The sequence below is a fragment of the Gigantopelta aegis genome, chromosome 4 (assembly GCF_016097555.1).
Source record: "Gigantopelta aegis isolate Gae_Host chromosome 4, Gae_host_genome, whole genome shotgun sequence".
Taxonomy (NCBI): Eukaryota; Metazoa; Mollusca; class Gastropoda; order Neomphalida; family Peltospiridae; genus Gigantopelta; species Gigantopelta aegis.
Genome location: NC_054702.1, coordinates 75,806,606 through 75,948,678, shown reverse-complemented (window position 1 = coordinate 75,948,678; position 142,073 = coordinate 75,806,606). Strand labels below are relative to the sequence as shown.

General features: G+C 36.2%; 2 protein-coding genes across 3 annotated transcripts; one reads left to right on the top strand and one right to left on the bottom strand.

Moving 5' to 3' along the window:
* Positions 1-85,611: 85,611 nt before the first annotated feature.
* On the bottom strand, positions 85,612-102,030 carry LOC121371106 (dihydrolipoyllysine-residue succinyltransferase component of 2-oxoglutarate dehydrogenase complex, mitochondrial-like). The gene is made up of 13 exons (XM_041496758.1): positions 101,902-102,030; positions 98,349-98,379; positions 97,374-97,422; positions 94,698-94,762; positions 94,342-94,413; positions 93,053-93,108; positions 92,644-92,749; positions 91,778-92,037; positions 90,567-90,664; positions 89,576-89,774; positions 88,763-88,846; positions 88,139-88,306; positions 85,612-87,430 (listed from the first exon to the last, which is right to left on the bottom strand). The coding sequence occupies exons 1-13, from the start codon at positions 101,980-101,982 to the stop codon at positions 87,296-87,298; spliced, it is 1,404 nt and encodes a 467-aa protein (XP_041352692.1). The 5' UTR covers positions 101,983-102,030; the 3' UTR covers positions 85,612-87,295.
* Positions 102,031-102,054: 24 nt separating this feature from the next.
* LOC121371104 (prospero homeobox protein 1-like) lies at positions 102,055-141,599 on the top strand. 2 transcript variants are annotated; one of them, XM_041496757.1, is made up of 6 exons: positions 102,055-102,170; positions 109,102-109,178; positions 112,990-114,650; positions 120,817-120,971; positions 134,142-134,286; positions 136,902-141,599. In XM_041496757.1, the coding sequence occupies exons 3-6, from the start codon at positions 113,010-113,012 to the stop codon at positions 137,085-137,087; spliced, it is 2,127 nt and encodes a 708-aa protein (XP_041352691.1). In that variant the 5' UTR covers positions 102,055-102,170; positions 109,102-109,178; positions 112,990-113,009; the 3' UTR covers positions 137,088-141,599. The 2 variants fall into 2 exon arrangements, with proteins under 2 accessions (XP_041352691.1, XP_041352690.1); XM_041496756.1 differs by having other exon boundaries at positions 102,161-102,388.
* Positions 141,600-142,073: the final 474 nt, after the last annotated feature.

Genomic DNA, 142,073 nt, shown 5'->3' with positions numbered 1-142,073 from the left:
AGGCCATTCAGAGGTGTGGTGCTGGGGTCTGAAAGGATTATTGATTTTAATCTTGGCCCCAACTTTAAACAATTGTTAATTTGTTCTGGCCCTGTTAAACAGACCATAAATATTCAAATTTCTAATTACATTTGACACTTTTTAATGTTTTCCTTATTAAAAAGCTAATTATAATCTTTGTTTTCACGCGTCATTCTTTCTTAAAATAGTGTCTCCAGATGACTAAAATATTAGTTAGCCTACTAAGTGACAACAACATAGACTTAATATATTGCTGTCAAGAGACAAACATTCCTCGGGCAAATCTACCCACCAGGTACATAATATAAATAATACAAATTGTACTTGGCGGGGATTTGGACCCGCTAACAAAAGAAATTTGAAAACCCCACCCACACAGTATGAAGCAATGGGAGAGGGTATCAATGATTAATGCGTGTGTGTGACCCCATGGAATACATAACTGGTTAACAAGAGACGCCCTCTGGTGTCGTCTTATGCTTGCAACACCGAGAGGCTTGTGCCCGACTTTAATAATATATAAGATGCAAACATCTGGTTTGCATTTCAGCTGATCTTTTGATCGATCAAAGAGGGCACGCTGACGATGATAAACTATGGGCCCAACTTAGCCCTAGGCAAACAGACGCAGTGACTTTTTAACGCAAGAATATCACAAAAGAAATAGCAACGTCATAGACTTGTCGGATTAAACAATTATACAACAATGGAAATAAATAAATAAATAAATAAGAAAGTGAGTAAAATAAGTAGGTCAGTAAAGAAATAGATAAACATATAAATAAATAAACAACTAAATCAGTTAGTAAGTTAGTAAATAAATAAATAAAATAAATAAATAAATAAATACACTGTAAATAAATAAATAATATATGATGAGATCGTTTCCAGGAATGATATACATGTACATAATTAAAGATAGTGAATAAGATAGTTTTCCTCTTAGAATGTTTAAATTATATTGTTCAAAATGTGCATAACAATAAACATAAGTCTGCCTAAAATGAATACATATTGGTTGAATTGGATGCCCTAAGCTTTTGTAGTTGTGTGCGAAACGAATGTAGGCAAAATTGATGTAGGCAATAATATGGGTGTAGACAATGGATGTTGGCAAAATGAATGTCGACAAAATGGGTTGTAGGCAATATAAGAAGTGACCGGTATGGTGAAACTCTTTTTAATGTAAATATGATAGGAAAAAACAAAACTATTGGGTATAAGTATGTGATAACTGATGCATATCGTGTGATATACAAAAACCAAAGATTTTTATTTTTTTTATTAACACTTATATTTGATATAAATCTTTCCAACAACTTAAAGGAAGGGACAATCAAGGCATTTGACCTGGTATGCATATTCAACGATATATAATGCACATTATTGCTTAATATCAACAAGTATAATCGTATAATTAATTAATAAAACGGTTAAATGTGACGGCTATTATATATAACGGGCGCAGCCATTTTGTACCATTCCAGTGAATACGCCCTCTGGCGAGCTGGTGGTTACGTAATACCTAACGTGTCACGTCAGGAATTAGTCTTCGAAGTGAAGAAACAAAACATACCTGATTTTTGCGGATGCATCGCAATATTCTGTAATAATAGTCATCCCAGTAAGCCAGCAACAATTATATATTACTTTTAATACAAAATAAACCACCATTGTCAAAGTGTTAAAATAACTGTATTATGGTTTGTACATAAATTAACCCACGTACTGAAATAATAATCGGGAGTGTTTTCTTAGTTAATTGGTTTTTTCTTTCCGTGGCCTGTACCTGTGGTTCCTGATTGGCAGGTGTATATTTAGACGGTCCCCAGACACTGTGTCTAGACACACTAAAAAGACGTGCCTCTTTTATTAAGATCACAGGGTATTGTGTGTTAACCGCACGGACATCCCTCTAATCGTAATCGATCAGCCGTCTTGCTTTATTACTGTAAGTAATTCTGTAAAACACTTGATTAAGTAGACTTCCATCTAAAATCACAAAACTGACCAATTACGTAGTCCCAAAGAAAAGAAAATTATCACTTGGGTATCGTGAGTGGTCGTTTTTGCTCGAACGTAGCATACCAATAGGCTTAATAATATACATTTTTTCCTTTGGATTTTTAAAAAAAGAAAAATACTATAATTTGCATCAATAGAACGAAATTGAAATATATTTAGTTAAATAGTTTATTATACTATCAAAGCATTTATGTTGTTTTACAAGTCAGGTTGATGAAAGCGATTAGAGCGTTTGTTTACACTGTGCATAGAGCAGATGGACGGAGCTGACGTCACTTCGCCCCAAGCTGTACCACCGGACGTCACAAAAACGAAACAAAATGGCTGCCCCCAGTTAGCATGTATAATCATGTTTTTTTTATTAACTCTAAAATTACGCGTTTTTCATTTGTTAAAGTGTCAGTATGTGTTGGTGGTCCAGGTACGCATCTTCCCAACACATAAATCTCTTGTTTGAGTTTACTCTACCTTTAACATACCAGTTGTGTAGGCAAGGGTTTAATTAATCAACACCGAAGGGTCGATCCTTCGACCTATCGCACTTCATTCAGGTACTCGACATGAATAACTATCTCGTTCGCCATATTTAATGTAAACGTGTAATATCAAGTATTTTATATTTGCGGGTGTTAGGAATTAGAGAAAACTGCCTGTACCTTCAACTTTATTATTTCTGAAACCGCCCTAGAAAGGCCCAACGTTACACACATGCATAACATTAACAGATCACTACATGAACACACCTGTCTTTGTTGTAGACGTAAACACTGAACACACGACACCCCGCGAATAGTGTATCGGGTGGACTTTACGGAAACTGCGTTTGAACCAAAATATTCATTACATGTATTAAACTTGTCATGCACGTCTAATCTAATTTTAAAAGCTTTCTTGAATAATTAACTTTAAAACCCCCAAAATAAAACACCTTATATTTTCTGGGCTAATACGTTAATTCGCTGAACGATAAATATGTTAATAGATGAATATATAAAATAAAATTAACGTCCACATGTCAGAAATAATTACTTTAAAGAGAACAGGCCTCTCGCCTATTAACCTGGCTTCTCCTGACGTTCGACTGATGCATTTATGTGTGTGTGTGTGTGTGTGTGTGTGTATGTGTGTGTGTGTATGTGTATGTGTATGAGTGTGTGTGTGTGTGTGTGTGTGTGTGTTGGTGTATGTATTCAAATCACCTAAATTTTTCGAGCTCGTGCCAAAATTAAAAAAGGACTTAATTCTCCTTCTGAGAAACATTGCAAAACCAGACTGCCTCCTCTCTCATTTACATCGGAACCGACATGGCTGCAGTGCTCATTTTGGGAGAGTTTTTGGGTTCAAAACCCCTCCCTGCTTAACAAAAATGTCTTTGTTCTAAATATATTTTCAGAGGGAGCATGACTCGACCCCTTTATAAACGTCGGTCGCCAGTCTAGACAAACCCCCTCCCTTCTACAATTCCTGCTTACGATAAACTAATACTGTATTATTGTTTTAAGTTCAATGTGTGATGTATTTGATGTAATAAAATACATGTATAAAAATATTGAATGACATGTTTGTTTTAGGTCTAAAAAATAGAACTAATATTTTTCCGGGAACCCGACCTTACGTAAAGAAAAAGAGCCGACCCTAATTATTTTTTGGATGAATTAATGTCTCTTTTTTCGAATCCCCCCGCCTAATAATTAGTTTGAAAGAGTATATACATAGCATTTTATGTAGACCCATGGATGGTGAATGTAATTGAAACAAAAAGCCGACATGATCCTGGATACATACATTTTTAAAAAAGCTTTATTAATTGTTATATTAAAGAGTAATAGTTTTGAGATTATGCATTAATTAGATTTTTTTTTTTTTAAACCAATGTGGCGACTTTTCTTCTTGACAAAGGTCGACCACTGTACGTGTACGTGTACGTGTACGTGTACGTGTACGCATCTGCATCTGTATCTGTATCTATATATGTATCATGTGTGTATGTATATAAAAATGGCCGATTTATATAATTTGATATGCCTATAACACAGTTACTCACTCAAACAATATAGTATTTTTGTGTGATTGTAGTTGGATAAAAAAAATCTATTACATAATATATGTTATTTTTTATTTTAATTTTCAATATACATGTGATATTTAAAAACCTGTCTTTCTTTCTGGATTTTTAAAAATAACTTTTGTTTCAAACTTAAATAATTATATGAATACCACAACGAAAGTTAAAATGCATTGATTAAATACACAAAAAAAACAAAAAAAAACAAAAAACAACAATATTTTAGGACATGTGCTAAATTAATTGGTCTTATGTCATACTCCTTTTTAAAATTTAAACAAAATATAAACATGTGTTTTATAACGTATATACAATTATTTAAAATATATGATTATACACGAATAGCGTATTTAGTTTCCTTTATATAATTATATACATTGTATTAACAAAAACTGGCCAGATTAACCACGTTTTACTGTTTTAATATTTACCTAAACATGATATTGCGTTAATTAAATGTTAAATAATTTTGCATTCAACTTATATCCTTCATTTAATGAATATACATTATTTAAAAACTATTTTATGTTAATTATTGGTCCAATTAAAGGCGCAGACCACAGCTTAGACCCGTGAAAATAGTCTTTTTAAGTTTGGTTATTTACAAACTGTAGCACATTTGGATAAAGTTACGACAAAGTGCGACAATAGTCTGTGACGCTGAAACAGGGAAATACCGTCTAAAAAAGACAAGAGCTCGTCTGCATAACCGTTACTTCTCAGAGTAGTATTAGAAACACCAGGATGACCAAAAACACTTCTGAAGTACGGAAATCCATAAACCATAAATTCTAAAAAAAAAGTATATGTAATTTTGCACAGACCGGACAATACATACCAATTTTTACTGATTAGATGCTAATACACACGTTTTAACACGCATTCGGAATATAAGGTCACATGGTGAAGTGCATGTCAAAGATGCATCTCACGAATATTATTCAAATATTTGCAAGAAGCAAACACAAGTTCATGTTTCACCATCGTCATTAAAGAAGATAAGAAAGCGATAAGGTATAACATAAATATTCCATCTTGCTTCAGTTGGACATATTAAAAACATACATTTGTCACGCCGTCCACTAATAACAAAGGCGATGTTGACAACTGCTTGGTATGCATTCCTCCGATGACCTTCTGAAAACAAAATGCCGACGACAGATTAAACGATATAATATACCGAGTTTGAACAGAAACAACAGATATCCATTTCTTTTCAAATAACAATTAATAATACAAAAGTGAGTACTTCTACAATAAAAAGGTAGAACAAAGGTTGTGATACGTATTGTCCTGTTTATGGGAAATGTTATTTAAAAGATCCCTTGCTATGTTATGCTATGTGGCGATAGCAGGCTTCTTCTTCATACTCTCTCTGTCTGTCTGTCTCTCTCCCCCCCCCCCCCCTCTCTCTCTCTCTCCCCCCCTCTCTCTCTCTCTCCCCTCTCTCTCTCTCTCTCTCTCTCTCTCTCTCTCTCTCTCTCTCTCTCTCTGTATATATATATATATATATATATATATATATATATATATATATATATATATATATATGTGTGTGTGTGTGTGTGTGTAAGTTGTGAAATGCAGAAAAGATGATTTCGACAAACCTCTAAATCCTGTCTCAACATCGATTTTCTAGGGATTTAAAAAACAAAACAAAATATTATTTTTGCCACCTCCTGTTCCTTTCCCAACTTATCCCATATCTAGTGGAATACCTTAATTATCACGGCGTAGTGGAGAATAGCAAACTAGTTTTTTTTTTTAAATGAAAGGGATATTTGTTTAAAGTGTCAAAATAACTATAAGGTACACACCAACTAGCACTACTTGAAGTACAAGTGGCATACAACAATATGTGTTGTCAAAATGTGTGCTATTTTATATATATATGTATATATAAATTAATAATATTTAATAACTAAATTTGTTAAATGTATTAATATTTTATTTTATTTTATTTTTGTAATGATTGTTTGAAACATGTTTTGTCATTGTGTTTAAGCTGCTCCACATGTGGAATGTTTATATGAAATAAATTATCTATGTTATCTTATGTTTGACATTCAGTCGCCGCTGAATAAACAGTTTACTTGAGTGGTGTCGCTAAACAAACATTCTTCCCCTATTCAGTTCTCTTTGAGGAAGGGGGGGGGGGGGACATATTTGTTTAAGAACGCTACAATGACATTTGACATGCGAAACGGACAAAAATGTATTAGTCTTTTCAATGTATAATGTCTTCTTTCGACCTGTTCTATGTGTATGAATATTGTATTCTTGAATCATTGACAGTTCTTTGAATATTTATTTACAAACACACATTTTGACTATACATATTCTTGTATGCTACTTGTACTTCAAGGCCCACGACCGCCGTTTAAAAATGCTAAGCTTGGAAGAAAGAATTTGTGATTAAAAACGAAAACACCATCATTAATTTTCCTGTTGGACTATAATTACCGCGCTCACAACAAGAGTGTGCCGTGGATCTGTCTGCTGTGGAAGCCCGACAAAGACCACAAAGACAGGAAGTTGATATAATGCATACCTTGACCGCGGATGCCAATAAAGAGAAGACCAGTGCTACTTGATTCAAAGACATGCCAGTGATCCGATGCTTCGCGTTATTAATCCTTTACAATTTGTCTTTGCGCTAAGCGACAAAACAAAACAATTGTTATCATTTATTGAGACGCGCTACTTCGAGTGCCTATCGAGTATTTATCTTTGACTAAATTGTAAAAGTCGGCTAGACTTGGCGAGTCCCTATAATTATTAACAGAATTAATATTTCCTAGTGTATGTTTTATCATGTATACGGTAAAAGATAACGTACAAAAGTAAATAAACTACCCGCTCTAACATTTGTTTTTTGTTTGTTTTTGTTTTTTATGTTTTAGTAATAAAGATTGACAAAATTGAATACTAAAACCTTAACGTGTCCTCAAACCAGATGGTGGACAAAAACGAGGTATGGTGGGGGGGGGGGGGGGGGGGGGGGGGGGGGGGGGGGGGATAGTCCCAATGACTCTCCTCTAACTAAGCCAGTGACATTGTTTCTCTGTACAAGGAAGACTGAATCCAACATGGTTAGTGAAACAATGACATCCACCATTGGCATAACCAGATGTTATATTGGGGGGTCAACCACATTGTCTACGAGTCGTATTATTGGGCAACAGGCAAGTATTAAAGGTAGATGGAAAAAGAGAGGTGTTATGCCAGTAACATCCATTTTAAAAATAACAACAAAAAAATATCCCTCAGAAAGTCTAGCTGAGTGCAGATTTGGAGTCATCCGGGGACACGATCCCTAGCGGCGTGTTGCCGGTGACCAGCAAGGACGAGCCACGAGGGGTCAGACAGGCCCGTGGTCAAGCCTGTCAGGTGTAAGTGCTTGTAAAGACACGGGATTTATGTTTAATGACACGACCAAGTGGCTATCGGGTGATCAGCGACCATGAAGGCAGCGCCAGTTCTGTCTTCCCCTGCTCGTTGTTAAAACATTCATCCCAAAACAATAAGACATGACATGGCTTTGATGTTCTTTACAAACAAGATAATAACTTCTTAAAGGTGAAAAGGTTGCAGCTGCTTATTCTGAAAAAAAGTTTCAAAAATGGCATGCAAACTATTTTATTGCGAATTATGCAGGTGGTGAATTTAGAAAATAAGAAAATTAACGAAAGCCCATATAGTAGAAATAATTATGTGGACTAGTACATGTATTGTACGTTTTGTTTTGTATTGTTTAAATTAAACTTTGTATCGCAAATATACTACAGTGTCTTACTGGAAACCAGAGTCTCACAACAAAACTGACAACCAGTACCATCAAACACCAGGTAAAGACAATCCTTTCGACTAAATTAGCACCTCATATGTAATACTTATATGACTGTATCATTGCTAAATAAAAATCGAATTTAAAGTCCCTTGCCATAACACGTTCAAACAGACGTTCTCGTTTTCGATGGTTAAAATATAGAATACTACATGTGTGGCCGTTAGATATCATTTATCTTACAAGTTTTAAAATGTTTCTAACGAGCAAAAGCGAGTTGGATATGTTTTTAAACAAGTTGTAAGATAAATAGTATTTTATGCTAGGTTCAGACTACCAAATGCCAGCAGAAAGTTGGCCAACTTTCCATTTCACTTCTACGACTGTCCAGTTGCTAGTTTGGGCGCTCTTATAACTCGATTCTCACCGTATAACCCATTAGTTCTGCTGGAAGTTGGTAGTGTGAATCTAGCACATCCTCAAAAAAAAGAGTTTAAAAAATAAATTTAAACGCTTTTTCCAACTAAAACCTACTTACGGCCCTAGTACTTGTAGTTAACTTACACGTCACAGACAAGTCAATTTCAAACTAACTTGTAACATACTGATTGATTTTGATCGTGCTTTTTTTCATTGGATGGTATGGCATTGGCGACCTGGTCATCACTAGGAGCAGCCAGTCGAATGTCTTTAAATTGTTATCACACGTATATGTAATAACAGTGTGTGTTATCAAAAATAACGAATGATGTTCTCACCAACGGGTGTGTAAAAATGTATTTTTATCAGATATTCAGTCTGTAATGAGAAATTACACATGAAGTATTCTTGATACTGGTCGTTGGAGGTAGCACATCGTGCCACAGCGGGTTTCCTCTCTGACAATAACCAGTTAATCTCTGTCGTGAACAGACATTCCTGGTTGCCTGCACATAATCTAGATGATACACAAACGAAACTAAGTAAATAATATCATTTAATAACGTTCACACCTTCATTAGACTAGAGACGACAACGAGACCAACCAACCAAACGAAATAAAACAGTTAACCATTGTTAAAAAAGGACGAAAGCAACTCTAGAGTATGGAGACTCTAATAAAAAGACAATAGGACAGCTTACCACACTTTTATTTAAAACATATTTCTGTCAACAGCATTTGGCAATAACAGTTTCTCGTTCAATAATCTCGTACTCGCTTCTTGTAATTCCATGACAAGGAACCGCACAGCGCCTTCAAAGTCTTATTATTCAAAGACAAAAATCACCCAACTGCTACACCCTGAAAGACCTTACCGTCATCAGCGTTTGACAAGATTACTATTTGCGCAGATGTATTTAACGCAGGCGACATTTGTCTATGCGATAGTGCTTGGCGCGATTTTCTTCATATAAAGCAAGTGAACACGGTATATGAAAGATAAATCTTGATGGTATCGCCTTTCAGGTAATAGAAATAATTCTTAGCATTAAGTATTAATATAGGTGAAATGGATCCTTGGCGTGTTCGGGTCGCTGCGGGCGATAATCACCTCAGGCTTTGAAAACCTCATCGATCTGTAATCCTATTTAAAAGGAAAAAACCCGATGTCTGTAGAGATGCCGTATCTAAATCTGTCCACGGCAAGTCACTTAGTTAGGAAGCTGTTCAATTACCAAAGCAACTAAAGACATTCGATTTCATTAGCAATTTTCTGGACCACAATGGCACAAGACTTCGACTAATTGCCCTTAAATAACTGGAAGATTAAATGTTGGCCAGTTGTCAAATATCACTTAATAAATGTACTTAATAGCTAGCTAAATGAAACAGCCATTTGGTGTTTTCGTTTTGCTAGAAAGCGTCTTTGAGAGCAAACGCACGTAAAAGCATTTTAGAAGAAATATTTCTGTGTACATAACACTTCAAACTACCGCTGGGGGAATAAAGCCATACAGGCGTTCTAGAATAATAAGACATTAATGTCTCTGTACTTCCAATATCATCCGTTGGTCCTAACACAATCAATATATACATTTCAGTTGCATATTGTGTTTTATGATCAATAACCAGCATACAACACTTGAAGATACCCGAAGACTGATAAAACGTCCTAATGCAGATTCTTAATTTCATTTTAAAATGTGTAAATATACACCAAGACTACTTCCAGTTCCAGCAAGGCATGTCGGTTTACAAAAGATTGCTCGTCCATTAGAAGGACAAACCTTGACGTGCATGTATATTATTTATCTATAATTTGTCAGAGTGAACAATCGGTCGCTTTTGTTTTTTCTAAAGGCAAACAATATCCTACTTCAGATAGAATAGAGATTCAAATGCAGACAATTACTAAATTATTATATGCCCGCCAAATCCAGTAACTGGTCCCGGGTGGCTATCGCATTTCCTTGCACCGCCAAGCTCCACACAACGGACTGTTAAAATAGGTACGGGTTGTCTTTCGTCAGGAGACGAACCGAACTCTTTTAACATGGAGGTTACAAGAGACACATTCAACCGTCATATCTGCACGCAGAAATCTTAGCCGCAATATAACCTATTAAATATGTATTAATCAGTTTTATATTTCTTTTCATTTTGCAAAGAATGGGGTCCAAAAAGCAAAGGCGACAAGATTGAAAATTCATCTATATCTGTAAACGTTTCAAATGATATTGGTATTGGGTGATGGTTATTGTGCAAAGACGAGTCGCGGTATTCAGAGAGAAAATGATACGCTATGCATATTAGATGGTGTTTGTGTCGGCATTAATCAATGCAGTACAAAGAAGGTGTGGATTGGTGAATGATCTTTCTTTTGTCTTGTGGTCGGTGTTCCGTTTCCTTTATATCAGCTGAAGACAAGCATGGAAACATTTTCCTAATAAAGAGAAAAGAAAATTACCGTCACTTCCTTGGGGAGACATTTTGATTATTAATGACGATGCACACAAAGCTGTTATTCGTACGTTATAAACGTCGTACTAGAATAACTCTTCGTGAACGCCCATCTATCTATATATAATACTGAAAGGTAGATAAGTACAATACAGTTTACGTACTTATGTGACTTCTGTGTTCCAAGATCATTAGCGTGGAGTGCGATATGTGTTTATATTACACGATATAATATTACGTCTGTATATGTAAATAAATAGATTCACAAAGGTAACATTAGAGGGACAGTCTCAAAGTTGCATAATGATCAACACTAGTTGTTCATAATATCAGTGTGAAATGTTAATAGTATACCTTGCTACTAAAGTTATAAAATTATATTATAGAAAAATCCAACCGGGTGACCAACAGGTTAACACGTGACGTCACAGTTCAAATTTGATCTCCATATTCTTAGTGACAAAGAACTGGCTGCTGGATTTCTTGTTGTTTTTGTTTTTGTTGTTAGTTGTTTATGGATTGTTTTGTTTGTGCTCTCTCTCTCTCTCTCTCTCTCTCTCTCTCTCTCTCTCTCTCTCTCTCTCTCTCTCTCTCTCTCTCTCTCTCTCTCTCTCTCTCTGTGTGTGTGTGTGTGTGTGTGTGTGTGTTTGTGTTTGTGTTTGTGTATGTATTATTGTGTGTTTGTGTTATTGTGTGTGTTATTTTGTGTGTGTGTGTGTGTGTGTGTGTGTGTGTGTGTGTGTGTGTTTGGGCATGTGTTATTGTGTGTGTGTTGTTTAGGGGTTTTTTTGTGGGGTCTTTACGCATGCGTTGAATATTATCTACATGTAGTTTTTGCCACCAAGGATTCTCCAAAAAAACCCACTGTTTACGCCGTAAAGAAACACAATACAATTTAGATATTCATTTAATTTATTATATTTTCACACACACACACACACACACACACACACACACACAAACCCCACAATTAAAATCATAAATGTATACCTTGTATATAATATATGTGCACGTCAGCACGTCGACTTGACAGCAAGTTTCATAACAGAGCTTTTTTAAAAATTGATGTACTTCTACACAACATAACCCATTTCCAACTAACCCCTTTTTAAAGTGTAAGCAATTAATGGAAGTGATCACGCAATATTTGCGTTGATTGTGTACCAAAACCTCGAAACGCAATGTCGACTCGGTCTCTTCATCATTTGGAAATCTTCAAGCGGCGATGGATGACACGCTAGTCCTATTTGGTTACTGCCAGGAGTGAATTAAGATGTTTATATTTTATTAATATTCAGGACTCATTGTCTAGTGTTAATTGGGGACAAAAGCGTCCAGATTGTATCGCAATTAACGCTGAAATATGAGAGGAAAATCAACCAAGCAAATGGCATTGTAAGTAGAAATCATGGTCCGGCATGTTCGCCTCAAAAGATCGGATTCTGTGAAAAAAGGTTTCATTTCCTGGCACCAATGGCTCGACGAGTGTTTGCCCACACCTGAGACGGCACGAGCACAATAGTAATTGAAAGACGCAGCCACGTTCAGGATAGGTTGTGTTTGTTTTAAATACGTCTACGCTAGTGCTTCCATGCTTCAAAGATTCACACATCACAAAACTATTGATTGTCCCAGCTTTAAGGCATCCAGGTAAAAAAAAAAAAGTCCAACCTGTGGAAAAAATTCCGGCCTAGATAGAGTAGTGGATAAACTGTCGACCTTAAAGCTGGTAGATATTGGGTTCACACCCTGGTGTCAGCCTCCATCCACAGCGATGTGTACGCCCACTTCATCGGCGTCTCTCATTAACCACTAACAACTAACCACTAGCTAAGGCAGTATGCTTGAACCTTAATTGGATATAAGCACGAAAATAACTGAAATGAACTGAAATGGAACACAATTCCCTGTAGCAAACCCTCTTTTAACAAACCCCTCTCCCAAACTCTTCCAAACGAAGAAAAAAAGCAATATAAATTAACTAGAAGATTAAGAGACATTATACATATACAATTATAATTCCAATCCGTATCTACTCCTTTGTTATAAATGCTTGGATTGGTCCAAATGATATGCAACAAAAGTAAATGTCTATAACTTCATGAATTTAATTTGGCAATACTTTCGATAGTGCAAAATGTTTAATTACAGACTTCCTTCAGTTGCTTGATTATTTAATTCTTAATGAACTTACAGTCATCATGAATTGTTTATTATCACAACACTGGCTTTATTTTATACGAACGACTTATCTAAAATGAAATTTCATATAAATATATACCTTCTGGATACACGCCTACTGCCCATTAAAACAACCACACACCTACAAAAACACCAAACAAAGAAACAAACAAAACAAAACAAAGAACAAAAGAAGAAATCTGAAAGACCTTTTTATTTTTTATTTATATCAGCCAAAAGCCAGTGCATCATTTATTATTGACATACCAATTTTATCAATAATAATGTTACATCAGCCATCTCCATATAACAATGGGAAGTTGATTCAGCACAAGTTACTATTTGTTCTACGTTTTATTTTCAGCTGGCCCACGTTTTTCTTGTGTTTCAGTTTATGAAAATTTTGATATATCTTTTAATGAGGCTATCGAGTGACTCAATAGTTATAATATATAATTAAAGGATATTAAACGAGCTTCCATTTCGTATCATAATTATATCCCGAGTGAAATAATTTTCAGTTGTCACGAGCTTTAGTGAGTGGCAATAAAAAAAAATATTTCACGAGGGACATAAACATGAAACGAAATGGTAGCGAGTTTAATATCCTATTTGTTACCCATAATTGATCTTAATTTATTTCTCTCAACTCGTTTGGTTGACGTTCCTGTAAGGTTGTAGTGCGCCAATCGATGACGTCATCGTGTGACGTTGAAGTGTTACGTCCCACTTGGCGTTCCAAGATATGTTTAACCATATGGGTAGTAATTCTTTTTTCTGCATATAGTAATGGGTGATGTTTTTTCTTATATTATTAAAAACTACATTTAACAACATTTTAATACTCACAAAAATTTAATTTTTCTACCACATTACTAGTTACCTTTCATAATTAAACATGGTTTCTTTATCTTTAAGTTTGTTTTATAAGTGTATGTGTTGTACACAAGATAAGACATAAATGAGTTGTCTTCGGTTTCGTTAAGTACAGAAATACCATTTTAGATACCTGTAATATTCGCACCTCCGACCTTCTTAAGCCAAGACTATTGTTTTGTATCTAAACTCCATATGTATCTGATAAAATAATGGTGTTCACTAGTGTCAACATAAAATAAATGTTTGGTTTGTTTAACGACACCACCATAGAATATTGATTAATTAGTCATCGGCTATCGGATGCCAGACGTTCGATAGTTCTGACACATAATCTTCAGAGGAAACCCGTTAAAATGTTTCCCAATAGTAGCAACTGATCTTTTATATGCACTTTCCACAAAAATAACAGCACATATCACGGTCTTTGATATACCAGTCGTATGGTAGTAGTGGTGGTGGTAGTAGTAGTAGTAGTAGTAGTAGTAGTAGTAGTAGTAGTAGTAGTAATAGTGTGGCTCATAAACATACAATTATATAGTAGTAGTAGTAGTAGTAGTAGTAGTAGCAGCAGCAGCAGCAGCAATAGCAGCAGCAGCAGCAACAACAGCAGCAGCAGCAGCAGTAGCAGCAGTAGTAGTAGGAGTAGGAGTAGTAGTAGTAGTAGTAGTAGTAGTAGTAGTAGTAGTAGTAGTAGTAGTAGTAGTAGTAGTGTGGCTCATAAACATATAATTATATACAATAATATAAAACATATATAAACAATCATCATTATAAACAAGTGGATGTGTATTTGGAGAATGGACGGTTATACATGCTGCGATCTTAAATGCCATGCAAATTTTAATTATTTTCCAAGCTTACAAAGTTGTTTTCTATTCTGTACAGACTGTAATTGTATTCATTTAAAAACAGATGGCCTTAACCAGTGATATTTGTTTAACATATAATATGCGAATGTGTAAATACAATGGACATATTAAAATAAAATAAAATTCATCTTCAATATCATCCCGATTACACAAATGGCATTTTCTCTGTGATAATTCAGTTCCATAATATCTTCCTCGTTCAATGAATAGTTGATGGGATCAAACTCGACATTGTGTGATAGGAGATGAATAATAAATAGGTTTATTGATAAAGTGCATCCTTAGTAAAGTATATGTTAAATGCCTTAAAATATTACATCTTAGTGAATTGTTCAACAATTTGTTTATTTCTTGTTTACAATAATCTGACAGGCGCATTTTAACTCTTTTTATAAATATTACACGCTTATTAACTTGTTGATTAAATCCAAATTTCCAAATCCTAAAGAAAATAATAAATGTTTTACATGGTGTACCAGTTAAAGGACTCCTAACTTTCTAAGCTGTCTCATATATTGATTTCAAGATACTATTATTAGTTTCTAAAAACTTCAACCAATATTTAACAATTCTTACTTATATACTACACGTATGCAGAGTCGTTAACACAGCTAAATTCATTGTACTTTTTTCACATTCAAAATTATTTAACAAACATCCTTATGAACTTTTTTCACATCATGAGCTGGGTCAAAACCCCATAATTTAACACATTGGTTATGTAAGTATCACAAGTAACAATGTTCCTTATTAAGTGATAGATTATTATAATATTACATAGTCTAAGAATATGACCCATGATTGTTTTGGTTGGGTTTTTTTTTGTCTTGTAAAGCTATTAATTTTGGATTATTTATTGTGTGAATTTACCATTGCAAAATTTAACGTTAATCCAAGATCATTCAAACTATCAACCACTTAGATTATATTGTCATTGTAAGTCCATTTGTCATTAGTAGTAATTTTTCCTATGTTTCTGAACACAACAATTTTTTTCTTCTATATTTACATCAATATTCCATGTACAGACTCCGACAGTATCGTCTGCGTACATCAAACGAAACAGTGAAACTTGAGCTTTTCATTAACTCGTTCGTAAAATAATTTACACACAATGAAACCAAAAGTGGTGACAAGGCTTCGCCTGGCATAAGTCCTGTGTTACTAATGAAGTTACACATGTCTTTAAAGACTCATACATAGATTTAATAATACTATGGATTTTCCTGGTGATACCGTGTCGAGCTAATTTTAAATAATAGTTTATATCTATTTATACTGTCAAAGGCTTTTCTGTAATCAACAAAACAATAATACGGCTTCTTCTTACACCTATTTATTTAAAATTGAGGTATATTTTCTCAAGTTTTATACCTCTATAACTATTCGTGTTGTTGGCATCTCCTTTCTTATACAATGGAATAATTATACCTTCTGACCAGCTACGTGCAAAGTTTCCATTTTCAAATATGACATTAAATAGACGACATAAAACAGGAACAAGAGCATCTTGGAAAGTTATAAAATATTGAGGTAGGGTCAACTCAAACAATAGCCTTATGTGTTGGAAAGGTGCATACCCGGACCACCAACACATACTGACACTTTAGCAAATGAAAAACGCGTACTTTTAGAGTTAATAAAAAATCATGATTATTCCTGCTAACTGGGGGCAGCCATTTTGTTTCGTTTTTGTGACGTCCGGTGGGATAGCTTGGGGCGAAGTGACGTCAGCTCCTGACCATCTCCTGTATGTACAGTGTAAACCAAAGCAGTAATTTTCGACAAGGCGCTTCTCTTTGATCAACGTGACGTAATAATATAATAAACTATTTAACTAAATATATTTCAAGTTGCATTAACGGAACAAAATGGGGTTATGGTATTTTTCTCTGTTAAATAATCCAAAGGGAAAATGTACACTATTAGGCCTATTGATATGCTACGTTGCAAAACCGACAACCCACGATACCCAAGTGATAATTTTCTTTTCTTTGGTACTACGTAATTAGTGAGTTCTGTGGTTTTAGATGGAATAGTCTACTTAATCAATAGTTTTACAGAACTATTTACAGTAATAAACCATGTCCATTACAATTTTAGGGGCGACAGGTAATATTCCACAATACCGGTATGTATTTTTGTGTCTAGACAGCGTCAATTAATTGGCTCGTCTGATTACCAATCAAATACACACCTGCCAATTAGGAATCACAGGTAGAAGCGACTAAGGGCATAAACCAATTAACTAAGAAAACACTCTGTGTATCATTTCAGTACGTACGTTAATGCATGGGCAAAACATTGTTAATTGTTTCGACTTGTTGTGTTGCCACTTTAACAATGGTATTTTATTTTGTATTGAAAAATAATATATAATTATATATATATTGATATACTTATTGCTGGCTTACTGGGATGTGTATTATTACAGAACATTGCAATGCATGACTATTTATCATCCCGCAAAAACCAGGTAGATTGTGTTTATCTAGTTCTAAGGTTCATTCCTGACGTTACGCGTTAAGTATTACGTAACCACCAGCTCGCCAGAGGGCGTACTCACTGAGAAGGTACAAAATGGCTGCGCCCGTTATATATAATATCCGTCACATTTAACCGTTTTATTAATTAACTATACGATTATACGTATTGATATTAAGCAATAATGTGCATTATATATCGTTGAATATGCATACCAGGCCAAATGTCAAAATTGTCCTCTCCTTTAAGTAAATTATCTTTTCCAGGAGATATATATTTTAAATTTCTTCAGTGAATGGGTTATCTAACTCAGCGAAACAAAGTAATCCCAATAGACAGTAGGCTCCAAATGTTTTGCATTCTACACATTTGAAATTTATCCATGTATTTGGTATATATTTGTTGGGATATATTACAAATGTAACGAGTCTCAGTGGCCTTCTCAGACACGCCATACAATGTTAAAGTTAAAGTTTTAACTTTGTATGTTAAAGTTAAAATCTGTTTAACTTTAACTTTGTATGGCGCTACTAGAGCATATTGATTTTTTAAATCATCGACTACTGGATACTGAACGTATGGTACGTTTTTAGGAAACCCACTACATTTTTCCATTAGCAGCAAGGGATGTTTTATACGGACTTTCCCTGAAACAGAACAACACATACTACGGCAATGGTTACAATAAGAAAAAAAACAGTCAGAGAATGGGTTCACTGAGGTCATTCGATACTTCATGCGAGCGAACTACCGACTGGACTACATCCCGCCCAGCACAGACATCCAAGGAATAAAAAGAATTAAAGTAAATATTCTAACATCAATATTATGTACTCTCCTCTAGCTACGAATCTGTGATATATTACTCAGAGCAGATCAAAGAAAACATTAGCAGTCAATATTTTCTAAGCTGATCACAAACTCTTGCCCCGAGACAATGAACCATTAGCATTTTAGAATCCCTTTCCATTTAACTACGATAATTGTTTTACAAGATTGTTCACGTGGAAAACAAAGCTGATAAATCAACGTGCTCTAGTGGTGTCGTTAAACAAAAAAAACAACAACAAAAGAAACAAATACAAAGCTGAGTAATGCACTGACTGTTCATCTGTTCGTCTGTTCATCTTGTCTTTGCTTTAGTTTGTCTGTTTGTGTGTCGGTCTAAATGTTTAAATATTGAATATAAACGGGAGAAAGAAATGTGGTTGTTATTAATTATTCAAAGTAACATAATTATACAGCATACAGAACGACAAAATCGTAATACATGGTTAGGACCGTAGCTCTGCACAACGCAGAGACAAATGGGCATTTGGTAAAATAGTGGTTGATTGCTTGAATCTCTTTCTAATGCCTCATCTATGGGAAGACAGCCACTCACGAGGAGATCCTTTACTGAAGATTGCATCTCTCTTGCACCGTCACAAAGAGGACTGCCATTTCAAGACTAGTTTACTAAATCGAAAATAACGTTTTAGTCTGAGAGAAATCCAACCAAACACAATGTATCCGAAATAGAAGACGACGATATCAAAATGGCCGATTATTGGAGTTTTTTAAAACATTGTTTAAATTCATGTTTATCTTAGGCAGAGCCACGACCATCACAGAATACTTTAAAGCGTTAAGTCAAATTTTAATTTTATGGTTTCAATACGTCCTGATGCTAGGAATATTAATTTTGATTTTGAAGTTATTAACAGAAACAGCATAAGAAACCAATCTCCGTTTACATTACATGCACAGTATGGTGTAAAGAAACTTCACAAAAAATTCATTATCCCAGTCGGGAAAAGTGTGGTATGAGCTCATCTGAATTAAGATTCTTAATAGAATATTCTTGATGGATTTCTCAACAAGAAACAAATCATATCATATGAAACAAATCAGCTGATGACAAAATTAATTGTGTCTCCGTTTCTGAGTGTGTTTGTTGATTGCCTTCTTAATCGAGTATTAATCTAATCCAATCATTTCTCCAGTCAGTCCTCGTGCGCAGTCTGTCCGGAACGACCCCGGGTCACGCGCCATTCCGCGCCAATCTGCTGCCAGCCCATTTTCAAACACTGGCATCAAAAGACACGAAATCGAGCAGGGCCGGGGACAAACGAATGAGCTGGTTAACTTGTTACATTTGAAAATTTTGCCTTTGTGTTTCTGTAAGACCTCTATTATCTACGACAATTGGTAACAGTATGGTGTGAAGACCTCTTCTTTCAGAAGTCTTTCTCTCTCACGATGGAGCTATTATGAATAAGAGGTTTTACTATAATAATATTTATATAATTAAATACACAATATTTTATGAACACAAAAAATATATGAAAGTTTAATTTTGCTTTGTATTTCTTTTACTTTGTATTGGTAGGCATCCCATGTTCCTGGGTTGTGTGTTGAAATATCATGTGTCGGTCTTGGTTTTTCTTCCATGAGAATACTTTTATATATAAATATAAAACGTATTTTGAATATAATAATAATCATACAAATTATGTTCAAAATATTTCCCTATTATTAGAGAACATTACTGTTCTGCATCTTAGCATTTTGCAACCATCTTCCTCCATCCATCCCTCCTTCCATTCATCCATCTATCCCTCATTTCATTTCTAAATCATTCCGATAGGCTCCGCCGATTGAACAATATGTTGGGTTTTTGTGATAAACCAAACAATCCTCTCTTTTCGTAACCATTTTAATAATGAGATTGTGGCAAGCGTCGCTGTAATCCTACAAAACGATATTATTAATATTTTTAGAAAATGATTTATTTACCAAAGCCAATACAATGTGTAGACATAAAATAAACATATTCATAATTATTATATACAAACTGTAATAATGTTCACTAGGCTGGGATGGTACATGGAAAAAATAATAAAATCAGTGGCGCGGTGTATATCAATAGTAAATTGTATAAATAGTTTACACATATATGTAGTGTAAAAATGCCCCACGATATAACAAAGGCCAATATATGTGCTGTCCTGTCTGTGGGGAAAGTGTATATAAAAGATACTTTTCTGCTAATGAAAAAATGTAGCGGGTTCTCTCTGAAGACTACGTGTCAGAATTGCCAATTGTTTCATATCCAATAGCCCATGATTAATTAATCAATGTGCTCTAGTGGTGTCATTAAAAAAACATTAACTTCATTTTTTTAAATGTTCATAATCGAATTAATTGTTTTGTCAACGAACATTAGTCGAATTTATCTAAATATAATAGCTCTTTGATTTTAATTTAAAAAAATTATTAAATTACTGTTTGGTTTTGCTGTATTATTTCTGTGTTTTCTCAGATAACTGGCATCCATTAATTTACACCGCGCGGATTAATTAGCACATAACGAGGCGGCAAACACCTTACATTTAGTCTAAACATACCTGAAAACCCGCGCCTCGTTAAGAAGTCCCCAGTGACATGAGACATTCTCACATTAACCTAGCCAAATCGGCTGTTTTGTTTAACAAAATATTATTAATGGAAAAAATAAAGAATTACCACACAGTCGATGTATTTATTTAGGATAAATCACTCACGACGATTCGTGTGGCAGTTATTTTTCTTGCACTTAGAGTTGCTGGGATACGAGTCGCAGTGTTGTTTCAAAACATATATTCGTTTTTAGTTGTGATTTCAAGCAAAAGGTTAAGGAAAGAAGACATTCTGCAGGTGGATTCTAATTTTTTTAAAATAAAATGAAAATTCTCCCATGAGAAATCGAAATTGGTTTTAGCTGCTAACGTAATATAAGACTTCAGAAAGAAAAGGAAAGAAATAATCGTTTAACAATACTCGTCAATATTGTCAGTCATCGTCTATTTGATATCAGTGATAATTAATATGATCCCTGTATGAGAAAATAAAACAAGTTTTCATTAAAAAGTTATGCTTGTTTTGTTTAACCACACCACTAGAGCCCATTGATTTATTAGTCATGGGTTATTGGATGTGAATAACGGTAGTAAATATTTTGAAGAAAAAAAACACCATGCTGTCCGTTAAGATGCTTCGATGTTTTATTTTTTGGCAGTTGTTATTATTATAATGTAAAGTTTTGGTAGTTATTAAAGATATAATCACACTGAAACTGTTTCACCTTAACTACAAAGTTCAGATCCCTTGCCAATTACCAAAGCGAACAGAAAGAAATATTTTACGAGACCTCTATTTTGTGATGTTTTGGTGATGTATGCATCAAAGCTTTTGGAAAATTGCAACACCAACAACATGGCTAGCAAGTCCCGATCTAACGGCGGAGAGAGGTCTTATTGTTTCAACTGACGACAGCAGATTTAACCTTGTCAACGAGTTTGAAAACAGAATGGTGAGGGGTCCTCCAGTTCCTGTGTCGTTGACCAACAGGTGAGATGGAATGGGGGGTGGGGGGTGGTGGTGACATTATGAAAAGGACTCAGCAGTCATCCTTGTACTCACTTGCACCTCCCACAGGATGTGTCAAGGCTATGGAGTACAGAGATGCAGTAACATGCATACTATTCCTTTCACAACCGGACGACGGCTGCTCACACACTGCACGTGCATTTAGCATGCAATGCCCACAGCACGCAACCTCACCACATGATGACATGACCTGCTATGTCCCCTATGTCTGGTCCCTATTGGGTATGTGTGGGATGAGTTGGACGACGTCTGTTCGTGAGTTGGAAACAGCATTGGAGCACGAATCACCTTTGCCAGGTATTGCTTCAGAGCCTTGTTAATTCCACAAGGAGTCGCTGCACCGCATGTCTGAGTGTACACGAGGGACACACACGATACTGGCGTTATTCATCTAGAGATCCAATGATTACATATGTTCTACTGTATCCCTTGAGCTTTGGCACCGTCATTAAATAACAATAGCAGCCTCATTCACCGTTTTGTGTTCATTTCATTGCCTAGGAATGTGTATACTATTTATTTATAAACTTCCACAGAAATAAATCTATTTCCGATTTCAATTCAGTGGTGCGTAATTGTTGGCCTTCTGTATATATTAACAAAAACCTAATTGTTTTTAATATTAGTGACCAGTCCCGTTCACACCATTTGAGGCCTAAAAAAAAACAAATATTTGTCTTACTATATAATATTATATAAATATTTTTAAAATGTGCTTGTGCTTCCCTCCCCCACAATAGCGTGTGCCCCTACCTAGGGCTTTGGTGACACATCAGTATATATAATTGTACTACAAACAGTGCATATACAGGTGCTGATCCAGGTGTGTGTGTGTGTGTGGGGGGGGGGGGGGCACAGGGGATCAGTGACCCCTCCTTTGGAGAACGTTAAGGATCACAAGCCTGTTGTGACCCCTAAATATTGTTCACCGGCCTCGGTGGCGTCGTGGCAGGCCATCGGTCTACAGGCTGGTAGGTACTGGGTTCGGATCCCAGTCGAGGCATGGAATTTTTAATCCAGATACCGACTCCAAACCCTGAGTGAGTGCTCCGCAAGGCTCAATGGGTAGGTGTAAACCACTTGCACCGACCAGTGATCCATAACTGGTTCAACAAAGGCCATGGTTTGTGCTATCCTGCCTGTGGGAAGCGCAAATAAAAGATCCCTTGCTGCCTGTCGTAAAAGAGTAGCCTATGTGGCGACAGCGGGTTTCCTCTAAAAAAATATGTGTGGTCCTTAACCATATGTATGACGCCATATAACCGTAAATAAAATGTGTTGAGTGCGTCGTTAAATAAAACACTTCTTTCTTTCTTTTTCCTAAATATTGTTCATTCATGTTGCACAATAGCTATACATTATTACATCGCATTAAAACAAATGCTCACCTAAATTAGGAATCCCCGTAAAATTATACTAAATCTACTTTTTGTTCTTGTATATTTTATAGCAAATCATAGACCAATGTGGACGAAAAGCTTGGTCTATCCTAAATGGTTAAATAATATATCTATAAATCCCGAGATTGCAGCTTTATATACTAGTAATACATTCACTTAGAGCTGCATAATGACCATAATATTAAATACCCTTATCCCAACCAAAAATATAAAATAAATCCCAATAATTTTATTTGCTACTATTTTTTAATTTTGTATTATTGTATGAAAACATCCAATAAGGATGACCGACTAGTTAAGACGTGACATTACATTTTGAATTTGACAGAGAACTGGCTGCTATTTTAGTGCAACAATATTTTTTATATACTAAATATTTTTTGCTTCATCAATCCTGCTGGTGACGCACAATGGATTATTACTGTGTATGATAGTTCTGCGCTACTTTTATTCCCCGTCAGGCGCGTATTCGGTAGGAGGGTGCTGGAGGTACGCATTTTAATATTAATTCGACATTTCTTGTTAAGTTACGAAACTTGCCGAAGACATTACCATAAAAACGTCAATATTTCTTTGACGTCACACTGTCAATAAGTCGTGTTATGAGGTGACAGGTACATATTCGGGGGGAAAAGAGGAGTGATTGGCGGGCATCAAATACTGTAGATGCCCCTTTTAAACTTTGCACCCTCTACCTTGAAAAATCCTGCATCCGTCCCTGCCAGTTGTAAAATTACCACCCCACAAGCCCCTTCTCCATCACCAGCTTCACAGCCTTGTTATGACACCTGCTCGGTTTCACGCTGGATCCGCCACTGATATAGGTTACTGTCTTAAGATATCGGCTTTATCTTCCGAACGTTAGAATGGTAAATCCCTCGAGGCTCTTCCGAATGGCATTTGTCATTCAACATGAATAGGATGCAGCCGATATCTTAAGATAGTAACCGATTATTTTATTATCCTGCAATCCTACATAATACAAAAACTAAACCAAATGAACAGTTTTATTTCACAACTTTGCCATTTTACAGAGTAGTAGGTCCACACACATTGATTGCCGTGTCAAGAATGGCTATGCACCAAAAAGAATTTATTATTATTATTATTATTATATGTTAATATCGTTTTTCTGTTTACATTATAGGATCAAAGGTCAACATTCCATTGCTGTTTGTTTTGTTTAACGACACCACTGGAGCACACTGATTACTATTGCTGATCGTAACTTAAATAAAAGTAGTTCCGTTTCCCCCCAAACCCTGTTTTCGGTCAGTTATAAAAATATAGTAATTTATGCAATCATCATATCTGGCCAATATATGCAGTGATTGCAGAATATATTATATATAAACAGACGTAAAACTAATAGGCAGTCGAGTTTTCCATGTGTATGCGGTGGCTGTGGACTCTCTCTCTCTCTCTCTCTCTCTCTCTCTCTCTCTCTCTCTCTCTCTCTCTCTCTCTCTCTCTCTCTCTCTCTCTCTCTCTATATATATATATATATATATATATATATATATATTAGATAGAGATATAGATAGATAGATAGATAGATAGATAGAAAGATGACTATATAAACATACATATGTATACGTATATATCAACTAACAGTAACTGGGAGCAGACGTGCGAGACCAGACGGCGCGGCAGCTTGCGTCGTGCACAATGGCGTCCGGGCAGATATTAATTTTCCTACGGAAGATTGAAGATATGACGTGCTTTATGGCCGACTCCCTGACAAAGAAATGAAGGTCCCTCTTCCAAGTGAGTGATCGTCTCTTTAACGATCAATCTCGTCACCAAGACAGCACGCTACCTCCCGGCATGCTCCTCGAGCGTAAGCGTGGGGGTCGCGTGCCGAGCATGCGCCAAAAACCTTATCGCCCACTCTGGCAGGTCTTTTCGCGAGTCTTGGGTAACGGATACACATGAGTGCGTCCAGGATCGCGGCGACGGTGGCAAAAGCAACCTGTTCCAATCGGCTGATTTGTAGGAAGGAGTTGGGGGCGGGAGGGGGGGGGGGGGGTAGTGATGTGGTGACTGTATCCACTTATTGTCTGTGGGTTGTGTCAAGCGAGGCGGCCTACCTGTGGAAAACACTTTGAATAGCTCACACCCGACTCGCCTTCTCAACATGACGTTTAATGATATCGATTGTTTAACGCGTCGCCTGTCAAGTTGCGGCCATCCATCGTCCGCAAATGTTTTCTGTGGTGGCACTATGTTTCCATCCATTTATTTAGGTGTCTTGCGGCGGACACTTGCACTTGTTCATTCCGTCTGTCTTTTGTCAGCAATACAAAAGAAATATACATGTATTAATAATAAGAACTTTATATGATACCTTGTAAACATCCCAGTGAGATGGATAATTAATAAAGTATATTATACTACTTTTGTCTTTCAATAGATGTTGTGTGTCTACTTTATTGTGTATAGTAACCAAGATATCATGTTTTATGTATTGGTGTCAGAGGTTGTGTGGCAACTGTACTGTGTACTATAACCAATATTTAATATACTCATCAAAATGGATTAAGAGTCGGAAGACTTTTGGTAATTCTGTTGCTAGTAAATCTTAAGGCAAATGTTTAGAATGCAGGAAACTGCATTTTAGGACATCTAGTTATCATACCTCCGAACCCCCTAGAAACTTTGCTTTGTGCCCTCGATCTCAGTCAGCCCCCCCCCCCCCCCCAATGTGTACTTACTTCCGCCATGCCTGTAGTGTCATATTATTTACCAAGTTTTGTTCACAGATGACTTCCAAATATTGTTTAAGTAAAATTTGACCAGTGATACACGAAAACATCTTGCATACAGTCAGGTGGTTTTTTCGTACATTTATAAAAACTACTGAAATGCGTTTTTAGCTAGGATTCGCTAAACTTTGGTTCGTAACGACACTTGTCATTTTGTTCGCTTTAAAGTGTTATTAAAATCATCAAGTTTAAGATCATTCCACAGCGTCGACACCTTACAAAGGAATAAGCTGTAATTTTGGTTACCGTAAATTCCAAAAATATCCACTGCCCCTAAATTTTTTTTTTTTTTTTGTTGAGTATATCATGAAGGTCGTGTGCTAATTTGCTTTTGACCTGACTGCAATTTTGTTTTAATTGTTAAATTAAAAATAAAATATTACAAAAGTGCATTAAATTTGCATTTTTAAAAATTATTTTATTTTTTAATTTTGTAACGTTTTTGATTGGCTTTAGATTTATCTAAATATTTTTTTAATTATGATTGCAAATGTATTAATTATTTAACAACCATACGTAATTTTAAAATTAGACGAGAAGGCTAATTAAACTAATGGCAATTTAGAATAACCGATGAGCCAAAACAGATAAACAACAAGATCTTATGACAAGAATTCTAGAAGTCTTTCAACATGAAACCTGTCTTTCTTGGCCTTTACTCCTGTATCTGAACACTTTATAGTCATTGGAGATATTACATTTATTATCGGCACTGAATCGCTCTGAATAAAGTTAATAAAGAAATGGCCATTAGTGATACCAAATACACGGCAGTGTCAGAAGGAAGATACAGCATTTCGCAATAATATTCTTCTAATTAGAGCTCTAAGATTTAATAAAATTTCATTTTATATGACACAGTTCAGATATATTTACAGCGCGAAATATCATTTAACGTCTGCTGTTGACAATCTTGAGCTATTTATTATCAGCCGTATCAAAACGTCGTGTTAGTATAGTGCTGAGATTTACTTAGATTTTTGCAAGCTAGACCAAACATTTTTTTTTTTTTTTCTGATCCTATATGAACACTTCATTTGAAACACTTCGGTTTTCTCCATCATTTTTATCTTTCATTTGTGTTTTGTTGAACATTCTGATCCTATACGAACACTTCATTTGAAACACTTCGGTTTTCTCCATCATTTTTACCTTACATTTGTGTTTTGTTTCTTTTGTTTCTTTTTTGCTCTGTTTTTTTTTCTCTCCCACCCATCCCCAGTTTTTCTTTCTTTTTCTTTTGAACTTTGTTTTTTAAAAATATTTTAATTACTAAAAATTATGATAATTACAGCCTAACAATTCAGAGCTATCAACTGTTTGTTCTTATCAGCTTTTAATTGTCGAATTAACAAAATAATATCCTTTTCATACAACCATTAGTAAATCAGAACTGAATAGGCCGAAGTTCCATTTTTACTTCTGACTAATCATCAACAATGATCTTTGAAACTTGAAACTTTGAAACTTTATTTCGATACACTAAGGCCATCAAATATGGCGATATGGGCTCCGACTGAATCACGTGACCATCACTCAAAACCTTTTTTCTGTTTGACATATTCAAGATGGCCGGCGAGATTGTTTGCGGTCGACTCGTGACGGGCTGTTCTTGGTTAGTAATTACAGTCTCAGGTATTACTTGACAGCGCCTCCTGTTGTAAATACGTCACAACCAGACACGTGTTCCAACCCACGTTATCACTACACAGTAGTTTAATAATACTGCAGCTCTAGATTTTGTTTTCACTTTTTTAAAAACTTTTTTCCACAATTACGTCCATGTGCCCATTTTCCTTTAGTTTCCACACCACCATTATTTATTCCATGCAGTTCAATACAGTTTCTATGTCAGAATAGATTCTGTGAAAAATACAACACTATCGAGAGGGTCATGTGACTACTAATTTTAGGGAGTGCTCTCAAAAGACAAGTACTGTGTAAAAAAAATCAACATAGGTGAACCACAAAATGTTTCAGTCATCCACCCTCATTTCAGAGTACCGCCCCGTGTTGGTGTTATTCAAGTGGCACTATATCACTTGCACAGTTGTTATCAGTTAGTACTACATTATAACAAGTAGCTTCCAACTAATGGGCTATTTAAATACTACAGAGGTCAACTCACTTGTAATCATCAAAGAAAGATTTCAAAAGGCATATCAGAATGTTTTAGTATTTTTTTAGGAGGAACTATTTCCTAAACCGGAGTATATTAAGCTGCTACACCAATGGTGGTGTGTTGCCTTTAGTCCCCGTCCCCGTCCCCGTCTCCATATATAGTCCCCATATAGTGTTGCAGTGTGCTCGCGGTATAATTATTATAATCTTATAGTTGAACATTTAACACAGATACAAAAATAAGTCTTAAAATAATTGTAGATAAAAAATAATATGTCTGTTTGCAAAGAGCTATACAACATAATAAAACTACCACATATAAATTAGAAACTTTCACAACAAAAAAACTAAATTAAATATTATATTTATGTAAATATATAAAAATTTATTAATTTGTGATTCGTAGTTTTCAGAGGAAGCCCGCTAAAAATATTCCATTAACAGCAACTGATATTTTATATGCACTTTACCAGAGACAGGATAACTTTGATATACCAATCATGGCACAATAGCTAGAACGGGAAAAACTCAATGGGTCCGGCAGGAGGGTTCGACCCTGTGATCCAAGAACCTCAGGTAAGCACTCTAACGACTGAGCTAAATCCCACCCGTGCAATAACAAATTCATGGTTAAAAATAATTTGAGTAGATAGAAAGTGTCGGCTAGGATGCCAAAGGACCAGTTATATTTAAAGCTCTATAGAATCTATTGCCATGGGGTAAACACCAGGGGAAATAAACTCTGAGTGTGTGATATTTTATGCAATTTTCTTCTTTTTAATTAATAATAAATCAACTAACGTGACATATTTGCATTTAGAGGTGTTTAATTACAGATTGATGCAATCACATTTACAAAATGTAGATTAAATTTTATTAAGATGTGGTTATATTATTTAATTTATTTAAAACCAAAACAGTATTAGATTTTTCTGTGTAGAACTCTTTGATCCACTCAGTAATTAATGTAAAAACAAACTATCGCACTATTAGTAATGACGGCAGTTTTAGCAATACCAATGCATAAAGCAAAAACATCAGTACTGTTGAAGTATGAATGGATGAATGGATGGATGGATGGATGGATGGATGGATGGATGGATGGATGAATTAATGTTTAATAACACCCAAGCACACACACAAAAAACCATGTAACAAAGGTAAATATATGAACGAATTGATGATCAATATCAATCTAAAAATTCAAAAGATGAATTAAAACGCAGTGCAAACATATTAATATCACAAGTAAATATATTATAACTGAAGTTGTCACTGGTATACTAAGGGAAAGAATAAGGATTCACACCAATACTAGCAGAAAAGAATCACTGCAAACAAAACCCTCATCCATAGTGCCAGGAAGTTAACCGTCGTGTTGCTGACATTCAATCCCACATTACATCTAAACGATACACTTTATACTTTTGTCTACATTAGCAAGTATTCCTTGTTTGTTTCTTTTTGGTATAGCATGCGAAAACCTCGGTTCTGAGAATGGGAATTAGCTCAGCCCCCCCCCCCCCCCCCTCTCTCTCCCTCTCTTTTTCTCTCCCTCCCCTCCCCCCCCCTCTCTCTCTCTCTCTCTCTCTCTCTCTCTCTCTCTCTCTCTCTCTCTTCTTCTCTGTATATCTTTTTTTCTGTTTATCTCTCTATGTATCTCTCTCACTGTATTTATCTTTATCTGTTTGTTTGTCTCTCTCTCTCTCTCTCTCTCTCTCTCTCTCTCTCTCTCTCTGCTCCCTCTCTCTCTCCTCTGTCTCTCTCTCTCCCTCTCTCCTCTCTCTCTCCTCTCTCTCCTCCTCTCTCTCTCTCCCTCCTCTCTCTCTCTCTCTCTCTCGCCTCTCTCTCTCTCTCCCTCTCTCTCTCCTCTCTCTCTCTCTCTCTCTCTCTCTCTCTCTCTCTCTCTCTCTCTCTCTCTCTCTGTCTCTCTCATTCTCGTGCTCTCTTTAGATGTGTGTGTCTCGAATACATGTCAAAATAACTATATGTAAGACACCATACAGCCTTGGGGCGAATAGTAACAATGTTAAAGCGCTCGCCTAATGCGCCGTCGGTCTAGGATCGATCCCCGTCGGTGGGCCCATTGGGCTATTTGTCATTCCAGTCAGTGTACCACGACTGGTATATCAAAGGTCGTGGTATGTGCTATCCTGTATGTGGGATGGTGCATGTAAAGGATCCCTTAATATTAATGGAACAATGTTTTGGGTTTCCTTTCTAAGAGTAAAGACTATAGTCAGAATTACCAAATGTTTGAAATTCAATAGCCCATGATTAATAAATTAATGTGATCTAGTGGTGTCATTTCATTTTCACGAGCAGAAGCGCGTTTCCTCTTGCACAGTAATCCATAGACATCTGGATGGTGCATATATAATATGCCTTGCTGCTAATCGAAAAGAGTAGCCCATGAAGTGGCGACAGCGGGTTTCCTCTCTCAATATCTGCGTGGTCCTTAACCATATGTCTGACGCCATATAACCGTAAATAAAATGTGTTGAGTGCATCGTTAAATAAAACATTTCTTTGTTTCCATAGACATCTGCCCACAGCAGGAGGCAGTCTTGATATCTATATTGTGTGTCCAGCATAGCATGCTTGAACCGTAGACTGATATAAATATAAAAATAAATTACATCATTATCATCTAGGTTGTTACCACCATCATCATAATCATCATCTTCAGTAGCAGTGATTGTAGAAAAACAACTACTGTTAAAAACGTGTATGGTACTTGTAGTGGTGTTAGACTTGGCCGAATGGTAAAAGTTCACGTCAGAGTACTCGAAACGTGTGTAATGGTGTAATAAATTCAGTTACTGACTTTATTGAATATTACGTGGCAGACGGATGGATGACTTGCGTTGCAAACTTGTCACGGGCTGCGTTATCGTGTTTCTCTTCGCTGCAACAAAAGTATCGCCTTGTCTCCGGGGAAACCTTCCGCCTCGTCACTTAAGAAAACCACTAATCTTACGCTGCCGTTAAGAATGGATCGCATATGAAAATTGCCATTACGCCAAATAAGCTTGTGTGTGTTAAATGAGTATCAAATTACCGTAAGTGGCTTGGCGGTCCCGTGGGGCCGTCTTTTGATTTCCAGGAGACATTTCTTTCATATTTCCATGATTATCCATAAGACACGAACTGTTCGTGCTCGCAGACGTCCCACGGGGAAACGGTTCCTTTCATTATTGAAGACGCCTCCCATCTCCGGTCGATTAGCTGGCCGTTCGGAGGTGGCAGAACACCGCAACGCTCTTCTTACGTTTATTTCATTCCAAACATCAAGGCATCGTTTTGTCCAACTTATTAAGATATATGCATGGATTATTATATCTGAGTCCCGCGGGAAACAGGCTTTCTTACGTCTGCGCGATCAACGGACCTGATGCTCTTCGGGAAAAACATTCTCATCATTAAATAGACCAGAGAAAGGAGGTCTCCTGGGATGTGGCGTCTCTCCTTCAGAAAATGCCGAACGATACTAAGTTTGTTTGCACTGTCAAGACATCCCCAATCCATTTCGGAAGAATTTGTAGAGTTAATAACCGGCTTACGTTTCCAGTGCTGGAGAGAGCAAATAAATGAGATGCACTTCGTGTGTGGAATTTAATTTCAGTTTTCACAATCTTGTAAGATTACACCAGTGGCTTAGTCTACGCATTAACCAAGTTTTTATTAATGGAGACGTTTTTGGAATGCATGTTTTTTTCTCCATATAAAGTCATTTTTCCAAGAAATTGATTTAAATATTTTCTTATTTTGGTAGCATATAGTGTTAGGGTTTAACGATCTTGAAGTTACTGGCGTAGTAGTGTTTGTATAAGGTACTCTTACTGGCAGTAGCTAGTGGGAATTACTCTATTATTTCGGGTTGATAGAACACTGGACTCTTATAGTGAGAGTCTGTGGTTCGAATCTGCTCAATAGAGGTTAATTTAAGTTTAAGTTTGGAACTGACGCAGAGACTGGGTGTGTTCTGAACACAAGAATACATTTACTGTCCGCTAGCTTCAATTGAAGTGGAGTATATAGTAATGTTGGTATACGGTGCTTCTATTGGCAGTAGGTAGTGGGGATTTTCCTATCGACTCAGTTGGTAGAGTGTTGGATTCTCATGCAACGGGTTCGTGGTTCAGATCCCTTCAGTGGAGGTTGTCTTTACGCTATCTCAAGAGCCTTTTATCTACACGTTTTGAGAATTAATTTAAATGATGAAAGTTTTATAATAAATATAATTTAATTATTAACATATATATTATGTCGTGAAGACTGCAATTTCTTATCACACGAGTTGAGAATCACTACCAGTGTGATATGATTACATATCGCATTGGAGGAGGTATAAGCCTATTTAACATCAAGCGTGAAACAAATACACTTTCATTTGGTGAGCAATCAAAGAAATTATGGCATTTAATAGAACAGAACAGATCAGAACTTTATTACACTCAGGGCCATCGTTCGATGGCATTTGAGGAATACAAATTTACATATATAATATAACAGCATCAAGATGGCAGGGTTAAAAAAAAAAAATTCACAAACTGTAAATAATGAAAGTCTTAGGAGGAACAGAAATGTTTGTTAATAATAGTTATAAATTTACACAAGTTTATAAGGGTGTCTATCTTTTTACAATTAAAAGCTGTTAAATTTGTTTACATTTGTTCTTGTAAAATAATATTTGTGAATATATTTACATCTATTTTCTGTAAATTTTGTATATATAAATAAGTAGTGAAATCCATCACCAACATCATCAGCAGTACAATAGATACATTTACTGTTATCCTATAAAATATTGGTCCATCTTCCTGTTTCAATAGCTAAAAAGTGGTTAGCTATACGAAATCTAAGAAATGTATTACACATAGTTTTATCAAGTATATTGAGATATGTTTCAATCACTAAGTTCTCTTTAAATAGGCTGTAAGTTAAACCTTTATTGGATTTTGAAATGCCACTTTCGCCAATTCTATTAGAACTGGTCTAAGAGTCTTTGTTTGACTAATGTTTTTAATCATGCTACTGAACTACACATTTGCTTGTCCCAGATATTATTTAGGCCAAGCTTATAAATATATCTCCAACACTGATAATTCATTTATGGTTTGTTCCACATTGTATATAGTCATGATATAATAATGTATAGAGCTGTACTGATAGCTTGGAACATTTATCTGTCAAGACCAGCCCCAAAACACACAGATGTTACTTACACATATAATTTTATTACATGCAAAGACGGGATCGAGCTCACTTGGTAGGTTCGCCTTTAGGTGCTTGCATGGGCCATATTCACAATGCAAACTGCATTTAATTGGGTAAATTTTTTATTACAGAAATGTGACGTGTTTTTTTGTTACAAACAAAACAAGACTGTTAGATATTTAAAAGTGTATTTTAATTATTTGTATCATCACACAGTGTTTGGGATTTGGCAGAGTTCTGTAAATCTCAACACCTTTTTGAATGCCATTTTAGCGTAGGGGAACTAGTTAGATGTGTTCCGTAACTTTAATATGCGTGTTTATAGATTAATCTCAACTGAGGCTGTATTCTCAAGTTTCAAATTTTAATTTGTAAAAAAAAATTGTTAACTCCGGTCCGATCATTAGTTCCAGTATCACTATTACTCCTTCATAATATCACTACCTCGCACTGTTTGCTTTGTTCTCTGCAATCTTGTCATGTAAAAATTAATGAAAACTCAGTCACGGACCCATGTCAAAACTCTCTCTCTTATCCTAAATTACGATCAGCATTTTAAATATTTTTAATCATCGTCTTAAATAAGCCCAGGTAATGTGGTGTGTCAAGTTAAATCTCTGTCGCTCGGTCTTGTTTCGTGTGTTTTCGCGGAAAGCACCGGAGTGTGAAGGGAGCACGTGGCGGTGTTTTGGAGAAAACTGTGGCGAGAATCAATTAGATCACAAAGCATTACTCCAATCAGCGAAAAGGCAAAACAAGACACGCTAATGTAATTATTGGCGAACATAAACACAAGAATCACTCCCAGACGAAGGTGCGTCAAAAGTCTGGCCTGGCAGGCAACTAACAATAAAAAGAACTTGATGTGCGTATTAGTCGTCCATTTTACGTCGTCTTGTTTCAATCTCATTCTGCGAAATGCAAGTATTCTGGGCTTTCAACGTGGACCTCCTGTAGCGAGCTTCAACTCGCTTCTCATCAAAAACAATTTCATTTCTATCATCTTATCGCGTCCTGCTGTTAGAAAGCCGAGCCGTCCTCTGCCCAAATCCAATTTTAATTCCCCTGCCTCAATTAAGAAAATGAATATGAAGACGGAGAAACACTGAAGGCATAAAGCAAACGAACTATAAGATATGCGATGTCTCTGGAGACGCAGAAAGAAAGGAAGAAGAGGGATTGGGTTCGGTTCCCGCCAATACTATCATTGCTGTTCCAGTCATCGCGATCTCTCGCGGGTGAAGCGTGACTGAGATCACGTGACTAAATAGTCTCTCACGCGCAGGACATGACGAAAAGCAGACAAGGAGGGCGCCATTTTGACACCGTGTCGTTACAGAGTAATCGGTCCATTCCTTGGGGTTTTATTTCTGGAAATGATTACACGAAGCAAGATAGAGGCACCAACATTTAGTTTTTGTATAAAACCAAATTATTTCTTTTTATCAGGAGGGTAGTGGGTATTGAAAACACTGTCATCTGTATCCTCCCGAGAATAGCCATTCTTTCATCCATTCAGTCCTTCCATTTTCATGCGTATATCCAATTAAGGCGGCTCTAGTACGCTGTCTTGGGCCTACACCTAATGAAAGCTATGGGTTGTCTGTTCTTCAGGTCAGAAGTTAAAACTTGGTTAGTGAAAAAAGTCGGTGATTGGACTTTACATCTTCCTACAGAGCTATGTACTCACTTTCGTTTTAAAGGGACATTCCTGAGTTTGCTGCAATTTTTAAGATGTTATCGACTGACAGACACTTTTTAACGATTGTAATTATATATCAAATATATTTTTCTGCATAAAATATTGTTTCTGATCGTACTAATATTTGTACAAGGTTAAATTTCATTTCATTTCCTAAAAATTATTTTTTTCGTACGTACGAAATTATTTGAAGACAACATCCATCTTGGGCTTTTTACAAATATTAAGACGACCAGAAACACATTGAATATACAGACACTGATATTCTAAACAAGAAAATATATTTAATATGTAAGTTTAACTGTAGAAATATTTTATTAGTCAGAAACATCTTACAATGCTGCAAACTCAGAAATGTCCCTTTAATTTATTTCCATGCTTGTACTCGGTTAACATTCAAGTACGTTATACTGGGCTTACAGCTATCTGGACTTTCAATCTAATGTATTTAAGGAATAGCCTTGTTCCTAAAGAGAAATCTACCAGTTTAAACTGAATATGTGTTGTACACATTTAGCGCTCTACTGGTTTGTTTTAAAATTAGTAATGTTGCTAACTGTCTTGTCTTGTCAGTAGATAGTGTAAAAAAGGTCAGTGAACTGATCTTACATTTTCTCTTTAAACCGTTAATTCTCACTCTCGGTTAAAAGCCGCACTATGATAAGAAATGATTAACCCAGTACTCATATACTCCTTTTGCAAAATAATTATATTGTAATAGGTGTATTCCGCCGAAACGGAAGTGACGTTGTAAATATGTCTTGACTGCGAGACTTTGCTATTATTTTGTACTGAAATATAAAGAAAAGCTTCTTCTCTTATCTCATAGGTGGGGCAGTTATCTCAGTTATTAACATCGAAAATATTTTTTAATTTTATTTAAGTCATTAAGAACAGATGATCTAGTTTTGTTTAGCAAATTTCGCTATAACGAATCCCTGAAGGCTGGGCGTATCTGGCTGTTTAGTTGTACAAACTATGTAAAAAAACAAAAAAAAACAATATCCCTTTGAACATAAAGGACATGCGTTTGGTAACGTTGTGGTTATTTTATAAAAGTATATTTATTTATTTATTTATTGCATTAGTATCTAATAAGATGGAAAATATTGAATTTATTTATTTATTTATTTACTGCATTAGTATCTAATGAGATGGAAAATGATGGGCAGGTGATATTGAATGTGTTAACTCATTCATACCCCCTCCCCCCTCCCGTCGTAAACAAAATAATATTATTAACTCACCCCCACCCCCGTGCATCTTTTCCCATCTTCCTCCCTCGTTATGGAAAACATTGGCTAGTTCGAGAAACACCCTAACAGGAATATTAAACAACAAAATGTTGTCTATATATATGTTTTATTATTATAATTTTTTTTGTACAATATCGATTCATTTAGCTTCCTTATCCCCGAGCCACATAATATGGAAGACGTGAGAACAACAAAACGTTTTATTAAAAACACCTTTCTTTCTTTCTTTCATTTTTTTTTCACAAATTGATTCATTTTACTTCCTCATCCCGAGTCAGATATATACATAATGTGGAAGACATGAGAACATTGCCAATGCCGAGCACGGACTTTGCAACCGGCGGTCCCAAAATGCCGCAGGGAGAAATATGGAGACCGACATTAATTACCAAGATTAAACAGGTGGGCATCACGTGTGTTCCTTCAACAGCAGCTGTGTGTCAGCACACTGTGGACTGCCCTGGTCTCTCAGTTTTAATGGAACCCAGTAGAAATATTGCTTCTTGATAAGGTTCAGGACAATTTATAAACACGTTGTATTAGCAACGGCTTTGCCAAGTTGCGTTCAGCCAGCCGTTTTTCGCTATACGTTTGCAAACTATTTGATTGGTTCCCATCTAGTGATGTGTGTGTGTGGGTGTGGGTGTGGGTGTGTGTGGGTGTGTGTGTGTGTGTGTGTGTGTGGAGGGGATTGGGGAATTTTTGGCATGTTTCCATCACAGAACTGTACAAGCACGCTTGTCGTGTGCACAACCTCTGACTTCGCCAGAGTGTTCTGTCCATGACAGGGAACCCATCTAGTGGTCATTCGGTTTAATGTATTGCGAAAAAACCAGTGTAGTAAACATTAGAGACAAACGATTGGCTGAACTTAGACCAGTATTGTTTTTGTTTTGTTTTGTTTTGGGTTTTGGGGTTGTTGTTTTTTAAATTTATGTCCCATGCTCAGGGATGGACGTGCATGAACCTTGATTGGATATAGGCGCGTAATTAAAAGTACTTGGATTTTGATGATGATAACTAGTTTAACGTGCCCATATACCACTGTGGTTTCGAACACGCCCATCCCGAGTCCGACCTCCGATAAGATCGGTGGCCTGACTCGGGATGGAGTGTGTGTGTGTGTGTGTGTGTGTGTGTGTGTGTGTGTGTGTGTGTGTGTGTTTTGCGTTTTTTTATGGTAGTTTTTTATGGATGGGTGGCAGTCTGGCAATACCGCTTGTCGTAGACATCACCAATGTTCAACGACTACTAATTCAAAGGTCATGCTATCTGAGCCTTGTCAAAGTCACTTGTGCACTTCATGGAAATGATACATGCATTTATACCTTAAACGTAAAATTTCATTTCAACTTATTTTCGTGTTTATATCTAATTAAGGTTCAAGCACGCTGTCGTGGTCACACATCACAGCTATCTGGGCTGTCTGTCCAGGACGGTGAGTTAGTTGTAGTGGTTAGTGAGAGAGAAGAGGGTGTAGTGGACCCACTGAGTCGTTAAAACTCGCTCTAGGTGGCAGCCGGTACCGGGCTGCGAACCCTGTACCTACCAGCCTTATGTTCGATGACTTAACCACAACACCACCGAGGCCGGTTTTCTGTAAAGCAGATTTAACTGCTCGTCTTTACTTGAAGCGATGGAGTACAGATGTATTTCAAGTGTAATTACAGGTTTGTGATGGTTGCAAGGTATCAGAGCGTTCCGTGTTAAAGTTCAAGTAAAAGCAGTTGCAGATTGGTTGTAAATTATGACAATTGTTTTTTTTTGACAAATACTATTATCTAATTCCATTAAATTGATATACTTTCATTTAGTATACAGTCTATATGTAGTATACACTAGAGTTTGAAACCAGTATAGCATACATCTCTTAAATGCTATGCAACACCTGTTTCTGTTATCCCTGCATATGCAAGATAAAACTAACTCATGCGAGAAAGTTATGTGGGTCTATTGTGGAATACGTCTATTCCACATGATTGCGCATGACAGCGAGGGAGCTAACTCTATTGTTGTGTTTATAAACTCATCATTCGGCTTGAATAGGATAAAACCCAATATCTCTTGTCATTAAAAAAATGTCATTCTTATCTCGTAATGCAAACAAAAAAGTGGTAGAAATTTCGATCCTGCACCTAGCAAGCCTTGTCCCAGGTCAAACTTTCCACCACCTTGGGTGTACTTTTCCCGCCACATGGCCTTATGTAATAATTTCTTATATTCTCTTAAGAGTTAGATTATGTCCAACACTTTATATAAATATTGTGTCTGGGTGGGTTGATACATTGCTTATATCAGGTTTATTAGAAACATGATTAACGGCATTGGTCAGTAATTTAATCTAGCCGAACATGTAATAATTGTCCGAAATTAGTATTATGTACCTATGCAATTCCATATTTTCAATTCAATTCAAATATATATATATATATATATATATATATATATATATATATATATATATATATATATATACTACTCAAAAGAATTTAAGGGTCAGACGATATTTTCGACATTATTTTCTGAATGTCAATTATATTAGCTAGACCATAATGTCACGCATGGTATTGTTCCATTTTGACGAAAGTGGGTCTAAGCAACCCATAAATGAATTAAAATTCACTGTCTATGACACTGTCGACTAGTTCTAATGGCGAAAACATGCTTACATTTGCACGTAAATTAGGGCGAAAGCGAAAAGGTTTGCTAAGTGCCCATAACTTGCTTTTTCACAAAGCGCTTCATTTGCACGCTTTGCACGTGTATTCCATGTTCCCAATGCTGAATTTCCGTATAATTGGAGCTTGCGTTCGTGTACGGTGCACACTCCAAATTCGACAATGGTACGACTTCAACTGACTATCGAAGATCGAGGAAGGGCTATTGCTTGGCTTCAGGATGGCAATACGCAAAGAAATGTTACTCTGAGACTTGGTGTCAGTCAGAGTGTCGTTGGCCGACTGTGGCAACGGTACCAAGCAACGAATTCTGTTCGAAATCGTCCACGTTCGGGAAGACCCCGAAGCACTACAAATAGAGAGGACCGCTACATCACCAATATGGCTCTACGTCAACGCACAACCACTGCACGCCGATTACGTGACAATCTGCGGACTGCGACTGGAACTCGAGTGTCTGATCAAACCATACGCAATCGTCTGAGAGCCAATAATCTACGCTGCCGTCGCCAGGCTGTTCGACCACCACTCCTACCACGTCACAGAACGGCCAGACGTCACTGGTGCACGCTTCATCTGCGGTGGCAACGTGTTCAGTGGGGTCGAGTCATGGTCATGGTGCGTCATGGTGTGGGGCGGCATCTCTATCCACCACAGGACCCCCCTCTATGTGGTGGATGGCAATCTGAATGGAATCCGCTATCTGAATGAGATTATCCGGCCGTTGGTTCTCCCAGGCCTTCAGCAGATTGGCGGCGGGGCAGTTCTGCAGGATGACAATGCCAGACCCCACCGCGCCAGGGTGGTAACGGACTTTCTCAGACAACAAGGTATCGCCAGGATGGATTGGCCAGCATATTCGCCTGACTTGGCCCCAATAGAGTACGCCTGGGACGAATTAGGCAGGAGAGTTCGGGATAACCATGCCCCTCCTGCCAACCTTCATGATCTGGGTCAACTTCTTATGGCAGAGTGGCAGGCCATTCCCCAAGAGTTCTTCAGACGTCTGATCAACAGCATGAGGCAACGATGTGTCGAGTGTATTCGCGCCAGGGGTGGATTCACACACTATTAAACGAATGTTCTAATGTTGTAAAATCCATGTTTACATCATCAATCTAATACACTCTGAAACTTATTTGGTTATAAATTTTTGACCCTTAAATTCTTTTGAGTAGTAACTTCCGCTAACTTTGCTTGAACATAACTTGATGAAAACAAACCGGGGGAATAATTGTTATATATGCGTTTAAAGAGTGTTCCATGATGCATCGTTTGGTGCAAAAATCATGGCCATAGGTTAACAGAAACTGGGAGAAATTTTGACCAAGTGTGGTAGGGGTTAAAAATAAAAACACCCACTTAATAACTGGTATGACCACCTCTTGAATTGACCACTGCAGTGCATCGCAGGCGCATAGAATTGACTAAAGTGTTGATTTCTGCCTGTGGAATATTGTTCCATTCCTGAATGAGCGCTTGACGAAGTTCGTTGACGTTAGCGGGTGGGTTGGGCGACACCTCAATCGTCTGTCCAGACTATCCCAGGCATGCTCGATGAGGTTGAGATCAGGACTTTTAGTGGGCCAGTCATCAATGAAATCAATGTTATTTGTCCTAAGAAAATTTACAGTGTCTCTAGCTGTATGAGAGGTGGCATTATCATGTTGAAAAATCGAGACGTTGGCGTTGTTATGGAACAGAGGAATGACGTGATGAGCGAGAATGTAATCGCGGTAACGTTGAGCATTTAAATTGCCATCAATGACGACTAGTGGTGAACGATAACCATGGGCAGACCATGACAGAACTCCCATCCCCGAAACGATCTCCTTCAAGAACACAACAGTCAGCATAGCGTTCATTTCTCCAACGGTAGACGCGCACCCTGCCATCACCACGTTGTAAAGAAAATCTGGATTCATCCGAAAAAAGAACGGTATTCCAGCGTCGCCGTATCCAACGAGTGTGTACACGTGCCCAATTAACACGATTTAGACGATGACGTTGCGTTAAAAAGTATCCGACGTAAGGACGTCGTGCATGTAAACCGTTCTCCCGCAGACGATAACGAACAGTTTGCCCACTGATTCGGTTATTGTGAAGTCCAGGTGTGTTAGCAGCAGTAGCAGTGGCAGTTTGGAATCGATTGCGCAAATGCGTGTTCATGATATAGCGGTCTTGACCACGTGTTGTAACACGCGGACGTCCACGAGGTGGCAAGTCGTTGGTGCTTCCTGTCGTTCGAAATCTTACGCGAAGATTTCGTATCGCTCGACTAGAACTCCCAACATGCCTTGCAACGTCTTCTGTCGACATGCCAGCATCAAGCATGCCAATCGCCCGTTCGCGTAAATTATTGGGTATTCTTGGCATACTAAAAATGCTACAATGTAAAAAACGTTATTTTTTTTTACAAATTTGGAAGCGTTTTCAGTAAGACAAGTAAAAAAAATTGACCGAATACTACACGGGACATGTCGAACCATGCATGCATGTGCAAATTGAATTTCACGTTGTCGACGATTAACAGTGCAAAAATAATCGATAAAATTCATGAATCCTGATAATACAGCTCAAGGCTAATACTACCTATATAATTTCATTACACAATGAATTCTTTAACACAACAAATACTACATGTACAAATCGGAAGTTTCTTTTTTTGTTCAGTGTATATTTATGTAGCCATCTTGGAACGGAATAACAACATAAAACTAATTTCGGACAATAGTTTTATATGTTCACAAAACAGTGAATTTAACTAAACCTATCATGGTAATAATATTTACATATAGTTTATAAATATATATTTACTAATTTACTAATATATACGACAACTCTGGCAAAAATACCTCTTAGACAAACATTTTTGGATTTTAGGAGCCAACCGAATAACATGTATGTTACTAATTTATTTGTTAGAACATGTATACTGGAATTTGTTTTATACTTATTTACATCTTAAATTAGGTTTGTGGGAAACATCATTAACGCCAATATAATGTTGGTGGGTTTTTTAGGGTTTTTTTTTTATTAAATGTATAGTTAGATTTGACGTGTACATAATGCAAATCATTACTGAATATATATTAAATTTTAATATAACGCAATTTATATGGCTCATTCTATTTTAATTTCAGGTAAATAGGGTCTATTCTGATATTAGTAAACACACCAGTAACTGTCTACACGATTTGTGGATTGATTTTAACACGTATTAAGATAATGTATTTCTCCACGCAGTAGGAGTGCTTTCTGTTACCTTGCGATTGACTGTATGTACGTTAATATTGATTTTGTAATTATGTCACAGCTTTGTCGAAATATTCTTTGAACGTCGTCTTTGTCGATTTCAAATACGACTCTGGGGCCAATTTCACAAAATATCGTAAGTTTACGTCTGCGACTAGCAGTTATACCGGGCATATATTTACAAGTGTTCGGCATCTATTTCACGAAGAAAATTACATCATTACGGAAGATGGAGCATTTTAAAGACGAAATGAAATGAAATATGTGTACTTCTAACTATATACTATGTTGTACTATAAGTTATAGTAACAGCAATAAGAATTGCGGTTTAGTCGTAGATTTACGTTTACGTGCACAACTAGGCTTACGATGTTTAGTGAAATTGGGCCCTGGTTTCTCATTTCATTTCAACTTATTTTCGTGCCTATATCCAAGTAAGGTTCAAGCACGCTGTCCTGGGCACATACCTCAGCTATCACGGTTGTCTGTCCAAGACAGTCGGTTAGTGGTTAGTGAGAGAAAATAGCGTGTAGTGGTCTTACACCTATCCATCGAGTCGTTAAAACTCGCTCTGGGTGGGAGCCAGTACCGGGCTGCGAACCCTATACCTACCAATCTTACGTTCGATGGCTTAACCACGACACAACCGAGGCCGGTTATGTTTTGGTTATTATACGTCTTTGATATGTAACGTCGCGGCAGAACAAATAAAATGTGGATGAATTTTCTCTAACTTGTGTTACAAATTAACGTTTTTAATCATCGTTTTGATAACAATCGCAAGTTACGACAAAAAGTTTATTTAAATGTATCGATGTATAACAGACACAAATCGCATAACTCGCTTCAGTAGATACGCTATTTATTATATTCACGACAGTTTTCTTGTAGATGACATAAAGGAGATGAACCATGCTGGTTTATTTTCTTTTTTCTACGTTTTATTTTTTCACGGAAAGAGACATCTTTTGTGTATTCATCTTTACAACTAATAGTTTCTTGTGTATATTTACGCTTGGCTGAAGTACAGAAAACAGTGTTTAGTAGGCATACTGTTATTTCTTCAGTTAAGCAAGAGTAACATGTATTTTCTTTTTATTGATCTTATTCAATAAAAATTTAATAAATTATTTAGAATCAAGATTTTGTGATTATAATGCTTTGATCAAGGAACTAGTTAACAACCGTGAGGGTGATCCTTTGTCTAATTTTTGTTTGATGTATGCAAAAGCATTAAACTAAATACAAATCAAATACCCTTTCGACTCTGCCTTGTGCGGAAATACGATTTTGAACACGATAACGGTTTTGTCGTTCAGATTACGTTACTTTGTGTTGTTGAACGAGTTTTTATTTGTGTAGTCTTTACATATTACTGATTGTTTTTTTAAATGATAATAATAATAAGAATTTATTTTTCTTTTTTCTTAATGCGAATAGGTATTTTTTGTTATTTACATTAACGTTAGATTGATATGTAAATGTCTTTTGAAAGTTTAGACGTGAAAAAACCAACATGGTTAAAAACAAATTACAAACGTTCATAATTTGAAATGTCCTCTGTTTTATGAAATAATTTAAAATGATCAGTATAATCATGAATTATCACTAAACAATTAGATAAAAACTTATATAAAACCGGCCTAGTTTTAAAAACACCGAAATAGAAAAAAGTACACAAAATAACCTATTGTCAATTTCTTGACTGCGCCATGTTTGAAAGTGTGATACACGTACATGCATTACTATGATAATAATTAATTCAACAAATAAACTTACTATCAGTATATTAATCTACCAATGCAGCTCACATAAAAAAGAGTGGCAACTTACAGTTAATTTGCCAGCATATAAACAGGTTTTCACGTGGTATTTAAAATATTTTAAATACCACATTAAATTTTTCAGAAAATCGAAGGTGCGTTTCATTGGTTTCAGTTTCTATTGTTAGTCTACAGTGCATAACAATTGTTCACTAATAAATACATAAAAGTTCATTAATTTGTTGGAAACTGATATGTATATACTGAAAAAACAAAGGAAACGCTAGTATTTTAATATCGGGTGTTGTTGTTTTTTAAAGTTAAAATTAATTCGGTAAATAGAAAGTCAAAATGGGCCTAAAATGTCCACAAGATTTAATAATTTAACAGACACAAAAACTTAAATAAATTAAATAAAACTTAAAATTCGCATGGTTTTTTTTTGTTGTTCAGTATATTTTTACAAATAGCCAATGCCATTTATTACTAAATCTCAGAGTGAAAGTTAAAGTTTGCTTTAATGACACCACTAGAGCACATTGTTTTATTAATAATCATCGGCTATTGGATATCAAACATTTCGTATTTTTTACATATAGTCATGTAGAGTATACCCGCTACATTTGTAGTACTAAGGTGTCTTTTACATGCACCATCGCACAAACATGATATCACACACCACGGCCTTTGATATACCAGTCGTGGTGTACTGGCTGGAACGAGAAATAACCCACCGATGGGTATCGATCCTAGACCGACCGTGCATCAAGCGAGCGCTTTACCATTGGGCTACGTCCCGCCCTCTTTCTTCTCAGAGATTCATTTTGCTTTGACACGGAAGTGTCTTTTTTGGTACAGTGTAACCTTGACATATTTTACGCTGAAACATACGCGTTACATGAAAAAAGCCCAGTTAGTTCAGTTATTATTTGTAGATTATTTACTTTATATACTTACGGCAGCAACTTAATGTTATTTTCAAAGACCAACAGTTACCAACAATAGCAAATTACTGGGTATTTGAAGTGAAAGATTGCAATACCAACTAGTTTGTTTGTTTTATAGTTATTTTGGTGCTTATATCCAATTAAGGTTCAAGTACGATGTCTTAGGCACACACGTCAGCTGTCTGGGATGTTTGTCCAGGAGAGTGGGTTAGTGGGAGGGTTTCGGGGATTGAAAGCGTCCCTGCCACGATACATTTCTTTTTTATCAATTTATTTTCCGGAAGAGCATGACTCGACCTCCCCCTCCCCCCCTCCCCCGAAACTTCAGTTGCCACAGTCTAGACCCCCAACTCCACCCCGATAAAATTCCAGCATACGCGTCTGGGCCCCGTTCCACTAAGCGATCTTAGCCCTACGATCAACTTAAGTGCATAGGGTAGCTATGCGCTTAAGGTAATCTTAGGGCTAAGATCGCTTCGTGGAACGGGGCCCTGGTTTGTAAGAGAAAAGTCAGTGTATTGGTCTTACACCTACCCACTGAGCCGTTAAAGTTGCTCTATGTGGGAGCCGGCAATGAGATGCGAACTCAGTACCTACCAGCCTTAAGTCCGATGGCTTTACTACAACCACAAATATTTTTAGGTTGCATTGTACGAAATAAGAGAGTTCCGTGTCAAAGCGGCTGTGACTGGTAGTAATATATGACAATGTTTACGTGTGTGTTAATTCTGTTATCTATTCCCAGTAAATTAACATACTGTTATTTAGTATATAGATATTATGCAGTATGCATTAGAGATTGAAACCAGTCAGAACTTACAATAAAAGTGCAAGTTGTTGAGGATTTTTTTTTTAAAAGCTAATAGAAGCATTCTTTAAATCTCTAAAATACTATGTAGCGCATCATTCTCTTAAATGTAGATTATACACATATATATTATTATACAAATATTTGTAACATCTGAGAAGTATATACTTACAGCTAATAATGTATTAAATGCCATTCTTGCAGATACATGAGGTGCCTGTGTTTAACGTCACCACTAGATCACATTGATTTATAAATCATCGGCAATAGGATGTCAAACACTTGATAATTATGAATTGTGATAAGTATGAGGAAACCTGAAACTTTTTGGTATATCAGTCGTTGAAGCACTGGTTAGGACGAGAAAAACCCATTCAGAGAATGAGTCCACTGAGGAGGTTCGATCCAGTGACTAAAACACCTTAGGCGAACGCTCTACCAACTGAGCTGGATCCCTGCGTGCTTGTATCAATTTTATTAGAAAATGTTAACATTATTGGTAATGGGAATTGATTTGGACCAGCAGAACCTTATAGGTATTCTCGGTACACCCACACATTTGGAACCAAGCGTCTAGACTGCGTTCAGCTAGACCGAGCAGAAAACACGTCCGCTAGACTGGTTTATGCGCTTCACGGTAAACCGAATGACCACGTCAGGAACCAATCAAATAGTTCGCGAACGTTAGCGAAACGTTCGTTGACTGAACTTGGGGAAGGCTATGTACCGAGAGTTTCATCTCGTACGTCAGAGGTTTGATTTTGTGGTAATAACCGATGAATGTCAAGAATCTTTGCACGATATATCATGCTGTTCGCTGTTGTGTTCGCACTATTCCGGGCGGTCTCTGTGTATAGTGTTCATAAAACATTAAGGCAGTTCACGTTTGCTTGATTGCTCGGTTTCAATTTAGAATATTCAAAATTTTTATCGCAATCATCAGCGTGCCATGATACCGCATTAATTATTAAAAAATAACTCTGAACGAGAAACTTTTATCTCTCTTCATTTACGCATAGACGTCGGAAGTGGTTATGAGGGGTAGAGGCACTTGTCATTCACCAACTCTAAAAATAATGCTGCCCCTCGACCCCACCCCAGTTGAAAATCAAATTAATATGTCGTTAACGCCTTCGTCTTTAAACGACTATACTCGGCTTTGACTTGATGAACATTCACTTATTAACATGAATATTGTGTTCTTTTAAAATACACCTTAAAGGGACAGACCCTAGTGTTTAAACACTAAGGCATATTTTTCACTATTAGAGCCGTTTAGGATCACTGGAATCAAATATTACTTATATTTTATTGTTTAGATTATCCATTTCCGTACAAGCGAAGTCTTTCTGGTCATCCAGGTGTTTCTAATACCACAAAATGCATTTTTCATATTTAAAAAAACGCACGTGCGTCTGAGATGTATCGGTTATGAAGTCGCGTTTTAGTCTATTTTTAAAGGTATTTCAACGTTACAGACTCTTGTTTCACTCTGTCTTATCTAAATCTGTTACAAGTTTGTAAATTAGCCAAACTTAGTGTCCATTTTTACGGGTTCAAATTAGGGTCTAGGTGAAAAATATGCCTTAGTGTTTAAAAATTAGGGTCTGTCCCTTTAAAACCCGTGATATATTTGTCGTATGAGAATAACGTGGCTCCTTCGTGCAATAGTCACGCTACTTCTTATTTTACGGTCAAGGGAGCATTACGTTGCGTGTGCAGGAATGTTTATTAGATGTGGCGAGCGAAGTTTATCGGGGGTCGAATCATGAAACTATATTGAAAAACAGTTTTGCTTCGGGGTGTTTCGACAACTACTACCACCACCACTACCATCACCACCACCACCACTACTACGACAACAACTACTACCACCACCACTACTACTACTACGACAACAACTACTACCACCACCAATATCACCATCATCACCATCACCACCACCACCACTACTACTACTGCCACCACTACTACCACTACCATCACCACCACCACCACCACTACTACTACTACCACAGCCACCACTACTACTACTACTACTACTACTACTACCACCACCACTACCACCGCCACTACCACCACCACCATCACCACCACTACTACAACCACCATCACCAGTACTAATACTACCACAACAACAACTACTACTACCACCACTACCACCACCACCATCACCACCAACACTACTACTACCACAGCCACTACCACTACTACTACTACTACCACCATTACCACTACCACCACCATCACAACCACCACTACCACCATCATCACTACCACCATCACCACCACCACTACTACTACTACTACTACTACTACCACCACCACTACCACCACCATCACCACCACTGCTGCTACCACCACCACCACCACCACCACCACCACTACTACCACCACCACCACCACCACCACCACCATCACCAGTACTAATACTACCACAACAACAACTACTACTACCACCACTACCACCACCATCACTATTCAGTACCACCAGCACCATCTTTAACACCACGTCCACCCGAACTACTACCTCTACTGCTACAACTGTCGATATTACTACCATCACCACCACCACCACCACTACTACTACTACCACCACAAACACAACTACTAATACCGCCACTACCACTACCACTACCATCACCACCTCTACTACAACCACCACCACCTCTACCACCACCACCACTACTACTAATACTACCACAACAACTACTACTACCACCTCTACCACGATCACCACCACCACTATTAATACTACCACAACAACTACCACCATCACCACCACCACCATCATCACTACAACATATCAATAAGGGGAGGGTTAGAGGTGAATCCAGCTACACCACCACCACCACTATCACCACGATCATTACAACTACAACCACCACTACTACTACCGCCACAACCGCCACCATCACCACCACTATCACCACGATCATTACAACTACAACCACCACTACTACTACCGCCACAACCGCCACCATCACCACCACTATCACCACGATCATTACAACTACAACCACCACTACTACTACCGCCACAACCGCCACCACCACCACCACTATCACCACGATCATTACAACTACAACCACCACTACTACTACCGCCACAACCGCCACCATCACCACCACTGCTACAACTACTACAACAACAACTACTATTATTACTGCTACTACTGCTACTACTGCTGCTACTACTACTACCATTGTTCACAAATGAACACAAAGGACAAATATACATTTTGACAGTAACTAACATAAACCATTTAATGAAGTGAAGAGCCTTAGATAATCTTAGCATTTGTTTCCATAATTTTGTTTTCATGAGTGCATCTTGTTTTTCGGACCGGCCTCGGTGGCGTCGTGGCAGGCCATCGGTCTACAGGCTGGTAGGTACTGGGTTCGGATCCCAGTCGAGGCATGGGATTTTTAATCCAGATACCGACTCCAAACCCTGAGTGAGTGCTCCGCAAGGCTCAATGGGTAGGTGTAAACCACTTGCACCGACCAGTGATCCATAACTGGTTCAACAAAGGCCATGGTTTGTGCTATCCTGCCTGTGGGAAGCGCAAATAAAAGATCCCTTGCTGCCTGTCGAAAAAAGAGTAGCCTATGTGGCGACAGCGGGGTTCCTCTTCAAAACAGTGTCAAAATGACCGTATGTTTGACGTCCAATAGCCGATAATAAGATAAAAAATCACTGTGCTCTAGTGGCGTCGTTAAATAAAACAAACTTTACTTTACTTTACTTGTTTTTCGGGTATTACTTTTTATAGGTAACGCTCTGCAGTATCGTTTTCTGTAAAACACATCTTCTTGTGTCGGTGTTTTTTGTTGTTGTTGTTATCTTTGATGGGACTTTAGGACTTTTTTATTATTAATTTACGTTCTCAGATAGAATCTTCTTTTTTTCTATTATTGTGTTATTGACAATATTAGGGAAGCACCTTTAAGACTGGACTATGTGATTAACGATTAACACCAAGTCTTAAAGGCACCATTCCGCTAACGAAGGAGATCTTGTATCACGGATGTGCGGGCATAACGATCAGAAACGTTTATTGTTATTTTACGCAGTGTCTTCCAGCAATTACAGTGCATAATAAAGAATCTCCAGCTGTGACAATTACCCATTTATTCATTGATAATCATCCCTTCAGATGCTGCTCTGTATAAGTTGTTATTTAAATTAAATGGCTTTCTTTATGGTCTTTCTTTGCCATTAAGCGTAACAACTGAGCGCGCTTATTTGTCAGGTGATTTATAAAATGTCATTCGCTTATGTATAAGAAGAAGTTAAAATGTAAAAATCGTTTTTGTAGCTATTCGTCACTAACGTATAACACGCGTCTCTTTGTGTGGGGCAAAAAAAAAGAGAGATAAAGTATATATTTTAGTATGATTTAATGGTTACATGCAATTTACTTAACATACAATAACTGCCAGATATTGGCAGTAAATCAAACAGACAGGTATAAGTTTTATTTGTCAGGTGTTCGTCATTTTTATATACATGTATATAAATCTTTGTCGCAATGCAGACGGGTCGTGCAGAACAATGTGAAGAAATTCATAAACTGTATTACAAATGAGCGTTTTATTTCTTCCAGTTTCAATAAGCAAGAATACCTGAATAAAAAAGTGGAACAATCGGCTGACACAGTGTTTTAATACATTCTCCTCGATGCAAAGTTGCTATTCAGAAAGATATTGTAGGTTTTTGTAGTCTTCGAAACAATCGCGCTAAGAGAGTATTCTGTGCGGATTATTCAATAATTGAACAATCATCAAAATGGATTGATAGCGATCGAATAGAAATGAATATTTTTTTCTGTCGCGGCTGATGAATAACAAATTGCAATATTCTCATTATTGAAGTCAAACCCGTCGACAAAGCGGCCCAGCGAGGCGTGGCGACGATTATACACTTGTACTCTATCTAGAACTCTAGGGAAATAAAAGAAAAATTGCCGCGAAGATTATTAGATACAGTTGTAAAACAGACAAACGAAAGACGAAACCGGTTTGCGTCGTGCACTACCATCAACTGAAGCATATACCGAACCTGGAATAAATTTATATTTTTTTATTCCAAAGGCGGATCGAGGATTTTTATTTATTTATTTGAAAGCTAGGGTGCAACTACAAAAGAATATTTGTCGGTCTGTCAGTTTTCAATAATTTTCGTAATAAATTCGTCGTACGCAGGGTTTGTTTGACGGCATTTTCAACGTCAGCACCCACACAAACACAACAATAGCAACAACAAACAAACAACAAATACAAAAATATCTACAACACCAAAGTAAACCTAAATACAAATGAAAAGCAAGCCAAACAAATAAACACACAAAACAAACAAACTGAACAGACGAGCAATCACGCAAAACCAAGCAATTCAACAACAACGCCTATAAATATTATAATATGCCAGTATCGATATAATATAAAATACCATGAATTAATTGAAAAACGTACTACAGACGCAAAATATTCTAAACCGTTCCTGGTTATATTAAAAACGGCAAATCACATTCATAATAGGCATTTCTCAAATACAAACCACAGTCATAATGATCATTTCTCAAGTACAAACCACAATCATAAGGGGCGTATCTCAAGCACAACCCACAGTAACCAGGTGTGTAACACAAACACAACCGGAGTCGTGATGGGCGTATTTCAACCACAAAGCCCGAACATTAGGTGAGTATTCCAAACACAAACTACAATTTAATACGGGATATGAGCGTTTTCAGTTTCATAACTATACCGATGTTAGAAATATTCGTACACGGTTGCCTAGCACCAATTCACCGATTTTGGTGTCATAATGTACCTACGAATCTTTAAAGCTCTGAAAGTTTAATATATTACCACATATATTATTGTGTGGCTATAGAAATTATCTATTCCGATATGTTAACATACTTGTATTAATACATTTGTAGTTTAATGTATTACCACATATATTATTGTGTGGCTATAGAAATTATCTATTCCGATATGTTAACATGCTTGTATTAGTACATTTGTAGTTTAATGTATTACCACATATATTATTTTGTGGCTATAGAAATTATCTATTCCGATATGTTAACATACTTGTATTAATACATTTGTAGTTTAATGTATGACCACATATATTATTGTGTGGCTATAGAAATTATCTATTCCGATATGTTAACATACTTGTATTAATACATTTGTAGTTTAATGTATTACCACATATATTATTGTGTGGCTATAGAAATGATCTATTCCGATATGTTAACATACTTGTATTAATACATTTGTAGTTTAATGTATTACCACATATATTATTGTGTGGATATAAAAATTATCTATTCCGATATGTTAACATACTTGTATTAGTACATTTGTGCAAGGTACTAGTAAAAAATGCAACTGGAATTTATTTGTTTAGTTAGGATTTGTGTTTGTTTGTTTGTTTGTGTGGGTTTTTTGTTATTACTGTTGGTTGTTGGTTGGTTGTACTTCTTTTGTTTAGGTTTGGGGCTTGTTGGATGTTCTTTTTTCCAAAATGGAACATTCTTTTAATATCTGAAATCTCATGACATTTCCCTTTTGCATACTAGAGGATTAAATGTTCGATGCAACTATGTTTATTTTTTATTTGTTGATATGCTGCACATACACATGGTTTCCAACTTTCTAAATATATATCATGCAATATAACACTGGCAACTGCGTCCTTTCTAAAAAACACAAAACAAAAAAACAACAAAAACCCCAAACAACAACAACGCAAATAAGTAAGAAATATACTAAGTACTGAAAAACATAATGTACAATAAAGACGAAAAAGCGAAATGAAGTCTTGGTTTTAGTTAGTCCGCACTTTGACAATAACAGTCAACAGGAAATAGGAGTTATTATCTTAATTTCGACGAAATACCGTACCTGAATTTGTTTATAATGTATCAGGTATGTTTGGAGAGAGTTTCAAAGTGATTTATAAGATATGTTTAACTTACCTCTGTCATACCTACAGTATTTGTTATATCTGAACACAGACTCGTGGTCAGAGAAGGGGTAGTTTGAAGTAAAACATTATTATTTAGAACGTTATAATTTTCATTCAAAATAAAGATTGTGGAGAGATGATCTAAGAACCCACAACCATTTCATAAATAGTTAAAAATACCAAACTACAAATTAAATTTTTCATTATTGCGGAATCATAAAGTATTATTAAATTCTTATCAAATTTTCTTTGTCCAAACGAAAACTAATGACTTGCTTATTAAAATCAATATATATGTCTGTACAGCCTTTGTACCAGTAACTAAAATTTTAATATAATGTCTGTTTCTGGAGTAAGCCTTTAATTCGAAACATAATATTCTTTTTCAAAGGTGCACTAGCCTAGAGATTTACGTTGTTGCTGATAAACATCCCCTATTAGTCCCGTTTCTAATTTCACTATTCATAATATTATAGAAAATGCTGTTTAAGACTCAAGGGATACTTCTTAGGAGAAGTTAGTACGACACTGAAAGGGCTGAATCCTAAGTAGTCGAATCTCGGGACCTATTAACCGAAGGACTTGGATTTATAATAGCCCGCAGATTTGCAAATGGCGGGTCTTCGGTCAAAACGCGCGTAATTAGATAGATTTATATGGCAGATAAAGGCAGACGACGACCAAAGAATATCTGTGTAATTAAAAGCAAATCAAGGAAATTGAACTTTTCCTCCGAGACAACGGTTGAAATGTTCTTTGAAAAGGCGAACTAATGTGGTGCTGAACTCCATGGCAACCAGACGATATGTTTAACAAGTGTTTCACTTCTCACGTCCAAACATATCAAGACATCATGAATAGTAATGTGAGATGTTATCTTTATGTCATCAAAAATGCTTTCATGGTGGGGTTTTTGTCATGTAACATACACACAAAAAAGGGTGAGAAAAAAATCTGTCTTGGACGTTAATGATTGCAAAATAGGTCACTGATGTTTAGGACGTTACATTTTGGCCATAAAATCTCATTTCAAGCGTTTCAAAGTTATACCTTGTATCAACAAAATATAAGTGTTTTTGTTTTTGGTTTTTTTTACAGTTATCACGGTTTGGCTTGGCGTAAAGAGAAAAACGAAAGTTGTAAAACTACTGACATATAGTCATGAAATTATGTTTATCTTATTAAATTCTACATATGATTATTCTTGTGATCATCTGATTCTACTAGATGACGATACTTTTGTATGTATGTAAGACAAAAACAATTGAGAAAATATCATTTCAAACCCTTCAGCAGACGACATTTTTCACAATGCGTGAGTATTGCTGTTTTATTTATATCTTGACAAAATAGATTTTCTTTTTACAAAGTGCACTTAAAAATATAAAAATTTTATCACTTCCAAACATATTTAGGTTTTTTACGTCAATCCAAACTGAAAAATGTTGACCAAAAAATAACCAACCAAGAAACAAACAAACAAAAACCTATTTAATTTTTGCTTGTAAATTTGTAGTGTTTTCAAGTGAGATTAAAACACGATTAACAATTTGGAACATATATTGATATTTTAATCTCCCAAATCCCCCCCCCCCCCCCCCCCCAAATATTTGTTTGTTCATCTTTCAAAAAATGTACATACTATTTCTGGTATATTGTGTTGTCTGTTGGATGGTATATTAATTTATTCCCACGTTATATTCACTTAAGATTCAAGCACGCTGTCCTTGGACCATAGCTCACACACGTCTGGTATATCCGTGTTGACTGTTCAGGGCAACGAACAGTGATTAGCTGTCAATGAAGAAGTCAGTGTAGTGGGCTGCTAAAACTCAGGGTTGGCACCGGTACTGGGATGCAAACCCATGGCTCAACCACTAAGTGGCCGATGCCGGTCAAGGTGTTGAGAACGAGAAACACGTTGCCGTGTACATAAGCGAACGAGAATGGGCAGGGGGGACTGCCCCCCCCCCCCCCCAACCCCTAGCGCTGGAGCAAAACCTCAAATTCGGGCAAACATTATACAGATATTCGTGCAAAATGTGCTAACCTGAGACCTTTTTACCATTTATTTTCATCATTCTACCCTCAAAATCGGTTGTAATCCATGTAAACTTGCGCAGTGATTCATTTGAAACTGGGCTATTTCTCGTTCCAGCCAGTGCTCCACAACTGGTGTAACAAATGCCGTGGTATATACTATCCTGTCTGTGGGATGATGCATATAAAAGATCCCTTGCTGCTAATCGAAAAGAGTAGCCCATGAAGTGGCAACAGTGGGTTTCTTCTCTCAATATCTGTGTGGTCCTTAACCGTTTGTCTAACGCCATATAACTGTAAATAAAATGTGTTGAGTGCGTCGTTAAATAAAACATTTCCTTCCTATATAGATGTTTGGTAGTAATGCTAATATGAATGAATGTTGTTATCCACATTCGGACAAAAGCCAGCCTCCCCCCCCCCCCCCCCCCCCCCACAATAATGGGAGCCCGTACGCCTATGGCCGTGTACCCAATTACGGTTCAGGCACATCCACTCTGGGCACCACCTCTGACTTCGCCAATGAGTCCAGAGTAGAACCATGTGTTGCATTTCGACGTTTCATTTCAACTCCGTTTTTGAGCTTATAATCGAATTAAGGTTCAAGCACCCTGTCCTGGACACATACCGTAGCCATATTCGCAGTCTCTCCAGTACATTGGGCTAATACACGGTAATAGTGAGAGAGAAATTGGTCTAGTGGTCTTACACTTCCCGGGAGTGGGAACTGAGATGCGAACCAAGTACCTGTTAGCTTTAAGTGCGATGACTTAAACACTATATACTACAAGACCGGTGATGTGTTGCAATGTATATAACTTTTAATAGCTACTGATTTAACAGTGGGCTGAGGTAACGTGTTGTTGTAAAGAAATATTACTTTTCGTTCATAAATCTGTGGAAAAGTGCTGCTGGTTGCGGGCTTCCTCTATATCACAATGACCAAATGTTTAACATCGAACAGCTCTAGTTGTGTCGTAAAACAAAACAAACTTTAATTCCCCTTTGTTTTGGGTTTGTTGGAGTGTGATGAGGTGGGGTAGGGTTTGTATGTTGTTGGTTTCTTTTCTTTCGTTCTTCTTGGGGGTGGGGTGGAAATTTGTTTTATATCTCCTTTAACAGTACACTATGGTTCTGTGTGCAGTGAAGTGAGCGCAATAAAAAAAATTTGTCGTTTCAATCTCGAGACTTTGCTCCCGAAATATTCCTTTCATCTGGTAACACAGTTCAGCAACTGGGTCGGAGGTTCAACAAATCGATCAGTGATGCATGGAGAACTCCAAACATCTACCTGACAAGAAATGTTCTCTATAAACCTCTCAATATTCAATATTCATCACGGCCCAACACTTGTAAAGTTGGTCCTTTTAATCAAACCCTTAGCCTTTAAATGACGCGGCTTTGTGGCAAACTCAAAGCGAGTAATAACAGCATTGTCGAACCTTTTCGCCGGTCACCTGTCGCGTGCCAAATGGCATACAGGCAAGGGCCAGCACGCGACAAAGGAAAGCGCTCTTGTGTGTGGGAGAAAGAAAAACGAGAATGACAACCCTTGAGCAGACGATTCGGCTCCTGGCCTGTCAAAAGAATCGCAGTGTAGACAAATCAAACGTAAGTTCACAAAAACCAGTTTGACAGTGATAAAAAATAACGAAAGAAGAAGCCAAGACCTCGTATACAGAACAAAGGGGAAGGGGAATGGGGGGGAGGGGGGTAATAAAGAGATAATTATTACATAAAGAGAAGCAGTGGCGGATCCAGAAAATCCATTTGGGGGAGGCCCATTGACATGAGGTGGAATGCCAAGGGAACTTTGGGGGAGGTTTGAAGGGGGATCGTAAAAAAATTAAAATTAATATATACTGAAATTATAACTATCGCAAAATTTATGGGGGAGGCCGGGTCCCTGCCCCACCCCCTAGATTCGCCTCTGAGAAGACTATTAAAGTGCTAAAAAGTAAAATACGGTACTTTTGGTGATATTGTTTATTCGACAAACGGCTCATGTATACCTTTAAAGCAATGACTTTTCATCTGGGTGCTGAAGGCCACAATTTAGGGTGGGATGTAGCCCAGTGGTAGTATAGTATAGTTTATTAGCTTTAAGCCTTACGGCTCATAGGCATATACATATACATTCAATAAACAATGATACTTACAGATAATATATACAATGGGTGATTGTGTAATTGGAGGATGGACAGTTATATATGCTTAGAACGTAAAAAGGTTGCATGTTTGAGAAATTTACCGAGATTACATAGTTCTTTTCTGTTTTGAACTGATAATAATTGTACAATTTTAAACATAGATGGTTTGAACCAATAATATTTTTTTATGTAAGTAATTCGTAAACCTGTATACAATGGACATATCAGAATAAAATGGTATTCGTCTTCTATATCGTCCTTATTGCACAATTTACATTTTCTTTCCGATCTTTCTATACCATAATATCTTCCTTGTTCAATGAGCAATTGATGGGAAGATACACGAAATTTTGTAATAAGCGTGGCATAACATTCAGGAATTGATATTCTAAGATAATATTGCAAACAAAAAGTGTCTATCAGCAGTTTATATAATGTACATTTTGGAGATTTGTCTATTGTAGCATCTTTCTGTTGAATAAAGTGATGCGCGGTCGGTCTGTTGTCGACCCTCATCGCTGTGCTCATTGGGCTATTTCTCGTACTAGCCGTGTTATGTGCTATCCTGTCTATGGACTGGTGCTTATAAAATATCCCTTGCTAAAATTATCAAATGTTTGACATCCAGTAGCAGATGATATGATTAATAAATCAATGTGCTCTAGTGGTGTCGTTAAACAAAATACACTTTAAAACAACAATAAAAAATACAACAAGAAACGACAATAAAAAAACAAAACAAAGCAAAACAAAACAAAAACACCGGAGAATGTTCGTACATGAATAAATATATTAATGGCTAAAAAAAACCCTTGTTTTTGGCGTTGGCGTAAATTGGTCACTCTTTGCAGTTTCCGATTGGCGTTATTGTTAGTATGGCAGCTATATAATGTACATGTTAAACGAGTTAAGAATATATCATTTAAAAAAAAAGTCAACTGAAGCTGCATTAATTTCTTTGTATGATTGGTTCTTCAGAATGCAGCATCTACATCGAAATAGATCCCTTAACATTCCTCAAATGAATGAATTAATTGAATAACCGAGCGAACGGACAAATGAACGGACCCCGAATGGACAGACAGAAGGAAAAAAAAGAAGGAAGAGCAGATGGACGAACGATTGGATGTCTGGATGGTTGGATATCAATTGACTTTTTTATATATACTTGTGTACACTATTATACCCCTATACAATTTATATCCACTTGCAAACACGCACATAATTATTACAGAATACGATTAGTATAACATTATCAGAATGGTACATACTATTACAGACCTTGTCTTTTAAGGTGCGCGGGTACGATCGCGCTCGTACAGCGCACGTAATTTCAATCTTTTGAGTGTGAAAAATAACGCACGTTACATTTCACAAACAGCGCACGTAGAAATAATTGTGGATATTGATTGCCACCATTTACCGTATGTAGCTGATAGAAGAAAAGAAAAAATGTGACGAGAATGGCAGCGTCCATGCAAGCTTTTAATATATGACTGGTGCTTATCTTTGCTATACAAATCGGAAAACACTGGTTTAATAGACAGCTTCTTAGACGTACCAATCCGATCCAAAACTCCTTTGCCTATTGAATTTATTATTAATTAGAAAGAGTCCGCTTTTGTAAGGTAATAGATCACAACATCTGATAAGGCTAACTCATTTATACTGTTCATATAGTTATGAAAGAAAAAATGGAATTGAATTAAATAGTGGCTTCTGTAGCATACATAAATGAATTCATTACGGAAATCAGCGAAGTCGGTAAAATTGTCTCGATTAGTTCATAACTGTTAGTATACAAAGCTTACGTGAGGTCCTGAAAATTGCAAGAGTGTAACTTTCTGCTTTCTTTAAAAAAAGAAACGAAATTTAGACAAAGACAATTCAAAAGTAGTCGGAATAATAAAAAGAAGGAAAAGAAATGCTAATAGGTTTGTAAGAATAGGCTTAGGTATCGTTTACAAAAAAGTGGATTTTTTTTTTTACGTCTATTATTTTTCTCTTTTTTTAATCTTTAATTTTAAAAAAAATAATTGTATTTCAGCCAGAGGTTAATGAATGTACATCTGTTATATATATATATATATATATATATATATATATATATATATATATATATATATATATATATATAGTAATAGTAATCATAGTCGACTATTTAATTGTTGTTTGTTTCAATACGTATGTTAGAAAGTCACATATCTTATGGCTGGAACGTGATTTGATGCGAAGTACTCTGTGGCATTTTGACCAATCAGAGCGATCGGGGTCAGATTATTTTTACTCTTGGAACTCTGGCTGCACGTACACGCTGGTCTACTTGACAACTTGTTACGCATTTATGAGTGATGGTGTGTGAAATTATGGGGTGGTTTTTTTTAGATTATCTTTATTATGGCATCCATCGTTTGGAATAAAATCCTTTGTAATGACACATTTTGTCGGAGTTTGTATATTGTTTTTAATCAACAACATTGGTACCTTTCTAGATATGACTTGACATAGATGTCAGAGCCATTCGTAACTGGCAGTGGAAGGTCACATGACGTTTTACAAAATGTTGAGGGATGGAAATTAGTTGCGTACTTGTTGAATTAAAAATGTCACGTGAATGTCAATGCCCCAACAAACACTATCAATTGAACTAATTGTAGGCGTACGTTTTACGAGTTATTTATAAAATAATAATAATATGAGGGATCTAATTCACTTGGTAGTGCACCTCAGATGTTAGGATCGGAGTTCTAATTGAACCACCTCCTCAGAGCCAGTAGATGTTTTCCATCCCAACTTTCCTATCATGTTCGTTGTACATAATAATGATAATAATAGAATTCAAGACAAATTAATTCCTAATTTCCTACAAATGTTCATCAATCCATCTTAACACTAAAAAGGGTATCTATAATTGTGTGCATCATATTACTAGTAGCTGAATATTACATATTGTAATTAAAAAATCAGTGTATGTCGTATTTATATTTCTATAGCACTATTCCTGAATTAAAAAAAAAATAGTTCTATTCCTGAAAGGGAAAAGAAGTCAGACTATGCTAATGAAACATGCATGAAATTAGATGAAAACATTATTGGTTTATTGGTTCATTTTTGTTGCGGCATTCTCTACATTTACATGTATCAATTACTTCATATATTAATAATGCTTGGTTTTCACTCGAGAGAGAGAGAGAGAGAGAGAGAGAGAGAGAAGAGAGAGAGAGAGAGAGAGAGAGAGAGAGAGAGAGAGAGAGAGAGAGGGAGGGAGGAGAAAGGTTTTATTTAATGACGCACTTAACACATTTCATTTACGGCTATTTGGCGTCGGACATATGGTTACGGACCACACAGATATTGAGGGAGGAAACCCCATGTCGCCGCTTCATGGGCTACTCTTTTCGATTAGCAGCACGGGATCTTTTATATGCACCATCCCATAGACAGGATAGCACATACCACGGTCTCTGATGTACCAGTCACGGTGCACTGGCTGGAGAGAGAGAGAGAGAGAGAGAGAGAGAGAGAGAGAGAGAGAGAGAGAGAGAGAGAGAGAGAGAGAGAGATTAAAAACGAACATTAATTTAATAATTCCATAAATATTTTAAATAATGGAATATAGTTAAGGATTGTACATATTCTTATCAATGTTAATAAACTTTATTCAATCAGTTCTTTCCAAAACATTCACTACACATTGTAGTTCTGAACTTAATATTTAAAACACAAATAAACTTTTTTTCAGTTAAAAAAAAAAGAAAAGAAAAAAAAAAGCTTTCACTAAATCTTTTCATTGAACTCCGCAATCACTTACCAAAGGAAAACCCATTTCCTACACAGTTTTATACTAGTGGCAGCACTTAAATCTTCGATGTTAATGGCGAAAGGAACTTGCCTATTAGTAAGGTACGTGTCTTCTGAAACAAATTAAGGTCAATGAAATAAAGGGAAAATAATCTTGCAAACGATTTTAAATTGTCTCTTTCTCCTGATCTTATTTGCTTGAGTTTTCTCTCCGGCGCTGATATTTGTCTTAATGTCTTTGCGCATGATCGGCCCAAAGACTCATTCCACGTCAATAGCTTTATGGCAGGCCACGTCTGGACAAGAAAAAACAAATCTTGTGTTTTCTGCATCCTGACAACCAGCAGTCTAATTACGTGAACAAAGACATTACGACCTGTAGGAGTAAAGCGATATTTTCTGTGAATAAATATTAGCTATCTTCTGTTAAATAGCCATTTGCACCGCCACACATTAATGTATTAAGCAGTGATTTGTGAAAGAAATCATCAATGCTTAAGATGGATATGATGGACTCACATGACGAAGAAACAAAAATGTGAGGGTTTTTTCCCCACAAATGGACTACCAACGGCATATAATATAAATAACTGGACAATGATATTTTATTTTAATACAATAATATTTGCTTGCTTCTGTTAAACAGCCTATTATGTTACCAAGAGCATCAATGAATTAGGGCCGTTTTCCACGTGCATTATTTGACGTGTAAATAAGGGTTTAAATATATAAATCATAAGCCTCTGTTGCACATTAAGCCCAGACCTAGTAACCCAACAGTTACTTCCACTTGATGTACCCTGTGTACGAGTATATATATTAGAATATTATTAAATAGAATATTGGCTAGTTAGTTTTGAGGTTTGTTTTTTCTATTCACTTAGTTTACCATAAAACTGTGCAGTGACTTTTGCAGAAGACATCCATCGCTTAAGATCACCAAAATAAAAGCGAAACTGTGTTCTCCACCCGAACCACCAGTATTGTAATCACGTGAATGAAAACATTAAGACCTGTACTAAGTAAACGAATCTGTGAATAAATAATCATTGGCTTTCTTCTGTGGCTATTTAAGTCATGACATTGTCAAATCCATCAGCGCGTTAAGTAGTGACTTGTATAGGAAATGGTCATTACCTAAGATGGTCAAACTGAAGTAACAAAAATGTGGTTTTTCTATCCGGACAACTAACGGTATATAGTAAAACTGCGTGGACAAAGATATTTTGTGTGAATAAATATTAGCTCTCTTCTGTTAAACAGCCATTTGCATTGCCAAACCCATCAGCGAATTAAGCCACGGCTGCTTGTGTAGGAAGCGGTCATTCCCTAAGATGGTTTAGATCGATTCTGGTTTCCGATATGTCGAGATTTTCTATGGAAGCTGCCGTCACGGACAATTGCGGTTATGCATTGTTGAAAGAATCGGCGATTTGATTGTCTGCTTAAACTACGTGTTGAATTTAAGGCTTTCTTTCAGTGAGATATCAAATTAAAAAATATATTTAACACCTGCTGTAACCTGATACAAGAGTTGTAATACATTACTGATTGATGAACATTTAAAAAAAATTAAGACATTTACAAAGTACACATACATAGAATTTTGTTGAACAGTTTAACTTTATATACATTTTAATCTAATCATTTGTTATGAAACTTAAATAAAAAGAAAAAACATACATTATTATGTATACATGTATTCAACATCTAAAAACAAACCATAAGTGAATTATGTAAAGACAAACGAATTATAAACGTAATGCAAATGTTGGTTGATTGTATTAATATTGCAACAGTTCTTTGATCTTATTATTTTTCAAATTGACACTGAAAACTGATAAATATATTTTGAAAGTGAAGAATGAAAAAAAGGACTATGGAGATTTTGGTTAAATATTATATAATGAATAGTTTTAGTTATAATCAGGACTGTTGACTGTCTGTTCAGTGTCATTTTAAACACCGATGGAGGGGTTAAAAGTTGAATTTTATTTTGTTTAACGACACCACTAGAGCACATTGATTCATTCATCATCTGCTACTGGATGTCAAACAATTGGTAATTCTGACATAGAGGAAACCCACCACATTTTCCCATTAGCAGCAATGGATATTTTATTTTCACTTTCCCAGCAAACAAACAAAAACAAAACAAACATGAAAAAAACAAAACCAGTTCCTAACATTTAAAAAAATCACGAACTACAAGATGCTTCATATGATTTTCAATATTACTTTTAACTAATTAAACCTAGTTACGTCCATGACTGATATAACAACATTATTCTGAACCAAGCATCGAACAGCCTAGCAGCGTAATGCTAATTTTGTCATATCGTGTGGTCATATAATCTGTTTAAATACGTTAAGGTTTATTTTGTTTAACGACACCACTAGAGCACAGTTATTAATTAATCATCGGTTATTGGATGTCAAACATTTGGTAATCTCTGACATAGTTTTTAAAAGAAATCCGGTCCATTAGTAGCAAGACTGGGTTTCTTTCAGCCTCAACCAGAGCTATGTAAATGGTATATCAAAGACCGTGGTAGGCAGAGTCATGTTTCTTGGAAAATGCATATAAAAGATCAACAAACTCCGCATTGCATGGTATTTGATATACCATTAATGTAGCACTGGTTGAGGCTGGAAGAAACCCAGTAGATCTGTTGAGGGGATCGATCCTACGACCAAGGCACCACAGGCGATCGCTCTAGATCGATATCGGCTGAGCTAGATCCTTCCGCTTGAAGAACGTCGTCATCATATTACGTCACAATTACAGAATGTTCGACATCCAATAGGCTTGAATAGCTGATGATTCATTAATCAGCGTGCTCTGGTAGTGTCTTTAAACAAAAGAAACTTTTCAACATATTACAGTATCTGCATACCTGACTTCCTATGACCTGCAACTGCGACAACGTCGTGTTTTACGTTTTACACATATGCGAGTGGCAACGCCATTAGCGATGGCATCCGAAATTCGTCAGTCGGACTATTATGTGTGGCTAGTTTCTGAATCACTAGAAAACCGTGAAAATAGTCTGTCCATCGAAACCCCAGTAATGAGTTAATAATGGGATCATTGCCACCCAGCACACGCGCCATATGTACCAACCGAAAATGTAAATGGAATCGCGTTTGAATTTAAGAAGTGAAAAAAATATTATTCAGAAAATTATTTGAATAATTAAAAATCCCCACACAAAAATCTCTACGTTATATTATAAATGTTTTATTTAGAAAAGTATTTATGTGACTGGAAAACAAACAATATCTCACCTACAATATCCCACCTATTCTGGATGCTCTCACACCTCTCTCTCTCTCTCTCTCTCTCTCTCTCTCTCTCTCTCTCTCTCTCTCTCTCTCTCTCTCTCTCTCGCTCAGCCTATCTGTCAGAAAATTATATGAATCACCATCCCAGTTCCACCACGCACCAAAAAACATCCGCTCTTATTAGGATTATGTGTGGTTCTTTTCAAACTAGAAAAATCAGGAGTGTAAATATTATATCTCCACTTGAAGGAGGAACAAAATGTGACTTAGCACCAACAAGTTTTTTTAACGTATAAAATATATACAGTAAATGTATACTTACTTGTTGTAGTCCACAGTTGCGGATTTCATTATATTTTATATCTAGAATGAAAGTATAAGTATAATCGTCATTCTGAAGGCACAATATACTAATACCAACAACGAACACTAAAGTCATAGAAAGATACATTCTTTATTTACGCACAGATTAAAAAAACAAAGAGTTCCAACAGTAATAATATAATAATACAGCAATAAAAGTACACAATCCACTATCAGGAATAATTAAAAAGTATTGTATTTACAAGGAATTAAATTAAATTAAAAACCACAAAATATGATGAAGTCCCACTGGCTATCACTTTCGAGTTATTTTAACAAAAGGTTTAAATATACATGTATGGATTTCTGTTAAAAGCGGCAGTTCTAAGCACAGCACTAGTAACTAATTGTCCATAATAATACCACAGTTGTATATTCACATAACATAAAATACAGACGGGTTCTTAATTTGACATCCTGGAACATGTTCAGTAAAATCAATACGCAAATTGTCTATGGCCTTGAAGACGATGATTGATCAAACTGTTCGCTTCTGTATTTGATTGAAAACCAATATAGAAGATAAACATAAAATAACTCGGCGCACGTTTCTCAGTCTAATCAGTTTATGAAAAAAAAGTTTATTTAAAGACGCCACTAGATCACATTGATTTTTTATCTTATCATCGGCTATTGGACGTCAAACATATGGTCATTCTGACACTGTTTTTTAGAGGAAACCCGCTGTCACCACATAGGCTACTCTTTTACGACAGGCAGCAAGGGATCTTTTATTTGCGCTTCCCATAGTCAGGATAGCACAAACCATGACCTTTGTTGAACCAGTTATGGATCACTGGTCGGTGCAAGTGGTTTACACCTACCCATTGAGCTTTGCGGAGCACTCACTCAGGGTTTGGAGTCGGTATCTGGATTAAAAATATCATGCCTCGACTGGGATTCGAACCCAGTACCTACCAGCCTGTAGACCGATGGCCTAACCACGACGCCACCGAGGCCGGTAATCAGTTTATGAGGACAGTAGTTGTTTAAACGTGAAACAGTTGAAATTATGGCCTCTGTACAACAAAATAGTTGAGAAAGCTTGTTGCATTCGATGTTTCCATTTGACTACACGCAGGTTCGAGTGTACTTAAACTTATATTGTCTGTCCGTCCATCTGTCTGCCTGCTTGCCTTCCTCTCTGTCCGTCCGTCCGTCCGTCCATCCGCCCGTCTCTCTCTCTCTCTCCCTCTCTCTCTCTCTCTCTCTCTCTCTCTCTCTACTCTCTCTCTCTCTCTCTCTCTCTCTCTCTCTCTCTCTCTCTCTCTCTCTCTCTCTCTCTCTCTCTCTCTGTGAATGTATATATGTATGTATTGGTGTGTGTGTGTGTGTGTGTTAATATGTCCGATTGTCTATATCTATATGTCTCTCTGTTAACCTGTCTGTGTTGTTTGTAAAGTACCTCTACTAAATTGCTTGTGTCCAGCGTTAAGTAATTGTGGTTATAAATTATTCAATTATTGCTTTCTGCCCAGTACAACACAACAAAATAACTCATGCTTGGAAGTTTCGTATGTTTTCAAACCATATGCCCCAGTGGTCCCTGACAATGCCCCATAACGAGTTCTCTCTAGCGTCAACTGTCCGGTAATTTGCGCGGCTTGTCACACCTTGTGGGTGCGCAGGAATCATAGAGTTTCCGATAGCTCCCATTGGTTGACGCGTTCCGCGGGCGGCCACTTCAAAGCGGGGCTATCCATCTCTTTCTCAAGGTGTGGCGAGCTTCTTGGCCCCAGGTAGCGATCGATGAACTAATCTCATCGGAAGAATCGATAGGTTTTCAATCGCATCGGATTAATTCGTAGCAAGTGTAGCAGCTGGTACGTGGTAGATTTTGTGAAGGCGACATTCGGCAAGCGATGGGCGATCTTGCTGTTACATCACTTAAGAACATTGGCACGCCCCAGAAGCCACGGTCGTAATTAACAGACATTGTGAAATCCAAATTACCTGGACACTGGCTTGAAAGACTGAACAGAGTCAAAGAATGATTACCTAACACGTACCTTGAAGCAATCGGCTAATTACTCGTGGTATTGACTTGTGTAGGAACATCTTGCAAGGCAATTTTTGTTATTTGAAAGGTTCAATTTTTCTTTATGATATGCCCGATTTAAAAAATTGTGATTGTGATATTTATGGCAGATGAAGATAAGAAGGTGGAATACAAATAGAATAAAGATTAAGTTTGTGATTGTCGTTTGACAGATGTTTGTGCACGTACTGTGTTTACCGAAAGAAATCGATACACACAGCAAGACACATTTACCAGTTTGTCAAGCAATTGACATAGAAAACCGTCAGATCTAAATTTCGCAATACTATGTCCGTTATGTGTTTTCACCGTAACCACTTTTACACGCACAAAAATGACCACCGTCACAAGTAAATATATAATATTTAATTAATAACAATTATATAGTTTTTAAAAGTACTGTAAGTTACAATCTGTAAGTTAGTCTTTTTAAAAGTCGTTAAACATTACCACAAACCGTCTTTCTGTGTGATGTATGTCTGTTTGTCTGTCGATTTTTCGTTATGAAGAAATGTTGTTGAGATCGTGATAATGTAAGATGTAGTTAATCTAGATATAACATGCTGGTTTATAATGCATTTGTAATTGTGAATCACTTAGAATAGCATTCGTCTTACGTTTCTTGAAGGAACACAGTCAAACGTCCATATTTCAATGACGTACTCATACATTGATCCACTTAGTTTAAAATTTGTTGACAGTTTAAAACTCCTATTTTATAGTTTATAAGCATATGGAAATTCATAGCCAACCAGTAAAGCCTATTATTATTATTTTTATTAATTTAACTCGAACGACAAAAGATAAATAAAATAACGTAACACAGACTTGGGTAGTATAAGAGAATTATTTTGTTATATACACAAAGTGAAAAGTTGATTCATTAATTATTGGCTATTGCCTGTGAAAGATTTGGTCATTTCGACCAGTAGTCATCAGAGAAAACCCGCTACTTTTTCACCATTAGCAACACGGGATCTTTTATAAGCCTTTACACAGACACGACAGCACACAGCACGACCTTTGATATACCAGTCGTGGGGCACTGATTGGAACGATATAATCATATTCACGTACTTACCTTTGTGTGATACTTAAAACTGATGTGTATTTTTGTTCTGGGGTGTCGTTAAACATTCACCGGCCTCGGTGGCGTCGTGGCAGGCCATCGGTCTACAGGCTGGTAGGTACTGGGTTCGGATCCCAGTCGAGGCATGGGATTTTTAATCCAGATACCGACTCCAAACCCTGAGTGAGTGCTCCGCAAGGCTCAATGGGTAGGTGTAAACCACTTGCACCGACCAGTGATCCATAACTGGTTCAACAAAGGCCATGGTTTGTGCTATCCTGCCTGTGGGAAGCGCAAATAAAAGATCCCTTGCTGCCAATCGGAAGAGTAGCCCATGTAGTGGCGACAGCGGGTTTCCTCTCAAAATCTGTGTGGTCCTTAACCATATGTCTGACGCCATATAACCGTAAATAAAATGTGTTGAGTGCGTCGTTAAATAAAACACTTCTTTCTTTCTTTCTTTCGTTAAACATTCATTCATTCATTCGTTCGTTCGTTCGTTCGTTCATTTATTCAGTTATTCATTCAGTCATTCATTCATTCAGTCAGTCATTCACCACCAAAGAACCACATGACTGCTATTTTTAGGAAGTAGAGTCGCTTGGTTAACTTCGCCCAAAAATCGATATAGATTGACGATAACAATTTTGAGTTGTCTACTCTTAAGTAAAGTAGCGACTCATTTTGCTGTTATGCAAATGGAAACATACCATATGCATAGTTGTTAGCATTTAGAAATAAAAATTAACAAATAATTTCTAACCTCTGAGTTATTTAAATGCTTATAATTATTATAGACAAACTTGAAAATTCATTTAATTATTTAATATTAATATTTCAATAAAATTTTTATTTCTTAAACCGAACAATGTAAAGTTGCTACACAGGGAATGGTGGTGCTGTACCTTAAAAACAAAAGGCGTTGGTGGATCCGGGGGGGGGGGGGGGGGGGGGGGGGGGGGGGGGGGGGGGGGGGGGGGGGGGGGGGGGGGGGGGGGGGGGGGGGAGAGAGTCACTGGGACTCCGTGCCCCCGCCCGTTTGAAGTGTTTTTAATTAGTACTTTTCTTTATTTTGTCTTTTCTTTTTTAATTCATCAATACAAAATATAAAGCACTAAATTTTCATAAAAACGCGTTTTTATTTAAAAATTTCCGGGAACATGTCCCCGAACACCCTACTGATCTCACTCCCTGAGGTAACTCGACCTCATTTGCCTTCGGCAAACACAAACTTGCCCTTTTTAGAATTTTGTGACTACACCCCCCACACCCCCTACACCCACACACCCCTTTACAAAATTCTGGATCCGCTATGAAAAGTGTAAATTAACGGGATTTGAACATTCAGCTCACCTATCCGCGTTGTATTTGACAATCTTTGACAAGACACACGACAATCCTGGGTCTTCTCGTAGACAGGACAGCACGTATTACGGTCTTTGATATGCCAGTCGTGGAGAACTGGTTGTAACAGAAAACAATCGAACAAGCTCTAACACTGAGCTACATTCCATTCTTTTTAAATTAAATAGATGTAGGACTACACAAAACTGAAGTCTGCATGACCACATTGCAATACTGATATCACAGAAACATCTTGTAGAATCGATTAATATGTAATAAGATCTTACTTTACAGAAACTGTAAGATGTTGGAAGTAATATTTGATTTAAAATCTCACCTGTTAGCAAAAGCAAGCAAGAGTATCTAGCTTTAAAAAAAAAATGAAGTAAATATTTGCAGCAAAAAACTTTGGTGAATAAAGACTATATGGTGAAAAGTGGCGAATTGGGATGATCGAATTTTGACCCAGAAATAAACCCTTTAAAACTGTCAAGCTTCTCCCGCAATAATTCGTTAATAACAATAATTAAAACTAGATAAATAATAAATATAAAAAAGTAAACAACTAAGAAACAATATCCCACCAGGTGACACTTCTGTTAATAAAATTTTCGCCTCCTCTGAATAATAATAAATGATGTATAAAACACAGAGCAGCACGATAAGTTTGTTTGTCTCGTTACTTCACGCGATGTAAAGCCCACCATATCGGTTTTATTCCCGTGTCGATCCTCTTAATGATTATCATATTTCTTGGTGGAATCGTCCACTCAAGTACTTTTCATCTTCCGCTGTACCGTTGGGCTACTACTGTCTAGATGTCTATCGCGTTTCTTCGCGTCGTTCTGTTATCTCCCGTTCCATCACAAACAGCCTTTCAAGGGGCCGATCATTTATTACGCGTGCGCACAAAAACAATGTTTATATGCGTTCAAAACGCAATAAATAATTAAAAATAAAAAACCACAACTTTTGCGCAGTTAGGGACTGTCGACAATACGCTGGGGGAAGGGTAGGGTAATGCTATTTTTAAAATGTTGATGAATTTAGGCAGCCCTTGTAAAATCAAAAAAATCTATGTACACTTTTAAGAGAGAGAGAGAGAGAGAGAGAGAGAGAGAGAGAGAGAGAGAGAGAGAGAGAGAGAGAGAGAGAGAGAGAGAGAGAGAGAGAGAGAGGGGAAGGGAGGAGAAACAAACAAAGGACAATTTGTAAAAAAAATTACAATTATGAACGACCCTTTGATAAAATTAGACATAAAATTATTTCAGTTCATATTTCTTATATTGTATACCTGTCGCGAAAACAACAATGACTTACTGTTGGAATAGATCTGAAATCATTCTGTTGATACCGACGGAAATATTTCCGTTTGTAGAACAAATAATGCATAATTTCGGTAATATTTTGATGTTTTATATACTATTTATATACATCCTTATAGATGTTTCGATTATATTACGCCAATCAGAAAGGAAATGATCTGGATTGAAAACGTCAAAACTATAAGAGTATCCAAGTCCAATAATATAATGGTGGTACAAGACAGAGCTCAAGGAATATGTAAGTTTATTATTTTAATAATTAATTATACATCGCGCCGCTTCACATTTAGAAAACAATACACGAACCCATAGTAGAAGTATGAATGAGTAAAATACGATGTTTAAGATATTTGAGACAATCTTAATTATCACGATTTTTGGTTTATTACGTATCACATTTTCTGTAAAGTTTATTTAATTAAACAAATATAATAAAATGTCTTTGCACGAGAATAATTACCTGGTAGGGATGCAATATCAAACGAGAGAGAGAGAGAGAGAGAGAGAGAGAGAGAGAGAGAGAGAGAGAGAGAGAGAGAGAGAGAGAGAGAGAGAGAGAGAGAGAGAGAGAGAGATTAAAAACGAACATTAATTTAATAATTCCATAAATATTTTAAATAATGAAATATAGTTAAGGATTGTACATATTCTTAGAGAGAGACATACTTTTTAAGTAAATAATCTTTAGAAAACGTAATAAGATCGAGAAAAAATAACATAATATAAATTAGTTTTCAAAAAACCAACAACTTTTTATATAAAAAAGATCTTCCCCTAACCTTGGGAAGACTGAATAAGATCGCGTGTCGAACGTACCCGCGTCAGACACGAGCCGTCTGAAGAACAGAATCGCCTTGGGGATCGCGTATTAATATCAGTCAGCTGCATGGAATATCCTTAAGTGCTATTTCGGATAATTGTCAAATGACATTTCTGTGATAGCGATTAATAACGAAACTTGTGAATAATTTAAGAGGCAAAAGGTAATGTGTTGCAAGGCGAGTCTCGTTCGCACGGAGCGAAGACTGTGTTGACTGCTTCGCGAATTACACAAAAGTGGAGTAATAAAAAATGCCGGAAAATGATTCCTCCGATGGGAAAAGCGTAGCTGTAAGATCAATGGCGTAGATCAGATACCCAGAGAACACGGCGGTCCGCGCCTATTGCACTAAGTACCCGTGTGCCAACCTGAAAGGCTCTTACTCTAAATTATTCAGACCAATGCACATGGTATTTGTCTAAAATCAAAATAATAATAAATAACACTGAATTGATCTGGCGCAAATCCTAACCGTTTGTTGCATCCAGCTGACTGTCAAAGCAAAATCAGTTACACACAATTAGACGACGACGACGATGGTGATGATGATAATGATGATGGTGGTGACGATGACGATGACTGATGATGAACTTTTAAAAAAATATTTGAAAGCTTAATATTTTTGTAAACAGGCTACTAATAAATCTTAGTATTATTTTTTGTTCTGCTATCCAGGTGGTATATGTATTACAATATGATGGTTAACATAATTTGTTTATATATATATATATTATATATACATCACGGTTTGCGCGAGGTGTCGCTCTTGACATGTTAGTGCAGTATTAGTAATAGAATTTATACACTTTTAAAGATATTTACGAGACAGAGTCTAAGAGCTATTTAGATAAATCTGTGACATGTCTATGCAAACAGGTACATCTCTGATTCCCAAAGGAAGATACCACAATGTTATCAATAGTGTGTAATTTTTAAAGTATTTTAACATAAAAAAGAATACTGTCCTGTCTGTGGGATGGTGCATATAAAATATCCTTTACAGCTAATTGGAAAACAAAATGTAATGGGTTTCTTATAAGATCATATGTCATAATTATCAAATGTTTGACATCCAATAACCGGTGATTAAGAAATGGAATCATTAAACAAAACAAACTTTAATTTTCATCAAGTAATTGTGCTAGCAAAAACAAAATCTTCAACTTACGTCATAGCTGATGGCGAAATGCGCGGACTGAACGTTCGCGTTGATGTAGACTTGTAGTGTATATTAGCTAATGAAAAAAATCATTGGCTCATCAAATATTCAACATCTTTACTTCCATCTCTACATTAAAATCGTTTTAAGGAATGCCCCAGTATGACAAAAGGGATGTCTTCAATTTTCCAATAGTCCATGTTCCCTTTATGTCAAGCAATATCCCTTCTGCTCCAGCTTTTGGTGTCTGCATATCACAACTTGTATGCCGATTTCAAACAATGCCATATCATTCTGGTAAAGAAGTTGTTCCATCAGGGTTAGGATGTCCAGGGACTCCTGCGGGCATTCATTTATAGTAGACATTTGGAGGCTATATCTACGAAATAAGATGCACCACTGAGCATAATGATGGCTGACGTTATTCCATATTTTGAACTAATACCTTTTCAACTCTTTTGGTGAAAGTCTTGCATATTTATTTTTTCATCGTTTTAGATGAAGTGACGGGTGCCACTGATGAGACAGGATTTGCTCACCTTTAGCGAACACCTGATATCATCACTGTTATTAAAGTGATTCATGAGTGCATGTCACCACAGCTGTATTTATTTCAATGAGCTCTGTCCTGTGTTAGTTTTGATTTAGTAAACTAGTCTGGGAATGGCAGTTCACATTGTAGCTGTCAAAAGGATGTACCGTCAGTAAAGGATCTTCTTGGGAGTGGCTGTGCTCCTACAGACGAGGCACTAGATGGAGATTTATGGAACCGACCACTATTGTGCCAAATGCCCATTCGACTCTGAATTTTGGCAGAGACACGGTCTTGATCACGGATAACGGCTTTGTCGTTCAGATTTCTAAACACTTCGACCCAATAATTTGAAATAGTTGTGAGGATGTGGTTAAGGGCACACTTGCACAATTACTGAAATAAATCGCCAATTTTGTTCATACCCCGATGAATCTAAAACTGTAAATGATATAACAGACAATCCTTAACTGAATAATGGGGGTTCTTTTGCGGGACATATGCTAAACAAAATTAATTAATGGCGAGTATACTTTTTAGTACTTGCTTGCTGGTGTCGTATTATTTTAGCAAGTTCTGATAACACATGTCTTCTTCATATGAAAGTTTCGCTAAATTTTGTACCCGTAAAACATGCAAAACTCTTGCACACAGTGGGTTATTCCTGCATTTAGGAAAACTACTGAAATGCACGTTCGGTTAGTGTCTATAACGATACTTGTCCTTTTATTCGCTCAAATTTGTTGTTTAAGTCATTAATTAAAAAAAAAGTCTTCTTTTGTTTGTTTGTCTGTCTGTCTGTCTGTTTTTAACCACATTTAAAGAAGACTGTTCAAAATATCTACTACCCCTTAATTAATTTTGTTGTGTATATCAATTTATATAATTTCATTCATTGTTTAGTTGAGTGATTTAATAAGTCAGTGTGACTGTTTTAAATGATATTTCTCAATATTTGAATGTTCAAGTTTATATTTATAGCAACCTAGGCTACCAGATTATTATAGAAGTTAATGCTTAATTGTAAGATATGAAACTCGCACGTGACATATTGCGCGCGAGTGTGTATGTAACTGTTTGTGTATCCCTGTGTCTGTGTCTGTAGCTCTGACTGTCTGTGTGTACCTGTATCTGTGTCTGTCTGTCTGTCTGTCTGTCTCTCTCTCTCTCTCTCTCTCTCTCTCTCTCTCTCTCTCTCTCTCTCTCTCTTTCTCTGTGTGTGTGTGTGTGTGCGCGCGCGCGTTAATCTATTTAGTATAAACGTATAGATTTACTTTGAGATTTATAATTTACTCTAGGCCCCTATTACTACGTCAACTAAACAACCTGACGTAGACTATTATTCATTATGATTTACTATCTTACATTCCTCTCTAACAAAGTATACAAACTTTGTGAAAACCAAGCACAACACTTACAGGCGCATGTGTAGGAAATTGTGCAGTGTGTGTGTGTGTGTGTGTGGGGGGGGGGGGTGTCTAAACTGTGGTGAGCAAAGTTCTTCGGGGAGGGGGTCGGGTCATGCACACCAGGAATATACATTTAAAAAAGAAAAAATGTTTTGAAGTAGAGAGGTTTTTTACCGCCCCCCCACCCCCCACCCCCACCCCCCCCTCCCCGCCTATTTGCACACGCGCCTATATTAAAAGTCAAATACAAAGTTTGAAAAGCGTGGCTATGATGAAATACGACTGTGCTTGTCTCCGTTGTTTACAATGGGTTTCGTCGCTCGAAAGTTATGTGCCTCGGTGAATGGGACTCGTGCTTCATTGAGAGAACACGAAACACTTCAGAGGATAAGCAAGCATTTCCTTGTTCCTTGAAACAAGTACTTTTCAGCTGTAGATAATAATTAATATACAATGTTATTTTCCTGTGTGTCGTGTGTGGTAAGACAATGCACAAAAGCCATATGTACACACAGAGTAACATGTTTTCTTTACCATTTGACGTTTATTACTATACAGTCGAACCAGATATAAACAACACCGCGAATTACAGCCACCTATCAGAAAAGGACAGGCCCGAATTTCAAGTTATTAGACAAATTCATATATGAATATAAAGACTGCTTACCACATTTTATAAGTAAATTATGAAACTGACTATTTTTAATGAAGTATGTTATTAAACAATTTTTCCCTCCATGGTAGAGAAGCCACAAGTGGCTTCACCCAAGGTAGTGTTTCTCTTTTGGCGTCTCTGTCTGGGTAAAAAAAAAAAGGGGAGGAGTTTACTTCTGCTACCTGATGACCAAGGGCCGATCCATGATTTTTTATGGGGGTGAGTTGGGACTAAGAAAAAAGGGGCACATGAACTAACTTGTGAAAAGGGCAACCCAATGATTATATTTATTTTTTTAAAGCCAAAAATAAATAAAGAAAGAAAGAAATGTTTTATTTAACGACGCACTCAACACATTTTATTTACGGTTATATGGCGTCAGACATATGGTTAAGGATCACACAGATTTTGAGAGGAAACCCGCTGTCTCCACTACATGGGCTACTGTTTCCGATTAGCAGCAAGGGATCTTTTATTTGTGCTTCCCACAGGCAGGATAGCACAAACCATGGCCTTTGTTGAACCAGTTATGGATCACTGGTCGGTGCAAGTGGTTTACACCTACCCATTGAGCCTTTCGGAGCACTCACTCAGGGTTTGGAGTCGGTATCTGGATTAAAAATCCCATGCCTCGACTTGGATCCGAACCCAGTACCTACCAGCCTGTAGACCGATGGCCTACCACGACGCCACCGAAGCCGGTCCAGAAATAAAGAGGCACTTGAATATATTTAGGTGGAGGATGGGATCCTGGTCCGTCCTGGATCCCTGTTCGTGCCACCTCGTACAGTTACTATGCCACCTCGTACAGTTACTGTGCCACTTCGTACAGTTACTATAATAAAGCATTCGCTTGATGCACGGTCAGTCTAGGATCGATCCCCGTCGGTGGATCCATTGGGCTATTTCTCGGTCCAGCTAGTGCTCCACAACTGGTGTAACAAAGGCCGTGATATGTACTATCCTGTCCGTGTTGTGGTGCATATAAAGGATCCCTTGCTGCTAATCGAAAAGAGTAGCCCATGATGTGGCGACAGCGGGTTTCCTCTCTCAATATCTGTGTGGTCCTTAGCCATATGTCTGACGCTATATAACCGTAAATAAAATGTGTTGAGTGTGTCGTTAAATAAAAACATTTCCTAATTACTATAAACTCTTATTTCAGTTACTGATCGTGTGTAGGTGAGACAGATAAAGACGGGGAAACTTAGAACAGTTAGTTTTGTTATTATTTTGTTGTTGTTTGATGTTACCCTTGATGCTCGTACACAACAGTTGATGCAACATATTAAGAGTGAGTTCTTATATATTTTTTCATGTTCCAAAGTAATTTATAAATTTAAATGTTCTTTTAACAAAGGCGCCGCAATTAAAAAAAAAAAAATTGGTCTTTCTACAGAAGAATGCCCGAAACGTTAGTGGTATAGGGGCATGTAAAATACTCTAAGCCTACAGAAGAAAAATGAAGCAAAATGAAACGAGATGAAATAAACCAAAACATAATGAAATGAAATGAAATGAAATAAAATAAAATAAGAAAGTAATTTTTTTTTTTTTTTTTTTTTTTTTTTAAAAGAGGACAAAAACACTCATAAATGCAATTTTTCCATCTTTTTTCCTTCTGTTTAAACAGTTATCGAGTTATTGATCGCCGGGAGTCAAGTTGCCTGCCAGTTTCCTGATTTCAAGCTGTGCAGACGTGTTGCTGGAGAGAGTTGTCTCAAAACATGTCACCAAGAAAAACCGTTCTGGCTGTCGAGTAAAACGATCGGACACATCTGGAGCGCGGTTTGATCAGCGGCGAGGAAACCTGCACCGTGCCGCAATCCAAGATGTTAACAGCTCTTCCTAATTAAACCGCTACACCTCATGGCGCTGCCTTTTGTAGGGCAAAACGACACACTCTTTTCTATCTGACACATCCGTCTGTTACCTGATCAAAGTTGTAAAAGACAGCTTATCTAGACTTTGTCAAATCGATTTAACTAGTTTAAATCCAATTTATAAATGTAGATTATAATTATGACTGCATACATACTTGTGTCTTAACTTGACTGCAAAAAATATTTTTTAGTCTATATCAAAAGAATTTAAGGGTCAGACGATATTTTCGACATTATTTTCTGAATGTCAGTTATATTAGCTAGACCATAATGTCACGCATGGTATTGTTCCATTTTGACGAAAGTGGGTCTAAGCAACCCATAAATGAATTAAAATGCACTGTCAATGACACTGTCGACTAGTTCTAATGGCGAAAACATGCTTACATTTGCACGTAAATTAGGGCGAAAGCGAAAGGTCTGCTAAGTGCCCATAACTTGCTTTTTCACAAAGCGCTTCATTTGCACGCTTTGCACGTGTATTCCATGTTCCCAATGCTGAATTTCCGTATAATTGGAGCTTGCGTTCGTGTACGGTGCACACTCCAAATTCGACAATGGTACGACTTCAACTGACTATCGAAGATCGAGGAAGGGCTTGGCTTCAGGATGGCAATACGCAAAGAAATGTTGCTCTGAGACTTGGTGTCAGTCAGAGTGTCCTTGGCCGACTGTGGCAACGGTACCAAGCAACGAATTCTGTTCGAAATCGTCCACGTTCGGGAAGACCCCGAAGCACTACAAATAGAGAGGACCGCTACATCACCAATATGGCTCTACGTCAACGCACAACCACTGCACTCCGATTACGTGACAATCTGCGGACTGCGACTGGAACTCGAGTGTCTGATCAAACCATACGCAATCGTCTGAGAGCCAATAATCTACGCTGCCGTCGCCAGGCTGTTCGACCACCACTCCTACCACGTCACAGAACGGCCAGACGTCACTGGTGCACGCTTCATCTGCGGTGGCAACGTGTTCAGTGGGGTCGAGTGATGTTCACTGATGAGTCCAGGTTTAGTCTCCAGTTCATCGACGGTCGGGTTCGTGTCTACAGACGTCCTGGGGAGTTCGGGATAACCATGCCCCTCCTGCCAACCTTCATGATCTGGGTCAACTTCTTATGGCAGAGTGGCAGGCCATTCCCCAAGAGTTCTTCAGACGTCTGATCAACAGCATGAGGCAACGATGTGTCGAGTGTATTTGCGCCAGGGGTGGATTCACACACTATTAAACGAATGTTCTAATGTGTAAAATCCATGTTTGACAACCTTCAACTTTGACAGCATGTCATGTGACTTTCTTGTATACAGTGACGTTTATTTGTGTTTTTTTTGTAAATATGGAACAATAAAAAAAAAAATTGGTGTAGTTTACATCATCAATCTAATACACTCTGAAACTTATTTGGTTATAAATTTTTTACCCTTAAATTCTTTTGAGTAGTATATATATATTTTTATTTTTATTTTTTGGTGTCTATATCCACTTAAGTTTCAGTCATATTACCCTGGGCATAAACCTCAGTTGTCTTGAATGTGTGTCCAGGACAGTGAGTTTGGGTTAATGGTTAGTTGTTGGTGAGAGAGAAGTCAGTGTCTTTCACTTCATCAGTGAGTCGTTGAAACTCACTCTAGGTTGGAGCAACCCAGTACTTACCAGCCTCAGGGACAATTATTCAACTATTATGCCACCTGGCCGGTTAAAATATTCTAGGACCAATATATTTGGTAATTAAAAAACAAAACAGTTTCAGATAGGAAACCCGCTACATTTTCCCATTAGTAGTAAGGGATCTTTTAAATGCATCATCCCACAGACAGGATAGCACATACCACGGCCTTTAATATACCAGTGGTGGTGAACTGGCTGAAACTAGAAATAGCTCAATGAAGGGGATCAATCCTAAACCGACCGTGCACCAGACGAGCGCTTTACCACTGGGATACGTTCAGCCCCCTCGCCGCCAAACATCGAACAATTTGATATTGAACAGCGGGAAAACTGTGTAATTTAGGACATTGAATTTTTGCACAAAACCAGTGTTATGTTGTGTATTAATAGTAAAATATTTTCTTTTTTGATACATAGCCCACTTTTAAATTTGTGTATGGTACAAACAGTTATGCAAAAAAGAATCTAATCAATTGAGAAGTTACTCAACATCTACTGTGTATTAAAATATTAGTCGACGTCCTTCGTCTTCTACCACTTGAAATCTTTTTCTTCTAGGATAATACGCACTTCCGGTTATGATTTAATTTGTATCGAGCCATATTTTAATATAAATGTATACATGGTCGTGTTTTAGTTAATATGTGTATTTAAACCGTCGCGTTGCCCAGATCGGCTTGATGAACACTTATTTCACTTCTCGCCTTTTCCGGGTTCTTAAACATTTACAATTTGACCAACAACGGCGGCAGTGTGAATAACATCTTTCCTATCCTCAACTTCCGGTGCTTGTGTTGTGCCCAGCCCTTTAACTGACCTTAATCGGCAAATGCGAATTTTAGAAACATATGGCGAATTTTATTTTTATTTGGCGAAGTAATTGCATGTAACAATTGATATTTTGTTAGAAAATAATTGGGTTTTTGCAATTATTGAATTTTGGTAGATAATTTTTGCTATTTTTTTTTCTCCGCCCAGAACATTATTCTATTAAAATGGGTTTTTTGTAAATAATGTCAGTTTAGTTTGACTTAAGAAGAAAGCTAAAAGTATTTTGGAAATAACCAAAAAATACAATTTCTCTGTCCAATTTAGAAAACAATCGACTCAGAAATAATTAACTTGTAGTAAATTCCATAGCATGAAAAAGGGCGTTCCCTGTGGGACGGACTATAGTCCTGTCATACCTTTCAAGGCCAGAGAGTTGCCATATATTAAAGTAATCACCTGCCTGAATATACTAATACGCCTGCATTTTAAATAATAATAAATAAAAATAATTATTATATAAAATTATAGTATTTAAAAAGGAATAATCTGAAAATGTCTGACAAAATGTATATATATGTATAGTTTTTTAATTATCAGAACACACCAAATTTATTTTTTAAACTCAAATTTTTAGCTTCATTGCTCATTGTTTGCTCATTACTTTTAAGCATGCTGTATATGTTCCAGCCTTTATTTTGACCAGTGCACGCCCTAAACTATGCATCTTTGTTCCAACGGTGTCATTTCAAACGTCACGATCATTCCTGCTATAAAATTACATAATACTCTTACTAGCACACCCCTCTCCTGTCCCCTTAACATAATTTGACCAACATTATTGGGCATGTGGGTCTAAATATGTTTAAAAAATGGTTTGTAATAGAAAAATTGGCCATGATTGGCTGTGTAATGTATGTAATCTATGAATAAGAATGTAACATGGTTTTGATAACATTGCGTAACTCTTGGCAAACACCCCCCCCCCATCTCTAAATATTGTTTTGTAGCACATCCCATGACCCCGCCCCTTAATTAAATATTATCTTAAATCGCAATGAAAAGAAGAAACCGCAAAGAAATATCATATCTTCAATAAAATCATAACCGTTACAATGATCGTTCTTCTCCATCTGTAGTGGTATGTGTGTACATTATAATTTATACTCCAGCAGCTAGTGATGCAACATTACATGGTTCTAGTATTTGCTGAAAACATGGAGCTAAGCAAGTCTACCCTCCACCCCGGGGACAGCTGATTGCGGCGGACAGGTGTCTGCGCCGTCTGAAAGGTCATTTACGAAAGCAAGACGGAGCGTGGCTGGCGGACATTTCACACCTTCGGCACGTGGGCAGGTGGGCGCGTACCTCTTACTTAGTTCCGCTTACAGCCAATTACTTGACAATAAGACCACGAAGATAAACTTAACAATGGCACTTGAGCGGAAGACCCTTTTGGAAATTAATATTTACAACTCCGTGAGATTTATTACCACAGCTACAATGTAATAGCAACAATGTAACAGCAACACGCTGTACATGTACGTCTTTGTTTTGTTTAGAAAGTTGGTCTTTCTTTTCTCACCACCTTACGACTCACGGCTTACACGTTGCGAATGCGAAATGAGTGTTGTTAGGTTTACTACTCACGATCTTATACAGTGTGATAAAGCTAAGTTCGGTTCTGTTTCTTTGTTGACAAGTATGCAGATGCGTGGTGTCACTCTGGTATAATGTATGGGGATTGACGACATATTGCAGTGTCGGAACCAACAAGCCAACGTGTCAAATAACTGATATGCAAATAGGAACCCAGTGCTCAGCAAACATGTCGAATATTGTCTTCGTGTTGTCAAGGATTACATTAACAAGAATATGGAAATGTTTTATTTAACGTACTCAACACATTTTATTTACGGTTATATGGCGTCGGACGCAGATAATGAGAGAGGAAACCCACTGTCGCCACTTCATGGGCTACTCTTTTCGATTAGCAGCACGGGATCTTTTATAAACACCATCTCACAGACGGGATAGTACATACCACGGCCTTTGTTACACCAGTTGTGGAGCACTGGCTGTAACGAGAAATAGTCCAATGGGCCCACCAACGGGGATCGATCCCAGAACGACAGCGCATCATGCGAGCGCTGTACTATCGTCCCTTAACAAGAATAAAACATATGCACGCACATATACAGACGAGAGATACCAGCATCGGGGGGGGGGGGGGGGGGGGGGATTTGGGGTGGTCAGTTATATATTTATTATTCACCTTTCATTATCAGCTTCTGAACGTCAAACATTTGGTGTCTTAGAGGAAACCCGCTACAACTAATACATAATCTTCAGAGTTGGGGGGGGGGGGGGGGGGGGTGAGCCCATCCAACGGCACCCGCACTTCCTATGCCTATATCAGAAATGGGCTGCATTTGTCGATCCGTTAACGTGTAAGCAAACCCAGAATATCGCCATGTGCGTACTTTACTTAGAATGGGGGTGGCAGTACGGGCCTACAACTAAAGAAAACGAAACGTTTATTTAACGACTCTCAGTACATGTTTTAGTAGAACCTATTAGTTTCTAAATATATGGTACGTGTAATTAACTGTTATGGTGTCAAAGAAGACAGGGACTTTCGCCATAAATTAGTTTTGTCGATTAATAGCAAACGATTTTCACATGCACTTTCCTGTCGGTCTCGGCTGTGTAGTGGTCAAACCGTCAGCCCGGCTTGGCCCAGAGAGAGTTTTAATGTCGGAATTCTATCATCGATTATCGGTTGTAATCGGTTTGCACGAACCGATCAACTTTCCATTATACAATTATATAAACTAAAAAAATTGAATTATTAAGATCATGCATTCACCTATTGTTGTGTTCATCAGGATAGACCCTACAAATAGCTATTTTATATTTAATACCTGTTCATTATTTGTTTGTTTTTTATATGTACACATGAAAACAAATCCAAACACTAGCATATTTACATCTAAAGTGTATGAACAAACAGTTACGATCGACTATGAATTTTTATAATCGGTCATTGCAGCAATAGTTGTCTTAAGCCTAACCAGTGGCCATGCCAGAGTTGTGGCTTGTGATGGACGTACTTGCACCTTCGATGTACATAGGCACGTTAAAACAGTCTAAGTAAGCATCAGTAAAGCCTTAATGATCCATTTTCGATTATAATCGATCACTGACACATCACTACTTTTTAATGACTTTGAGTGTAATTAAAAGGAAACTCCAGGTTGTAGCCAGTTTCAAACGGAACAGTGTATTACAACTTCAAACAAAAAGACACTCGAAACATGATATTGTCTGACACAAGCGCAACCCACTTGTACCGAGAAGAACAATGATTGTCGGACACGGTTAAACACTCGAGAAATTAGGTGGTTCGTGCTATTGCTTCCTTCAATGTTGTTCCTTTTCCTTGGTGAGCCTGGTTCTCAGTGCCGTCGATGAAACACACTGAGCCGTTTCAAGGATTCGCTACATTGTACACGGCCGTCACTTGGCAGTTGGCGTAAGTGTGTACTTAAAGAATTTTCCGCGTACACGTCCTTTGCCGCAACGATAGTTCTTTTCATACATCGTGAATGTAGTTCACGTTATACAATGGACAATGCAAGATAAAAAGCTAATTTTACCTTCACTTTCAATGACATACGATAACGGGTCTCTATTCTGCTGGACATTTCTGTGGACATAAATTCCAATCTTCATATTATCTTGTTTTGGTTACATTGTAAATAATCCCATAACCCCACCCCCACCCCCCCACCCCCCACCACACTCCGTTTTATTCGGCTTTTCAGATGTTTTTGTACGGTGTTTTTTTTCTTTTTTAAAGTTACTTTTTATTATTGTTTTGTTATTGTTGTAAAACATTTTAATATTATTTAAATTAAAATTAGATGGGTGTTGATAAACAAGTGATGATGTTTTCGCCGCAGTGGCAGAGCTGTATTTGTTTCGTATTGAATCTGAATGACAACACGGATCGATCACCGTCGGTGGGCCCATTGGGCTATTTCTCATTCCAGCCAGTGCACCACGACTGGTATATCAAAGGCCGTGGTATGTACTACCCTGTCTGTGGGATGGTGCATATAAAGATCCCTTGCTGCTAATCGAAAAAGAGTAGCCCATGAAGTGGCGACTGTGGGTTTTCTCTCTCAATATCTGTGTGGTCCTCAACCATGTCTGACGCCAAATAACCGTAAATAAAATGTGTTGAGTGCATCGTTAAATAAAACAGTTCATTCTTTCTTTCTGAATGACAAAACAGTTATCATATATGTAGCATACAATTTATGTAAATAAGGCAGTACTTCTACATAAAAGAAGGGAGAAGATTACTCAAAAAGATTGTCCAGTGTGCTTCCATTGTAAGATGTTTTAACAGTAACAGAGCCTTTTTGATGACCAAAGATACATATTAAATACAGTTTTTGTTTGTTTAGAATATCAGTACATATTTGTTGTTCTGTTTGTACTAGCCCAAGCCGAATTTTTAATATTTTTTTTTGCCTTACGAACAAAATATATACATGTATATTACGAAATAAACTGAAAAATTACTACAAACATTAGCACACGACCGCAAATATATAAATAGGATAAACAGACACTAGAATTATAAACAAGAAAATGTATTCATAACGTAATTTTAGTCGCCCAAAAGGTTCTGTTAATTGGAAACATCTTACAATGGCTGCAAATTCAGAACAGTTCTTTAATGTCACCCTAGCACATTACTTTTATGTAGTGAATATTTATTCTTCAGTTTTGAAATGGTCTTAAAAGAGACTGTCCTGATTTTACTGCCATTATATGCAAGAGGTTTTGGTCTAGTAAAATCTTTTAACGACTAAAAATACATTATAACTGTAGTTTCTTGTTTAGAATATATATATATAGGTTTCCTCTCCAAGACTATATATGTAAAAATTACCAAATGTTTGACATCCAACAGCCGATAGTTAATAATCAAACCAAAAGATTTTAATCAGATATTATGAACCAGTTTAATTAATCAGTGAAAACAAGTCAAAACGTGTTACAATGTTCTTCCTTCCTCCTTTTTTTCTCACCAATCTAGATTACCATGACCTGATCTTGGTTTCACTTTCATGGTACTTTGAGTGCTACTGCTTGGTTAACATCCATACTAAATAAGAATTCATTGGAATGCAATTTCTCGCCTACCATAAACGTACTCGGTGTCACCCTCAGGTGCAACTATAAACCAGGTTTCAATGGTCTAGAGTTTGTGATAAATAGAGCCAAATGCGAAAGCTTAAACCTTAGAGCTTGAAAACGCAGGCGATGCCATCGCCGTTGTCGGAAAAAGTAATGCCTATATCACTCCTTTTGACTTCGTTAAGGCAACACAATGTGACAACCATTCATTCAAATATTTAAAGGGACATTCCCGAGTTTGCTGCCATTTTAAAGATGTTATCGACTAACAGACTTTTAAACGATTGTAATTACATTTCTGCATAAAATATTAGTGGCTGTATATTAAACGTGTTTCTGATCATTGCAATATGTGTACTACGTTACATTTAATTTTATTTCCTAAAATATTGTTTTCTCGTACGTACGAAATTATTTGAAGACAAAATCCAGTTTGGCCTTCTTACAAATATTAAGACGACCACAAACACACTGAATATACAGACACTGATATTCTAAATAAGAAAATATATTTAATATGTAAGTTTAATCGTAGAAATATTTTATTAGTGGGAAACATCTTACAATGCAGCAAACTCGGGAATGTCCCTTTAATAGATTTCTTCTTCTTCGAACGCTCCGACAGGGACGCTAGTAGCTCGAACAAATAGGAAGGAATTGTTTTATTTAACGTCGCACTCAACACATTTTATTTACGGTTATATGGCGTCAGGCATGGTTAAGGACCACACAGATATTGAGAGAGGAAACCTGTTGTCGCCACTTCATGGGCTACTCTTTACGATTAACAGCAAGGGATATTTTATATGCACCATTCTAGACAGTATAGTACATACCACAGCCTTTGTTACACCACTTGTGGAGCACTGGCTGGAACGAGAAATAGCCCAATGGGCCCACCGACGGGAATCGATCCTAGATCTATGGGGCATCAGGTAAGCTCTGCACCACTGATCCGTAGATATATGTAATATTAAATATCCCGCCCCTTGAACAAATAGATAAATTCATCTAAAAAAACCATGAACGTATGGTTAAGTTCCAAGTGCCTTTGAGCGTATACATCGGTCATATTTATGAGAATGGAATTGCAGTAACATAAGGCAATTTCTCTTGTGAATACCGGATACCATCTTTTGAACAATGCATCATCGTAGGGTAATTTTGACATGTAGTCTTAGAGAGGAAAGCCAGCTTAATTTTTCAAATTAGTCGCAAAGCATCGTTTATATTCACCATCCCACAGAAAGAATAGTACATACCAAGGCCTTTAATATACCAGTCATGATGCACTGCCTAAAAAAAGAAACAACTCACTAGGCCCACCAATTGGGATCTATCCCAGACTCACCAGGCATCAGCCTAGTACTTTACCACTGGGCTACATCCCACTCTCTCCCTTTCTAAGTTTAAATGCACGAGTGAACAGTTTTGGCCCAAAAACAGTGCAATGAGTTATTTCCCTAATTTTTATTATAAAAATGGTTAGAAGTATGTAGAATTGTGGATTCATTTTGACTAACCTGCATAAATGACTGATATAATATACTTAAAACAATTGACCTAAAGCAATTATTACAATCAAAGCCATTTTATTACACATTAAGTTAGAATTAACTTTATACATTCAGTTAAAAATACTGTGTTTCATAAATAAACTTAATGTAAATAAATATGCACATTTTCAGTATAAACAGAAATGACAGAGGCTGCATTGAACAGCTATTATTTCAGGGCACTGTACAGGAAGGACTACATACTTATCAGTATATTACTTACTACCTTATCACCCATGTACAGACCAGTCAAAATCATAATGAAAGAAAGCCAATCAGATACTTACATACAAAATACTTTAATAAGACAAAAACAAACAACAAATGAAACCAAAGAAATTATCTTACAAATGAGTAAGGAAGCATGATGCTGTTTATGCCACAATTACAGTATATATATTCAATTATTGGCATGCCCAAATAGCATCGATTATTATTATTATATTGTATGCAATTCAAATTACAATTTTAACATTACTGGTTTCTGAAAAATAATAATTTACAGTGGCCAGTTTGTGAACAGTGACTATATACTTTGTACATTTTTCAAACCAGATAGTATCTTAGTGAAAGAGTATTTTCATGAATTTAGGTTTCGATGACTAAAACTTCCTGTAAGCCTTGTGACCGTATTCTCAATGAAAAAATCAATACTTGGATAGCAATTTTAATATATCTGTACTTAAAGCTTATTATGAATGTATTTCACAAAATAGATCTACCAAAGTGATTATGTCCATCCAGTTAAATGGACGAATTCTAAATCGGAACTGAGTGATGAATGAAAAGGGCAGTATAATTATCTTATCCTGGAGACAAGAAACGAAAGGCCTACAAATGTCAGAAACTACTGTCACCAGCAGTTGAAAGTCTCACATTTATTATTTGATTATGCATCAGAAGTTCTGAAGTATCAGTAAGAAAGAGATTTACAGTGAGATGGCTACATATTTTAGTAACCAAATAATATATTACACAAGAACAAAAATTACTATATATTTACAAACTGTAACAGTGAATGTAATATAATGTAATATAATGTAATATAATGCTAGTGTTTTTAAAGACCTGCTAGGCCAGTTCCATATGCATTTTATTTTGGCTTAGATGTAATACAAAGGCTTTTATTTACTTTACACAGAGAGGATGAAAAATTAATTCTGCAGCATTAAATGTCTCGCCTACCATAAACGTTTTCAGTGCAACTATAAACCAAGTTTCACTGATCTAGGACTTCTAGTTTGTGAGAAATGGATCGAAATGTGAAACTTTAATGTAAAAGTTGATGCTGTTGTCGCAACCCCTGGAAAAGTAATACCTATATCTCACCTTTTCACTCCGTAAAGACGTGACACAAACGGACTAGTCTACACATTTAATGGCCCACTAATTATCTTACGACATTCAAAATATTTTTTGATGTAAACATATAAAACTAATTTTGATGTCAATTACTGGAGAAAAATATTTGGTTGCATGTGTAACTACCAAAATATGTTTCAGGCAGCCTAACACGGATAATAGTAGCCAAACATAATTATGAGGTCAAACCCTGTATAATCTACAAGAAAAATAAAACTGACAAACCTAAGTAAAACCCACATTTGACCTCAAATCACACAAACTGAGACTCAGGAACATAAAATGACCCATTTTCCTCACTAGCAGCTGTCTTGAAGGCAAAATATTTTACAACTTAAATTTTATATATCTAGTAATATCGTTCTTGGATCTTCAACTGCAGATTTAATTTTTCTTAAGAAGAAAACGGCTTCACGACCATCAATCAATCGGTGATCGTAAGTTAAAGCAACATACATCATTGGACGAATCTCAACCTGAAAAAATAAATATTTAAAAACATCAAAACAGAATGACATATGTCTGACGTCATATAACTGTAAATAATATGTGTTGAGTGCGTCATTAAATAAAACATTTCTCTCTTTCAAAACAGAATGAAGAGGCCCCTGTGGACCCCATTAACTTACGAACTGCAACTCGAGTGAATTATTCTACTATGCTCAATCAAATGACAGCCAACAATTTTTTGTGGAAAGAAAAGGAAATATGTACGTTAGCTCAACTTCTCAGGCTATCTGGCATCTAACATATTATTTTAACATTTAGTTGACAGAAAGAAGAAATCTGCTGCTGTTACTGCCCAATAGGTTACTCGTATCAATACAGTAGCATGAGATCTTTGATATGCACTTTCTCCTAGATAGGACAGTAATGGTAAGCATATGTTCTTTCCATTTTCCATGGGTCAAAGAGCTTTAATATGATATACTTGAAGAATACTTATCTAGTCAGAGTATGCAATACAAATACTTATACCGATATGTAGTGTAATCTGTTCATGGACAAGTCATGTGAACTATAATAGTATGATAATCAAATTTGTAACAAAAAGTAACAGGTCGAACTTACAAAGCCTGTTTTAGACTCACACACATGTATTACAAGCATTCACAATGATTAAACACCAGTGTTTAAGAAATACTGGTTTCGTAAAGTTGGCCCCTTTGTACTTAGCAACCTACCTTACCACCGATAGCCACAGGTCTGTCGAAAATACCATGCATGCCAAGAATTGCTGACTGAGGAGGATTAATAATTGGCGTCCCAAACATTGATCCGAACACGCCACCATTGCTGATGGTGAAGGTACCACCATCCATGTCTTCAACAGCTAGAGAACCAGCTCTTGCCTGGAACACAAAGCAACGCATCAATTTCCGTGACCAGTATGGGACAAACAATTTAACTGTAAGCAGCTGTTCATAATTATCAACATTTTTACAAGTGTACAAACCATATGCTAGAGCAGAGATGTCAATGAAAATAACATTGGCAGAAAATCAAAACATTTATTTATGCTTTAAAAGGGAGGGAGCGATTAGTGAAATAAAGAGTACATAATATTCATATAGATTTCACAATTATGACATCAGCGTCTGCTTTGCTAATTAACATGACTAAATTATAATTAGGGGTATTCCAAAAAGATGACATGTGGGACAGGAAGGGTTTAAGTGAAAATAACCACCAAAATAAATTGGCAAATAAAAATGTGAATGGTTCTCATATTTTAAAAACTCATTAAAAAAACAATTTGTTTAAAATCAATATTCCAATATTCTGAAACAGCATTTAGATTTACCAACCTTCTCTCCAAGATCATTAATGGCTTTCTCTATGTCTGCATAATTCATCTTCTCAACATTTCGTATCACAGGAACTACTAGACCCTGGAATATAGACATGGAATATTTTTTTTAATAAATCTGTATAAACTGGTCCTTAATTCCTACCTTTAGTACTGATATCTTTAATATTTACTGAACAAAAGGCAACCATTTATTAAGAATATTGCACCTCATAAATAATACACTGAAGAAAAACAAGTTCCTAGTTCAAAATACCTACAAACTAGTTTATGGAATGTTCTGTACGTTTCACAAGCTTTAAAGCAATCAATTATAATAATTCATGAGGTAAATATTGTAAATCAGGAAATGTTGGCAAGCATAAAATTTCAGCGAATTTAGCTAGGTCATACCAGATGCTAAAATTTCCTGCCCCAAAAGTTAAAGAAATGTACAACAAACTTTTCCAAGAAATTTTGGGCAATAATTTTGTTGGTGATTAACTGAACACACGTCAATGGTTACATGCTATTGATTAAAGCAACAGGATAGCAAACAATAATAGTTAGTAAGCATGTATATCATTGAATTATTTTTACAAAATTTACTTTTTATATAACATCAAAATTGGTCAAAAACAGGATTTCAGCTGATCCTACAACTTAAGCTTATTCTTTTTTAAGTTTCTAATATGATGACAGTGCTAAAGTTCTGTGTGGCTAATATGTCACTTGGATTTCACTAAATTTTAAGACCGCTAATATTTTATGATTTACAGTATTTCTAGATCTATAACACACACAACAATTCTGACGAGGAGTTCCAACTGACCTTTGGAGTAGCCACTGCTACACTGATGTCCACGTAATCACGGTAAACTATTTCAGTTTCATCTATGACAGCATTCACTACTGGCTGGTCTTGGAGAGCATAGGCTGAGGCCTTCACAAAGGCAGACATGAAGCCAAGCTTGAGGCCAAACTTCTTCATAAAAGCTTCCTTGTGTTTACCTCGCATTCCCATAATATTACTGAAAACACAGAAAGAAAATTAGGAAAAAATAAAGTTAAAACAACATTTTAAAAGTGAATATACATCTCAAGCTGTAAAAAAAAATATGATTAACTGTAATTTGTAATAAATTAATTTATTTCAAGTATTAATACTTCAGAATTTTTACAATACTAAACATAGCTTTTCTAAACACAGCTTTTCTTTAAAAAAAACCCTCCAAGAGTACCTATGAGGTACACGATATGCCTGTCAAAAGTAGGTCGCAGTGACCTAGTTATTGTAAACAACACATCACTATCCCCAGTTGTACTTGCATGCAAGGTTTGATGATCCTATATGAATTGATACGAAAGATATGGTCCAGAAATGAAATGTTTACAGACAGATGTACATATATTTCTAACAGAACCCTTTTAACAGCTGAATTTGGATATTAAATACAGTTTCTTATGTCAGTGTGAATATACATAATGTTTATGATCATCCAATAGTTTATAGTAGCTCAAATTCTATTTTACTTCAAATATATATATTTTTCGTACCTATGAAATTAGTGTGAAAAAGAAGTTTTGGCTACTTCAAACATTAGGATAGGAAGAAACACATTGAATATAGAGACACCGATAAAAGGACTATTAATTACAAACATGTTACAATGGTAGCAAATTTAAATAAGTTATTTCTAGACCAAATATTCTATTTATCACGTTTAACACAAAACAGCCACTAATCAAACTGAGCTGGGTTGTTGTGTAACATGTTACTCCTTTCCTAATCTAAATAAAATGGTCAAAGATGTTTGACTAACCCCATATCTATCTCATTAAAGGTTGTTAGCATTGCACATGAATTCTGTGCCTCCTTCAACCTCTCGGCAATACGCAGTCTCATACGGTTCATCTTAATCTGAAATAAAATACATTTTCTTAACATAGTTATATATTGTAGTGTTCCCATTGTCAAAGTTAAAGTTTGTTTGGTTTAACAACACCAGTAGAGCACATTGATTTGTTAATCATCGGCTATTGGATGTCAAACATTTGATAATTTTGACATATAGCCTTAGAGAGGAAGCCCGCTACATTTTGTCGATCAGTAGCAAGGGATCTTTTATATGTTGCCGTCATCCCACAGACAGGATAACATATACCACGGCCTTTGATATACCACTTGTGGTGCACTGGCTGTGTTGACATTGTCAAAAAACAGGATTTTTAAAGTTTTGATGACCAAGCTACATACATGTACATTCTTTTACTTTTCGTTTCTAAATTTAAGGAATGTGGGTTACTGGGACTTAAAATACCTAGTTTGAAGGATTTAGGTCATTAGGTGTTAACCATCAAAAAAAAGTATTCCAAAAAAGAACATGTCATCCTGACCTAATCAACATTTGCAAATATTAGGAGTGGATAAGAATACAGCCATTCAATGCTAACCTGAAACTAGGCTAATTCACAAGTGATATAAATAATAACTGTCAATCAACAACACTGTCAGCTTTTCATAGAACATTGTTAGTGTGAAACATACTGGATATTGTAATATGTTACCAGGCTTTCTGCTAGAGGGTACAATGGGTATGGTGCCATACCCAAATGTTTTTGCAGATTTTTTTGATTTTTTGGAAGTTTAATAATAACTCTTATCATTAACCCTAACCCTAACCCATTTTTTTTCTGGGGGATGCCCCCAATACCCCCTACAGTTGCATTCAGCACACACATTGTAAATATTAAATTTCTTGTCATTAACTACATTTTATCAAGGCAATATTAGGAACATAATCATTGACCTACACACAAGGAATACAGAACGTGGCACAATTATCTAACCCGTCCGACATCTTCATAAAACCATGGCCATTTTAATACATCCAGATTATTTCAAAATGGTGCATCTGCTTTTTGTTTTCTTCTTTTTTAAAAACAATAATAGCTTTAGCAGTGTTATGCTGGGATGGGGAATGTGTATCTGGGTGTGGAGTTTTTCCCCACCACAAATGAACCTCGAACTTACCCTCTGCTCTGACCTGGTACCCATCATAGGCTGTAACTGAGGTGCTTGCGAAGGCTTGATGGAAGAGGTAGGCTTTGACGTCTTTGGTCCTGTAGGAAGAGGCTGTACAGGAGGAGGACTAGTTGGGATGGGTCCAGCCATAGACGGTGTTGGGGGTGGTGCTGCTGCTGCTGCTGCAGCTGGCTCTGGAGGGGGTGGTGCTGCGGCTTTCTGTGGAGGTGGTGTTGTAGCTGCTGCAGCTGGCTTAGAAGAGGCAGCTCCTGCGATAAATATTGACACATATTCACGTGGGATTTTCTATACATCTAAAATATCAGTCCAAAGTGAAAAATAAAAGCTGATATTATCTTTAAAATAATGGAAATTATATATTTTAGTGAAAGGTTATTTTTAGCATTTCAGTTTACTATAAAAATTATTTTTTGCAAAACAAGATGAAATGTAATAAAAAGTTGAGAAATATACAACATTCCTTGGTTTTGAAAAAAATTATAAATACCCTGTACAAGAACTGGGGGTGGGTTGGGAGAGGGGCCTATGACCCAAATGTAAAAATGTGTGTCCTACTCTATATAAATAAAAATAGTCTGGCTTGTGATACTGTGACCCATCCAACAGACATTGTGCCTCCCCCACACCCCTCACCACCACCACAGATGTCATTCCTAAGGGTTTGCTTAATCATACCAACTTTTCTGTCATTATTTCTTCATTTGGTTTATTTAGACTAGGGATTTCTTTTTCTTCTCCATTTTCAGAGTACAATCTGTTGGACTTACTAAAACCAATAGACAATTTTCTTGTGCTACTGCTATATGTCTCAGTTTCTGTTCAATAAGTGGTAAAATATGTGTGTGGTCCAATACCTATTTTTATTCTACATAACTGCTGTCCAGGGTTTACGGTATCGCCATCAGCAACAAATAACTCCTCAATCACTCCAGCCACAGGTGATGGCACTTGGAGAGAAGTCTAAAAAAAAAAAAAAAAAGTTTTTTTTACTTGAAAAATACAGTATTTTTATAGCATTTCATTTAATGTAAAAGGGAAAAATTATTATTTTGTTTTGTAGCCAAGTTATGATAAGTCTTAGAGGTACAAATGTTTTATATTTTATACAATACTCTTACAGTTTATATTGGGGCCAAATTGTTCATTTATCTCATTATTTAAACTGTCTATCTAAGAAAACAAAAATTGATGAAGAGAAATTTTAATTGAATCATGAATTAATTTTTACCTTAAATTTGAGTTGAATCATCAATTAATTTTTACCTTGTCAGTCTCAATTTCTGCAATAACTTCATCCTCCGATACAGCATCACCTATAGCTGAAAAACATCAAATTCAATTCTTTGAACTAAAGAGAATCAACTCCAAAGTCCATTATACTAAAACATGAGGAGTGTGCAAAAGACTGCATTAAAAAATAAAGATTTTCTATTTGGTCAATGCAGATTTAACAAGATCACACACTATTATATACTTAGTTTATAATATTTACTATCATTTTAAAGGAACATAATTGTTTCAAGTATGGATGTTATTAAGCTGAAAGCAGTAACTAAATATCTTCTTCGGAAAAATATGACTCCCTAGACAATCCATGAAAATGTGACTAATACACTTAGCAGGGAACAATCTTTATATGTTATAGTGTATACAGTCGGTTGTAGTTAATAAGGGGTCAAATGAACATTGAAAATTAACCAAACCGGACATCCAAAAACAGCATTGAAAGTTAAATGCACAAATTTTTTAAAATGTTGAATATACAGTACGAAACTCCCAAACCAGGAATTTGTTTTATTAATCTCATCAAACATATTGCAAAATGTTGAAGACACAATATTTTCTGCCAGTAAATTACTGTCGAGTACACTGAAACTTTAATGTTCAAATTTAGGTGTCAGTGCATTTAGTTTTGATCACTGTTTTAGGCATGAAATAGAAGCACCCCGACTCATCTCATACATAGAAACTGAAAAGGGTTTTGACTGTGTGAACAGTTATGAATAGTTCCATAACAAAAAACAATAAAACAATATATTGTTTGTTTTATTTAATGTCATCATTAGAGCACAATGATTTATTAATCATCCGACTGCTGGATGTCAAGCATTTGGTAACTGACATATAGAAATCTTAAGAGAAATCTTGCTACATTTTTTCATTAGAAGATTATTTTTATATGTACACATCACAGCCTTTGATATACCAGTTGTAGGGTACTGATTGGGAAAGCAAAAAACAATCGGAGAATGGGTCCATTGAAGGGGCTTGATCCTACATCTCAAGCACCTCAGGCTCTAACTTAGCTTCATTCTGCCACTCTTGCACACAATGCACCAGCTTCTGTTTCTGAAACTCAATATCGCTATAAGTTGCTTCCCCACCCTCCCCAATCACCTGACCTATAACCCTCTGTTGTTAAACTGAAAGCCAACTTACCAGGAAAAACACATGGTTCTAGGATGATGTCATAGCTGCTGTGAAATATTTGCTAGGGTCCCAAAATAAAACATTGTATCACAAATAAGATGATATTCAGTAAATGAGCTAACCTTTCTCCCATCTGATGTCTCCTTCTGTGACAGATTCAGCAAAAGGTGGAGTGTTAACAATTTTGTCTTCATCTAAAATATACACATAAAACATAACACTGACAATTATTAATTAGTAGTAAATAGTGTTGTACTTTGGTGCAATAAAAAACCTTCTGACATTAATTTAAAAGATATATTAAAGCTACACGTTAAATATTAGCTTTAAAAAGTAATGTTATTTGCACATATTACATTTTCTGTTACGTTTGTGCTTACTACATCTCACAAACATACATTTTAAAATAAACTGCGATGTCCGTTATAAATGTTTTCAGTGAATACACAGCACAATTTATAAAAAGAAAACAACCTACATATGACTGAAGACCTGTGAATGCTACGACTTCCATTTCCAACAACCTGGATCCGGTTCAAATATCTAAAGAAAAAATGGGTAACAATTAATGAATGGTGCACAATCTGTATTAACATAGGTTTAAAGAACAATAATTTGAGAACTTTATTGACACTTTATAAAGAATATTTAAGACATTTTCAACGACTATTTTTCAGCTATAAAATATCCTACTATAGATATTTTCTTTTATTATGTATACATTCGACAACTTAGAAGTGCTGATTACCAAAAATAATACACATGAAATATAGCTTCCTATGTATTATTTTTATTAATCAGTACTTCCTTTTTCTTTATTCATGACATATTAGAAAGTATTTGGTAAAATATATGATTCTAAAATAGTCACTAAATACTGATGGCATGTTATTAAATCTTATAAATGTCCAATAAGATAAGATGGCTGATCAAATTTGCCGACATCAAAGAACTACTTGTGACATCACACGATATTTGCAGCCAAGAACAGATTATTTCAATAATATAAAGTCAAAATCATTTCGATATATTTATATATGTGTAATTGAAATATGCTCAAATTAACAAATCTCGACTCTGGTAATGCTGCTTTAACAAAAGAAGCACTTTGAACCATCAGCTCAAGTTTAAGAAAAGACATTTTTCTTGTAGCGCTTCATTACCCCGAGAGCTTAATTATTCCCAAGGTGATCAACTGGAATAAAACGTCTGTACCGTGTTCGCTAATTAAATATGTATTAAGGTAAATCTTCTGAGAGGATTACAGAAGAATCTGAGATAAAGATCTTCTTTGTTCCTTTGTGTAACAAAATCCTCTCACCTTGATTTCTTCATAGAGCTCTGCATGATTTATTACAATTATTGTTAAGTCAAGATGTGCATGCCTAGTTGCTTGTTTAGATTAGATATTAATATTTATAATCACTACAGCAATGCATTATGAGAGAAGAAAATAAAAGTTAAAAGTTTGTTTTGTTTAAAGACACCACTAGAGCACATTGATTTATTAATCATTGGCTACTGGATGTCAAACATTTGATAATTCAGTCTTAGAGCGGAAACCCACTACTTTTTTCCTAGTTGCAGGGATCTTTCATATGCTCCATCCCACATACAGGATAGCACATACCACACCAGTCGTGGTGCCCTAGCTGCAACAAGAAATAGGCCAATGGACCCACTGACAGTGCTTGATCCTAGACCAACCGCACATCAGGGCTAGCGCTTTACTACTGGGTTACATTTTGCCCCGAGCTAAAAACATAATCAAGTACCAACAATATTTGGAATAATGTTTACAAAATAGTGTATCCATACTTGAAATATTTTTATTCAAATTTAATTTTAAGATTTAGCCAGTGTAATATAATCCAAAAAAAAAATCCCCGCCACATAACAATCATAGCAGTTTACTATGCCATAGTAAAAAACAAAATGTAAAAAACACTGGATTATTACACATATGGCCTAAAATATCCGAGTCAGCGATGCACATGCAATATTTTTTTTTTAATAACTGCAGTGCAGATTGCTTCAAGTTCTCTAAGCATTGATTGGCTGCCTTAAAAAAGAGAGCATTTGATTTGTTTTCTATTCTGACTTAAACTTGTTTCCATTACACATATAAAATGCAATATTTTCACACAGTGGCTTTTATTTAATACAGCAAGATGCTATTTTCTAATGCACGTAGGCTGAAATGAAAGGATGCTCAGGGCTACATCATCAATTTTCTCACAACAGCTTAATCTGTAACTCCTCATAGCTAATTAGTTATTATCTAATTCCGAAACATTTAAGCTATCTTATATTCAAGTCATTGATGAGGTGTGTAATGTTAACAATCTTTGATATCATTAGTATTCAGCCAGGCCAGGTCACCCAGTGACACGTAACCTGTGACATGAATAAAACACACGGGAGGGGCAAAGAGAATACAATTAGAACATCAACAGTGATTAATCTTACGTGTCAGAGGAAGTTATATGCAAATTACTAAATATTTCATGGAACAATGTTTCAAAATCTTAGGTAACCAAGGTTTGATTTTGTGAATTATATAATTTCTATAAATAGTAAATTGCCGTATCAGCAGAGATGGAAGTGGGTTAGAAAAACAAAACACCCAGAAATTTTAATATTGGTGGATGGGTACTGAGATTGGTCCAAAGGTTAGGGTTGTTCAGAATGTATCCAAAGTATCAAATGATACCTTGTAGTAAGCTTTGAATGATTAATATGATTTTTTGGGGGGACAAACAGCAGAAAACCTGAATTCACTGTACAGACGATTAAAAATGCAGAATTGCAACTAAAATTGGGAAAATTTTCACCTCTGAATCAGTTACTTTAAATCTGCATTGAACAAGATGAGTGTTCACCTCAGACTGCCATAAAAAGAATGCTCTTAGTTCAAACTATCTTTTGAAACCCCATCATCCATCCATATCGCCCTTATTGTGTATGGCTACGTCTAATTGACTTTGGATACACATTTAAAAACATTCACAACAGTAATAATAATAGATGTTTTGGGACAGTTTAAACTTTTTCAATAAAAAAAATCACATTACATGCCTGTTTAAATTGATTCTGGAGCTTTTACTTTCAAACTACATGTGACAAATGCTGAATAAATGAACAGAAAACTCACATGTGTCTGCATGAACTGTTGCCAAGAAGACATGTCTTGTAAAGTGTATCTGAAACATATAAACAGCACCATTTAAACACAACACAAGGTAACATTAGAAAATACTGCTTATCCCAGACATAATATTTAACATCAGGTGATTTCAAAGTTTCTTATTATTATTTGTTGATTTTGTTAAAGCTTATTTTATGAATTTATCAAGAGTGGGATGATGAATCGTGGTTCATAACAATCATAGTTTTAGGCCCCCAGTTTGATGCATTGTTTTCCCATTTGCGTACAATTTTTGTTTTTAAATGGGACATGTATCAGTTTCCGTAGCTTGCACTCTGCTAGGAAACCCTATGACGCAGACAGATATTTTGCCAAATGACAGTGCTTGATTCTGCTGCACGTGACATGTTTGTATGGGCTATCAGAGTGGCGGTGATCCTAGGCCCGATTCAGACCCAGTACCGACCCTGTGAATTTTTTTGCCAGAACAGTAAAAATTGTTACTCCCCACACTGGCATACTTGAGGAAAATACTGTAAAATAAATTGAACTGTGGAGTAAATATTTAAAATCAAATGGAAAATTTTAAAACTAAAACTAAAACTGATCAATGTGTTCTTTGTGTTATACTGGAGTTAAACAATTAGTTGAATGTGACTGATCCAACAGATGGCACTGATGGGCTAGCTCTAGGTAAGCAGACGATTTGGCAAAATTATCTATTAACCTTCCTAATTTGTCGAAACCCAGTTAATTTTCAACAAAATATAGCAATAATTAAGTGAAATTATGTAGCCAAATTAAAATATAACTTACAAAATTGCAGTAAAGCAATCATGTTTCTCTCAAATAGTTTCTAAAATTGATGGCTGCCTGATGGGACTGTATTTATAAATTGAAATTCTTAAGTCAACCCCAACCAACAAATTTTATCACAGGTGACCTACAATTTTCCATTATAATAGAAATATGAAATCTTACCAGGTCTTTCTTGACAATTGGACACATTTCCCTAAAAATAAAAAAATAAAAAATTAGATATACATACAAAATTCAATCCATCAGTACACTAAGTAAAATCATTAACAACGTAAGTTAACGAAGTGTTAACAGTTATGACTAAAACTTTCTTGCATTAGATATGTACCTGGTGCCCTTCTACTGGGTTCCTCTATTTGACAGCACATACCTTCTAATTAGGGAATAATTATGTAGTATTTGACCATTTGCAGATGTTAATGCAGATTTTATAGTCGCAAACTGAGTTTTATCAGCGACGGTAAAACGGATATTCTAATTCTCTCTGTGTATAACTCAAAATTTGAATGGCTAATCAAATCCTTGCCTTGATGAACAGTCTGGCACCATTGTAAAAACACGGACTGACATGGTGACAAGTTAGCTATGACATTAAACAAGTGTGTCTTGGCATTAGTTGTGTTTCGTTTTTGAAATCTGATTATGTCCAAAATATTATGGCAATTTCCAACTTCTTACTACTGCTAATAACTTTGCGACGTGAGCTGATTTTCGGTGAAAAAAACATCCATTTTACCGACTAGCTTAAGGCCTGAGAATGTGTCATTTTTCTATCCACTCCCGAAAACCATACTATGCAGTTACTGATGTGAATCTCATGATTTTGAAGTAAATCAACAAAACCAGCTTGTTCAAGACCGAAGCGTCCCAATCATCTTGCCAAGTCAAAAAGATATATTGGTTAATATATTAAAAATCTCTGCAGAGGATACCAATAATGACACAGGACAAATTCAAATCAGAGTTGGCTGCAAAATGTGACTTTTCAAATCCAACATGACTGAGTACTCAACAAAATAAACATCTTTATTGACAATAGTCAACAAGAAACACTTTTATATCTCCATCCCAACTGAGGGAAGCTCCAATTTCATATACTGTGAAGTCTGGAGACACGAAAATTAGTCTGTCAAAATAATATATTTGGTGGCAGGTGCAGATCTAGCTCGAGTGTCCTCTAGCATTATTCTGTTATATGTGAGAATAACGCTAGAGATGACTGTGTGCAATACTTTGGAAATCTTGAACAAGCAAATGGTAGCCAGCTACTGTGTCTAAATTACGGTATGCATTTTGTCCTAAAACTGATGTCACAGACATTTAGTTCAATTATCCCCGAGTCTAGTATGCATAATATGACCCCTAAACATTAGTGAGACAGTCAAATCACATCTCCACACACTTTGTCCTATGTCAGAACAACAATAATGGAGTTTCACAAAGGGGCATCAGGTTTTTTAGTCTAGGGTTGATATAACAAAAAATAGGTTACGAAAATTTAGATTCACGTGAACAAAGAGCGAATGAAACAATCATTCTCGCAATTTTCAGAGGCTTGACGCAGTTATCTCTAGCATTATTCTCATGTATAATAACACTAAACGACACTCAAGTTAGTGCTGATCCAGAATTTTTTAATAGGGGGGCCCAAAACATGCTGTTGTTTTTGAAAATAGAATTTTAAGGTCCTTGACAGGTGGATGGGATATTGACAATATTTGTTTATTCTGTAATATATAGTGTTTGGGGCCCCACCTGAATTCGCACCTGGGTGATTTGTAGTCCCGAGTACTCTGCTGTTCGAGAGCTAGACAGACTTTTGTACAGTTATGATCGCTCTCTGCTGTCAGATATCACTTTATAACGAAAACGCGGAATGGCTGACTACCACATCATAGACAAAGATTACTGCTCTAACACAACAAAAATTCTAAGACACTAAATACCTTTACATTGATAATTTTCGAGATTGCCGATACCAAATATAAAGCGAAATATTTGTTATCGGCGAATTCAAAAATTATTAATGTAAAGGTATTTAGTGTCAAACTTAGAATTGTTGTATTAGAGTGGGAATCTATGTCAACCGTGCCCAGAGCAATATTTTTGGCGAGTAGATTATTTTGTCAGAATCAAACTGTCACTGTAACACATTTTAGTTTACTGTATTAGTCAGACGACACAAATATCGACGACCAAAACAGTAAACGTACACTTCCGTGTTTCATGCTATGTTTGTGAACCATGATCGAGGTGTTTCGAATGCTTTATTAACCACAATCGGAAAGCCTCGAGACATCTCAGGGTTTTCAGATTGTAAATGAGCTCACAAAGCTGTAGACCAATTGCTTGTAGCCAGTTCATTTGCACCTAACATTGAGCTAAATGTTACATGGCAGGAATATGCTAAATAAATAAAAAGCCCTTGAGAATTCTTTCCATCTTTTACTGAAAGAGTTCCGTTTTTTCCCCAACATTTGGGGTACTGAATTAGTTATATCAACTACAAATGACATAGTGCCTAGGCCTGGATTCAAACTCCAGACAATCAGGACTGTAGTCGAGCACTCCAACCACTCGACCATACAGTGTATTAACAAGTGACACTGCATTTTAATAGTTCTCATTGTGTGTATTTTGATGGAATGAACCAAACGTCTACAGAATAAAACGAAGATTTAGTCCCATAATGCCTCATTCTGTCTCCTGTGCTATATTTCTTCCAAAAGCACCCTTGTGTAGGAAATTTTATACAGAGTAGTCATAATGTCCAATTTTTTAACGGCAAAACATAGCGATACTGGATTATGAAATATAAACATTATGTTGGTTTTATAGAACAAATCGTTTTAAAAGGTATTGTATATAACTGTTGCTAACCCTAACCCTAACCTTGAACTAATTGTAACAAAAAAATTTTTTTAAATATATTTGTGGTGAAAATATGGAACTCTTGCAATGTAGCCATCAGTACACTTGTCGGAATCGTATAACCCAATTAAAAAAAGGTTTATATATATATATATATATATATATATATATATATATATATATATCCATACTAATACATGTAATTGATATGTTGCCTGGCGTGTAACAATCTTGAATTGGCTAGTGTGGTTTTTTTCATTCGGCTAGTGTGGGTTTTTTCATTCACTAGCCCGTTGATGAGTAAATATAAAGCACTGCTTTGCACCCTGCAGCCATTCAGTGTTTTTGCTATAGAGTGATCTCCGACGGCAGAGAGCGATCATAACCGTACAAACGTCTGTCTAGCTCTTGAATGACAGAGTACTTAAGCTAGGTGGTTTGAATTTAATTTTAAAAAGGGTGGCCAACAATTTGACACTGACCGTCAGTTCAAGGGTAAATGTAATCTTACAGAGTAGCTTCCCCTTGCGTTCATACATTTTACTTCAAATTTGAAGCAATCTAAGATTATTGAACCATTTCATATTATTTACATATTAAAGAGGGGAATTATGATGTCCATTTTAAAATACGTGTTGTGTAATGTGACTCAAATATAGCTGGGACAGTACTTAAAACTGTTTACAAAATACATTCACAGGAAGGTGACCGTAGGCTTAGCCCAAATGATCGAAAGCTCTCGCCTCAATCATTATTATATCTGTCAAAAAATGTGTACAATATCATTATTTTTGTGTGTGCATTTCTTCATTAATTTACTACGTCCTGTATCTGTATTACTTGCCTTTGGCTTCGCTGCCTGCGATCTACAGACAGAAAACAATCTCATATAACGCGGAAAGATCCGCAATCTTGACACAAGCATGGCGGCCTTAGTGAGCCACCGGCCGAGTGCGCAAACTCCGGAGGTCACTTTTGTGGGTCAGTGCGGCGACAGGTTAGAGTTGAAGAGCTCCCAATCAGATAACGTGTTCATTGTTCCTCGCTCAGCTATAAGTGCAACGTTAAACTCTAGTCTTGTCCACACTCGGTAACGTAACAAAACGAAAGCAGGTAAGAAAGAGTCTCTTTTTCAAATTTACACTTAGCAAGTTAACTTTGTCGGACAACATTTAATTTCAATTGTTGACGAAGAGAACGTCAATGGAGCGGTGATGCTGACAGCGATTTTATTCTTTGGAAATTAAATCTACTTGCCTGAGATATACTCATCCGCAGCTATACATCTAGGAAGTGATTTCAAATCGTTCACATTTCAACACGAACATGCAGTATGTATATAATTTGTCTGTGTTGTCTACTGTGTGTATAGTATTCTGTGTCGTTATCGCAAAGTAGAACGCATTGACAATACGGTACTCAGTTACTAATGTAAAAATATAAAATTATGCGCAAATAAATATATTTTTAAACTATCAAAAACAGAATTATATTTTAACCACTTGTTTAAATAGCTAATATAGACGATTAAAACCCCACAAAACAAGCGCAAAACTCGAACAAAATGAAAACTATATTAGATACTGGTTCTGTAATGAGTGGCTCTTTAAGAAGTTGATTGCCGTAATATTACATTTTAATACTTGGAAACCGACTCGGTATTACAATAATACAAAAAGGCATGCTATTAACTTATTTAGAATAGGATTTGTATTTTATAAACTACATATCTCTTTTTAAATTTAATGTTACCGAGATCGTTCTAATTTATTTTATATGTAGGGTCTAGATTGCTTACAAATATTCCATAACAAAACAGAACACATGCAGAAATTTATTATTACAGAAACTAAGTTCGGCATGTATTTTTAAAATAAAATAGCCTGTTTGTAATTATTTGCTTCGAAACTGAAAAAAAAAACCCTACAAAAACAAACAGAAATAAATCGAGAAACTATTTGGCTCCTGTAATGTAATACGGCTTACTATTAAATTAAAAAGTCAAAAATAAATTATTCCATACAACTGTTTTGTGGTTGTTGTTGTTGTTTTGTTTAGTGTTGTTGTTTGTTTTGTTTTTGTTTTGTTTTGGGGGTTTTTGGGGGGAGTTATTTTGTATTTCTTGGTTATTGCTTTTGAAACTGTCAATTTAAGATATTTTTGTATACGTATATCTTAATATTTCTGTCAACATATGTTTAAATGTATTAGTGTATTATGCTATTCAGTAAAGGTATACATATTATGTGCAGTTACAACAACTGATTGCTGGATTTCTAATTTTGACATTTTAAACTATTATCAGAAAACTACATATGAATCGATTGTATCAATATTCATTTGCATTGTACGATACCATAACAAAACCTCCACAGTGCACATTTTCTTTAATCAATGGATTTTTTTTGCACCCTGATATTATTTCTTTATGTTTCACTATTACATAACTAAGAACCCCATTTTCCCAGGCAAAAGGAAATTTTAAAAATCCCAAAACAACAAACCAAAAATGGAAAATAATAATCCTCTCCAAATGAATAATCGGACACATGTAAAATAAACAGATGACATAATTGATATAACCAAATTTTTAAAAATTAATATTATATATGGGTGGGGGGATTCGACTTGTATTTTATCTTTTAAGAAATTATTAAATTTTGTTGCACTGAACATGTGTGTTAGTAGACTATATCAGTCCTATAAAACAAAATATTATTTTAAAATCGTATTTAAAACTACAAGTTATATAAATATACTGTGGTATATAATATAACAGTGAAAGTTTAGTTTTACATCAACCATATTTATTTAAATGCATATATATGTTTATAATTGCGTATTGCATGGTCGGGCAATGTAAATGTAATCGCTTTGAAATGGAAACTGAAAACGTTAATTAAGTAAAACAAAATCATGATTTAAATATTTTAACCACATAATAATTAACTGTATAAAACAAATTAATAATAATAATAAAAGTCTTAGTAATAATAATCAGGTGACGACCTCTTGTTTTTTGATGTAATGTATTCAATTGTCTGCAGTCACTGATGCATGTCTGCTGGTACGTTTACACGCCGTTGGTTGTTGACGGTGTCTGTTTAATTGTTGATTTCTTAAATGTTTTTGTTTATGGGTTGTTTATTATTATTTTACTGTTTGTGGTATTTTTTTTTTTTTTTTTTTTTTTATGTGGGTGTTGTTTTTTGGTGGGGGGGGGGTGTTGTGGGTATTTTTCATTTCGTTAATGTTTTTGCATATGTTGGTTGTTGCGTTTGGTTTTTGCTTTCCATCCCCCCCCCCCCCTTTTTTTTTTTAAAATTGTGGAATGTGACTGAAATTTTACTTTATATAATGGCTAATAAAAAATAACGATGACGGACGCGTCGACAACAATGGCCGCACACAAGTGTAATCAACAAGTGATCAGTTTCCACACGCGACTCACCTGTCAAAGGCACGGCGCGCAGTTACCCCCACTAGTTCTGTCGTCGGTGGAAGCAGGTGGAGAAACACGCTTTGTTGAAATACAATAAAAGTGTCTGTTTCTTATTTAACAAATGGAACATGTTGTGTTTTATTTCTAAAGAATAAATTTTTATTTTATTTTTATTTATTTATTTATTTTTATTTATTTAAACAAAATTGTTTTAACTTATTTAATTAGTTATTTATTTAGCAGTTTTTACTAGTAGTGTTCCAGATTCTATCAAAATTCTTGCTGAATATTTACAGAAAAAGAAATTATATATTTTAAAAAATACTTGATATTAATCAATTTCATATACTATATTTAAATTTTAAAACGTCTAAACAATTTTATGTTAGAGTGATTATATTTTTCTTAATGTTTATTCGCTAATGTTTTATATTTACATATTCATGTGATTTCTGTATTAATACACATTTTATTGATGTCAAAACAGTAAACTGTAAAAAGAAATTCAATACATTAAACCAATATCTTTAATACTCTAATGTCAGTTTTCTAAATAATAAGAGAAAAAAAAAATCGTTTTTGAATACATTTGGTTTGGAAACAAATGTTTTTTTCTAAAAATAAATTCTCTCTCTCTCTCTCTCTCTCTCTCTCTCTCTCTCTCTCTCTCTATATATATATATATATATATATATATATATATATATATGTATGTATGTATGTATGTATGTATGTATGTATGTATGTATGTATGTATGTATGTATGTATGTATGTATGTATGTATGTGTGTGTGTATGTGTGTGTGTGTGTGTGTAGATTTGTACATAATATACTTTCTATTTTGTTTAAAAAAACATCCATTTTTTATTTTTTTACTGGTATTTCAAACTAAAATTTAGAAGACTTTACTTTTTCTTTATTGCAAAAGAATTAACAAATTCTAAAACTGTTGCGTTATTATTATTATTATTATTACTATTATTATTATTATCGAACTTGCTTTATATAGTAATGTTTTGTAATGGGGGTTATCTATGTATACGCGTAAGTGTATGTATGCTTGTTTTGTTTTATACAGTTTACTTTCATTCACTGGTTATTTTATTCATGCTTGTAGTCATAAAAATACCATTTAATTTTTTTTAATTAAAATGCGCATGTATGTTGGGAATCACATCATAGAAATTCATTTGAATAATCGAATACAGTTAGTCATTGTTAAATAAATATGCATGCATGCAATAATTATTTGTGCGATTGATACATTGTTATTATTCTTTGTTCAGGTATAGCATGTAATGATATCACCTGACTCGTGTTTCTTTTCAACGAAGTGTTAAGCATTCTATGAATATCATCTTGAGATACACATTGATTGTAAGTGCGCATCTATATACATGGGCGAATACAACACTTTTTTAAAGGAGGGTGCACAATTTTGCATATTATATGAATTTAAATAATGGTTTGATTTTAGGCTCTATGTTAACATAAACTGAGAGAGGATTTTCCTGACCCCCCCCCCCCCCCCCCCCTTGATTCGTACATAATATCTATATATCGATATTAATGTGCGGTATCTGCATCAGTATGAGGTATTTCTCGTTCGTTAACTGTTTTAAATTAAATGGTGTTCGTTATCTGATATCACGATGGACAAATACTTCTGTGCAGTAATCGCTATCTCTTCCTGTATGCTTTTACTTTACTTTTAAATAACAGAAGTTGTAATCTGATAAATATGTAATAAACGTTATCGTTTTTGTTTTTTTAACGATACCACTAGAGCACATTGATTTATTAATCATCGGCTATTGGATGTCACACATTCGGTAATTCTTAAAAGGATACCCGAGCTACATTTTTCATTAAGCAACACGTGATCTTATATATGCACTTTCCCACAGGCAGGACTGCACTTACCATGACCGTTGATATACTAGTAGTGGGGTACTGGTTGGGTCGGGTGAAAACAGTTAGTTGATGAGGAGGGGGGGTGGTCACCGAGGGGGTTAGATCCTACGACTCAAGCACCTCAGGCGAGCACTCTGCTAACTGAGCTAGACCCAACTCTATTAAAATATAAAATAATTTGTGATGACACCAAAAGAGCCGCTAGCATACTTTTGAAAATGCAATTCATATTGATGTATTTATATTATTATCCCTAATGTTTTAATTCAAACAAATTTCAATTTAGATTTGATAATTGCTTTGGTTTTATAACATGTTCTAAAGTTTACCTTTGCACCCGTTGTTTATTTTATTTTCATGACACGGTCAAGGGCGCGAAGCAATATGTGATAATTTGGCAAATTTAGTACATTATTTAGAGCGGATCCAGAATCCTGCTCAAGGGGCGATATATTATTTCGATATCCGAGTGAAGATTACAATAGCAATTAAAAGTCTAGAACGACCAAAAGGTCTTAAAGGCCTTTATAATTATTATTTTAATACACTATATATATATATATATATATATATATATATATATATATATATATATATATATATATATATATATATATATACATGTATATAAAAATGTACAATACTGAACACTTATAATATAAAATAAAAAATTATGTCGCATTATTTGCACTGTAATATTTTAACAATCCATTAAAAAAATAGTCTAGTGTTCTACGCCCCCATGTGATTATTCCAGACTTAACCCATATTACAATAATAATTAACTGTTCTTAAGCGACTGCTAGACGTGGTATTGTCGTATAGGGGTTTCGCACGTGGCCACAGAGAAAGAGGAAAATAGTGTGCGCGACAATCGATGTTAAAGTCCACAAATACACTCCCTTGAGTAAAGGAACATTGCTAGTCATTTGTGAGTTAACACAGTCTCTAAAGGTTAAACCACACATTTTTTCTCGGCCACGTTAATTTTTTTAATACTGCATTTTGTAGTGGATGTACGTTTTGTTCAGAGTTCACACACACACACACACACACACACACACACACACACACACACACACAACAACAACAACAACAACATAAAGAAGGAGCACATGCAGTAGTAGTAACAACAGCAACACCACCACACATGTACCCACGTGTATCCACCCATCTAAAGCATATATTTACCAATTAGGTTTAGTTGTAATGGGAATAAAATTGTGCAGTGTGTCTTATGAATATACTGCTACAAAAAATTCTGGATTGAGATGGGTAACACAGACTATATGTACTGAGAGAAAGAAATAAGGGAACACTTGGTATTGTATACCAAATTTAATTCACTATAATATGCATCATAATGTCTGTATATATTACCAAGATGTAATATTGGTCTGAATGTCAGAAACACGGTTAACTTACTCACAATATGGATGAGGGTTTTGGCTACAGTTACTCTTTCCTCTTAGTGTTGGTGTGATCCTTTGTGTTTTCCCCATCATTGGATTCATTAATGACACCTGAGCACATTTTAAAGTACGAAACATAATAGTTATTGCGACTGTTGGTTCAGAAAATGAGACAAAACCAGCTGCCGCAAGATCTCTTTTGCATGATGACAGCTGATACCATAGTGTTTGACAATGCCATCGTGTTGCTCTGGTTGGAACTGGGGAAAAGATACGGTCCAACGAGGGTAATGGATCCTACAAACCACCGCACTTCAACCGCCTGGTCTATCTCTGTGTGCTACACCCTAACCCACTACAAATTTGTATTTAGTTATCTTAAAATCAAATAAAAACAATTGTATCATCATTTGTAAATATCTGTAATAATATGTAATATAATACCATGTCTTGTAGACTTACAATTATTTTTAACATCAAATATTAATGCATATTATATAGCAAATGTGAAATATTAATTTAGATTTTTAAGTTTCAATGTATTTATTTGTCTTTTATTTTGAGGAACAGTTCATAAACTACTGCATCTAATATCCACCTAAATATATTTAATATAACTCCAATAAGTTTGTTTACTTGGATTTCCTTTTAAACTTTTTAAATTAAAATAATCATAATTTTTTGTTAGAAAATACTGTTTTAGTATGTAAATAAAATACTGTTTAAAGACGATCAAGTATTTTTTAACTCAAAAAATTAAAATGTTCATTATTTTTGGGGTGGAAAATACTTTTTTAGCATGTAAGTAAAATTACTGTTTAAAGACGATCAAATCTTTTTCTTCTTTTTTTTTGGATTGCATTAAAGCGGAAAGAAAATTGCTCCAAGATTTGTATGCCATTGTTCCCCGTGTGACACATTTTTCATTTTCTTTATTATCAAGAAATCACGAGCGGTGGCTAAAACGTAAAAAGTGTGATAACTCGGTGTCACAAACCCCCGGACACACAAAGCTTTCTTACAAGAAAGGAGGCGACACTCCGTAAAGGGGAGCGGTGTCCTGGGCTTTTAAAAATAATTGCACCGAGCGTTAATGGCGGACATTTCGCGTGTTGATGATCTCTGGTGCCGGTTGACCAGTCAGTGGACGTCTAGTTAGCGACAGGTGCCTGTTGGTTACACGGGCACGCGCCAGATACCGCTCCGCTCCACCGATTTCTTTACACTGGAATAAATTGCTTGTGTATAACAGCTGTTTTTTCACCTATCTTACAGAAATGGTTGCCTCTCATCCGGAGACATCCTGCCATTCTTTTGGAACCACCCAGGGAACTTGCTCGCTCTGAACGCAGGTAATATTGTTACTTATAATAATGAACTGTTGTATCAGAGTATAGTTGTTGTAGTTTTGTTTTTATTATTGTTGTTGTTGTTGTTGTTGATGATGTTAGTTTAATGTTATGTGAAACTTTAAAAAATGATCTTGTTTGTCTCCCAAACTATAAAATATTTTTTATTTTGTTTTCTTCATTAACCCCCCTCCCCTCCCCCCCATATATTTTAAAAGGATTGTCCTGAGTTTGCAGCCATTATAAGATATTTTTTCTGACAGATTACTTTTAAAGATTAAAATTACATACTGAGTAAATTTTCTTCATTAAAATACCAGTTTCTGTACATCCAATGTGTTTGCAGTCGAGTGCTGAATGTTTTCACAAGTAAATTTTAAAATTTACTTCGTATACGAAATTATTGGAAGATAACGTCTGGTTTTGGGCTACTACAAACATAAAGACGGCAACAGATACTTTGTTTATACTGACACTGATATTCTAAACAAGAAAATATATTTGATACGGCTCTGTTAGTCGGAAACATACAATAATGGAATCAAATTCAGGACAGTCGTTTTAAAAACTACTTTTTAATGCCTACCGATCGACACACTAACGATTGTAGCAAACCATTTTAACATATGCTAGTGGTAACTGGTACTGGTAAATGGTAACTGGAACCAATAAATATTATATATCCAATAGTCGATGGGATTCTAGACATACCTGATTTCTTTGTTACTTTGATGTAAAATAGATTGTACGTAAATATCTTGAGTTTACCTAGATATGTTGAAAAAACACCATTCTTAAGGCCTTTCTGAGGCTAAAGCCACGAGTTGCTAGGCTAAGCTAATTTAACAGTCCAGTATTGATTGAACGTAATATAACCTATCCGCACTAAGAACATTTTAAAACTAAATACAATTCAGTATTTTCAACATAGAGAGAGAAAAAAAGATGCATCTCTCTCTCTCTCTCTCTCTCTCTCTCTCTCTCTCTCTCTCTCTCTCTCTCTCTCTCTCTCTCTCTCTCTCTCTCTCTCTCTCTCTCTCTCTCTGAATTAATACTGAAATTTAAATTATAGGAATCCTGTATTTTGGTTACAATTTTTGAAGATAATTTGCTAGTAAAAAACAAACAAACACCCGAAACAAAACAATGCACCTTTAACTTATTTATAAGTAGACCAAATGTCCAGGTGAAGCAAATTCTGGAAGTTCAAATACAAATTTGCGTTTTGAAGACTGAACCATTGTACTAATTTTTCTCGATTATTTGACATTTATTTGTTACAATTATTTGACCCTTTTTTGTTTAAACCTGTCCTTGGATCACGTCTAGAAATATAACTGTTGACAGTAATGTGACACACAGACACACTGTATTTGTTGCTTTGGTCTTTGTTTTCTCATAACAAGAACATTTATTTTTAATGTCTGAACTTTGAAACTGATACGACATATAAGCATACGAATAGGAAGTGTTATCGTTGATATGGTTTATCTGTCATTATAAATTTGTTTTCTTTGTCGATTAATGAGTATGTGTTTTTATTTTATTTATCCTTTTCTCCAGTTTAATATCGTTGATATATATATATCTTTATCAGTTGTGTTAGACACTGAAAACTGTTGAAGGTTGTTTTTTTTGTCAAATAGGTGTTGTGGTAGAGATGTGACATGCTCACCTTTATACAACACCTGCCTCTATGACATTTATTTGTGTGTTGCGTAGAACCTGCTTAACCTCACAAGTTTTTAGCTGTCGCTAACGTGTTTTATGTGGAGAACCTGCCTGACGTTTTACGTCTGCCTCTCGGTAACATTGATTTGTGTGTGGTGTAGAACCAGTCTAACTCCTTATGTTTGGCTTCCATTGACGTTTATTGGTTTGTAGAACCTGCCTAATTACTTATATTTTAGTATCCCTGATGTTTATTTGTTGTAGAACCTGCCTAATTACTTATATTTTAGTATCCCTGATGTTTATTTGTATATAGAACCTGCTTAACCTCTTATGTTTGGCTCTCCCTTATGTTTATTTGTATATAGAACCTGCTTAACCTCTTATGTTTGGCTATCCCTGGTGTTTATTTGTATATAGAACCTGCTTAACCTCTTATGTTTGGCTATCCCTGGTGTTTATTTGTATATAGAACCTGCTTAACCTCTTAAGTTTGGCTATCCCTGGTGTTTATTTGTATATAGAACCTGCTTAACCTCTTATGTTTGGCTATCCCTGGTGTTTATTTGTATATAGAACCTGCTTAACCTCTTATGTTTGGCTCTCCCTGGTGTTTATTTGTATATAGAACCTGCTTAACCTCTTATGTTTGGCTATCCATGGTGTTTATTTGTATATAGAACCTGCTTAACCTCTTATGTTTGGCTATCCATGGTGTTTATTTGTATATAGAACCTGCTTAACCTCTTATGTTTGGCTATCCCTGGTGTTTATTTGTATATAGAACCTGCTTAACCTCTTATGTTTGGCTCTCCCTGGTGTTTATTTGTATATAGAACCTGCTTAACCTCTTATGTTTGGCTATCCATGGTGTTTATTTGTATATAGAACCTGCTTAACCTCTTATGTTTGGCTATCCCTGGTGTTTATTTGTATATAGAACCTGCTTAACCTCTTATGTTTGGCTCTCCCTGATGTTTATCCGTGTGTAGAACTTGCCTAACCTCTTATGTTTGGCTATCCTTGATGTTTATTTTTGTCTAGAACCGACCTAACCTCTAATATTTGGTTATCCCCGATGTAAAACCGGCCTAACCTGTACTGTCTAGCTATCCCTGATGTTTATTCGTGTGTAGAACTTGCTTAACTTTTTATGTCTAGCTATTCCTGATATTTATTTGTGTCGAACTGGCTTAAATTTTTATGTCTGGCTATTCCTGATATATAGTTTTGTCTAGAACTTGCTGAATTTGTTATGTTTGGCTATTCCTGATATTTATTTGTGTCTAAAACTTGCATAACCTCTTATGTTTGGCTATTCCTGATATTTATTTGTGTCGAACTTGCTTAATTTTTCATGTCTGGCTATTCCATATATTTATTTGTGTCGAACTTGCTTAATTTTTCATGTCTGGCTATTCCATATATTTATTTGTGTCGAACTTGCTGAACGTTTTATGTTTGGCTATTCCTGATATTTATTTGTTTATTTGCCAATCATAGATAGAAACCCCAACCTATGATTTTGTAAAACATTTTTATACAGAAAGAAGACAACCATCTGCGTTGTGGCCAACTGTTTTGTTCATGTGTTAAAACTAGGCAACTGGGTTTTTCAAATATTAATCAAAATATTTTTTCTCAACAGTATATTCATAAAACTTAAATCGCAATTGCTTGTTGTAATATAAAATAAAGCAAATTATTGTATTTATTTTATTGATGTGTGAAAGTAATAAAATCAAGTTATAATGTATTCTTTAACCTAATTGAACAATGACAGTAGGTTTCTTCTTCTTCTTCTTCTTTTTCGTCTTTTACTAGCGTAATAGTAGATTGAAAAAAGAGTTCAGGAACTTAAATACATGACAGATTCAGTTTCATGTTATATATATATATATATATATATATATATATATATATATATATATATAATAAATCGATTTTTGTCCTTTTTTATTTAGCTTTGTATACATGTATATAAGACGGTTACCTGCTTTATGCAAAAATATAAATAAGTGTGTCATTTATATAAAATGTTAATATATCCTAGCCGTGTTTATTCATAAGGCGCGTGGAAGGGGATTTGGAATATTTTTGTTTTGCTTTAAAAAGTAATTCATAATTCTTTTATTCTTTTAAGGTTTTTCGGGTCCGTTGACAATGATGCCCGGTATTGACAGTTTGTCCGGTGATACAACGCTGCTGTTAAGGGAAATTCTTCAAAACAAGGAAAATAAGATGAGCAACAACAACAACAACAATAACAATAATAGTATAAAAAGCTTCTGTCCTAACGGAAACATGCCAGATTCAGATATGATCGAAGGTATGCTGCGCTCTAAACCCGGAGCCCGCGACACCCACTCTGTCGACACCGCCTCCGTTCATTCGTGCTGCAACGGATCCGTTGCCGACAGCGACGTGGACAGCGCCCGTGGCGATGGTGACGTAGAAGACGTCGTCGACGACGAGAAGGTTTACGATGACATGGTCACGAACGACCTTGAGGATTCGCCTGTGGGCGACACGAAGGAGGCGAAGCGAGCTCGCGTGGAGAACATCATCACCAGCATGCGCCCGTCGTCCGGCGACCACCCAGACAACGCCTCCGTCAACAGTTCAGACATGAGGAGGCCGAAACGCAAGCAGCTTCAACCACAGCAGCACGACACGAAGTTCGGCTGCTCGGAGACGAAGTATCACCGTGGCAACCACAACGTCCTGCATGAGCACATCCTGCAGCTCCAGCACCAGCTGCAGGTGGTAAAACAGCGCTGCGACGCCCTCTGCGGTGATGACGTCACCGGTGACGTCAACAAGCAGGTCAGCAAGTACAGCGACGCCGTTCGCATGTGGATGAAGGAGAAAGAGATGGAGAATAAAGAGTGTAACGGGGTGGCTTTTGAGAGTCGTCCGGACGAGCTCGTCATACCGAAACCTGGGGACTTTAACGCCTTCAAAGCGGCGACCAGCAAGGCTCTAGTGGAACCAGACGACCTTCAGCAGATGGCGGAGAGTGTGAAAACTGAAATCGTGCAATCAATAACCAAAGCGGTGGACAGTGCCGTTAACAAACTTATAGAGAAGTGTGTTCTAAAAAGTGCCGCGTTCCACCAGTCGTCGTCGGGTGTGGCGAAGAAATGCAGAGAAGCGGAAAAGAAACAGGAATCAATCTGGAACGAAGTGAAATCCAGTCCAGTCATTCCAATCAAGCATGACCTCATCCATGACCATATTGTCAGTCGTGCTCAGGACAAAATAAGTGCTTTTGAACCTCTACACCGTGACTTTGAAATGCCTCGTTCACATGTTGCCCCGCATGTGCCTTTTCCTCACTTTCCGTACTACTTTCCTACGCAAATGCTGCCCCCTATGTACGCGACGGAACCGGAACAGACCGAAGCGCTTCCCCTGGTCGTCAGCAACACACCAAAGAAGAAACGGACAAAGGTGACGGACACACGACTGTCGCCGAGAGCGAAGACCGCTCTGCTTCAGGACAATTCGCAGTCGATGCAGCTGGACCTCGGCCACCACACCCCGACCTCGACGTTCCCCCACTTCTTGCCGCACATGCTGCCCACTAGTGTGGCCATCCCTAACCCCAGTCTTCAGCATTCGGACGTCCTCGGCTTCAGCATGCGGGAACGGTGCCTCTCCGAATCGAGGCTGTCCGCCAGCTCGCCGCCAATGTTCGACCGGTCGTCGCCAAAATCTCCAGACGACGGAATGAACTTCTCCAGATCTGACATGTTTGAGGGGTCGCCCAGCGACTCCGGAGACAGCCAGTACCTGCACATGATATCCTTTGATTGGGGCTACAGTAGATTACACTTTAAGCTTTCCACTAACGTAAATCAAAATTCGCCATTGTTTAAGTCTTAAAAGAATCATTTTTAATTTATCAAATAAATATTAAATATTAATAATCAGTAGTGTATATATAGATAGATTACAGTATATTTTAATGAAACAGAGAGCAAAATTAATAAACGTTTTACTGAAAATCAAATCAAACGCGTTGCGAGCTAAAAGTCTGAATAGAACTCATAACAAAAAGTCTGTTAAATTCATGTAATTATATGTTACTGGTGGCATTTAATTTACCACACCAAAAGAATTGAGTATTTTATGTTGGCTAAAATATGTTTAGATATGTTTTAGTTTTTTGGTTTGTTTTTTGTTTTGTTGCTGGGTTTTTTGGTTTTTTAAATCATTTTACACTTTATTATTGTTATCGTCTTCCATTTCAATACCATACACGGTTTTACTTTGTAGTTCATAAAATTCTTTGAAGCTTTGGTTCCGTCGAATCAATGCCATTGATCGCCGTCTTCCATTTGCACCGTTAAGGTTGTTTAATTTGATGAATGATGTGTGTTTGCGGCCTTTTGTCCGTGTACAGTGACTGATGCTGGTTTGTCATTCGAAATCATAACGGTTATTATCGTTGTCTCATTTTACGCGTTTTCCCCCAAGGTGCACTTTTTCTCTTCCCACTGAATGGATAAGATTTCATATTTTTTCCAGCTTGATTCCTTTTTGTAATCTTGCATTAAGGCTTATGACTGACAGACAATACACCTCAGTTGGCAAAACACGAGAAATACATTTGGACGAGAGCCTTGGCCCATCTTAAGTTGACAGGCAAAATGCTGCTACCTGCATCGATCACAAAATGGCACGGTAATGAGCAACAATCGAGATATTGTCTTCTTTATTCGTCTTCTGCGCTCCACTGCACCACAGTCCACCAACAAAGTGAAAAAAATATTACTCCTTCCTCCGTGTGAGCCATTGTTCATTTATGGCCATTGTAATCACTAATTGAAACCCTGCGCCATAATCTATGTCTTAAATTTTGCATTGTGGCCACTTAGTAAGAATGTCAGAAGAATGGAAGAACAAGACAAAGGTTCTAACAGAAAAGCTTGTGATCCGGCACGTGAGTCCTGACTGACGTAAAGAAGTGGGTGTTTCTGTTTCTCTTCACTTATCTTAAGTTGCTCCATTTAAATGTTTAATTTGCAGTTATGGCTATATGACCTTGAAACACAAGTTCTTACTCGTATTAAGGTGATGCATCGTCGGGCCTGATTCGCACATGGATGGTTGTTCGCCTATGAACGACTGAGTGTTGTCGTCATTGCAATGACTGATGTATCAAACGTCGTTGTATGCCCTGACCTGGCGAAGTCAGAGGTTGTGCCCACGACAGACGTGCTTGAACAGTTTTCCGATGGAAGCATGCCAAAAATTACCCCCACACACGCCCTGACCTGTCCAGTTTTGGTTTCGGTTTTGACCTAGTTAACCTCTATTCAGTGTAGGCAGAATATTGTCTTGAAAATGAGTTCAGTATAACCATCATGTCATTGCGTTTCGTTGAATAATTAAATCACGAGTACAAGTAAGAATATTGTTTGTATCATGGTCAAAATGCTCATCATATCAGATGCTTGTATCTCCTCATTATACTTTTAATAACCAAAAGTTAAATTAAAGTTCTTCTTTGATATTTATTGACTCAATTTTTTCTCTATTATCGTTGGATTAATTTGTTTTTATGATTACTATTTGACAATCATATTATAATTTATTTTGTAATGTAATTTAGTTAATGGTATATTTCAGTTAATCGTATATTACGGCTGATCGTATATTTCAGTTGATCGTATATTTCAGTTGATCGTATATTTCAATTGATTGTGTATTACAGTTGATTATATATTTTAGTTGATTGTATATTTTAGTTGATCGTTTATTTCATTTGCTCATGTATCTTTTTTCTGTGTCAATTAACATGGAATAGCAAACACTTTTTATTTTTACAAAATAATAATACGCGCAGGCCTATCAACTGACAAACTTCAAGACTATAACTCTGTTGGTCTGTAAGTTGGCGCTAATTCCTGCATGAGCGCGCCTTCAACACTTGATTAACTGGGATAATAATATTACAAGGCGGACCCGATCGCTGGTATAAGTAGTAAGACGGTGGCGAGCGATGACGTTTAATTACGACGCTGGGGTGATAATTGACGTTACGAGAAAATCGCTGGTTATTGACTGGGCGTGGGCAGCACATGCCGTAGCACCGCGCTGGCTTGTCTTAGCCGTTGTCTGAATCCAATTGGTACGGAATTTGTGATGAACGAGAGTTCTCGACAATCACCGTCTTTAGCCGACATTTCACACGGCTTGCCACGGGGCTATTGTCGGAGGAAACAATGCGTCCGTTAATGTGAATTTGTAATTTGTACACCGACCAGATTGTCGACACGATTACTTCCGGTCTCTGTTTGCCGACGTTTTGGGTTTTTTTACTGCCCTCTTTACGCGGTGTCCGTTGTACATAGAATTGTGAGTCTGTACTAGTTGTGGATGACATTAGCATAGCCCGGATTTTATATTGGGAGATGCACATTGGATGGGGTCAGCCACACTCTATACGTGTTATGGTATGATAGAAAATATAGAAAGGTGGTGGAGGGGGAAAAGGAGGTGGTAGACGGGTATATTCGAAAATCCTCATTCAGTAATTGAGAGTTTATGAGTATTAGTATTTTGTAATTGAAAGTTTATGTCTGCTAGTATTTAGTATAAAGAAAGACAATTAATTGCCAATAGTAATAGGCCTACATTGTCAAATTTTACGTTTAAAATGGCCTTCAAGCACATAATTATTTCAAGAAACTTCTATAGGCTTTTTAAAAAAAAAACGTTTTATATCAGAACATTAACCAGTAAATAAAGTATCTTTATATTAACTTTTAGGAAACCAACAATATTTGGTCCTTGGCAGTTTAATTAATTGCAGGGGTATTAAAATTAATTGTTTTTCTTTAAATTTCTCCCTTCACCATTATTGATTGTTAGGAAATCTTGAAGTAAAATTGAGCTGTGCAACAGGTCATGCCTTTATGTGGGCTTGGAATCAGACAGAATTGTAATATATATAAGTGCTAATGAGACACACAGCATGCTACTAAAGATATAAAAGTTTACTACAAATTTTGTTTTGGGGCTATGTAGAAATGACAGTGATTGGACTAATGGTGGAACTTAAAACTAAGATGTTCTCTGACATGACTACACCTAATATGAGGTGCTTAAATTCTTTAAAACAACAACTAAAGAAGACAAACTTATTTTGCATTTAAAGTCGTTTTCAAAATAAACTGACTGAGCACATGGTTGCTGTAAGATTATTTATTAGCATGATACTATCTTTCCAACTAGGTATTAATGTTAAAACCTGAAGAACCTAAAATAATTACCACTTAACTGTATGTTCAACTGCAGCGCACTGTGTCCTAGTAGTTCTGCTTCTATCGACAGGGCAACGTGTTATTAATTACAAAAGTGGCAATAATATATTGTGTTTGGCATATTAAAGCAGCACAGTCGTGGACATAACTGTTTCCTTCCCTTTGGTGTTTCTGGGAGCTGTCTTTTGATTGATGCAAGTCGCCCCAACCCGCCGCTTAATAGTGTCATGAGATGGATGAAGTCTCGCAAAACAACGACGGCCATTTTAACCCAATACTGTCACACTGATCAAACTTAATATTTAATTCTAGCGTATTGTGCCAGCCTTGTCATGTTGATTTCCATTATGTGGTGTCAAGATTTCATTCGCATAATATGGTTTTCAATTGTTTGCCGAAACTGTTTTAGATTTTTTTAAATTATTTATCTTTATCTAATTATGATCACTGTCTTTTTAGGATTACTAATCGTTTTGAATTTTGTAAAATGCCACTAAAATCACCTTTCAGTCGTGCACAAAATTGTTTGTGAGTTTATAATTAACCCAAAGTTATAAATTTAATCACAATTTACTTCAAATTCTTGTTTAAGATTTAAAGAGACAATCCTGGGTTTGTTACCATTGTAAGATGTTTCCAACTATTTAATGTTTCTTGTGTAATTGTATTCGTTAAAAACATTTCACAATGACGGTAAACTCATAACCTTGGGCGAGTTTGTGGATAGAAAATTCTGCAAGCTAGCAGTAGTTTGTGTTTGAATACAGATTGTTCTGGAATGGAGTATGAGCTTGTGTGGTTCATATTCATTTTTGTTTAAATCTCGTTTGTACGTATATATTTAATGGAAAGCGCATATTTCCTACAAACTATTGTTAACAGAAAACACTGCCATTCAGTTGTGGCAGCGGAGCACTGTATGGGTAATTATGCTGTAACAGTCTTTGATCTCCTAATGCGTGGCACGACAAACGATTCAATATACTGCAGATTTCGGATTGAAGATAATAGTTTATTCCGCTCGGCAGCTTTCTACAGTTGGCTGTGGCAGAAGACAACAGGATGAGGCCGCGTGATGAAAACTTGGTGATATATGCGATAAGCAACATTAGTTATACGTTTCGGTGTCAGTTCAATTTCGTAGGTGCGCCAGCTGTTGGCTGCGCGTCTTTTGTTTCATTTCTAATATCATAGATAACGATGCGACAGGTTGCTTTAGGTAAATGTAGAATCCTTAATCAATGGAGACTTTGTTCCAATCCAGAAAGTGGCCCGAGGAGGCGCCAGGCCTCGCTGCCACCTTTGCAACAGGTGGGGCAGCGCAGGACGAGCGATCGCTGGGTTTCACACTTCTTATAACACTTTGTACTTCGGAGAGCTCCGAATCTTTCCGGGTTTTGCCCAACCTGAACCAATCGCTTGGAGCGAAACCTTCCGGAGCCTGAACACTTGTTTTTAATGTATTTGCAATTAAGTCCGTGGCACCGCGAATACAAAATAAGAATGCAACAGCTGATGTCGGCCTTTCATCCCGACACAATGGATTTATGACAGAACTATTAGATTTAATACCGAAGAGATCGGTCGCTATATAGTTAAGAGTTTATTGATAAGTATCTTCGCTTGCTGGCGAAAAAGGGGATTTAATTGAAAAGCGAAAAAAGATTAACATTCATTTTAATAATAAATCTTTGTGATATATATCGGCTACAGCGACTGTAGCTTAGATCTGCTGGCCATTTAGATTTTAAAAATCCACTTTGCAACATGTTGCAATGTGTAGGATGCAACGCATGCTATAAGATATCACCTGTGTGGCAGCTTTAGTAGCACAGCGCACACGTGATTGACAAGCTAAGAATGATAGGGATGATTCACGCACATGTATTATGTATATATGCGAAAGTGTTAAGTTGGGATCTTCCATATTCAATATGTATATCGTATTACGGAGTAGATACGGCCAGCATAAGGTGATTCAATATATTCAGACAATACAAAGGAATAAATATGTAGGTTGTAGACTTGTATGTTCACTGTGGAACTGTTAGGTTGTATATGATATAGCTCCCCTTGAATAATAAACGATCAGGTTTATAAAGCATAAAAACCAGTGTATCGCTAACAGTGTAATTGAATTTTAGGGAAGTACAGTTTGATTATATGGAAATAGAATAAGTATTTTTTAAAAGACAACTTATTTAACTTACATTTTCATTCATCCTGCCCAGCTCTCTCTCTCTCTCTCTCTCTCTCTCTCTCTCTGTGTGTGTGTGTCTGTCTCCCTCTCTCTCTTTCTCTGTCTCTCTCACACACACAGACACAGACACACACGCACGCACACACACAGAGTTAGACACCCAATTTCTATACACTTCATGTACATCAGGCTTTTTAACCAAACGTGATGAAAAATAAGAAAACTGTGGGTTTTCACCTTGAGTTTAATAGCCACATACGTCATTTAAACAACATGCTGTAGGTAAGTTATTCCCTATATATTAATATTTTTCCTTTACATTTACTAGACGTAACCCACTTTATGATCACTTCATACGCATTTTGTCGAAACATTTCTTGCACTCTTCTTGTACAAACATACGATTTTAAATGTAATAAAACTTTTTATAGTTGTGTATGTGAATTGATATCATGTATGTCTGTGAAACAAACGGTTTTTCCTTAACTGATATCACACCAGTACTCTGACACCTATGCACCTGCGCAAAGCGAAACTGATGTTTTTCTACGTCCGGTACCCGAGTTCCGCCATTCTGAAGATCTACTTCCCTGATGTGAAGTTCAACAAGAACAACACAGCTCAGCTAGTCAAGTGGTTCAGTAACTTCAGGTGAGAGTTTGTCTCTTTAAAACTAGTCTGATGTGAAGTTCAACTAGAACAAAACCTCTCAGTTAGTCAAGTGGTTCAGTAGTTTGTCTCTTTAAAACTAGTCTGATGTGAAGTTCAACTAGAACAAAACCTCTCACCCAGTCAAGTGGTCCAGTAACTTCAGGTGAGAATTTGTCTCTTTAAAACTAGTCTGATGTGAAGTTCAACTTGAACAAAACCTCTCACCCAGTCAAGTGGTTCAGTAGTTTGTCTCTTTAAAACTAGTCTGATGTGAAGTTCAACTAGAACAAAACCTCTCACCCAGTCAAGTGGTTTAGTAACTTAGGTGAGAGTTTGTCTCTTTAAAACTAGTCTGATGTGAAATTCAACAAGAACAACACGGCTCAGCTAGTCAAGTGGTTCAGTAACTTCAGGTGAGAGTTTGTCTCTTTAAAACTAGTCTGATGTGAAGTTCAACTTGAACAAAACCTCTCACCCAGTCAAGTTGTTCAGTAGCTTGTCTCTTTAAAACTAGTCCGGAAACTAGCTCAGTCTAGTCTGAGGTGGTTGGGTCCAAGGATCGAACCGTCTCGGTAGACCCATTCTCTGACTGGTTTTCCTCTCGTCCCAACCGATACCCCACGACTGGTATATCAAAGGCCGTGGTATGTTTGGTCTTGTTGGAGAAATTGCAGTTAAAATATATTTTACTGCTACTGGAAAAATGTTGCGGCTTACCTCTAAAGACAAAGTTGCTTGTCAAAATTATTAAATGTTTGACATCCAATAGCCGATAATTAATTAATCAGTGTGCTCAAGTGATGACGTTAACAAATACAAATTTGAACCGTACACAGGTGCTGTAACGAGTGTATCCTTGGATGCCCGCATCCAGTTGAGTGTGGCACGTGTGCATGATGGCCAGACTGCTTTTGAAAAAGATTTATTCATGGGTACAAATTATATTTATACGGCCCCCAATTATCTGAAAAAAACTAAACAAACAAACAAAAAACATTAAAATCCCGCAGAAAAAAACACACAACGAAAAACTTTGAATTGTGAACAATTAATCAAAGCTTGGAATCTCATACCGTTTTGTAAACAACTCACGCCAACTTGCGAAAGATCCATTTATATACTCTCCCATCCCGCATGTAACAGATTGTTAAGGTTAGAATAAATGTATTGTAGAAGTATTTAATTGCGCAGGTTGCAGAGAAAATAAAATATGTACTCTGTAATTACATCAGGTACTGATTCACGGCACGTCAAAGTTTACTACATGTTCGTATTCTAACGAAATGCTTGAAGCTTCTTTACAGACGTTTCCCTTAGAGGAACTGTTCTGAGTTTGTTGCTATTGTAAAATGTGTCTGAGTACCAGAGCCTTTTTAACAATTAAAATTACACGCTAAATATATTGTCTTGTTAAGGTAAAGCGCTCGCTTGATGCGCGGTCGGTTTGGGATCGATCCCCGTCAGTGGGCCCATTGGGCTATTTCTCGCTCCATCCAGTGTACCACGACTGGTATATCAAAGGCCGTGGTATGTGCTATCCTGCCCATGGGATGGTGCATATAAAAGTTCCTTCCTTCCTTTTGGGTAGCGTGCATAAAACGTATTTGGACATGTGCTCCAAATCTGAACACATGACTACCTCTTGTCGTGTATGGGACAGAGAACCCATCGAGATGTTCCTATCCTCAAAAGATACAGGCACGTTACCCTTGGGCTCAACCTCAGTGATCGAGTCCAGGGGCGGATACGTATTGTAGTAAAGTACATAAACTTATACTATTTCTGCATTCTGTTCATATAAGCCAACTGTATGTAACAATAAATGCATGGTTATTACCAAGTTTACAGTGAAGTTGAATTAGATTAACGTGTCTATATCCAATTAAGATTCAAGCACGTCTCTCCCGGGACCAATATCTGACTTCGCCAGTGACTGGGTCCGGGACAGAAGGGGGGGGGGGGGGGGGGGGGGGGGGGTAGAGTTGGAAATGGGCAGTATTTTGAAAATAGCAATTAGTAAAAAGTTAATAGAATTTTTAAAAATAAAATAAAAAGTTAACAAGCCAAAAATAAAAGGAATTGACTGTTTGGCCGAATATTTATATAATTTGGAGCATTTTAGAATGACAGTCCAAAAATAAATGACAGAAAGAAGAGAGGATCGGACTATAGTGCTGTCGGAAATAGAATAAAAATGATTTTCGTCGGACCGTTTCTGATGATGGTTTACCCCTATTCCTCTCCAAAACTAAATATTTGTAGACATTTATAAGTAACATTTGAACAAAACTGTCATGAACCATTTTGAGTTTCTGATCAATTTTCCAGTATTAAAGGTGCTATCTAAAAGTTGCATAATGACAGCTATTGCAAATCATGTTTTTATTAAATTTTGCTTTAACATTTAATGACTACACCTTTAACTATATGCCCATAGATGATTATAGGAAATTATTATATCTACTAGTAGAAATTACATTTTTATTGGAGAATCTTTATCACAAACAGATGCTCACATATAACTTCTGATACATCACCTTTAAGTGGTTGCAAGGTTGTGTAAATTTCTACTGTATGTATATTGAATTTATATTTATTAAATATGATGGTCAAAATTAATAATTTATGCTGCAATTCAAAATAATCAGTTATCTTGCAGTTTTAAATTAAAAGTTTGTTTCAGGGTAAATGAAATTGACACATATCGATCAAAATGTGTTATAGTCTGTTCCAATAAAGGTCATAAATCTCCTGTTTACTGACATCTTTATTTTAATTTCAAGAGTAAACGCCACCTTGTACATCAATGAGAGCCCAAACAAGTAAATGCTAAATTAGGTAGAGTATCATTAAATAGGTATTTACAAAATACTTACTTGTCAGTTTAATATGAAAGAAATAATTGACGAAAATCATTTTTATTCTATTTTCGACACTACTTTAGCTAATAATATTAAAAAAAACAAAGTAATTTCGACATAAAATTTTGAACGAAGGTCTAAAAGTTACAGTGAAGTGAGAATGTCTATGTACCCAAATTTAAAGACAGTGTGTTGCCATCGTATAATTTTTCCAACAAAAACAATATTTCCAGTAACCAAAATTACATATTAAATACTTAATCTTGTTTAGAACACCAATGTCTGTATATCCAATATGTTTCTGGTTGTCCCAACGTTTGTATACTATCCCAAATTGGACTTGACCGCACAATAATTTCGTACTTACGAATATATGTATATATATATATCTGTGTGTGTGTGTGTGTGTGTGTGTGTGTGTGTGTGTCTGTGTGTGTCTGTGTGTGTGTGTAAGTAAATGAAGTTTGAGTTACTAGTCTTACAAACATTAGGCTGACCAGGAGCACACCGGATAAATACACACTACTATCTAATCCAGAACGTGATTTAATATGTAGTTTAAATCATTAAATAAGCTCTATTTGTCGGAAGTAACTACAGTGGCAACCAACTCATGACAGTCTCTTCAAAAGTGGATAAAAGGACATTCTCACCGATAGACTGGTACTAACTAAGGGTTGGCGACATACTCACATTGATGGACCACCCTGTATGATGTGCTGCGTCATACAATATTAGGCGGGTTTTACATTTTTCGGTGGAAAAAAAAGATGAAAATAAATATGTAAAAAGTTTAAGTATTGGTACAGTAGGCTTTATAGATACATTTGGACTTGCTATAAACAATGTCTTTGAAGAAGAAAAAAGATTTATTTGTATATATTTACTTGGATAATAAGATAATTAATTTTACCTAAAAGCCTTTTAGTAACCGGCGTACGTCTAGACTACAATAGAGGTTTAGCACCTCGGGTAGGTGTTTCAACAGACTGTAAGCCATTAACTCGTATAGCGGTGCATAAAACTTAACCCGGGATTTGTGTCCGCGACGGTGGAGATTTGCATTCTCTGGATGTTTAGCGTGGATACCTTAATTACACGGATGTAGCATCATCATTGTTTAAAAGTCAGGCTTGACGCTATTTGTCTACGAGTCTCGGGGGAGTTGAAGAAATCATTTCCTATTTGGTCGCGCGTGTGAACTCAGGTAAATGCGAGGACGTACAACAATTTGCCGGGTGGACACCAGCGAGCAATGGCTCGTTTTATGTCTATCTCCAAATGAATGCTATTCCTGTGGGGCGGAATTTCTTAAATATTAATAGGGCAAATACGGGCTCTATCCTCAAGGCTGGATGGATGACTTTATCTCTTTTGATTCATTTGATGGAATCCGCTTGCACGATTGTTTGATGTCCATTATCGGCAGAAGCGACAGTGTCTGTATAAATCATTGTGCTATTTGTCCAACTCATCTTAATCACTCTGGCTCAATATTTGCCGACGATGAGATGGAAGCTGAGAGTATTGGCGAAGCGATCGCAAACCACTCCCCTCACCTATCCGCGTCTCTCGTGGCTCCAGCCCTCTGTCTTCGTATCAAAGTCAAGTTTATGTCGTCGGGCGGCCATTTACTTCCTCTAATGTACATTAAATTTTCATATTCTCATATCTTTAATGTATTTTCTCGATAGAGTCCCGCGCGAGCGCCGGTCCTCGGTGATTTGTTGATTGCAACAAGATCTTGAAAAGACTGGTATCATTTCATATTGATCAGACAACCAATAGCAATCAGCTTTATGCAAGTATTTCCGCTCGGCTTGAGTAGTCGTGTCAACCCCTTAATATATTATACACGTGTTGTATCCTATATTTCACCAAGTGCTGTATATTGCGTGTCGTATCTATATATGGAATCGCTCTTTATCCCGGTGTATAACATATACATTAATATTTCTGACGTATCGGTCTTTGTCGTAATATATTTCTTGTCCTAGATTTCAGGCACATCACTTGGGTTTTTGTTTCATAGTGTATATACATGTATGTGTATACGCACGCACACACACACACACACACACGCACACGCACACACACACGCATACATACACACACACACATGTATATATAAGGGCATCATTCTTTGTAGTGGTTCATTTCAGGAATATCATTCTTTGTTATATATTTCATTTATTATTTCAAGAGCATCAATGTTTGATGTTAATTAGAGGCGCATTGTTATTTTCATAGGATCAAACCCCCTCGGAATATCAGTATGCGTGGCATGTGCTGTCTTGTCAGGCTTATATTTTTTGACATGGTATATGTCTTGTATATTTAAGTAAAATCTTTCTTTGTTGGAGGGGGGTATTCAAAATTTTAATAAACTTATTTACCATAGCTCTATATAGATTCATAATACTATGACCAAAGAAATATATTATCTTTAATGTTGCCCGTAATAGGGTGTTATTAAACAGTCGTTCGTTCTTTGTTGTAGTATATTACATGTCAATTACTGGCCATTGTTCTTTTTCTTAGTACATGTACATGTATGTTATATTTTTGGAGCCTCTTTGTTCTTAGACCATGTAATTGTATGTTTATCTTATGCGTGTGCTTTAGAAAATAAACTGTATATTGCTTTTTAATAGTATATATATATATATATATATATATATATATATATATATATATATATATAGTTTATTGCAATAGGCCTACTGGCCTTTGAGCATTCATAATATGCACAGGAGTAAATGCATAATGTACAGGAGTAAATGTAAAGTAGATATACAGTACAAGGACCCAAATAAACCAAACTAGCATGTTAAAGGTGCTATCTACCGGTAATTGGTAAACTGGACAAAAAATGGGGTCAAGTTTCTCATTTAGTTTAGTTTAGTTTTTTTCTTTTTTAGTTTTTTAGTTGTTGTTTTTTGTTTTTTTGTTTTTTTTAGGGGGGGGGTGGGGGGGGGGGGTCATATTAGCAACGTTGTCAGTTTAGGTGTATTCCAGAAATCTTCTGAGTGGATGAATTTATATTTATGTGTGGGTGGTGAGCTCAGCTATATTATTTTATATTTTTACTGTAAGCAATGCCAAATAAATTAGCATTCACTATCTCAACCTCCATTTGATCATTTCTGGAACAGTTGTTTTTTAACTGAACATTCCACACATTTGTCTACGCTTGGAGGTAGTATGTCTCAGTTGAAAGCTCATCAAGTGTTTAGGTCTAACTGTGAAACAAGTATATTTAAATTAGACAATCACCATTCTTCTGGCGAAAAAAAAAAGCAAAGTAACACTGGCATTTCTAAATATCACCGTCACATCCGCTCCCCCATCACTACCACCACCACCACCGATGCCATCTCCCACGCAAAATCCCGTGCACGGTCGCGCTCATAATGATATGGACAAAGCGCTTTCTCCATGGCATATTTGATATAAGTAGCTATCGCCGTCACATAGTTTGTGTTGTACAATGTGTGTATATCGGCTGTCGGGACGAGTCTTTTTGTTTGCGGTGCATTTAAAAGCCAATACCACACACACACGACCCGCCCGGCGTGTACCTCTTGCCCCGAGCGACCGTGTTGAATCGGTGGCGATACCCGTCTTCACCTTGTCTCGGCATTAGCCGTCTTCAAGAGTCAATTTGGGTCCCTGATCGCTTTGCGGGCATTTTATAAATGCCACCAATGTGAGAGCGGGTAGAGTCGCTCATTCTTTTGCATGGGATGGCTAATTTTCGCCTAGTGTACACAGAGAGCGAGATTAACTGCAGTGTACTTTACGTGTTTCCGCTAATGCTAGGTTAAACCTGTTTACACCCTCTTTATTTAGAGAACAGCCCCCTCCAATCCCCTTGCCTTGTTCACAGGTACCCGCCAGGATTTCTGACTCTTTCTCCGAAAGATTGTCCTGAGAAAAAAATCTTGCAGAAATGTATCTACTTTTAGGAGAAATTAAATGACTTTTTTTTTCGTCACAAATTACTATTTTTATTGTATAAAAGTTACATACATTTTTATCTGGAGAATTAAAATTGTTTTTATAAAAAATAGTAGTATAGCGAATGCCTGTTGAATCAGGGCTCTTAACCTTGCCATTTGCTAAAAACTTTCTGAGGAGGATAAAACTTAAAAACAACAAAATTAAAATCAAGATCAGTATATATGTAAAACTATTTAATGCGTGCTCATTTCATAATGTTTTTTTTATATCACGGGTGTTTAAAATTTGAATATTTCCTCAGTGAAATGATGATAAGAATTTGGAAACTGTTACTGAAGTAGTATGGAGCGAAATCGTGCAGCACGTAGTTGATTATTTGTTAGAATGCTCTTAGGTGCAGACACATACTAAGTAAATGTTTATTTCCATTAACCACAAACGCGGTTAAAGACGAGTGAAATGGCAATGTCAATTTTAAGAAAACCACAGCACGTGTTTTATTTTACGAGCTGCAACGCGCAAAAAAAACATTTATACGATATCATCCCGAATACAGAAAATATCACCCTATGTGTTTTTTACACACATACAATTTATGGACATTGATTTTGGTAGCATATTTTATGTATGATGCACATATGTTATGGCCAATTGTGTGTGCGCCTAACACATTTAGATGGTTAAGACTTTGATTCCTATGAAATCAACTTTATGAGTTGATCAATAAATTCTTTGATTTCTCGTCTGTTATTTAAACCACCTTACATAAGTAGTTGTTGTTATTGTTGTTGCTGCTGCTGTTGTTTTTGGCGTTTTTTGTTTTTTGTTTTTGTTTTTCTAATATCTTAGTTAATGTTTTGTCGGTTTGTTTTGTTTTGGTGGGTGGTGGAGTTGTTTTGTGCGGGGGTTGGGGGGGGGGGGGGTCGGTTTTTTCATGTTTTTGTTGTTGTTATTGTTTTTCGTTTTGTTTTATTGTTGTTGGTTTTTAATGTTGGTTTTATTTTGGTTTTTGGTTTTATTATTATATTTTTTGTTGTTGTTGGGGTGTTTTGTGGGGAGTGTATAACGACACTAGCATATATGTTGTCTCCTTTCTCAATGGTCATTTAGCTTTCAAAATTTGTTTTTAAATAACACTTTCTAATCATTGTTTTATAACAGCGTAAGAGTCAGTACGATTAAGAAACAGATCATTACATATCTAATCTCAGAGAGCGAGAGACGACAAAGTGAAACTTTCACTATCTGTGATTACTTTACTAAATAATGTTGTGCACAATAATTAATTGTCTTTTGATCGCGGTCCAGAGTTCTGCCCTGTATAACGGGGCTATATCCACTGCTGACAGGACTCGTGTTGTCTGGCCCGCTCAAGATGCCAGCTTGTTATCGCACAAGATGACGACATGTACTAATTAAACACCCGACCAGCGTGATACGCCGATAACGGGTGTCTTACCTGTAATAACACTGGTCTATATTGAGATGTGATACCCGAACACTACTAGACCTTTGGGAGAGAGAAAAAACAAATCAACAAGATTGTGTATGATCTATTGGTGCGTTGCCATATGTCTGTCATTCGAAGTTCAGTACGATGCACTAGTTTTAATCCATGAGTGTATTTACGTTCTTGTTAGCATCCAAAGGTTAAACTTCAGGCCCCCGTTTTACGAAACGATTGTAGCTACGATCAAACTCAGTGACTGATTTTACGCTATTAATGAGCTTAAAATTTACAACCGTTCGCCAAAGCAATTTTACTGTGATTGTAAACTACCTCACTACAATTAATATCTTGGTTTATATTTGAAAGAAGTCCATAGACGTGTAGCTAGAAAATGGTAAATCTAGAATGTTTTGTAAATGTCTTGACATTGACTTGGATAAGAAGATTAATATATAGTCCAGGATCACCGTGGTTCCATTTGTTTCTCCATCAGTTACTTTCCATTAATGTTTTAATTACGAATACTGGTGATGTAACACGATTTTAAATACATTTTGGAAACCGGTTTATATTACTTTTGCATTTTTAAAGGATACTTGACACTTGGAGAGGACAATGTTGCCTCGGACCTCGTTTGTAAATTCAGTAATTAAAGTTAGTAACGCAATTATAAACACTTAACTATGCTACTTGGAATACAATAGGTACTATTATTGCAAATGTTCATAATCCGTTCCGTCCAGATGGCAACCTATTCAGTTATGACAGTTTTTGTGAGTTCAGTGGGTTTCATCTTCCATCACTATTATTGAAGGCTTAAAAGCTACTTTACTTAAGAGATGGCCATTCCTCTCTTCAAAACCTCTTTCAACACATGTTTATAAAGAACAAAATGGGGTCTCGATATATATATATATATATATATAAGTACATTAGTAAGTACTTTTTTTCACCACAGTATATTTGTAAAATGGGGACAAGACTTGGCTATAGAGAATGCCAACGGGATTCAACTGTAATTATACTGTGGTCGATGTTTTACAGATATAGAGTCTACACCATCCTAAAGGGTGTCTTTTTACTGTGCCATTGGTATTAACGATCTATAGAAATGACCGCGTATAATTTGGAATACATTATCCTAAATTGTAAAGTTTGTTGCTGTTGTTGCTGTTGTTGTTGTTGTTCCATTGTAATACGCATTGTCAAAGCTGAAAGTATTAGAACATGTTATATTTTTTTACATTTAATAGTAATCTTTTGAACGACAAATCAATTCGTTTTCTTCAAATTGTTGCTGCAAATTGTTCCGTGTAAGCGCATCTGTACGATATCTAACACATATTGTGATCATGGCATATTAGTCACCATTAGAAAATCGTGATGCATTTGACCATTTTTCCTGAGTTCTGACCCTTACTTTCTCCAATTACTTTATTTTACATTAGTACTTACTAGTATCTTTTTAAAACTAATCACATCGCATAGTATGTATCTATGAAACGACGCTGTGCAATAAACGTAGACCAGTTGAACATCGAGTTTCCAAACTGTTTCGGAAGTGGATACTAGTGTGAACAATAATCGCTGCAATCGTTACACATCCGAGATCAACACACCCGGTGATTTTAGAACGTCTAACGAACACGCTCGAGTGTTTCCGACATTCCGATTGTTCACCGACCTCTTCCGAAAATGTTTCTGAATGTCGCTCCAAAATCAACCTTCCCAAACGTCAGTTTGTAATGAATTATAAGTGCATTGGCTGGGACGTAAATTAAACCATTATCATTGATTTGAGAATAGAGATTGCTAAAAAAAAAAAACAAGTTATTTTTATCTTGCGTTAATCAAAATGGATAAATTTTCGAAAATTACTATAATAAAACGGTGCGATTGTTACTCATTCATCCATTCTTCCGTCCGTCCGTTTATCTTTCAATAACTTCGTTCGCCAACTGCAGCCAACCAGCTTATCCGTCCGTTCGTTCACCAATGATCCATCCATCCATCCATCCATCCATCAATAAATCCATTAATCCATGCATCAATTTACTAATAAATTTATCCATTCATTTCCTGTTTGTTTACTGAACCATTTTATTAAACTAGTTTTCTTGCTAATAGTTTATATAATTTTCACTATGTGGAAACGTATATAATATTAAGTTATACGTTCTCTGCGGCCATTGCGGGTTGACTTTTGCCCTGCTACTTTTATTGCCATGCTGCCGGTTCGGAATCCGGCTGATTTTCGTGTATAATGAGAAAACTGATAAGGGCGAACTTCGCAACTCGTCACCCGAGCAGCTCCATTCATAATACAAAGAATTGCTAATGGCTTTCAAATCATAGACATTATACGTCCCCTGTTCTTCGATGTAGAGTCACGTCGCGCGCACGTATTTAAATGTAGAGTGATTCTAAATGGCAGAAGGAAAACCCAAATGTCAAAGATAACATTCCCAGGCAGTCCCGGAACCCGCACGGGTCTCCTTCAGATGTGGTTAGAAGAGGGGAGCAAGTGGCGAATAATTGCATCTGAGACGAGCGGCAAGTGGACCGGGGACCTGGTTAGAAATATTGCCCCGTCCAATTGCTTGTTAACTGCCTCTTCCTCAATCAACTATAATCAAGTATGCGAGGGAGAATTATCACTTAATTGAGATTAATTCCCAGTTTACTTTCTCACCGCCGCCACGCCAAATTGGCCGTCATCATCGCATCTTATGTTCTTCCGCCCAGTGGAGGAAAGATTTATATTTGCTCAAAACGGGCCACCAGCCTGCCTGGTAATTGTCTCAAATTGTTTTATTGTTCGTGAACAAGTCGTTGCGTTTGTCTCATGCTGTACATTAAACCGTCTCTCTCTCTCTCTTTCCCCCTCTCTGCTCACATTATCGTGTTTATGAGTGTACCATCATTAACTGTCGTTTAGTGTATTAACAAAGCGGCATTGCCTTCCCAGACCAAGGCTTATGTTATAAAACCATGTTTTAGTACAATGTATATAAAAATACTGTATTTACTAGCAAACTAAAAATACTTGGACTTGGAAAATGGTTTAACGTGCACATTCAGAGCAAGCTATTGTAGCGCACGCCTGTCCTGGACACAAGTACCGGCCACAGCCGGTTTCTCCGTCCAGGACAGGAAAGGTTGGGGTGGGTGAAGGACGGACCGCCTGCAAGGGAGCACCAGCAGTCCAACCGTAGTCGGTGACGGGGGTGGGGGGGGGGGGGGGGTATGGTGCTATGTAATTTGGAATGTCCCGTAGGATTAAGCCAAAGGGAAATGAGTGCGCATTTTGATGAAGGAAGTTTGGCGCAATTTTGATGGTCGTTCTAAAAATAAAAGGTACTAAAAATACTGCTTTACACTGCCTTTTATAGCAAGCAAAGATAATTTTGTCAGTTCATCAACGTCATAGACAAAACTTGTTCCTCTAAGAGAAAAAATCCATATTGTGTATTATATATTTTATTTGTTAGAAATGTTTTGATTTTAAAACAAAACAAAAATCGCAGCCCAGTCAGTTTCAGTGTGTCAGCTATTAGACTGCAGTCTAAATGGTGGCCTTGGTTACAAAAATTCTTTCTTTTTTTCTCTCTCTTTTTCTTTCTTGCCAGAACTTTGGCATACTGCTTTGCAGACAGTTCTGTTAACTAGCCACTCTTGGTGAGTCACTAACCAGAACTTCACTCGCTTCGGTTAATGTTATTAATGTTATTAACAGGACTATCCAGAGAATGCAACATGTTTCCAAATAATAAATCTTTTTAAGAATTATAGTTACATCTTGAATACATATTCTTGTTTAGAATATCAGTTTTTGTATGTGGAATGTTCCAGGTCGTCCTAATGCTTGTAGTAGTTCAGATTTCATTTTACCTCCTGATATACAGTATTAGTTTGTTTTGGGGGGTGTTTTTGTTGTTGTTGTTGTTGTTGTTTGTTGTTGTTTTTTGGGGGGTGGGGTGGTGGTTGTTGTTGGGTTTTTTTTGGGGGGGGGGGGGTGTTGTTGGGGTTTTTGGGGGGTTGGGGGGGTTGTACGTACAAAATTATTTGGAGGTAAAATACAATTTTGGCTACTAAAACATTAGAATAACAAGAAACTTGTACAAACACAGACATTTTAAACAAGAAAATATATATAACATGTAATTTTAGTTGTTAAAAATGCTCTGTAAACTAGTCGAAAACATCTTGCAATGGCTGCAAACTGTAGTGTTTTATAAAAGTACTCATATGAACAATTTTGTAGTATGGACAAAGTATTTATTTAGTGAGTGGAAATAAAATTATTTTTGGGGAATGGAATATTGTTTCAGGACAAACACTGATTTTTTAATAGTAGTTCTTTATGACACATTATGGCACGTTAAATTCTTTGAGCCAGTTTATTGTTTGAAGTGGATAAGTGTTTTTACAATACAATACGAAATAACTTTTGTGTCATTTTATACCACACATAATGCAATATGCAGAAATCACAGTATTTGTTTTATTGTCAGTGCCAGTTCCTTCTACCACCACCCCCCCCCCCCCCCCAGTAAAGTACGATATGCATGTAATCAACATATGATATCATTGAAACTAACTTTCAAATATATTGTTTTCTGTAATACCTACTAACCTGCTAGAGTAAATGAAGTACTGTGGTATATTGTTATTAGTATGCATTGGTTGCAAAGATGTAGGAATGAACAGACAATGGAAATGCTCATTTCAAACGAAATTCGAGAACCAAGTTTGCATTATTAACATTACATTTACCTCATAATCGCGCGTGAAAGCAAGACACACGTGTGTTTATTTTGATCAGTAAATAATACTGTACTTGATGACGGTCGTATATCTTGTATTGAGATGTGTGTATTGTTTGTGTATTTGCAGAGAGTTCTACTACATACAGATGGAGAAGTACGCCCGCCAGTCGATCGCCGAAGGCTGCAAATACGTGGATGATCTGGTTGTGACGACGGATTCCGAGTTGTACCGAGTGCTCAACCTGCACTACAACCGCAACAACCAGCTCGAGGTGAGACACGTGCACATACATCTTCTTCTTCTTCTTCGTCTTCTTCCTCTTCTTTTTCTTCGAACGCTCATACTACAGTAGTGATATTCTCTTACACACAGTGTGCAGAGAACACAGATCTATGGTACATGTACCACACGGTGTTTTCCCACATATTATATCGGATTCGCTGTTCCTTGATGATGATAAGAATGTCAAAGCCAGACCATCCACTGAAATTATCACTTCCGAAAATTATTTCAACTGTGCAAGCGCGTAGTTAAAAAAGACATACAAATTCAGTTTAAACCTGATTTAAAAAAAAAATCTTTTCAGAATATGTGATAACTAGAATACTGCTCTCTCACATCCATTGGATACAGTTATTTTACAACGTGTTGTTTAAACATGTATTTTTCGCTCATTCGATTATGAAACAACTTGTAAAGAAAATGGTATCTAACATGGCGACTCGTATAATATTTTCTATATAGTACCGAAACGACTGTCATAAAATATAAGATCAGAAACTGAATATGGCGAAACATTTGTTTTAAAAAGAAAAACAAATAAAAAGAAAACAAGAATTGAAAAAATGCTTTAATTGCTTATCATTGCAAAATAGTTTGGGGGCGGATTTAAAATCTGAAATACTTTGCAATGTATTCACATATGTAGTGTGTGATATACATAAACCAGCTCTTGTCTTAGTTCCACTTAACTAAAAATACTCATTTTTATTCTACAAAACGTGGGTTGTGTAACATAATTTTACCACTTATCAGTATCAAGTCAAATATAGACATTTTGCCATCTCAGCGAGTGTTTATTATGTCTAACATAAACTATGGAAAATACAATAATATGTTTCTGCTCAGTAATCTTTGACAAACACTTGATAGGCTATCATCATTGTTTTGACAATAATTAGAACGTATCTCTTGGACTTCCTTGTGGACAGATATCATATGATGTGTGTGTCATACAAAAAACCAAAATGCCCTCGCAGTCATCGAATCTCAGCTTTGAAGTTCAGATAGTTTTAGAGTCAGATACTGAGTCCCGGATTTTTGTTAATTTGGAAAAATGATACGTGATCGTAAGTGTGGAATAAACACTTTGCTCCGTACTTGACAAAATTGTACGCATTATCTCCGAGTGGTGCTTAATCTTTGCTGGGAGGAAATCACCATAAACGTATCGTCGACTTCAAGAGTGATGTAAGAGTGTATGCCGAAACCACACGAGCCCACTCTGCCGGCTGGGTGTCCGTCGTTTAAAATTATTAAACCTTTGTCTATGAGATCGTTATCTCGGCGATAATTGGCGCTGGCCAATTTTACGATCTAAGTGGATCATTTAATCCGAACGTTTAATCTGAAAGAAATGATGGGCTGTCACAGGAAGGGAGTTTTGTCCGCAGATGATGTCTTACGGTCCTATATTTGTTCTAAGATGGCTGGAATCGCCGGACGGGCGGGATTGGTTTAGTCACGCAGGACTCCCCGATATTGGAGGCCACAAGTCTCGGCTATGTTATTACCAAAATATATGTTATGTCCTAAGATCATTTAATGCAGGAATTCAACAAAAAATAATTACACGTTTGTGCAGCGTTGCACGCCATGTGTGCCGTCGTTCGGTTTGACGTCTTGCTGGTGCAAGAAACAATTGTAGCGTTCTTGGAAATCTTTAGTTCTGCGATAAAAAAGAAGAAGCGGAAAAAAGGAGTACTAAATTAAATAATTGTTAATTATTTTAGTCTAGCCTTTTAAATATAGGTTCCTCTGTAGTATATTGTAACCACGAATGCCAGAGCAACGTTTTAAAGTATCGATTTCGCTCAGACAGTCCTTTAATAAAAGCCAATTCACAAATGATAAACGTAAAGGCAAATACGTCCGTAGTTATTTAGCTACTGAGCAGGGCTAAAAGAGCTATTACAGAAATAGTAATCACTTGATGGTAAGGATAGAGGGGTCGTAGGAGGTACCCGAATTATAATTCTATTGAACTCTCTCTGTCTCTCTCTCTCTCTCTCTCTCTCTCTCTCTCTCTCTCTCACACACACACACACTACACACACTTTCTTCATTCTTTATTTTCGGTCTCTTCTCTTTTCTTTCTTCTCTTCTCCCCGTTCCTATTTCCCTCCTTCCTCTCTCTCGTGGTGATGATGAATTTGTGTGTGTGTGTGGGTGTGCGCACACGCATGTGTGTGTGTGTGTGTGTGTGAGTGTGAGTGAGAGACAGAGTGAGAGACAGAGACAGAGACAGAGACAGAGAGAGAGACTTCTAACCAGTGCTCCACTGTTGGTATATGAAAGACCAAGATAGATAAGTCGCTGTCAGTTGTAAGGTGTATATAAAAGGAAGTTTATTGCTAATGTTCAAGTGTAGTCCATATGGTATAAATTAGTACTATATATCCCACACCAAACCAGAGGTGAGAATCATCACGAGTAATACCTAACAAAGGACAGTTAACAATAAGCTAGGCTGACATTAAACAAACATTCCCATTCCTTTGACATCTACATATGTTTGTAAATCTCTTAAAATGGCGTTCATTTTGTTTGTCATATTCACAACCGTCTAACATTTCGTTTAATATTTGTTAATCGTTCATATTTCAGGTACCAGAAAGTTTCAGACTAGTTATCCAAGCAACTCTGCGCGAATTTTTCCGAGCCGTTATAACCAATAAAGATACTGAGCCCTCTTGGAAGAAATCCATCTACAAAGTGATTTCCAGAATGGACGACACACTTCCCGAGTACTTCAAGTCCCCGAACTGGCTGGAACAACTGGGCGATGTTTAATGTCACTGACTCCATCATATTCTATATCACTGGCTATGGACAAATGATTCCTTCTTAGTCATGAACTCGTGTGACATCTTTAGCATTCTCTTTCCATGACGTGGACCAAATTTCATCCATGAACAAATTTCATATGCAGCATCCGTGTTCTGTGACTTCAGACCAAGTTGCATCTTTGTCAAATCTAATGAAGACATTCCAGCCACTGAAGTGCGGCGTCATGTACATTCCAGTCCCCAAAGTAACTGGTCGTTAATAGTGTGTGCTAGTGTCTGTCCTGTGACATATATATATCCACTTGGAGTTTTTTTTACAAGATTATCCTTCATCATTTGACATTGGCTGTTTCGTACTTTTGAAGTCAAAAATCCATATGCATAATAAATATTGTAACCTTGTGAAGTCGACTTTGAATAGAACTTCGTTGCGTGAAGTCTTATTTTTCTTATACGTGTATCTTTTTACAAATATGTTGTTATTGGGTGCAATCGTTATGGAAAAATAAATCGTGGATATTTATGTTAATTTTAAATTGAAGTCATAAAAGTTTTATTATAGTGTGTAATATTTATATTTATGTCTTTATCTTGGTGCATAATATTATTGAGATGTCTAGTCATATTTAACATAATTATATCCGAATTTTGCAATTCTTTCTGCCTCTTTTCATGTTATTTTATCGATACACCTCATTTTCATTCATGTTATTTATTGATTGTATGATTAAAACTCGGCGACACCGCTGGTATCCGGGTTAGTGGACTTTGAGCCAAGGAGTATTTAGAGACATCGCGAAAATGCTGACACGTAGATTTTTTTCTTTTGTGATATTGCAATCTCTAAAATGGTCTAAAGCGGGGGTTCTCCCTGGCATTTGATCAATGAGTGCTATCGGTTTGCTCAACAGCAAATGTCGCAGCCCAGTCGGTTTTGATGTCAGTTATCAGACTGTAGTCTAAGTGGTGCCCTTGATTATAATAGTAGAGGGGTACTGACTTTTTCAAAGATTTTTTATATTACCTTAGTGTTCAGAAAACCCATGCAACACTCACTACGTATATGTCTCGCATAGGTAATAAAGACTGTCTGCATGGCAATGTATGTAATTTAACAATATACAAATACACGCGAGATGATTTCAGGAAATCGGTGTCAAATTGCGTAACTATTCATGTCGCCAAATCAAACTGACCGTTACCAATATTTTATCAGTATGTATTTAATTTCTGATTATTTTGTCAGTGGCGTGGCCAGGAAAATCTGGGCAATGTGTCCTCAGAAAGTAATTAAACATGTAGGAAGGGGTGCGCGCGCATCCTATACACACACCTTCCCGATGTTACTATTGTTTTGTTAAACTATTTTATCTTCAATATTATTTGTAATGATAGCTATATGCATAGCTATAGATTAGCATACCATTTCATCATTATAGATAGTGTAAATATTCTAGTATGAGTCAATTCTAAACAAGAAAGGAATATTTGCGCCTGCGTGAATCGCAGTGCAATGTTCCCAGGGAAACGTTGCAATATACAGTATATACATGGTCTGGTCGACATCGTGCACTTTAAAAATATATATTATTTCATAGCTTTAAACGATCTTCATTTTGCAGCATTACCGTGTATATTTTCTTTACCATCCATTGCCATTCTTGGATAATTAGTGCTGTGTAGCGATTAAGTATTTATTAATAGATTGGCATAATACATTCAAATAATTGACCTATGTTAATACTTTGTTTTAATTTTTTCTTATAATGATGTGTATAAGTGGAATATACTTGTTCGGATTTCTTTGAACAAGTATTTTAATTTTATATCCTTATAAAAAGAATCGTTTGTACAAAAAAATATTAGTTTTCAATCTTAGAGAAAGTCATTTTGTTTAAAAGTGATTTACATGTAATTAATGGTTATTTCGTTACTTTTATTTAATTGTTAGGTGAGCAAACGTTTTAAAAATGATTTTTAAAAACAAATTATTAGTCATGTTTATGTAAATATTTATCGAATTATGTTGTTGTTAAGCTTTATTTACTGATAACCATTCCAAAATTATTCTTTTTCAAAACTGGTTTAAACCTTTTTAAAAATGTCTTTATTACTTCACTTGTTTAAGATTTTTCACATTTAATTACGATCTAATAAAGTTTAGCAGTTCCTTACACTGTAATATATGCCTCTTTGCAATAATGTATTTTAAGTTACATTTTCATTAGTTTGTACCAAAGAATGTCATTAGATGAAGCAACAGATTATAGGTACGTGTATTAAAGAGTTTTTTGCGTGAGCAATCACTATTACAAATTCAGCTCATTTAATTGAATGTGGATCTAGTCGCTCTCTCCATATTGCACACCTATTAACATCCAGGAATATAAAATATCGCTCGTCTACAAATTCTGTCAAATTTAAAATTTTGATATGGTGGAATTTTTTATAAATTAAAATGTGTTTAAAATAAATATTCTGCAAAAGATTAACACGTTTAAGATCGTTCAGTAATGTTTCAGCTATATGGACTGGGAGCCAATTAATATGTTTCATTATCAGCACTAAAATAATAAAGTTCATACTGTTTAAAAATGTAACTGCTAAATCACATGCGGATATAGGCCTACTGGTCTGCCCCACCAATATTCTTTTCTCCAGAATTCATTTAGTATTCTTCAGTTTTGTTATTTATTTCATGTTATTCCTAAAGCTTTATTCTATATAGTTTTATGTTTAAATTACCATTTATTCAAATTAATATTTGTGTTATATTTGTTAAGCATCAAAGATGTAATCACCGGTTATTTAGCAATATCTATGATTATTTGGTAGCCCCTTTCTACATTTAGGACCGTTTTTTAAAATAAATTTAGGAGGGGTAGGTAAATATAATATAAACTAATTTGGCTTCAGTGGAGTTAATAATAATAATAGATTTTATAAATAGTATGTAGACTACACAAAACTAATTTTAATCAACTGAAAGTTTTGGTCTTGTTCCTTCCCGGGTTTTTTTTTATCATGTTTGGAACATCGTTTTTATTGTCATTCATAACCATTCTTAGATTGCCAGCTAGTCCATTTAAGTTTTAATTTGGTTTAATTTATTATGGATGATGAACATAAAGGAAACACTACAGGTACTCTAGGTTTAACAGAGGTCTCCGCAAAAATAAGGTTTTTTTTCTATTTACTAATAATATCCGATCTTGTTTAACAAGGCAGGGAAATTAATTGGATTGAAACCAAAAAGGACACTAACTTGTTTTTGTTTATTTATTGTTTGTTTGTTAATATTTACATCCCATTATTTATGTTACTATACACTGTACATTCCAGACAGTGGTGTTCAAGATTGTGCTCTAGGATGTCCTTGCTCAAAGTGTTTATAATATTATCTTATTGGAAACTTTGATTCCTTTGTGACCAAGTTTTGCAAACATATATAGTCACATTCTTAAGAACAAATATAGTATGTGCATGTGTTTATTTCCCATTTCTTTGTTTTCCCTGGTATGTACATTAATACGTCAATGCAGGGTTCACGGATCACCGAATTCCAAACTAGTATTTAACTTGTAATCCGTTTCTTGTTGCATATATAATATATAACGTTAATCAAAGTTGTCTGTCATTGTTGTATTTTCATGTTATATTGCCTTCTTTTTGGGCGGGTGGCTGGTATTGCAACAGGAAATCTTTACTTTGACAGCCAAGACTAAACTCATATATCGTATGGTCAAGTAATCGGCTGGCGTGACTGCCTGAAATTCACAACACGTTATCTAAAATGTTTACATTTTCCGAGACGTAAAGTACGTTGTTTAGAAAACAGTTTTTGTTATTCGAATAGACTGTATGTTACGTACAACTCATGTGACTGGGGTCGTTGAGCATGTAGTTGTACGTTATTGGAACATACTGTACTGTACGTTATCTGAAACGTCTGGTATATTTTGTAGAACGTACTGAAGATCTCGAGATGTACTAGATTGTTCAACACTAGTATGATACTTCCATAAATCCAAGAGGTATATTGAGACGGGAGTATAAATGTGAATATATGTGGTTTGTAATACAGTCACGTTAAGGAAACATTTGAAGTCCATTATTGTACGCAAAATGAATATATAACATAATAATATTATATGATACACAACAAAGACATTTTTCTTGTAAGTTTTTGGAAACTGTGCCTTTTTATAATCAGTCTGATTTTATTTTTTACTTTTATTTTCATTTTGAATTATTCGTTTGTAGCCCCGGTATGTGGGCCACTTTCTTCTGCCTTTTACTATATATGTTGTTATATCTTGGCGTGCCCTAAAGTCGAATCAGTGCACATTGTATAACCGTACACGTCACGTGCAGACGTGGCAGTCGTTCGCATGCCTCTTTTACACCATGTAATAACTTGCCTTTTATATTTTTTTCGTATATATTTTCTTATTCTATTTAAGGAAATTACAACATTAGATGAGTAGATAATATTAAATAAACGTTACTGAACCTTTATGTTTTCTTATGTTTTCAATTGTCGCATGTTTTTGGACTGTTTTGTGTCTAGGTTCAATCCCCGTCGGTGGGCCATTTGGACTATTTCTCGTTCCAGCCAGTGCACAGTCGTGCACGACTGGTATATCATATGTGCTATCCTGTCTGTCTTGTACATATAAAAGTTCCCTTGCTACTAATGTAAAAATGTAGCGGGTTTTATGTGTCCGAATTACCCAATGTTAGACATCCAATAGTCGACGATTAATCAATGAATGTGGTGTCGTTAAACAAAACAAGCTTTAACTTTGACTTTAACATTAATCATCGGCTATTGGATGTCAATTATTTCGTAATTTTTACATCTAGCCTCTGAGAGGAAACCCGCTACATTTTTCCATTAGTAGCAAGGGATCTTTTATATGCACCATCCCACAGACAAAATTGCACATATCACGGTCATTGATATACCAGTCGTTTTACCACTGGGCTA

Coding starts and splice junctions, on each gene's coding strand:
- LOC121371104 (XM_041496756.1), top strand. Junction 109,179..112,989: donor CTTGCTCGCTCTGAACGCAG/GTAATATTGTTA, acceptor TATTCTTTTAAG/GTTTTTCGGGTCCGTTGACA. Junction 114,651..120,816: donor ACAGCCAGTACCTGCACATG/ATATCCTTTGAT, acceptor AACTGATATCAC/ACCAGTACTCTGACACCTAT.
- LOC121371106 (XM_041496758.1), bottom strand. CDS start 101,982: ATGCTTGTGTCAAGATTGCGGATCTTTCCGCGTTATATGAGATTGTTT. Junction 98,380..101,901: donor CGCAGGCAGCGAAGCCAAAG/GCAAGTAATACA, acceptor TTTTATTTTTAG/GGAAATGTGTCCAATTGTCA. Junction 94,763..97,373: donor AACAGTTCATGCAGACACAT/GTGAGTTTTCTG, acceptor TTTTTTCTTTAG/ATATTTGAACCGGATCCAGG.